Source organism: Cricetulus griseus, chromosome 5 (assembly GCF_003668045.3).
Source record: "Cricetulus griseus strain 17A/GY chromosome 5, alternate assembly CriGri-PICRH-1.0, whole genome shotgun sequence".
NCBI lineage: Eukaryota > Metazoa > Chordata > Mammalia > Rodentia > Cricetidae > Cricetulus > Cricetulus griseus.
In genome coordinates this window covers 123,369,584-123,513,762 of record NC_048598.1, presented here as the reverse complement: position 1 = coordinate 123,513,762, position 144,179 = coordinate 123,369,584, and the positions used below count along the sequence as shown (strand labels likewise).

The following is a 144,179-nucleotide window of genomic DNA, read 5'->3' as shown; positions in this document are numbered from 1 at the left end:
AGGGAAGCAGCTGGAGGAAGATTCCTGGGGGTGTAAATATTTATACAACATGGTGCGTGGGAAGAGGCAAGATGGAGGAGGTGGTAGGAAGTGGAGGCACAGACAGATGGACAGAGCTTGCACTTGGGCTCAAGCAGGGAGGGCCAAGGACTGCTAGATCCTAATCCCTACCAATGATCCAACATTAGAGGCTGATTCCTGGTCTCCAGTTCTCCTGTCCTATTGAGGGGTCTTAGAAAACTCAGCACATATGTCCCAGTCATTCCCACTGTTGAGTCTATACTCTGTATATTTGATATGGATACTGACAGACGCAGATATAGAGGAGGCGTGTCTGCCTTGAAGCAGAGAGCAAACAAGCTGACAGAGTCTAGGGGTAAGGGCCTGGAGACTCTTGTGGCTTATGACTTCACAGCCTTAAAGGAGTTGGGACCCCAAGAGTTGTACTCCAGGGCTGAAGCCTAGAAAAATACAAAGATATGAAACGCAAGCAGAGATGCCTCTCAAGCCTTTTTATGAGCAATATATTCTAGAAGAGTGGTTCTTAGCCTTTCCAATGCTACGACCCTTTAACACAGTTGCTCGTGTTGTGGTGACCCCTGACCACATTATTTTTGTTGCTACTTCATAATTGTAATTTTGCTACTGTTATGAATCATACATGTCTGTGTTTTCTGATTGTTTTAGGTGACCCCTGTGAAAAGGTCATTCGACTTTCCAAGTGGTTGTGACCCACAGGTTGAGAACTACTCTTCTGGAATGCCAGAGGACACTGTGAATGGATAACTATATTAATAATGGAGATTCTGGAAAGAGAACAGGCATGACTGTGATGGCTAGGAGTCCCTAAATGACATTCATCAGAGAAGTGTGTGGCCACTGTCACAGAACCTAGAAAGACAAGGTGGTCCTGAAGTACCTACTGCTGCTCTTGGGTACTCCAGCCCTGATGCAGCTTAGCTCCAGGTGTGCCTAGGTAGAACCCTGATGCAGCCATGCCTTCTGCTGGGCTTGCTGAGGACTTATCTAGGGCCCAACAGCGTTGGTGTTCCAGGTTGGGAAGTGAGCCTGAGCTGGTGGAGACAGCCAGATGGACTCCAGTCAATTTGCCTTGGACAGCTGGGGAGCAGGGCTCAGGCCACTCCCCTGTCACTCCAGACAAGAGGGGTGCGGTTGCAACTTCTAGGATTTCTCTGCTACCACACCCACCAAGAAATGCCACCTGCCTCCATCAGTGCCCAGGCTGACCCTCAGCCTCCCACAGAAGGGTCTGAATTGCTCCCCAGTGGCCAGTAGCCTTGGGCATCACAATGCCCGCTGACCAGCGGTGGGTCTCTGGGGTCCAGTGGGAAGCTGCCTGTCTTCTCAGTTCCTCAGCCCAGAGGCAAGAACAGTATCAGCATACAGTGGGAGGGGGTGTCAGAGGGTACCAGAGTTCTCCCAAGAGACAGACCCCTCTGCTTCAAGTTCTTCCTCACCTCCAGCATGAGCTCTGCAGACAGTATCTTCCCAAAAGGACACCACCCTCAGCTCCTACCTCTTCTCTGAGGCCTGTCAACCCTTACCATCCACCCAGATAATGGAGCCTAGGCCCACACACTGAGCAGGAAATGCCATCTGTCCCCACCCCTGGCCAGGGTCTGGCAGCTAGCATCAGCCTGATTGAGGGCTCCTCTTCCAGGGCATCAGGGCTAAGGGGAACATCTCCAGGCTCCCAAGGCCTCTGGCACCACGGCCCCTGCCTGCTGGCTGCAGTCCTCCCCCATGCCAGCTCTACTCGGACACATGAGCAGCAATAAATGTTGCACAGCCCCAGGAAAGCTGCATGAGGAAGAATGAAATGGGGGAAAGAAAACAAAAGCTAAGAAATGGGAGGGATAAATTCAAGAAACAGGCAAATAAATCATTCAAGAATCCAGATAGACAAGGAAGGCAGAGCAAAGCCTGGAAACAGGCCAAGGCAGAGCAAGGTGGGGAAGGGACCTGGGAGTGATTAAAAAAAATAGTTATAAATATTCTGAAAACAAGAATATAAAAGTAAACAGGGTGGGGGCTGGGAGAGAACAGGGGGAATGGATGAATTCTGATCCTAACCAAATACTCTCAGGGATGTTCTGGGGTCTTGTTGCTTTTAGGAGGGACTTCAGACTCTTCTGAACACTAAGCAAGGACAGTCCTAAGAAAGCCAACTTCCTTTCTTGTCTTTGCTTTTCCTGCGATTCTCCCAAGTCGCTCCTACCACTGATCATTTGTGGAGTGAGGGCCTGTCTTCCTAAAGCAAGGCCAAAAATCAGTGCATTCAACTTGAACTTTGGCTGCTTCGATCATGGCACCCTGGGGAAGGTTCCATGGTGTATCTAAGCAGAGTCCCGTGCTAGACTTGGGAGTATAAGGCTCTTCTTCTCTGTGAGTTAGCACAGGCTAGCCTAACCTACTGAATTAGCCACCAGAAAATCATCTTATGGAGGACTGGTATGCCATCTCATCTCTTTGCAAAGCCAGGGGGTCCCAGCAATTGCAAACAACATAACAGAGGGTTTAAATTGATTTCTAGACATTCTGTAGAGCGAGTTGAGCCCTACCTTTCTCCTTGCAAGGGGTGACAAACAGTAGTGGAAGTTTACCCTCCATGCCTATGTCTGGGGACCCCAGAAGAATTCAGAAGTCACAGATCTGCTCCCTCTGGTGAATGGGGCTCCGTCACTCCCTGTTCCCCCTCTTCTGTTGCTCGGTCACTGCCTTTTCTCCAGTTTCCTTAACAGACACACGCTGGCCACTCTTCTACCTCCTTAGGGCATCATGGGCTCTGAGAAATCAGAAGCAGAACAGACACAGTGAACATGAAGGGCTTCATTTAAGCCCCAGCATCAATGAGCCAGGCTTCCTCTGATTGGTTGGGCAGGGATCCAGTAAAAAGGTGGCTCACAAAGCCATCTAAAACTGCCCCTCCTCGGTTCAGCCTAGGGAAAGGCATAAGGGCTGAACTCTGATCCCCTGGGATAAAGAAGATAGGGCCCAGGCCAACCCTCCTCCTAGAGTTCTGAAGTACTTGACCCTGATTCTGTACATGCCAAATGTCACGTTTTCATCTACCTCAAGCTGGGAGATGTGATAAAAAGTACAGAAGGGATAATGTCTAGGCAGTGGCCTTACAGACTTAACTCAGTGTTTTCCTATCCCTGCCAACCTCCAAACCTATCACAGTCTTAGGATCTCTGACTCAAACTATTACTTAATCACAAAAAAAGACAAACCAGGAAATCAGGGACCAGATGACCTAAATGTGTTAATCGCCCAAGCACTATGCATAAACCTTACTCTCTGTTCTCAAGATGTGAACACAGCAACTACAGATTTCAGCTTTTTTGAGATTGGGCCTCAAAAAGCAACGGACCTGGTCAAAATTCAAGTTGCCAGATAGTTTCTCAAATGACTCAGAACATTGGGAATCATCATATTACAGGTTGTGTTCAAATCCTGGCCCTGCAACTTTCTGGGCAGCCAAGGGACCTACATGTCCTCCCCTAGTCTCCTCCTTGAGAAAAACAGTAACCATGACACTGATCTCCTGGGGCTGCTGTAAGGACAAATGAGCAAAGCACTTGACATGCAGTTGATGAGTGTGACACCCGCAGACCCCAAGCAAGCCAGTCAACTTTTGTTGTGCTTTAAGAAGCAAGTAACTGACAAGGCCAAGGAGGAGGCTGGAAGCCCCACCAGGGAGGACTCCATGGAGCCACTGGAGCAAAACCAAGTATCCCAAGCAAGAGAGACAGTCGGGTCCCCAGAGGAGGTTTGGGCAGCTGGTAGGTGTAGCACTAGATGGGAAAGCCAAGGACAACTGCCCAAAGCCAGGGTGTGGGGGGATATAGGAGCTGCACTCTAGTCTCCTCTCATTAACTCAGCATGGCTGCACCCCATTTTTGTGTGTGTTTATGTTCACATGAAACTCAGCAATACTGACCTAGCATCACCCATTCACAAGGCCTGTTAGAGAACCGGAGCTGGAGTGAGCTTAGAGTAGCATTACTCTCAGAGACGCACTAACCAGGCATTTCTTCATGGATGGAAAACCTGGTCCTTCTGTGAGTGACATGATGAATAATAGGTCCCCATACTTACGTTATTTTTATTATTCATTGTTGCACTTATTTTTAGGGGAGGGGTGTATATATATGCTGCAGCACTCATGGAGGTTTTGTCCTTCCACTATGGGTCCTAAAGATCAAACTCAGATGAGCAGGCTGGGCGGCAAGTGCCTTTGCCCTCTAAGCCATCTCAGTGGCCCATACTGACATTATTTTTACTGCAGATGTTTTTTAAATGTAGACTAAGATCTAATATACAAGATTTCTTTCAACATTAAGAGTGAGGCTAAGCCGGGCATTAGTGGCACATGCCTTTAATCAATCCCAGCACTCGGGAGGCAGAGGCAGGTGGATCTCTGTGAGTTCAAGGCCAGCCTGTTCTCCAGAGCAAGTGCCAGGTTAGGCTCCAAAGCTACACAGAGAAACCCTGTCCTGAAAAACCAAAAACAAACAAACAAACAAAAAAAATGAGGCTAGGAATGTAGCTCAGTGGAACAACAGGTGCTTAGCATGTGTGGGGGCTTCCCCATATTTCAAAACAAAACAAAACCCCCAAAAAATAGCACAGGGAGGAGGTGGCTGAGTGTAAGTGAAAAAGCATGGCAGAGAGCCGGTGATGCTGATGCTGGATAATGGGCCCGTTTGTTTGTTTGTTTGTTTGTTTAATATTTCCCTGTCTCTTGTGCATGTTTAAAATTGTCCCAAATAAGATGTCTTAAGTTCATAAAAGCTGGAATGATTTTTTTTTAACTCAATGATTGTCTTATTGGATCTTGCTACACACTACTTCCTATATACATTGTCTTAGACTAAAGATGAGGCCATAAAGATGTCAAGAACAGAAGGGACAGGACAGCTCTACCCAGGGTCGGAATAGGACACTTTCTCTCACCATCTCTGGGCCATTGCAGGATGGGGAGCACATCTAATTTTTATACTGCTTTGAGTTCCGTGAAATTAGTGACTTTTTTTTAACCCCTGTAGTAAAAGACAAGCTATTAAGCCTTTTCTTTCAGGAAAATGGGGAGAATCACACATACTGCACCTCCAAGGGTGTGAAGGTAAATAGCTTAGTATATTGTGGCACCTGTCACTAGAAAGTAGTGTCAGTGGTGTATCTGGCAAGTTGTTTTCTGTAGATGGCAGCCTTGGCCTCTAAAGCTATTAGCAGAAGACCCCCCATCTTGGGCACTCTAAGTTATAGATGTTCTCCCCCTTTCTTTTTCTCCTACTTGGTTTTTGTCTCAGTATATTTGCTGCCAAAGCCAGCACTTGTTTTCCTTTTCAGACAGGGCCTGTATCTCATTTTGTAGCTCAGGGTGGCCAAAGACTCACAGTGACCTTCCTGCCTCAATGCTGGGATTATAGGTGTGAGCCATGATCCTTGGCTATCAAAGATCTTTTTGTTTTGTTTTTGTTTTTTTGAGATAGGGTTTCTCCGTGTAGCTCTGGCTGTCCTGAACTCACTCTGTAGACCAAGCTGGCCTTGAACTCAGAGATCTGCCTGTCTCTGCCTTCTAAGTGCTGGGATTAAAGACATGCACCACCACTGCCCAGCCAAAGATTTTTCTTAAACACCAAAATTAAATAGAAAGGTACACTACTCCAAACCTCTTTGGGCCTAGCATCCTGCCAGGCATTAGAGAAGTCATGGCTGCTGTCCTCCCCAGAGAAGCCTTTGGTCTAGAACATGTCACCCAGGAGGATGGGAGCTTTCCCTCTGGCTGAATGAGCTGGGGGTGGATGAATAGGACACTGCCTGCTCTGAGCCAGGGCTTTGAATGACACATGCACCCCAGCCCCCACAAAGTAGAGCCATACAGATGAACTCATCCCTAAAGGCTGGATTTGGGGTATACTGAAAGGGCTGCCCTGGCTGGCAAGCAAGGCATGAAGGCCTCCACACAGCAGGGGGCAGTACAACACACCTTCAAGAACAGGAGGGATCACCCAAAGGGCCTAGTGACCTGGCCAGAGACGTGCTTTCACAGTCAGTAGCCATGGCAGCATAAAGAGGCTGCAAGAGGCCTCCACAACCATTTTAAAAGTTTTTGCCACTTGCCTCAGGCCACACGGCAAATGGGATCCTGAAATTCTGCTTGTGACTTCAGGCGAGGAACCTGCAAGTGAAAAGATAAAGGGACCGAAGCAAAGGTACTGCAGATGAAGCAGCTGTGTCTGAACCCCCGCTCTGAGGCCTGATGCCAACCAAATGAAGGGATGAGGGATGCAAAATTTGCTTTATATCCCATCTTGCCTTACAACCACTGTCCCAGAGCCTAGAGAAGGCAAGATGGAAGGGCCACCACAGTTCACCCCTCTCTCTTCTTGTTGCCTCCCCTAGTGTGGGGAGAAAGCTAGAAACTCACAGCACAGCTAGAATAGTCTCAGAAAGCCCCTGGGCTTTGAGACCTATGCAATGCATCCCTGAAATTATCCTAAATTCCTAAACTCCTGGCTCCAGGGAAAGCAATCTCCAAGAGATCTTGAGAGCAAGGGCTGAGGGTGCAGGCTTGGTAGTCAGAAAGCGAGACTTCAAACTCCACCTCTGCTATTAGCTTAACACTGGCCAAGGCGTTTAAGGCTGCTCATTTCTGTAAAGTAAGCCTGATCTTTGCCCTACAGGTAAAGCTGTTGCTTAGAATAATAAAAAATCCTCAACAGGCTCAGCCAGAGCCCCTAACCCAATGGGGACTATGAATGCTGACTGCATGGAGTTCTGGAAGAAATAAACACACTAAAGGCAGCTGAAGGAAGCAGAGTGGTAGGCACAGAGTACTGCTTCCAACTCAGGCCCCAAACCCCAGACACTTGTGCCTATATCCATCAGAATACAGTTCCTAGAAACCACCAGGCTAAAAAGGCTGCATGAAGATCCAATGGCAGTGAACTTGCCTTTTTTTTTTTTTTTTTTTTTTTTTTTTCACATTGGGTTAGAATGGAAAGGGGACTTTGTGGGTTTTCTGTGAGACAATCTAAGCTAGGCTAATTAAGTACATGGCCAGAAGCAAAAAGGCAGGTGCCTGTGGGGGACATTCCCATATGGACATACCTAGGGACAGACAGCCACCGTTTACTGAGGCCATATCAACCCCAGAGGTGTGAGGCTTGCAGACTGGGGATTCCCCAGCGAGGAGGAAAGAGTTAAGCTGCTCTGGGCTGGGAAGGAGGGAGGGCTCAGCAGCTATAAACAGTGAGCCCTGAGAGGGAGGGAGTTGACAGGATGTGGCCAGGGCTTGAGCTGTCTGATTATTAACTTCACTTTTATTTAGAGGGGGATTCATTCTGTTTTATGTCCCATCAAGGAAGTGAAAGCCCAAATCTCAGAGGGGCCTGGTTGCAAATTGTTTTATCACAGCTCATTTATTTTTCCCCTTAAATAAATAAACAAAATCAACTCTGTTTTCCCCTCAGTGAGCATTCAGAAAATCACCTGTGGCCAAGGCTTGGATGGAAGCGGCTCCCAGGAGCCCTTCATGGGAGGACTCCGGCCTCATCTTTTCAAAGGAAGAAAGGGGGCTCTTTCCTATGGCACCAGTCTTCTTCAAGCTGCCACAAGCTATTCTTTCCTGCCTCCTCCTGTCACCTCAGCCTACACCTCAAGTCTCAACCTTCCTAATGCTTCAGGCCCTTTTAATACAGTTTCTCATGTTGTGGTGACCCCAACCATAAAACTATTTTCATTGTGACTTCATAACTGTAATTTTGCTACTGTTATGAACTGTAATGTAAATATCTGTGTTTCCCTGTAGGTGACACAAATGACTGAAGGGGTGGAGACCCACAGATTGAGAATCATTAGCTTAGTCTTCAGCCCAGGCCTTATAGAGCAGCACAAAGGCTTTCTGAAAGATTCATCGTCTTCTCGGCCTGCTTCAGACCTATGGTTCTGGTTCCTACAGCACCCTGACATTTCTATCCAAAATAACTTTCAGTAGTCAAACACACAAAAGGATTCCATCCCAGGGTTTAAGAAAACACCATTACATCTTCTTTTGTTCAAAACATACGAGAACCTTGCCCAAATACTATGCCCAAATCCAGATTAAAACCCACTCAATCACTTGGTAATTCTCTTGCAGGTACCCTTTCCTGCATGACTTACAAGGAAGACCAATTTCATGATGGGCCTGACACTCAAAAGGGGAGGGTGCGGCCACAAAGACTAAGGAGTGGAGGCCCTGATGATGGTATGTAGATGGGTCAGCCAGAGAGAGACAGATTCACTTGAAACAAAGGGGGAAATTAGGGAAGGCTTCCTGGTGGGTCTGATATTTAAGACAGACCTTGAAGAATTGACAGAAGAAAGAATATTCTAGAACATGAAAGCTACAACCGATTGAAAACCCATGTGTAAACTATGCAGCCAGGAGGAGCAGTGTGGGGTCCTCTGCTCCTCAGATGGCATCAGAATGATTGAGAAACTGGTAATGAGCTGGCCGCTTACAGCACTGGGGCAGCCAGTCCTTGACCCTGGGTTGGCGTGACCCGAGGGCATCCACTGGAATACCACCTTGTCTCGGACCCTGATCCTGCCTGATGATCACTCTGACCCACTTCAACCACCTGAGACTTTACGCTCTTTGAATATAGGGCAAAAAGAACGAGGAGGCGACTGGAACAAATCCAATCAATGACCGAAGCGCTCGCCCGGCCTGCTAATGGCTAACTGACAGCATTTCCAAACACCCCGAGGAACGTGCCAGGGCCTCGGGTTTTCTGCCCATTCTTAGACATTCCTCCCCAGGCCCATGGCTCTTCGCTTTCCAAAGCCCGGGCCTGCCGCGGGGCTCGATGGTCGGACTCCTGGCCGCGCCCAGAGCGGCCAGGAGCGGGTTAAGGGCACCAAGATGGCCGGCTTGTTTTGCTCGCCCAGGCATCACGCGGAGGCTTGCCCTTTGCCTCCGGGGCCGCGGTCAAGGTTCCGCCGCCCTCGCTGGCACCCAGCCCGTCCGAGCCTCCTCCCCTGGTCCCGCAACCTCGCGAACCTTCTGGACCTAGGCGCGGCGGGGCGACCTACACGGAGCTTTGGGGCCGCTGCCGGCCCTTCGGCATCCCGGAGCGTCTGCGGCCCCGGGCGGCGGCTGCTGACAACGGTGGCCGCCCAGCCGCTCTCCCCCAGCAGGCCTCCCAGGGCCTTTCCCGCCGCGCAGCGGGCGATGGGCGTGGCAACAGTGCCCTCCAGTGGCCAGTGTGACGAACAGCACGTGAGGGACCCTCCAAACTGGGCTCAAAGAGCTGGGGAAGTGCTTTGTAGATGGTTCTCCAACTTGCGTGTGCAACACACTTTCCTAGGCAGCTCATCCCAAATCTGCTGCTGGCCGCTTGGTGCTGGAACCACCACCAGCTCTGCTCGCTTACCCAGGCTGGGAGTCGATCATCCACTCCAGTATACAATATGCCCAGCAGACAAAGTACAGAGGATAAACTGTGACCCTGACAAAGTTCCCACCCATTCGGTACTCAGCAGAGAGGACATGCTTGTTTAAACACTCTCATAAATCTAAGACTGCGCTTGAAAACTTTAAATTTTATTTTGTGTGTATGGGTGTTTGCCTGTATGTATTTCTGTGTACCGTATGTGTGCAATGCACTCTGAGGCCAGAAGAAGACTTCGAATCCCCTGGAACTGAAATAACAGATGGTTGTAAACTATCATGTGAATGTTGGGAATTGAACCCGGGTCCTCTGGAAGAGTGGCCACTGCTCTTAATTGGGGAGCCATCTCTCCAGCCCCTTGAAAAAGTTTTAATACCAAACTCGGGTCATGAAGCTTGTGCATCACCGTTACCAGTTGAACCATCTCACCGGCCCCAGTTTGAAAAAGTTTCCAAATTCCTATGAAGGGAAACATTAAGGCATTCAAAGATGACATATAAATAGGGAACTACAAACAGTCCCCAACTTACGATGATTTCACCTTTAAGGTGGTACAAAAATAATTTGCATTCAGTAGAAACCACAAATGATTTTTTAAATTCTGGGTTCCCCCCTGGACTAGCAATAAACACAATACTCTTTTGCAGGAAGTTCCTACAGTCACAAGTGAAAAACAACCTGTGGTCTATGGTGTGTTGTGTTGCTAAGTGGCAATGTTCAGTAAGTTAAGGTAGTGAGTGCACTTTTCACACTTCCTGGCATTTTCAGTTTTTCACGGGCTTGTTGGGACATGGCTTCACTACAAATCATCAAGGAGCATCTGTGATTTAAACTGAGGATGAGGAAGCTGTCACCAAAGGGCTTTCTGAGGAAATAATCAAGTGGAGTCTAGGAGGGGGGATTAGGAAGGTCCTGGGGAGAACCTAACCCAGTACCAGGAATGAGAGGACAAAGGCCGAAGAGAGAGAGAACGGGCAAAGTCCAGACATCTGGTACCCAGGGATCTCACTCTTCCAAAGGGATCCTGAATACTGAGATCTTAGCCACACCCAGGATGACATCTTGCCTTTAGGAACCCCGGCCACGTGCTCATGGATCATGAACTTCTCATGGAATCAGATTTGTTTAGGCCCTTCCTTGAAGCCTGGAGGAGAATCACATTTGATGGAATGAGTTGTGTCGGGCAGCAGTAAAAAGACAGCATGTCAACTACCCATCTGTGCATTCTATGCTTTGTCTAGGGCCCATTTCTTCAGGGGACATTGTTAAGCACCTGTTGTATACTTGGCACTCGTCTCTCAATTATGACATGTGAAGAGGGCCACGAAGGATGAGCCCACCCTGTCCTTGCCCTGCTGTTCCAGGCACGATAGAGGGCAGTCTCACTTCCCACCCCTCCTGTTTATTCACCTCCCCAATGAGCCCAGGGTACTCATACCAACTTGGAAAAGAGGATGGGGCAAGTGCCAGCCAGAGCCCCTTTGTTGTTCAGGCTTCGGCACAGAGGCATTTCCTAGCACAGTCCCTTTCTTCATTAGAAGAATGGAGGATTAGGATGTGTGTATTAGATGGTCCAGCTCAGCCCACCAGCACCCTGCTGTGGAGAAAGGAGAGAGGAGAGTTCCTGTCCAGGGCCCCTACCACTCCAGTGTTTGGCAGTCTTTGGGGGGTCAATGGACTCCAGGCCATTTGAGCTAAGGAGAACACATTTAAAAAAAAAAAAAAAAAAAAAAAACAACTTCCCTTTCCAATTCAAACCAGTTCAAGTCAGCTCCTGATTCTGTGTTGTCTCCAGCAAATGTCGTAATCTCTCCGAGCCTCAGTTGCCTCATCTGGGAAATGGGAAAACACAGCATTCTGCCTCGTCGGAAGATTCCGAAGATTAGTAATAACAGCCATCACTTCTCTGGTGCTGACACCGTGCCAGGCACTCGGGGCTTCTCATGAGGTCATGTGTGGAAGCGCTGGCCTCTGGCCAGCCAGGAGTCAAGCCCCATCATGGGAGCCACGGGTGCAATTTCACAATAGAGCTGGTGCTCAGCCCATGTGGTTAACATTTAATAGGTGGAAGAAGTGTAGCAAGCCCTAGGCACATAGTAAGCGCTCAATAATGACCTTCATTATAAGCCAGAGAATGGGGACCTGTGTGCAGGTTCCCGTGACAAAGAATGTGGAGAGAGAGGTAGGCGGCCCAAGGTGATGCTTCTTCACTTTTCTGTCTCCCCAGGAGGGCCAGCTCCCCAGGCTGGGATGTCAGCTCTTACTCACTCTACCCAGGGAGAAGCTTAATTAGCCACCCAGCAGCCAGGAGCACCCCAGATGAAAGGTGCTGAGTATAAGGTGTGACCCCCATATTTATAACCGGGGCTCCCTTAGGTGAGGAAGGCCGGGGGCGGAGAGGCAGGCCAGATCAGGGCCTTGCCTTGTTTATGACAGAGCTTCTCAGGAAAGAGAGCTGGCTGTGAATCTGAGAAGTCTCCAGGGGGTGAGGGTGGGGCTGCAGGGCCTAAGAGTCAAAGGGGGGGGGAGGCTGAAAGGGATCAGAAGGCTGAATGGTGTCTCAGGTGTTGCTCTGTCTCCTGTACCAGGAGCTCCAAGGCCAGGACATGGGCCTGGATGGGGTGGGTCAGAGTGGGTAAAGGGCTCTGATTTGGGGCTGCCAGATCTAAAATCCCAGCTCTACCGTGGCTTTCTGTGTCCTGGAGCCTGGACTCCCTCATCGACTGACAGTGCTTCCTGGGGAGGTGCTGGCACCCACTATGCCCATAAGAAGCATCTGTGCACTCCATAGGCCCTAACTGAGCGTCCATCTTACACCAGGCGCTGGAAATACAGCCCAACAGACAGAAGAGTTTGCTTGTCTGCGTGACAGACCCCAGGCACCAGAGCAAGAGATAAGGAGGCCAATGGCTAACAGTCTCTGCTCTCCATGAGAGGGACGGGACGGCAGTCACGTGTCAGATGCAGAGGTCACAAGCACTTCGATTTCCCCAGATGCCCTGGACAAAAACAATCAGCCACTGAGGCAGGTGAAACTGATGTGCGCAAACTCAGAGACAGCGTTGGGGGGCCAGGTCTGCAGCATAGGAATCTTGATGGGTATCTGGCAAAGCCGATGCTGCAGTCCCCTGCCTCAGGCTAAGGAATGCCCCTGTAATTAAAAACTGTCCAGCTGGAGAGACGGCTCAGAGGTTAAGAGCACGGGCTGCTCTTCCAGAGGTCCTGAGTTCAATTCCCAGCAACTACATGGTGGCTCACAACCATCTGTAATGAGATCTGGTGCCCTCTTCTGGCCTGCAGGGATATATGCAGTCAGCATACTGTATACATAATAAATAAGTCAAAAAAAAAAAAAAAAAAAAAAAAAAAAAAAAAAAAAAAAAAAAAAAACTGTCCTTGTCCCCTTCTCCTGCTGGGATTCCTGCAGTCTGGTCCAGTGAAGTCAAGCGTTGCATAACCACCATGTCCCTGCTTAGGGTCTGGGAATTCATTCATTCATTCATTCATTCATTCATTCATTGCCAGTCACTCTACTGGGCAACAAGGATATAAAGATCGAATATAATAACAAATTCATAGTCCCTGTGCTCTAGAGGTTTCAGGCCTAGAGCAAGGTAGAGCAAGGCTGGGGACATGATTCTGGTAGAACACGTGTACAATGTGTAAGAAAGTGGTTTGACCCTCAGGACTGCAAAACAGAGATACCTAAGTGTTAAAAGTGGCATAGGGACCAGACAGCAATGGCCACATGTCATCAGCACGGCCAGGGGAAGTACCCAGCCTGTGGCAGCTGCAGCTAGAGGGTGTGGATAGGGTGCTCAGATACACCCCCCAACCCCACCCCACCCTCCATCTATCTTAGTCCATCTCCACCAAAGCCGGCTGGCTTCCTGGTAAAGCAAGCCAATAACAAAAGCCGGCTCCTCTGCCTGGATCCCTATCTGGGAGGCAGGCAGCATTGCCCAGCCAAGGAATCAGAGGAGGGAAGACAGTACCCCCCCACTGCATCACCAGGGACCCATGGCATCACTCCAGGAGACTGTATGGGGTGCTGGGCTGAGCTGAATGGCAGGGGGCTTTCTCAGGACAAAACACTGCCCCCAGCATTGTGCCATTCCTCATGACAGAGCACTTCCTAGGTTCTAGGCACGTAGTTCATAAACCACTAAGATTTTTACCAAAGGTTTTCCCAAGGCCACAGGGCTAGTGTGCGGAGGATTTGCACTGCGGTCTGACTCACCCCAGAATTTACACACACAGCTCACCATATCCCCCAAGCAAGCCAGCATTTGTTTTCCTAAAGGAGCCTACAATGGTCCCCTGTGTGCTGCACAGGCTCCTAGCCAGGCTGCCTGCCGAGGAGTGAGGGACAAAAATCATCCAACCCTCTCCCTCCCCTGCCTGGTCTCAGTCAGCCTGTCCAAAGACATGAAGTTCTTCATGCCTTCAGGAAACTCAGAGGAGCTGGAGGGAGCTGTCCCCACCAGGTCTAAGTGGGTAGCCTGGGCCTGGAGAAGGAACGGAACTGGATGAGGAGTCTAGGTCCTGGTGGTCAATGGGCCTCAGGTAGGAGCTAAATGATCCCTTCAAGCCCGTGCACACCTCTGGCAGCTGTCCTGAGGAACTGCCTTGGCAGAGAGCTGAGAGAGCAAGCTGGGTCTTGCCCCGGGTACCTTAACTGACCCGAGGAAGCCCCAGGTGCCCTTCAGAGAACCAGGCAGAGGGAACGGGGTGCGTGGGAAGGTGGCTGATTACCATCTTCCATTTCAGGGGTGGGGTGCGGCCACCTACCTGGGGAATATAGCCTTGTTGTTTGGCAGCGATGAGCCCCTGCCTGTCTCAGGCTCATCAAGGATCAAACAGGGTAAGAGATAGGCCAAATAAAGCCACAATGTGGTCTCCGAGAACCCTCTGACCTGAGCTCCATTCTCTGGGTTCCAACTGAAACACCTCACATGCATCAATTCTGAAGCCAGTGTTGAAATCCACTCTGAGACAAGGAAACCGAGGCCCAGAGAAGTGTGAGAAATATGGCCGTGTGGTCCATCGGGATGTGCATTTGGTGCCTCTGATTCTTTGTCTCTGATGCCCACTTAGAGCTTTTCTGTTGACTGTCATCAGAATCAGCAATGGAGACATTGTGTGAAGGAGGAAGCAGGCACATGAACTTTCCCCCAGTGCCCAAGCCGATGAATGAGTGGACCAGTGAGTTGGAGAAGTGAACCAGTGCATGGAGGAGTACATCAGTGTGTGGCTGAGAGGGTCAATGAGCAGATGAGTGGACCAGACACTGGATGAGAGGGTCAGTGAGAGGATGAGTGGACCAGCCACTGATGAGAGGGTCAGTGAGCAGATGAGTGGACCAGGAAGGGGATGAGAGGGTCAGTGAGAGGATGAGTGGACCAGCCACGGGATGAGAGGGTCAGTGAGTGGATGAGTGGACCAGCCACTGATGAGAGGGTCAGTGAGGGGATGAGTGGACCAGCCACTGATGAGAGGGTCAGTGAGCAGATGAGTGGACCAGGAAGAGGATGAGAGGGTCAGTGAGTGGATGGGTGCATTAGGGAGAGAGCATCCATGAATGGGCGAGAAATAGTCCAATGGATAGGAGTATGGATTGTGATTGAGTAGGTGAACAAGTAGGAGCAGAATGGAGTTGCAGACAAGTGGCAGGTGGCTAAATGGCTCAGCTAGAGAGAAACAAGAAGGGATGTGACTTCAGAGAAACAAGGTAGCCCTTTGGGATGCTGGCCTTCAGAAAACCGGACTGGGGAGGCTCCAGGATCCTGCACAGGATGGCCATTCAGTGACAGGCTGGGTCAATCATTGACAGGTCTTTGAGATCTCAGTTGCTTAAGAGGACTCTGGGATTGACCTGGCAGGGAGGAAAAGAGGAAGGAGAGAGCCGTGGGCCCTGCTGGAGGCAAAGATGGGGACAGGGTGGTCAAGAGGCCCTAATTGCTGACCTTGGGAGGCAGGGAGCCCTGGTCTGGGTCTTTGAGGGAGAGGGCATTTACTGTCCCAGCCCTGTTTACCTAAGAGAGAGGATACAAGGTGACATGGAAATGGCTCACGAAGGGGTCATTGGTGCACCACAGGGTCTTTGCCTTCTAGGTTAAGATCTCACTTGGGGTCTAGACTGGACCGGCCGCAGGCATGTAGCTATTCTGATCAATGTGGGTAAGGTGGAGGCTATTGGTTCAGTGTAGTTCTGGGTATCAGAAACCTGGAGGGAGAGATGATTAGGGGCCTATGAGTCCACCTCAAACACCTTCTATGGGGAACAAAGGGAAAGTCACCTGGCTAACTCAAGGTTGATTGCAGGAGTTTAAAGGCACACATAGAAACCCCTCCACCCACCCCATCCAGACCCAGGAAACTCTCTGGGGAAAAACTGAGGCAAGCAAGGGGAAGGTACTAGCCAGTGGGTCTCTGAAGAACAAGTTCCAAATTCTGTTCAACCATGAGACAAAGAATAACAAGAAAATCCTAGAGGGGAGTAAAAATGCCTTCGGCCAATCCTTCTAGATGCTTTAGCTAGGCTACACATTAAAATAACAGAAGGCAGATTAACAGGGGAGAAATCATGTTCAATCCAATGTTTGCACAGTCACCCAAAATATGAGACTTGAACAAAAGTCCCATGGCTTGAGTTTACATGGCAACCCGAGCTCAAGAAGGGAACCAGGATACCCGACATCTGGGAGACAGCTGACAAACAGCAAGAGTAGTGCTGGCCTTGTTAAAAAGAGAAAGCCTCTCTGGCCATAAAGGTCTGGACAACCCCTTCTGGGATAACTGCAAATGTATTTCCTTTGTGGTCATTAATTTATTTCATGAAAGAGCAGGCTTTCAGAGCCACTCCCATGCCTACAGTCTCTCGGGATAAGTAGCTCAAAATATGCGAGAGAAATATATTTGGAGGGTGGTATATTCTGGTCTTCTACCCTCATGCTGTGAGTGACTGTCATGACCACAACATCCTCGGCCCAGCTGTGGTCTGTCACAGGCCTTCCCAGGACATACCATATAATCCAGTGAGGTAGCAAAGGGTCTGAAGGGAGATAGAAGTGTGGGGTGGACAGGTGATATGCTCCCCTATACCCCGAGGATCTGCTTGAATTGCCTATCCTGGAGAAAACCTTTAGAGGGACAGACACACACTGCCCTCTATCACATTCCTGAGCTGGTCCAAGGAAGCCACCAACGGCAAATACTCTGACCACCCTGCTCTGGGACAAACTGAGCAGGCTCATTAGCTTCTCTTCTGGCGTCTAGCCTCCTTTTTGGAAAATGCCACAGAGGATGGTTTAAGCTTGAGACTGTAGGGCAAGACGCCTTAAGGTGTTTGTAGCAGGGACCCTGGGAGGTGGCGCGCGCCCCCTAGTGGCCACTTTCCACACAGGCTGAACAGAGCTTCTGTACCCACATTCCAGGTAAGATGGTGGCTTACAGAGAAGCTCTGCCTGTGTGTGATGGGATGAGTCAGGAAAAGAAAAAAAATAGACTCTACGTAACGATATAAAGAGTAGGGCATTCGACATTACAGGAGTGTTAGGATCGCCGAGAAACGCAGAAGGCATCTCTAGCCATGCAGCGCCCCAGCAGGGGAAAATGAAGAAGCCTCAGCAGCAAGCATTGGTGGCAAAGAGACTCTCGAGTTCAGAGTTCTCAGAAGCCTCAAGCCTGCTGTGGGTTTTGGTGAGACCGTGACTCCTCCGGCATGATGGGTCAGCAGCGCAGAACTCTTGTTTTGTAATTCCCGGTATCTTGAAGGGCTGTGGCTATAGACACAATCTTGAAAGGGAACCTACTATTTTAAACTGGGCTACACTATTTGCTAGGAGCTGATCACATCACCTGGGAATAACTGTGGAGTCTGATAGTTCCGAGACTGGGATCAGAGATGGGTCAACCTGCAAAGCCACCCGTCTACTGCCATGTTCACTGTCGCTGCAACTGAGGACTCAAGAGTCCGGCAGACCACTCAGTGTCCTCAGCTGCGTCGTCCCGTGGGTTGTTTATATCGGTCTTTGAAATTATGGGCACAGGTCTGTCTGTATCATCCTCAGTGCTGTGTTGGCCTCTCCTTTCCCAGTGCACTCAGGACACAGCCCCTGACGACAACAGCGGCCAACCCCGAGGTGCAAACTGGACATCCATGGGAGAGCGGATGAGCCTGCCCAGCTCACAATCTGCAGAGCCAGTGTGGCCAGCAAAGGTTCCTGGTTAACAATGAAGGGAAAATACTGAAGTGACGACTCTAAAGGATCCCCGGTATTTGTCAGATTCCTAAACATGGGTATCAGTCACAGGAAAGAGAGAAACCCTCTGGCACAGCTGAACCCTGTCCACCTGGAGGATCCCAGTTACAGAGAATCCAGAACAAAACAGCTCTGCTGTTTCTTTTGTGTGGTTTCACTCCTCCAGGTTACACCTTTCTTCGTTTTATTATACCTTCAGCAGTATCTTTATTTTATTTTTTTGTTTTGTTTTTTTCGATCAGAGTTTTGCTCTGTGTATCTTTGACTGTCCTGGAACTCACTCTGTAGACCAGGCTGGCCTCGAAGGCACAAAGACCTACTTGCTTCTGCCCCCTGTGCACGTGTCATGGCAGAGGTCAGAGGGCAACTCATGGGAGTTGTTTCTTTCTTTAAACCCTGTGTGTGCCAGGGATCAAATTCACATTACGAAGTTTTTTGTTTTTTTTTTAAAGCTTTTATTTTTTATTGTCCTTCTTACATTTATCTAGTTTTGTTTACATATCTTTATCACTGAGTAGAGTTTTTTTTTTACTTTATTGTTAAATTGTGTATATTTATTTAATGTGTATGGGTGTTTTGCCTGTATATTACATCTGTGTGCTACATGCATCTGGTACCTACAGAAACCAGAGGAGAGCATCAAAACCTCTGGAACTGGAGTTACAGAGGGTCATAAGCCACTATGTGGGAGCTAAGAATCAAACCCTGGTTCTCTTTGAGAGCAGCCAGGGCTCTTTATCACTGAGTCATCTCTCCAGCCCCCTTAGGAGGTTTTTTAAATCTCTTGCTTTTCCTCTTTCTCTTCTTAACATTCTTCTCCACTCTTCTTTTTCCTTGCTTTTATTAAACTCTCTCCCCACTCCTGTCATTTGTCACATTCATTTGATATCATATATATTATATATAATATATATTATATATATATTATATATATATATCCTTAATAATTTTTAGCTTGATAGCACACTCCATTACTTTTGGCAGTCTTGTAATGGTTTTTAAATGTACTTCTTTATCTTGTTTGGTGTCATTGTTGTTATAGCAGTTTATTTGTCTCCTCTTGGTGGTCATGACCAAGTCTTCATGAGTAGAGTGCTCTCAAAGGACATCCCTGAATAAAACTGGGAGAAATACCCAAACCAACAGATGGACAAATTACAACAGAGAAAGACAGGAGGTTCTGGCACACGCCTCTAATCCCAGCACTTAGGAAGCAGAGGCAGGCAGATCTCTGAGCCTGGTCTACAGAGTGAGTTCCAGGACAGCCAGAGCTACACAGAGAAACCCTGTCTTGAAAAACAGAAGTAAATAAATAAATAAAATCACAACATAGAAATACAATAAAAACAACAAAATCAAGCAACATGACTTCTCTAAAAGGTTGTAACTCCTCAATTACTGGATACAAAGATACTAAAATGGGTAAACTTCTTAGAGAAGAATTACAATACCTGTAAAATGATTAGTGACTTCAAAGAGGACAATATAACCAATCAGACAAATGAAGTAAGGAAATCTATTGTATCCATGTTTACATGGTTACACATATACATCATAAATGCACATACACAATGATAATTAATAAATTAAAGCTATACAACTAAAGTACCTACTCACTTATGAAAGTAAACATTTCAGAATAACACCAGAATAACATCTGGTGTTATTCTGAAATGTTATTCAGGGATGAGAGGCTCATGTGCTCTCACCCCTAGCAACGGAGTTATTCAGTTGTTGGCTGGTTGGGGGAGGGGGGAGTCAGTTCTGACGGGGAATGTACTATGTATGTTCATCTTATTGATTGTTGAATAAAGTACTGTTTGGCCCATGAGGCAGCAAGTTAGACGGGACTAGGAGTCAAAGAGGATTCTGGGAAATGTAATAGAAAAGTGGTGATCCAGGCAGGAAGTGACATAGCAAGGAGACTCATATTTAAGCAAGGACAAACAGGAAGTGGTCCCTTTTCCCCTTGGCTCTTCCTCCAGCAGCGCCATGTGATCCACTAACAAGGGAGGACGCCAATGGAAGGCATCTGATAGATAAGTCTTATAAAATATATACATTTATGATAAATAAGACTGAGCTAACAGATGAGAATCCTAGTCATTGGCCAAGCAGCATTTGTACATAATATAAGTCTCTGTATTATTTTGTCCATCCACGTGGCAGTAGGGCTCGGGCAGCTTTTGTCAGAAAGATTTATCATAACACAGTTCTCCTAAGGATGTGGTCCTAATAGGCTAACCACGCTCCATGGATGGCTCCACACCTCTTAGCATATGGGAAGCCCAAACTGGACTTGGTAGAGTTTTACTTTTTAAGTTGGGAGAGTAGGAAGAGTGAGATGTGGGTCTTGGAGGAGTTAGGGGGAAGGATGGAGGGTAAATATCATCAAAATACATTGTATGCATGTATTAAATTCTCAAAGAATTGATTAAAAAATAACGTTAGACTTCTCGGCAGGAACTCTCAGCCAAGAAAGCATGAAATGGTTTATTTCAAGTCCTAACATAAACAACCACCAACCAAGATCACTGTTATGTTTAAAACTGACAAGAAAGAAGACCATTTCAGGACAAGCACAAACAGAAGTGAGTCATGACCATGACGCCAACATTGCAGAAGGAACCTGAAACACGGAAGGGATAAAGACAGCCTCAATTATGAAGCACGAAAAAAAAAAATCCCATGGGGGGAACAGATGAACCCAGAGCTATGGAAAAACTCATCATGTCCAGCACAGCAAACAGCAAAGCCCTCATATGAATAGAAGAGGAGGAAAATGAATCAAGCCAACAATCCAACACACCAGAACACAGTCGACAAAATTCAAACAATGAGTAAACCCCAGTCTATAATAATCCTAAACAGAAAGGCCTGGTGGTAGTGGTGTTGCACACCTTTATTCCCAGCACTTGGGAGGCAGAGGCAGGTGGATCTCTGTGAGTTCCAGGTCAGCCTGATTTACAGAGTGAGTTCCATGACAGCCAGGGTTGTTACACAGAGATACCCTGTCTCAAAATAACAACAACAAAAATCCTAAATATAAACTACCTTAACCCTCCAGTTAAGAGATGCAGACTAGCTTAGAAGTTTAAAACCAATACACAGCTTTCTGCTATCTCTAAGAAATAAACCTCACTGGCAGATGAAACTGAGTGAAAGGATAGACATCAATTTACCATGTAAAAATGGAAGCCAAAAATGATGGCAGAGCCATTCTGTTACCTGGCAAGGTACCAGCAAACCAACTTAGTCCACGGAGATAAAGAAGGTGACTACCTAGCAATAAGGAGAACAATTAACATTGGGGCTCCAAGTTTCACAACAACAAACACTAGTAGACACAAAAGTGCTGATGGGTATTAAAGCAATAACAGTGGCTGACCTTAACTCTTCATTCCCGCCAATAGATAGTCATCCAGCCTAAAAATCAATAAAGAAAATTCAGAATAAATCTGCGCTATACATCAAATGGGCTTAACAGACATTTACAGAGTATCACATCCAACAGCAGCAGGAAACACATTCCTTTCAGCAGACCATGGAACCTTCTCCAAAATGGAGCACATCTTAGCTGCAAAGCCAGTCTTAATAAGTACAAAAGAATTGAAATGATTTCTTGAATAAAACAAAGTCAGTAGCAAAAGAAGTCAGAGAAACTATACAAATAACCACTTGGAGACTGGACAATCAGCTCTTTCTCCTCCACCACCCCTCTTTTTCTTTCTTTTTTCTTTTTTGTTCTGTTTTTTTATTCTTTTTTTTTTAAAGATTTATTTATTATGTATACAATGCTCTGCATGTACACCTGCATGCCAGAAGAGGGCACTAGATCTCATTACAGATTTCTGTGAGCCACCATGTGGGTGCTGGGAATTGAACTCAGGACCTCTGGAAGCGCAGCCAGTACTCTTAACCACTGAGCCTTGTTTTGTTTTTTGAGTTTCACTGTGTAACCCTGGCTGCCCTGGAACTCGCTCTGTAGACCAGGCTGTCTTCCAACTCACGGAGATCCACCTACTTCCATCTCTAACCCTAACCCTGAGTAGTGGGATTAAAGACATTCGCCCCCACCACCCAGCACCCCCACTCCCTCTTTTGACATAGGCTCTCACTATGTAGCCCTCGATGGCCTAGAAGTTTAGAAATCTGCTGGCTTCTGCCTCCTGAGTGCTGAATAAAGATGTTCACCAAAACACACACAATAGACTCTTGAATGACCACCTAGTCACTTGTTGGTTATTGTGATAAAATACCATGATGAAAGGCAACTTAAGAAAGAATTCATTTTGGCTTCCAGTTCCAGGGGATTGCCATCCATAATGGCAGGAAAAGCATGGCGGCAGCAGCAGGAAAAAGCTGAAAGAGAGGGAGAGATCATATCTCACCATCCACAGGGAGCAGACAGAGTAAATTGAAAACAGGATGAGGCTATAAACTCTCAAAATTCCAGCCCCAGTGACATACTTCCTCCAGCAAGGCTCCTCTCCTAAAAGTTCCACAAACCCTCAAATAGCATTCATTACCTATAGGGGACCCTGTGTTTAAGTACATGAGCCTATGGGGACATTCCTCATTGAAGCCACCAGTCAGGTAGACCCCAATGGTCCTGAAAACAACACAGGATATTGTGATTGCTATCAGATGCTCACCAGGACTAGGTTGTAAGACCATATTGCTGAGGCTGCAATACCTTTTGGTTGCAGGACACGGAGACATTAAGCTGAAAAACTTCCTCTTGGCTAACTTTTATAGTGCCAGAAGGTGCTATGCAGGCCATTGGGGAAGACATCATAATTACCAGCAATGACCTTGGAATGCTACTATACCCAATTGCCAGGCAAGATGTGCACACTGGTACAATAGGGGCATGGCAGCTATAGGGACAGCTTTTGAATTGGATTTGAGTCCTGCTCTACAGGTGGAAATTCTGCGCCTGGTATTGAAAATCTGGCCAAAAGCTCATAGCTTAGAATACCGCAAGGCCCAAGGGAGGAATCTACTATTATTGTCCTGCTAAATGGACATATCAAATTGTCGTGTGTGTGTGTGTGTGTGTGTGTGTGTGTGTGTGTGTGTGTGTGTGTGTGCGCACAATCTTGGCCAGGGAATCTTCTCTTGGCAGTGATTAGCAGTTGGTGTATACTCATTAAATGGTTAAAGGCTAAGACTAAGTGACTGTTGAGTACTCAGCCCTAATGGGACATCTGTATCACACACACACACACACACACACACACACACACACACACACACAAACACATACACGTGTGCAACTTGGGATACATCTTGGAAAAGGCAGAAGAAATAATGTAAGAGCCAGAGCATGGGGAAGAGTGCTGGGAAATCCTGTCTTCTTGAACTCACTGCAGCTGTGGTCACCTGCACAAGGCTTACACAAGGCCAAGCCAACAAGATCAGTCAGCATTCCAACAGGAAATACAAGTTGTAATTCATAGGGGGAGAACCCTATAAGTGGTCATGAAAGAGAGACAGATATGTTGGAGATTCCTAGATGTAGTGGGGTGGATATGATCAAGATGTATTATTTATATGTATGCAAACAAAAATATCTTATTAAAATAAGTAAGGGGGGAGGAAAAAAAGGAGAGAGGCAGAACTTACACTAGAGGATAACACAACTCTAGACTTTTAAACAAAGCTTTCTTCTAATAATAATCACGTCATCAGCCAGGCATTAGGGGTGTACCCCTTTAATCCCCACACTCGGGAAGCAGAGGCAGGGGGATCTCTGAGTTTAAAGCCAGCCTGGTCTACAGAGTGTGTTCCAGAATAGCCAGGTTACACAGAGAAACTCTGTCTTGAAAAACCACCATTCCAACAACAAAATAATAATAACTACATCATAAATGGGAGTCGGTTATTTTGTCCTCATAGCGCTGTTATTTCTGCAGATTAAAGGGAGGCTAGCTCCGGAGCAGACAGTAATGCACAGACTTTGGGTGTCAGTCGTCATCTGAACTGCTCACTGCTTTCTAAGCACCTTGCCTAGGCACCTTGCCACTCTGATTCCACAAGGGACACTCCCTCCAGCCACAGGGGAATCTTCCTCCCCTGTCACCTGTTCCCATTGTTATATATTATTGGAAATGAGGCAGGAAAATGGAACCCCTCTTGTGGCTAATGGGTCAACAATACAACTTTCTTTATTTTGTCAGTAGTGTCTCATTTACACATCATACCAACCTGCATGGAAGGAGGCATCAATCTTTGCAACAACTAGTCCCAAAGTTAGCTGTCACTCACTTCCAACCCTATGCCTACCTAAGCTCAAACTAGGTCAAGCCTAAATTAAGGTTCAGCAAATTTAAAACTATAATTATTATATAAATGTATCTTAGGGGTGGAGAGATGGCTTAGCGGCTAAGAGCACTGGCTACTCTTCCAAAGAATCCAGGTTCAATTCCCAGCATCCACAAAGCAGCTCATTGCTCCCTGTGACTCCAGTTTCAGGGTATCTGACACCTTCACACAGACATACATGCAGGCAAAAACATGAATGCACATGAAATAAAAAATAATTTTTAAAACTGTACCTCATATAAAAAATAAGAGATATCATCAAGCAAATGTATCTTTTTGTGGGTTTTTTGTTTGTTTGTTTGCTTGCTTGCTGTGTAGTCTTAGCTTGCTTGGAACTCACTATGTAGACTAAGCAGGCCTTGAACCCAGAGATTTGCCTGTCTCTGTCTGCAGAGTGGTGGAATTAAAGGCCTGTGTCACCATACAGAGCAAATGTATTTTTTATATATATTTAAAACAGTAACTATCATCCTTTAAGCATAAAAGGGTTGTGTTAGACATCAATAAAAAATAAAACTGGAAAATTCATAGGCCCATGAAAATTTCAAAAATCACTTCTTAGCTGGGTGGTGGTGGTGCATGCCTTTAATCCAGCACTTTCGGGGAGGGGGAGCAGAGGCAGAGATCTCTGAGTTGGAGGCCAGCCTGATCTACAGAGTGATTTCCAGGACAGCCAGGATACACAGAAAAACCCTGTTTCAAAAACAAAACAAAACAAACAAAAAACTTCTTAAATAACCAATGGATTTCAGAAGAGTCAGAAGAAAAGTCAAAAAATACTAGAAATGAAAGAAGAGATAACATAACACAGTAAAAGAACCCTATAAGATATCAAGGGAATTACTGCTATAAATATAGCTATCAACACACACACACACACACACACACACACACACACACAAATCCCTGTCCCTAAAGATGCACTGGAATCAACAGGTAGTAAATAAAAGGCAAATTTATTACATGTAAGAAGGCAGTCATGGGATGTTATTACCTACACCCCAACATGGTCCTGAAGCTTATTGTATCCCCCATTTCCATTGGGGAAGGCAAGAATGGGGACATAGACAATCTTATAAATGACTTTAGGGGAATTCAAAGGCCTGGGACAAAGTCTGTTTGGCTAACAAAATAGAGGGTCGTTTATAAATGGTTGTCTTTCTAATGGGACCAAATAGAAGACAAATGTGTGTGACAACAGTCTGTGGAGGTATTGAGTCGGTCCTTTTGCAATCAGTATAGTTAATGGAAAATCAGAGAAAGGACTTTGGGTAATTGTTTTCTCCCTTGGCCGTCTAGAATCCAATCAAAGAAACAACAGAGAAAAGCCTCTCCCGGGACCCGCTGCACTTGGAGTTCCTTCCTTGTAAAAGAACAAGCACACTGTGGTGCTACATCTTGAGGTGACCATCCCTGAACTCCCTCACAGCATTAAAAACAACAACCTCAACTCAGGACCACAGCTTTGTAACCTGAGGGACTAAAAGAGAATACTAAATGCAACCCAAAGCAGAAGGAAGGAAATAATGGGTACAGAGGAAAATAAAATGGGGAACAGAAAGAAGGAAAGGAGAGGGAGAAGAAAAAGAGGGGGGAAGATTCAGAGAACAGGAGAGACAGAGGAAGGGAGAGGAGAGAGGGAACAAGAGAGTGGGAGAAGGAGAAAGGACGGGAGGGAGGGAGGGAGGGAGGGAGGGAGGGAGGGAGGGAAGGAGGGAGGGAGGGAGGCAAGGAGGGAGGGAGGGAGGCAGGAGCTAGAGACTGATCCATTGCTGAGAGGACTTGCTACTTTTGCAGAGGACCCGGGCTCAGCCTTTACAGCACCCATATGAAGGTTGACCGCCACGCGTAACTCCAGTTCCAGAGAATGCAATGCCCTCTCTGGCCTCTCTGGCCTCTAGGGAAACACTGGCTACATTTAAATACATGCAGACAAAAATGTCCAGAAACATAAAATAAAAATAATGAATCTTTAAAAAAAAAAAAAAAAAAAAAAGAATGCTGAGCTATAGATGCCTGCATGTCACATGCTTCCACTTGCAGAGTTCTGGAGCTGGCAGAATAATTTATAGTGGGGCGATCAGAACAGCACAGCCTCTAGGGGAGAGATTGCTTGTGGGGAAGCAAGGAGAACTTCCGGGGCTGCTGTTGATGTCTTATGCCTTGACTGAAGTCCAAATAACATGGGCAGACACATTTGTTAAAACTCAAGAAGGAATGACTGAAGGATGGCTCAGTAGGAAAGAACACTTGCTAAGAAAGAAGGAGGACCTGATTCTGAATTCCCAACACCCATGTGCAAGCTGGTTGCTGGCATATGCACCTGTAATCCTAATACTGGGGAAGCAGAGACAGGAGGATTGCTGGGGTTTGCTAGTCAGCCAGCCTAGTTGAAAAAAAAAAAAGAAAAGCGGTGAGTTCCAGGTTCAGTAACACCCTGTTTCAAGGAAATAAAGCCAAGAGCAATGGAAGAAGACACCCAATGTCATCCTCTGGCTGCCACAAGGGCACTTGACATTGTGCATACTCAAGCATAAAACACACACACACACACACACACACACACACACACACACACACACACACACAGTGCAATCAATATGTATATTCATCATTTATAAGTTTTACTTTCACCCAAATGATGCACACTCACACCACAAGGACATTTGCTCAACTGTGTTCATAGCAGCATTCTTCATAATAGCCAGAACCTAGAAACAACCTAGATGTCCCTCAATCGAAGAATAGATAAGAAAAATGTGTTACACAATGGAGTACTACTCAGCGGGGGGGTGGGGGGGCATCCTGAAATGGATGGAGCTAGAAAAACCATTCTGAGGTAACCCAGACCCAGAAAGACAAATATAATATGTACTCACTCATGAGTGGATATTAGACAGAAAGGACAACTAGCCTACAGACCACAACCCCAGAGAACCTAGGTAACAAAGAGAGACATACATGGATCTGCCTAGGAAGAGGAAAAAGACAAAATCTCCTGAGTAAATTGGGAGCGTGAAAGACAGGGGGAGGATGGAAGGGGAAAGAGGAGGAGGGAAGGGGAGGGGGGCATGTATAGCTCAATAATAAATAAATAAACAAATAAATAAATAAAGAGTTTTACTTCGAAGGGCAGTTCTTGACACTGATAGGCCGCCTGCACAAGGAGGTCTTCAGGGGAGAGTACTGACGGGCTGGACCCCTCTACAGTGTTTTCTCACTGAATCTTGCTGTGCCATCGCCATTCATGATCTTGGGTTCTGGCTGAGAACTATGCTTCTCAAACTCTCCTGTGCAAGCAGGTCAGCCGGACAGCCTTGCAAGACCCAGACTCTGTGTCTGAGCCTGAGACATTGCATTTGTAATAAGGTTCCCGGGTGTGGCTGCTGCTGGCCTGGGGACCACACTTGGTGTGACAAGGACTTAGAACCTTACCTCCCCACCTAGTCACCCTCATCCCTCTCCAGCTGGGGTTGCCTTCTGTGTCCCATACACTCTTCTCCTTCAACTCTATCCAGGTCTCCCGTAGCCTCTTCCTCCGTTGCCCTACCAGAACTTTAGACCCCCAGGGCTGCTTCTTCAGAACTGTATACCACGACACCTGAGTGACTCCCAGCCTCGTGTGTAACTGGAGCATAACCACAGACTTTCCCTCACACTGGGCTCTAACTTGGCCTCTCCTTAGTGACTCTAAAAGCTGACACTCTCCCCAACTCTGCACATTTTAAACCAGACCCTCCTGTCTGGCTCCCCCCTCTCCCAGATCCTTTCTGCCAGTCTATCTCCCACTCCAGGGGTCCTGGAACCCTATTAAAGGCTCCAATCCCCACCTCAAAGCCTCTCAGCTCTGCTCACTGCTGCTCCCACCCAGCAGGCTCTGAGAAGGCAGCCATGGGGGAAGGGGGCTGTCTCATCAAAGCTGTCTCCAGTCGCAGCAGGTGGATGAGGTAGGGGTTCCCTTGCCAGGTCCACCCCAAGTAATCGTGACTGTAGCAATCTCTATCCTAAACTCAGGATTCGGCAGGTAGAGACTTGACCTCTTCAGCCCTGAGGCATGTCTCAGTCCAAGCCCTAAGCCCTTCTCTGAAGTTCCCAGGCCTTCCCTGGCAGCCCCAAACCCCTTCCTCCCACAAGCTCCATGGTGGTTTCTCTCCACCCTCCTTAAGATGGCTCTTGGGAGGATATTTTATTTTCCCAGACAAGCTCAGCAAGGCAACTTCTCCTCCTAAGAGGTTAACCTAATTGCTTTTCCCAGAAGAAAACCCTCAGAGGTTTCCCTTGTGGTGGAATAGGTGGTTTGAAAATTATATGTTGAGGGCACCATGCTGGTTACTATATTCAGTTCATTTTCGCAGATGGTGGCACTGGAGAGCACAGTGCCACCTGCTGGTCCATATCAGGATTCCAGGAGAGCACGGAGTCCACCGGTGCCATTGAGAGTCAGGAGCACAGCACGCTCGACACGCACAGTTCCCTGTTGGCTGAGAAGCGAGGCCACAGGTCAAGGGTTCAGCCTGCCCTCATTTTTAATGTTTCACTTTCAAAGCCCCGTGACAACTGTGGCAGTCAATGTATTGGCTTTCTCAAACATAAAATGTTTCATTTCCAGGGGTGGAGAGTGAGAGAGACAGGCTTACCAACAATAGGAAAGAATGATGTACAGTATTTGCATACATGTGTCCAGGATCGTGTAACACCGCAGAGGACCTCATCTTGGCCTCCTTGAACTACAGGAGTCTGACACCAATTCAGAAGCATGGCTTTTCTCTGCTCTTCCTGTACAGTCTCCGTCCTTTCCACTCCCCTAATGATTACACAGTTCCTCCTCCCTAAAGCAAGCCGTAAGGTCTAGAAACTTCACTGTCTCACCTCCCCCTGGAAGACACCAGCCCCAGGAAGCAGGAATGCTGCACAGACAGGCCAAAAAGCGTCTGGACAGAAAGGCATTTGCTGGCCTGTTTGTTGTCTGTCACCATCAGATCGTGACCTTTCGCTCAGGCACAATTCCGCATCACTGCCCATCCTTCACTGAACTGAGGCGTAACGATCAATCTCTTCCCCTGTCTCGCTTATTTATGTCTTGTAAAACTTTGATCAAATCAACATGTTATGCCTTTCCCTTGTTAGCCTGTGTCTTGTCACAAAGTATTGGTCATGACCCTTATGATGGGTGAGAAGAGATAGCCACCCCTCCCCCGTCTCTCTGTCTCTCTCTGTGTTTCTGTCTCTGTCTCTGTCTCTGTCTCTCTCTCTCTCCTCTCTGTCTCTCTCTGTCTCTCTGTCTCTGTCTCTGTCTCTCTCTCTGTCTCTCTGTCTCTCTCTCTCTCTCTCTCTCTCTCTCTCTCTCTCACACACACACACACACCACAGAGAGACAGACACACAGATACACAGAGGTGTGTTCAAGAGGAAATACAGCCCAAGCCTGGCCTGAGGGCTCCCCAGCCCTCACTGGGAAGGTGGTGCTATTGGATCAGTTGGTCTAGTCAGGCTGCTTACTCACTCATAACATAACCCTGTTCCCCTCGCAGGCCCTGATGGACAGAGTTCACTCCACAGCCCCACACACTATATAATAGGACTTATAGTTGGATGAGGGACAGCTAAGCTGGTGTGCATAGATGAACCATAAGAACAGAGGGCCCGTGGGTGATGGTGTTGGCCTCTATGGTAGCTCAGTTCTGGCCTGCAGAGGACTCAGAGAGGGATAAAGTGACTACCCTGGCCTGGGAAGGCTTGATTAGTCACACCTGCTCTCACATCCATGAGGGGAGCTGGCACAGCAGCACCAGACACTCAAGAAGTTCTCTGCCAAGTGCAAGGGGCAGCAGCCACTGTAAAGGAACAGAGGAGAGGGTACAGTACAGAAAGCCAGAGTCAGGCTGCCTCAGGCCTGGCACAGTTAGTCCTAGCTGCTAGAGGACCTAAGCAGGAAGGTTACTTGACCTCAGTAAGTAAGACCTTTCTTGTCTCAAAACTAAAATGAAGGCTGGGAATTATCATAGTTGGTAGAGTGCTTGCTTATCATGTATGATACACCATACAAACTAGGCATGTTGGCATGTGCTTAGAATTCCAGCACTCAGGAGGTGGATACTGGAGGATCAGATGTTCGAAGTCATCCTTGGCTACTCAGTGTGTTCAAGACCAGCATGCACTACATGAGATTCTATCTCAAGAAATAAGCAAGACCCCCAGCAAACCCCACATTCTTTTTATCTTATGAAAACAGAGAGAAGATACCACCTGTGAATCTACAAGCTGGCCTCTCATCAGAGCTCCAACTGCTGTGATCAAACAGCACGACTGGAAACTACCTAGGGAGGGAAGGATTTCCGTCATCTCTCAGATCTCAAGTCACACTATCACCAAGAGGAGTCAGGGAAGGAATTCAAGGCAGGAACTTGGAGGCAAGAACCTGGAGGCAGGAACCAAAGCAGAGACCATGGAGGAGTGCTGCTTACTGGCTTGCTTTCCATGGCTGACTCAGCCTTCTATACCATCCAGGGCAACATGTTCAGAGGTGGCACCCAATGGGCCTGCCACATCAATCATTAATCAATACCCCATAGACTTGCCTACAGACCTGTCTTATGGAAGCAATTTTCTCACTTAAGTTTCCCTATTCCCAAATAGGTCAGATTTGTGTCACATTGAAGGGACCACGTAACATAGGGCCTTCACCAGATATCGAGCTAGGCTTGATCTTGGACATCAGCCTCTAGAATTGTGAGCAATACATTTCTGTTGTTTGTCAGCCACCCGGGTGAGGGTGCTTTGTTACAGCAGCAGGAATTACCATCTCACCATCCAACCGCATCCTCAGAAGTTTCCAGGAAGCCCAGGTTCTTGACTGTGGTCCACCTGGCCTGGGAGCTGCTCAGTAACTTGGCCTCAAGGACCTGGTTCCACCTCCCATCCTCCCCAGATCTGCGTGTGGTTTCCTGTTGTCTTTCCAGACCCACAGAGTCCTAACTGGCCAGCCTGTTCCTCTATCCACTCCCAGGCCTTTTGTAAAGAGGCCTGACCAAAATCTTCCCCAAGGTGGCAGTTTGGGGAAAGACACTAATTACAAGCTCTCTGTCAGACTGGAATTGGCTAGCACCATACCCAAACCAGGGCTCCCATTTTCAAAAGAGCAATGACATAGAAGATCTGTCTAGGTGCCAGGCCAGGCCACAACAGACCAAACCAGAGTCACTGTCCCCAAAGAAGCAGAGGAGGCTTCTTTTTTCTTCCACTGGGCCCAGCAGCCTGTCTCCCAAGGACTTGATTATTCTCTACCCAGTATCTTCCTCCCCGAAGACATGGGCTCATCCTTTGGCATGTCCCATGTATTCAGTGTCCACTACCAGGTGAACTATCTGGTGTCATGACTGGGAGACTTTCTCCTAGTATAACTAGCTCAGCATAGCCTATTCAGAGTCTTCGCTGGGTCCCCGTGTCTTTGGAGGCATGGGTATTATTAACAAGGGGAACCTTCCTGTTTCTGTGGGTTTGTTCAGTTCCCACCAGCATGGAATGCTCAGCATGCCAAGTCTGTATTCTGGTGACCACGGGGCCAGCAGCAGCAAGGATGTCAAGCAGAACAGGGCCCTGAGCCATAGGATGCTCATTACTCTTTAGGTGACATCAACTCTAGCTCTCCCAGCAGGCTCTGTGCTGTGACTCAGTTTGATCTACCTGCAGAGAAAAACTGTTCACCAAGGAGTCCGTACCACAGCCTTCTTCAAATAGTGTGGGATGTCAAGGAGACCTGGGGCGAGCAAGTGTTCTTCACAGAGAGCCCTCCCAGACTGGAGGCCCAGTCTCTAGCTAGTAAATTCCCCAAGAGCATGCTGTTCCTTTGCTCACTGGGTCCTGGAGATCCTTTTAAGAAATGTACTTAGAAACACTACCCTAGAGCCAGGTGGTGGTGGCACATGCCTTTAATCGCAGCACTCAGGAGGCAGAGGCAGGTGGATCTCTGTGAGTTCAAGGCCAGCCCTGGTCCACAGAGCAAGTTCCAGGACAGACAAGAATAGCTAAGGCTACACAGAGGAACCCTGTCTCAAAAAACCAAAAAAAAGAAAGGAAAAAAAAAAGAAAAAAAAAGAAACACTACCCCAGAATGTGGCACCTTGGCATCTGAAAAAAATAGCAAAACCTGAGAAGGCTATCTCTGACTCTTTCCCTGCCCTACTGTCAGAGACACCAAGAAGCCCAGCAAGCAGTCCTTGCTAAACCCCACCCCCAGTGTATGGCCAGTCAATCATTCACCCTTTCATCATTCAGTCATGGTCCTGCAACTGTCTATAGAGTCACACAGCTTTCCCTACCTTTCTGGCTCTTCATCTTGTGAGAGCTCCTGGGTCACTTGAAGCTTAACTTGAATTATTAGGCCTTTCTCTTGCACACCTGTCTTTGCTACAGGAGTGTAAAGCCAGGACCCTGGTGATGGTTGACTGCAAGATCAAAGCCATTTTTTAAAAAATGCTGACTCTAGTCACCCATTCTTATTTCAGAGGCTACATGATACATACATTACAGTAGACTGGATGCAAGAAGAAATAAAAAACCCCACTGTTTATATTCTAGTAAGGCAAATAGTAAAAAGATTTTCTAAAAATTAAAGAGCAAAGAGTGCCGCTCAATGGTAGAACACCTGGCTAACCTGTGTAATGCCTTGGGTTCTGCCTCAGCATTGGTAAACACATCTTTGTTTTTTTTGTTTTGTTTTTTTCTTCAATAGTTTTTGTTTGTTTGCTTTGGAAGACACAATTTCAGAACTGGAATTACAGATGGTTGTAAGCTATCATGTGGACGCTAAGAATCAAACCTGGGCCCTCTAGAAGAACAGCCATTGCTCTTAACGACTGGACTGTCTCTCTAGCCTCTTCTAAAGGAGCCTTAAGACCAACATGTTTGGGAGGCAGGGAGTTTATGTTGCAGGGGTGGAAAAGCTCTGAGGAATGCTGTTGTGGGATATTTGTACACTGTATGAAGATGTGTGGCTGTGGTTAGTGTAATAAAGAGTTGAGTGTCCAATAGCTAGACCAGAGGTATAAGCAGGACTTCTGGGGACAGAGAGGATTCTGGGAAGAAGAAAGATGGAGATGCCAGGGGATACAGAGCAAGCATGATGTACAGGAGAGGTAACAGTCATGAGCCACATGGCAGAACATAGATTAATATAAATGGGTTAATTTAAATTGTAAGAGCTGGTTAGGAACACTCCTAAGCTATAGGCCTAGCTTTGATAATTAATAAGAAGTCTCTGTGTCATTATTTGGGAGCTGGTGGGACAAAGAAAGACCCATTACAGGATGCTTCTGAGAGCCACACAAGATGGAAGAACTAACCCTCCGCACCCCATCAAAATGATTCTGTTTGTAAATACTTACACTATGTATATTTAACCACAAAGAAAAAGGAAGTTTACAGAAATGAAAAGATTTAAAACTGATGCAGCAAGGACTGTAGCTCAGTGGTTGTGTGCTTGCTCAGCATGTGTGAGTACCCAAGGTTAGTCCCAGACCTGGGGAGTGGGGGTCTCCTGAAGATACTTTCTAGAGATGCTTAGGGAATGTACTTTGTGGGGACTGAAGCTTGGGACAAAAAACATTTGCTATGGGAGCAAATTCAGAGACAAAGGCCCAGCTGAGATTTGAACCACGCCAAACTCTAAGCCTTTATCTGTTGAGTAGCTCTAGAGAGAAATTCTTATTTGTATGCCCTCCTCTACTATTTTGCATTTATTTCTGTGGGGAAAATAATTTTTTTCATTTTATTTTATATTTTGCAGTGCTGAGAATTGGACCCAGGGACTCATACATGCTAGACAAGTGCTCAATAACCGAGCCATATACATATAAGGAACTTTTGCAAAATAAGAAAATGGCCATTAGCTGGGCCTTGGTGGCACACACCTTTAATCCCAGCACTCGGGAAGCAGAGACAGGTGGATCTCTGTGAGTTCGAGGCATCCAGCACCCTTTTCTAGTGTCTATAGCTGCTGCGTGCACATGTTGCACATACATACATGCAGGTAAAATACATACACACATAAAATAAAAAGAAATAAGTCTTTTTTAAGAAGTATGGTGGGAAAGATGACTTAGTGGGTAAAGGTGCTTGCCTTGCAATCCTGGTGACTTGAGCTTGACCCCGAGGACCCAGGTAAAGAAGAAAGGAGAGAACTGAATCCTCCGACCCCCATACACATGCTATGGCACATGCCTGTGGTGGCTTGAAAGAAAATGGCCCCAAAGGGAGTGGCACTATTAGGAGGTGTGGCTTTGTTGTAGTAGGTATGGTGTTGTTGAAAGAAGTGTTTCACTATAGGGTGGGCTTGGAGGTCTCCTGTGCTCAAGCTACACACAGTATGGCACTCAGTTCACTTCCTTTTGCCTGCAGATCAAGATGTGGGACTCTCAGCTCTTTCTCCAGCACCATGTCTGTCTGCACACCACCTGCCATGAAGATAATGGATTAAACCTTTGAACTGTAAGCCAGCCCCAATTAAGTGTTTTTCTTTATAAGAGTTGCTGACTAAGACGTACACACACATACACACACACACACACACACACACACACACACACACACACACACACACGCAAATAGTTGTCTTGGAAGGCTAAAATCACATGACTGCCCCCCCCAGAAAGAACACTGAACATGTAGGATATATCTACTCACTGATGTGTAAACACAATATTGATATCAAATTATTTACTTCTAGAATACACCAGCAGGTGGCGCCTTGCATGCTGAGCACACTGAAGATGGGAACAACCTCAGAAGCAAGAAGTGTCTCAAACTTATCCCATCCCCCCCCCACTTCTCCCCCAAGTCATAGAAAACTGGAAGTCCTCTTCCCCAAAGCAAGCCATAAGACCCAGAAAGGATCTACCCTCTGCTCTACCTCTCCTGACACTAGGCTATCAGATCCCTATTCCAAAGAAGAGGGCAAGAAGAATCTGAACACAGGCCTTTCTAGCCATCCTCCCATTTATTACTGATATATTCTGGATCTTGAATGTCCACCAAAGGGCTTATACATTGAAGGCTTGATGAATAGACTGCCATGCTATTGGGAGGTGATGGGCCTTTTGGATGTAGGGACTTGGGTAAGGAAGTTAGGTCATTAGGGCTGTGCCCTCAAAGGGGCCATTGGGACCCTGTCCCCTTCTACTCTCATTCTCTGTTACCCAACGCTGAGGTGAACCCTCCTCTCTATGCTTGTACCATGCTGCTGCAGGGGCCTGAAAGCAACAGGGCAAATAATCGTGTACCAAGACCTCTGGAACCCACACAAGGCTTTCCTTGTAGTAGGTTGTGTATCTTGGGTGGAAAGCTGAGTGACAGCCGCCCTTCCTGTCCAACCATTTTCTCCACAATTTCCCTAAGCCTTCAGGTCTTTCCTCCTGAAGATTCCCATGTCTCATAAGCTTCGTCAAGTCACTCTGCTGTGTATGTTCTCTTGTTGACCTGGCTGCTGTTGTGGCATGTACTCTGTGACGCTGTGTATTGTAAGAAAAGGCTTCCCTCCTTTGTGTCCCTGACAGAAGATATTTGGTTGTTGTTTTTTGTTTGTTTGTTTGTTTGTTTGTTTTGTTCTGTTTGAGGCAGGATTTCTCCCTGTAGCCCTGGCTGTCCTAGAACTCGCTCCATAGACCGGGCTGGCCTCAAACCCTTGAATCCACAGGTGAAAGTCCTTAGTCCTTGGTCCTCAAAGGATGGGTCTGTTTCCCTCCAGTCCTTAAAGATCCACACAAAGGCCTCAAGCCCTGAGCCTGGGAAACCATCAGGCCCGTGGCCACTGCTCTGGGACTTCCTACCCTTGTCTTTGTGCCTGGCTCAGCTCAAAGTTCCCCAAATGTGAAATGGCAGGAGCATGAAGTAGCTGGCTTCCCTGCTGCCAACCTTCCCTTCCCACCAAAGTCAATACACAGCTGTTCTGACTTCCAATTCCTCAAGAGAACCTGGGTTTACTTTCATGGGCTCTTCTTTCTATGGAGAAGGTGTCCTAACTGATAGCTCTCTGTGGGCTCCCTGAAAAATAGCCCCCGTGGCCACCAGGACTTAGTTAGCTCCCAGATAGGCCACCAGCCCGCCAGCCCTCCAGTACTTTTTACCTGCTCCCTGCACTTTCCTAGGAACCAGCTGCTCTCTTTCCCAGAATTGATGGCAGCCTAGCAGCTCCATCCACCCACCAGTCCCTCCTACTAGAGTCTATTCATGGCAGATGACATGCTGTGCTCTGACTGTGACCTTGGTTAGACAGCACAACCCCCCCCTCCCGCATTGACAAGGGGCTTAATTCCCATGAGGAGACCCACACAAACATATAATAGAGTGATAGGTGGAAGCAGGCACAGAACCCCAAATAAGAAGAAAAGATAGGGGAACTTTCTTATGGAAGTACTTGGTCCCGGTATTCACACTTGTAAACTGGAGACACCTAAACCAAAGGGATCAAGGAACAGAGGTGATGGGGAAACACCTAGCAAATACGTCTTCGTGTCGACTTCAGTTCAGTTAGAATGTATGTTCCCTTGAAGCTGGATGTGTGGGTTTATGCTTACATCCAGCACTTGGGAGGCCGAAACAGAAGGATTTGTAAGTTGAAGGCCAGCCTAGGCTACAGAGTAAGACCCCTCCCCCTCCGCCCCTGCACCAACCAGCTTTTGGGCCACCAACCAGCTCCCAAATCATCATATGGAGACTTATTAGTGATGTAATGCTCGGCCTTGTCTTAGCTCTTATTTCAATCTGTTTCTCTTTATCTGCATTTTACCTCAAGGCTTTTTATCTTTCCTTTTTTCTGTATATCTTACTTTCCTGCTGTCTTCATATCTGCTGGCTGGTGCGCCCTGGCTTCTGTCCCTGGGCGTCTCCCCTTTTTTGCTTCCTCATTCTCTCTTCTTTTCTCTTTCCTTTCGAGCCTAGATTTCTCCTTATTCTCTCTCTCCCAGTTCTGCCTATCCTTCTCCGGCCTAGCTACTGGCTGTCCAGCTTTTTATTAGACCAATCAGGTGCCTTAGACAGGCAAGGTAAAACAAAAGCAACACATCTTTATATCATTAAACAAATGTAGCATAAACAAAAGTAACACACTTTTGCACAGTAATATTCCACAGCATAAACAAATGTAACACATCTTTGCCTGCTTAAAATAATATTCCACAACACCCATCATTTTTGTTTGTTTGTTGTTTTCTAAGACAGGGTTTCCATGTGTAGCCCTAGCTCTCCTGGAACTCTGTAGACTAGGCTGGTCTCAAACTCAAGAGATCCAATTGCCTCTGCCTCCTCAGTGCTGGGATTAAAGGTGTGAGCCACCACTGCCTGGCTAACATCCTTTCTTTAAAAATAGGTATTATAAGACAGGCATGGTGGTACACAAATGTGTGAAATGTGTAAAAACTTGAAAAAGTCAACAAGATGTTGGCTGGCGGCCGGGGAGATGGTGTTGACACACACCTTTAATTCCAGCACTCGGGAGGCAGAGGCAAGTGGATTTCTGTGAGTTCAAGGCCAGTCTACATAGTGAGTTCCAAGACAGCCAGAGCCACATAGAGAGATCTTATCTTAAAAACACCAGAAATAAAATAGGGATAATACTGTTAAGTGTAAAGATAAATTGAGTATAAAATGCTTACGTCTTAGACCAACATAAAGCACTTACCAAATATTAGTCATTCTTTTCCTGCTAGTGTGCCTAGTTGCTTCTGCTGTCATTTTGTGGCATGTCTATAACTAGTTGTTCACAATCCTGTGACTAACCTATCAAAGAGTTACAGTCGTCAAAGGAGGTAAAATGTCAGCACTTTCCCATACCATGAAACACTGTAATTTTATATTTTGCCACTAGAGGGCACCATCTACCTATCTCTTATTTAATTTGCTTGCTTATTTATTTATTTATTTATTTATTTGTATTTTTAGAGAGGGTTTCACTATGTATCCCTGGTTAACCTGGAATTCAGTAGGTAGCTCAGGCTGGCCATGAACTTAAAAGAGATCCACCTCCCTCTGTCTCTCAAGTCTCAAGTTCTGGAATTAAAGATGTGTGCCACTATGCCCAGTTCTCTTTCTCATTTCTAAAAAAGCATTTCCTTCCCCAGTTATGTGGAAGGTGAAGAGAAGCTGGCTGGAACTTACTGGACATGAGTTTCTTGCTTTGCCTCAATATTTCACTTACGTGCAACTTCCCCCAAGAAATCTTTTGTGAATCAGCTGTAACTTAAGATAAATTATAGCCCATACAATTTTATACACAACTTACTAAACTGCAGTCTATAAATACTTTGCCTAAAAATCCAGTTTTCCCACTGCCTTGAATTATGAAATAACAATTTTGTTCCTAAGTCTAGGGTCTCCCATGAGTGCCTGGTGACAGTTTTCTGGTCCCTGCAGTGCCACAACTGCACACCAAGACACTCCCCCCACTCCTCCCCCTTCCAATTTCCACCCTTCCGGCTGGGGTACACACAGATAAACATGGCAACAGCCGAGGGGAGATGGTAGCTCCTCCTAGACTGTCAGTGTTACCACCTCAATGTGGCTACAGGAATGGCTTCCTGGCCTGTGGGACCAACCATTCTAGCACTTGGAAAGACTGGGTTCCATCTCCTGAGCTAGATAGGAGTTCCCAATGATAGTCATTCTCCAAGTAGGACCCTGAGAGTGGTTAGTGTAATCGTTTGGGCTATCCACATGGCATCCATCACATCACATCTGCGGCAGGCATGAAAAGAGATAGAGGGTTGGGCAAGTAGCCAGCCAGAGTAAGCCATGAGCTTGCCCACCGCAGTAGACAGCTGGACTGGACTGTGAATGGGGACATGGTGAGAAACCAATTGATCTCATATGTAGGAACAGGAGGCATTCATACTCCATCCCTGAAGAACCCTGCTGGTCCTCAGACTGAGTGGTCCTTCTGTGGTCCAGGGAGAAGCCCCTAGGGGCAGAGTTTGCATATGGCAGGTAGAATTTTGCTGGAGCAAACAAGATGGGAAAGGTACAAGCGAGGTGGTGACAATGGCAGCTGGAGGCTGCTTTGCTAACTGTCCACCCAGTTCCAGCTCCCCCTTTCTCTCCAGCAATGACCTCTGACCCAGAGCAGGAGTCCCTTCATTCCCCGTCCTCGTGGGTGTGTGTGGTGCATATTGGGCCAGCATCCATATCTGGAGAGGCCCAGTACGTGGATTAGTGTCAGACAGTTTCAGTTTTTTGCTGTTGTGGAATATTAGTTGAAGATGTGTTACAAATGTTGTGGAACATTTGTTTAATGATGCAAAGATGTGTTGTGTTTTTTTTTTTTTTTTGAGACGGGTTTCTCTGTGCAACAGCCCTAGCTGTCCTGGAACTCACTCTGTAGACCAGGTTGACCTCGAAGTCAGAGATCCACCTGCCTCTGCCTCCTGAGTGCTGGGATTAAAGGTGTGCGCCACCACCGCCCAGCTGTGTTGCATTCTTCTCTGTTGCATTTAACTCTGTGAAGCTGTGTTACGTTGCCTGTCTAAAATACCTGATTGGTTTAATAAAGAACTGAATGGCCAACAGGTAGGCAGGAGAAAAGATGGGCGGGGCTGGCAGGCAGAGAGGACAAATAGGAGAAATCCGGGAAGAGAATATTGAGTGAGAAAAGGAGAGGAGGACTTCAGAGCCCAGCCACCCAGCTACACAGCCAGCCTAGGAGTAAGTAAAGAAAGTATATATATAGGAAGGTAAAAGCCCAGAGGCAAAAGATAGATGAGATAATTTAAGAAAAGCTAGCTAGAAACAAGCCAAGCTAAGGTCAGGCATTCATAAGTAAGAATAAGCTTCTGTGTGCTTATTTGGGAGCTAGGTGGCGGGACCTCAAAGAGCCAGAAGAGTAAGAAAAAACCAATTACAGTTTGCAGTCCTGACACATCGTACTGACTCCACATGGCTGGGGTGGGGCTGCACACTCCACTTTAGGATAAGCACAGGGCCAAGTCTACAAGCAAAGTCTTTGCTCTGTTTGGGGTGCCATATTACATACCCACAGTGGATGCCTCTCTTCCGCAAATGTGTCTCTCTTTGTTAGCCATGGGATGTTGGGGAAGCTGGTGGGAAGGCATTTGAGAACCGAGTCACATCAGAGAGATGCTAGATCCTGCTCTGCCAATTGACTCCCTCCAGGGCATTATGGGAAACCAGCATTACCCCTGGATACATCAGTTATTTGAGCTAGTAAATGATCCTGGCTTTGCCAGCTTTGGCTGCATTTTAAGTCTCCTGCACTAAGAAGGGTCCTAAGTAACAGTTCTAGAGTGTCAGAACTGACACTGGGTTGGGCCATTAATGAGCTACTTTATCATCTCATACTGATTTGACATGAACCCAGACTCTTGCTAGCCCTCTTCTGTCATCTCACCCTCTTTGATTCAAACTTTGCCATTGTGTAGCATGCACTGGACTTTCCAGGAGGCCTGGGCATTAGCTCTGCCATAGCCTACCTGTGGCCTAGAAACACTGCTGGCTTTCACTCATCAACAGAAAGGGCCAGGCTGTGTTCTCAGGCCTACCCACACAGGGACATCCTTTCCCTTCATGTCCGTATTTGGCCAATGAAGGCCTATTGAAGTCGCTAACCCTGAGATTCTCAATCTGTGGGTCGTGATCCCTCTGGAGGTCAAACGACCCTTCCACAGGTCACCTAAGACAATCAGGGAACACTGACATTTATACTATGATTCATAACAGTAGTAAAATTAGTTATAAAGTAGCAACAAAAATAATTTTATGGTTGAGGGTCAGCACAACATGAGGAACTGTAATAAACTGTAATAAACTGTAATAAAGCGTTAGGAAGGTTGAGGACCACTGCTCTAACCCTTCTGTATTCCTACTGCATTCTTTCTGTAGCCCACCTCCTTTACCAAGTGAAAACTTGCCTTCAGTGGAATCTGGCAGGTGTTCTCCTAGACCTCCTAGAATATTCTGAATGGGCAAAGAGAGACCTCCATTCTAATTTCCAAACAATTTTCCAAATTAACCACAAGCAACCCGGTTTTGTGTGTGTGTGTGTGTGTGTCATTGGGTGTGTCCTACTTCTTTCTCCTATCTCTTGTGAAACCGGGTAGGCCTTTGGGGTATGATATTGAAATCCACATAAGCTAGCTTGAGTCAGGGAGGAGCTTGTGCAGACATGTCAGGGTGCAGAAAAGGTGACACCAATAACTTCTAAGTCACAGGCCAGGCCCACTTAAGCTACCTCAACACACTGTGGGCTTGTTAAATTCAGGAACCTGTTGGACAATTTTCCATGTGGTCCTTCCGTGTCTCACTTTGAAGGGCTGGGCTTCACTTTGTCACTGCTTTACCAAGTTCCAGGGCTTAACATTTATTCCTATGAAATATGCAATTTTATCAAATTTCTGCTATCATACTACACAAGAGCTTTTTAAACTCTAATTCTCTCATTTGCTGTTCTGGCTTTGTCGGGACTGTTTGTTTCATGAGTCTAAATCACCAGGGAGTGTGGTGACCACGACAGGACCATCCATCAAAGTTGTGACCAGCTGAGCTTATGTCTCTAGAGGGATGAGCCATTGACTGCTCTAACCCACTGTTCCCTCTGGGATTTGAGATTCAGATTGTCTGAATTTTGGCAAGAGCTGAGACATCTTTCTACTCTTCCTTCTTTCCTTCCTTCCTTCCTTCCTTCCTTCCTTCCTTCCTTCCTTCCTAGGGGCTGGAGAGACAGCTTAGTGGTTAAGAACACTGACTACTCATCCAGAGGACAAGGGGTTCAATTCCCAGTACCCACATGGTAGCTCACAACTGTAACTCCAGGATCCAACACCCTCACACAGACATACACACAGGCAGAACACCAATTAAATAATAAATAATAAAATAACACCTTTCTTCTCAGGTAAAAACTAATGACACTGCAGCCTCTTCAGAGAGTTAAGCTTAGCCTGGGGGTTTCTCTGTGCCTACCTGTTTCCTGAGCTGGGGCTCTGCCAGTGTCATTTGTCATCTGTCTTGAACTCATGATCCTCACAAGTCAGTCTCTGAGTACTTGGGACAACCAGTATGTGCCACCTTACTGGCTTTCTACCTAAGTCCTATATATATATTCCACTTTTGAGTCTTCCCAAGTCTGGGGGGAATGGGTTAGGAATTGGGCTTTTGAAATGATCTCTTGCTATTATTAGCCCAGGCTGGCCTCAAACTGGCAATCTTCCTTCTTCTGCCTCCTGAGTAGTGGAATTACAAGTGTGTGCTACCACATCTATCACAAAACATCTTTTTTTTGGGGGGGGGTGGTTGAGACAGAGTTTCTCTGGAGGCTGTCCTGGAACTAGCTCTTGTAGACCAGGCTGGTCTCAAACTCACAGAGATCCGCCTGCCTCTGCCTCCCGAGTGCTGGGATTAAAGGCGTGCACCACCAACGCCTGGCTGTGCTCCACTTTTTAAAATTACTTTCAGAAGTCAGCTCCCCATGTATTAGTTGGGAAACTTCTCATGCTGGAAAAGTAGAACTCAAGGGGACTTCTAATTAAGACAGCATGATTAGAAAGTTGCCAGAAAGGGCTGTCACTCTCCATCCTGGTGCTGTGGTTTAGACTATAAATGTCCCCCAAAGGCCATGTAGTGACAGTCCTGTTACAGCCTGGGACAGACACTGTAAGGAATGACTGGACCCTTAGGAAGTGGGGCCTTGAAGAAGGAAGTGTCTGTTCCCTGGCTACACGGAGCAGAGACCTCCTTATTGTTCTGCACCATGATGTGCTGCTAAGCTACAGGCCCAGAGGCCACAAGACCGAGAGAGTATGGCCTGAAAATCCTGAAAACATGAGTCAAACATCTCTCTTCTGAAGTGACGACTGTGTATTTCATCCCAATAATAGAAAGCTGGCTAACACACTTCGTATTTACTAGCCAAGTGACTGCATTCTTTGGGAGTTAAGTTTGTGTACAGAGCAAAGCTTAGAGACCACCTAGCAACGGAGGCAGCACTGGGTCAGGCTGGGTGCTCAATCATTAGGGTTTGATAAGTGTGGGGATGGGGAGTCAGAGAGGTGCCATTTTCACAGATTGGCTTCATGAGGCTGTCAACAGTCCAGAGATGCAGGGTCTAAGATGGATAAAGATGTCAAGTTAAAATGTGCCATCCATACAGGCAGGAGAGAGATGCTATGAGTGCTTCCCACGGATAGAGAACTAGCTGCCAGCTGGGTCCCCGTAGGGAATTCCATCCACCAGGCATTTAGAGTAAGCTGGTATAGTGAACAAAAATGGGCAAGGATAACATACAAAAGATGCCCATGGACAAGTGGTGCAGGTCAGATGAAAGGCCTGGGCTGGACCACCTGGTACCAGAGTAGACAGAATCTATTAAGAGATGGGAGTTCACCTTGGATGACCTTGAATGCAATAGCACTGAAGAGGGTTATCACGTGCCAGTTTACAAAGTCCAAAGTCATAAGATTGATAGCAAACTCAAAATGGGAAACAAGTGTACAGGACTTTGAATCTTAAAAAACAAAAAAGAAAGAAAAAAAAAGCAAACAGGTGCAGCAACTGAAGCTTCGGTGGTTCTTCTTTTGTCCCAACCACGACAAACTGGGTTAAAGTGCATGGACAGGTAAAAGGAAATAGCATCAGCTTTGTGGTTTCAGTCTAAAGTATGTAACTAAGTAAAGTATGTAACTAAGTTACGTATGTGACTTTAATTTTGGAAGTGTAAGGGAATCAGTTAGTAAAACAGCATCCAACTGCTCATGGGAATTGATTCACTGCATTTTTAACAATTTTGGTTGTTTTGTGCAGAGCAAGACTTCACTGCTTAACTTGAATACGTCAGAGTCTGGAGTTCAATATCTTGGGGAGGGAGAACCATTAAAAATTTTAAGTATGGTTTAAAATGTTCAAAGAAGTTTAATGAAGTTTGCCAATGGGACTGTTTTGGGGGACGAACTAAATCTGTTAAAACGAACAAATGATTAAAACAGCTCAGGATGTATATGATGACCTCAAAGGCCCTGTTTTAAGGGCTGGAGAAATTAACTCAGTGGGTGGGGTGCTTGCCTGAGGCACACAGGGCCTGGGATACATGCTCAGCATTGAAAGAAAACCTAGGTTTAGAATTTTTATCCCCAACAGACTAAAAAGTAATTTATGGTGTAACTTCTTGGGCACACTTTTGTTCAGATAACTTATGTGACTTTTAACAATAAGCACTGATAAGGGGCTTGTCACCAAGCTTGGTAATCTGAGTTTGATCCCTGAACACACGTGGTGGAAGGAAAGAGCCAGACCTTCTCATACAGGTATGACCCCTAGCCCCCAGTAAACAAATGCTCAAAAAAAAATTTTTAAGCACTGCTCAGGACAGAGATTAACCACACCTTGGAAACTGGAATATCAAAATACATATAGCCTTGGTCCAGAAAACTTTCAGTTGGAAGGGTTTCTTCCCCTGACCATTTAAACTATCTTCATCTAATTTGCATATAAATAGCTAAGAACAAGTATGTCTGCTCTCCAGTCTACTTCTATGGCTTTCTCTACACAAATGATACACTCATACTGAGTATCTACTGAGCTTGCTACCATCCAGTGGCAAACCCAGACTGAGTGTGCCAGAATGCCCCCTTACCCAGTCCCTACAATAGACCTCTCTAGCTCAGCCCAGGAAGTTTGGGCTTGGCTTTAGTCCCCTTAACTGAGGGGACACACCATGTGAAGGACTGTCCTATTTAAAATAAAACAAAACTTACATTTATTTACTTACTTACATGGACCCACATCCTCGTGTCAAGAGAACAAGTTTTGAGAGTTGGTTCTCTCCACCATGTGGGTCCAGGGATCAAACTCAGGTCTTCAGGGTTGGCAGCAGGAGCCTCTACCCATTGAGCCAGCTCAGTGCCCCCACTGGCTTACTTTTAAGTGATTCTTCCAACTCAATGGACTCCTTAAAACGAAAATTAGATCGACCACTGCCAACATGCATACATACTAGTCTTCTTCACTCTGAATTCACACCACATTTATATAACAGCATTACTTAACAGATGAGGGAATGGCAGAGCGCTGGCTCACGGGTTTTAGAACCTACTCCAGGCCCAACTCCCAAACATATCTACATAACTTTACTTGCTAAATTATCTTAGCCATGATCATTTTCACTGCTCTGTACTTTGAGTAGAAGTCTCAGGGAAGAGATAGGTAAGAAGAGAGGGGGTAGGGCTTCTAACAACAGACTCCCCATTTATTCTTAGGCAATAAGCTGGAGTTTATCATCATACATCCTTAGATACAGGTGTGTGTGCGAGCGCCATCATGCACACCTCCACTGAGAGTCTACATTTTCAATGAGCTCCCTGTGATGCTCAACAGCTGCTTTCTGTGGTACATTTTTGGGGTCCTAGGGATTAAATTCAGAGCCTACCATATGCTCACCATATACCCTGTCACCAAGCTACAGCCCCAGTAGGAGAGGGGAATACAACCCTGACACAATTCAAGCTGTCCTCTATAGCAAAAACAAAATGGTTGGGGGGGGGGCATACATTAGTCACAGATGCTACAGAGAACAAAGAACGCTGGAGTTCACCATCAGGGTTCACCCTCATGCATTCATGGCCTTTTAACTTCTAGTACATTGAGGAGGCCATGTTTCCTTTTTCAAAATAAGTAAGACTGAGCATACCAAGCTCAAAATCTAGAGATGGGTGGGTACAGGTATCCTTTACCATTCTTGACACACCCCACCCTCACTTTTGGAAGTCAGCAAAAGGAGCAAACAAAGTGGTATCAAGGGAGTGTTATTTTAATACAGTCTGTGCCAAGCAACATCATCATCTCCAGGTTTGCCCTATCTTTAATAGGCAATGTTCAAAATATATTTTTTTTTAAAGTCTGCATTCATAAAACAGGCCAGCCACACGTTTGAGGAGACTTAAAAATGAGAAGCCAGGAATTATCTTCTTTGAAAAGCAGCCATTTCAAAAGATTTTTCTTTAATATCATAAAATATTCTCATGGACAAGTGAGCTAGCCAACACACATGCACCACTGTGCCTTTGACAAGAGCACCCACCTACTCCCACCCCCCAGGTGGACATGAGATTAGAGAAACCAAATACAGCAGACGGTACAGGTAGAAGGAAAAAAAAATCAGTAAAAAGAATGGAATATAACTTTGTGCTTGGTTATTTTCCTATGTCACAACAAAAAACATTTCGGTGCAAATAGTTGATTTTTCCTCTTTTTCCATTTAAGACTGGTGGAGAAAAAAATACTTTTTTTCTATAATAAAATATGTAGTTTTTTTGGTTTTGTTTTTTAAACTTTTTTTTTTAATGTAACTCTTTTTTTTTTTCTTTTTTGCAGAAAATAATTTTGTAAACTGTCACTTCGCGGGCAGGGAGGCTTGGTGCCGCCGCCTGGGCCGCAGCTAGTCCTGGTGGCTGAGCTGAAAACCAAACCCGGGCAGCCGGACTGGGCGGAGGAGGAGCAGGGTGGGGCGCACGCGCAGAGGGCCAAGGTGGGGGTAGGGGACTGGCAGGGGCAGGTTAGAGGTCACTCTCTCCGTACAGCGCGGTGGAGAAGGACATGTAGTCTAGAGCACCGGGCACAGAGTCGGGGCCTGCGTAGGGGGCCATTCTCGCGATACAGTATTCAGCCTGGTCAGGTGGCAGCTCGCGGCGCAGCTCATCCGCTGTGATGTAATTCTGCAGAAAAAGCATGGTCAGGGTCGCAAAGCTTGGCAGTGGCCAGAAAGCAAAGCGGCACTGCCGCAATTAGTAGGTCGTAAACTTGCCAATAATGTTAGGAACCTGTTTTTTCTCTCCTAGTATGTATATGTATATATTTATATATACATATTAAATTTCATGTTTTCCATTTTAGTTTCCACTTCAACTTCCTTCCAAACTAAAACACATAAATTCCTAGGAGCCCTCCACACCCCCTCTTTAAAGACCTCTGCCGGTGTCTGGCAGAGTAAAATGAACGGCCAGTTTAGGAATCACAGCTACAGGCAGCTTTCTTAACTGGTCTGCAAAAGTGTGGGCCTTGCCACACACCTCAGCCAGCTCCCAGACTGGGCCTCTGAATTTCCTTTCCATCCCTACTAGGTAAATCAACTTGGAAGCTGCTGCTTATAGGAGTTGCAGGGTCTAGGATAGCAGCTCTCAACCTGACGGGCAAGACCCCTTTGGGGTCAAATGACTCTTTCACAGAGGTTGCATATTAGATATGCCGCATATAAGATATTTACATCACCTTACATAATAGTAGCAAAATTACAGTCATGAAATAGCAACGAAAATAATTTTATGGTGGGGGAGGTCACCACCACATGGGGAACTGTATTAAAGGGTCGGAACATTTGGACGGCTGACAACCACTGGGCTAGGGCTTACCAAAGATTTTACAGCTCCAAGTACTACAACTGTGAGTCCCTTGGGACGCAGTGGGAGGAAGAGTGGGGTTGCCCTCTGGTCAATCCACAAGTCAGGTGACCACTTCCCCTTCCTAGACTGTTTTCTTCCTCTCCAAAATTAGTCATTTTGACTAGATAGCTTCTGGGCCCTTTCAAGGTGGTATGGCTCACCTAACTACACACACCAAAGTATTTGCCTCCTCCATTCAACACAAGCGTTCCCCCTCCACCCCCGACTTGCAGGGTTCCTTGCAATGGTTTTTCTTAAGCTAATACCATCACCTAACACCTCAGCTGAGCCCAAGGTGTTACAGAATGGGCAGAGATGCAAAGCAATGAGGCCCAATGGGACCCTGGGAGGAATGACCGAGGTACTCATATCCTAGCTGTGTGTGCATGACAGACCAGAGTCCAAACAGTGCCTGAGCCACAGGAGACCCACCTTATCTCCAGCCAGGATCTTGAAGGATGCCATGACCTGATCTGCTGTATCTGTGTCGGCTGTCTCTCGAGACATGAAGTCGATGAAGGCCTGGAACGTCACTACCCCCAAGCGGTTGGGGTCTACAATGCTCATGATGCGGGCAAATTCTGCCTCTCCCTGGAGAAAACAGCCAACCCACACCTGTCACCTAGTGGCTTACTGGAGTACCTCAGGTAGACCTCAAGCCCTGAGAAGCCTATGGAGGACACAATACCCCTCTGACCTGGCTTGGGCTGCCCCAAGGGTGTGACAGTGACTCAACAGTTTGAGACTTGGGACTTCCCACCCCCTACAGATCCCTGGGTCCCCTTTATAGAAAATAATGGTGGTATTAATTACAGTGACAATAACATCAGTAGGGCTAACACCTATATAGCATGCACTATATGCCAGCTACTATTCTAAATGTTTTATATATTGTAATTCATCTTATCATCACCACAACTAGATAAAATCATAGTATTTCCATCGTATGGAAATCAGATGGAAATTAGCCCACACAGGCTAAGTGATTTGCCCAGGGTCAAATAACCAGTAAGTAGGAAGCTAGGGTTACAACTCTTTGCTGTTTCCTTATCGTTCTGTATTTCCTAAACGCCAATGGTGTGCACAGTACTCATGATCACTTTATTTAACTCTTACAACTACTAAGGGGGCTTCCTTCACTTGATCTGAGACTACTGATAGAAAAGTGGGGCTTACTGAGTACACACACATCTGGCCCAGCCCTTAGCTTTGCTGGGCATCGCATGGGTTCTGTATTTGACTCAGTAGACAGGAATCAACTGTCTATCCAGCCAAGTGTCCTGTCCTGCTCAGAAAGCTGAAGTGGGGACACACCAAGGCTAGAGAGAGGCCTGGGCTAATGACTGAATGATGGCTGGCCTGGTGGAGCTGTTATCAGGCAGAAATCTCTCCCTCCATGTCTCATGTAAGACAAAGTAGAATTATTGTTCCTATAGGCTTTGGGGTTTCCCATCCACAGTTGGTGTCCACCATGGGAATGAAAAGCCCTTTCTCTACCGTATCATAAGATAAGCTGGTGCAGAGACCAAGATGAGGAGGCCAAGCCTCTCAGGCACACCCTGGCCCCATGGGTCATTTGGCTTTCAGGTGCCTTCTTCCCCAAGGATGGGGACAAGGAGCTCCCCTGGGGAGGGCAGGGCTAACCTAAGGGCATCGGGTCCACCATTATTAAGACTTAGCTGTTCCAGTTAGGTGGCTGCCTCCTAGCCAGGGCCACAGAAAGCCTGGCAGGTGGAGGATGGGGTTTACATTACCATGTTGTAACCCATGGAGATAAGGCAGGCGCGGAAATCATCTGTGTCCATCATGCCCGTCTTCTTCTGTAGGGCAGTGGCACCAAGACACAGGAGGGACAGACAGGTGGGAGGAGGAAGGGCCAGCCAGGGGCCAGGAAGACAGCAGAAAGGAAGGGTGGAGTTTATGGTGAAGATTAGAAGAGCCAAAGAATGTAGGAGGAACACGTCGAAGGAGGCCAGAGCAAAGAAATGCATAAGTTCAGTCCACAGGAGAGATGTGATGGGGAGAAGAAGCAGATACCCAGGCAGGTTCCCAGGAAAGATAACCGAGGGCAGAGGTCAGAAGTCAGAGGAATCCGACAGGGGACAGGCAGGGATAGCAGGAGAGGATGAGCCCCATGGCCCACGGGAAGGGGGACAGGGAGATTCAGACGGAGAGAGAAGAAAAAAAGGAGAAATGCGTTATTTCTCGCCCCAGAGGCCACCCTTGAGCGTGCTCCATGCAGGAGGCAAGTACCTGGGGGTCGTTGCCAATATCATAACCCAAGCTGATGAGGCAGGCTTTGAACTCTTCAGGACCCAGCGTGCCGGAGTGATCCTGGGGCCGTGGTGCGCCAGGCAGCGAGCCATGCGGTGTCAGGGAAGAGGAGGCCGTGAGGGGGTAGGGTGGGGGGGTGGGCCATGCCCCAGGGAGGAAGGTGATGTGTGTGGGGAGACACAGGGACAACAGCATGCGGATGGAGAGGGTGGAGGGTAAGGGGTGGGGGAGAGGGGAAATAAAAGTGCACACAGTTAGACACACGGGCAAGGTTCCAGAGGGGGCCCTGTCCCTGGCACACATAGTCCTGCTTGGGAAAGCAGGGCCAGAGGGGAACATGATGAGCCACAAGGGTGAGAAGCTCCCACAAGTGCCCCAGGTTACCTGATGTCTCCCGGAACCCTTCCCTCCCACCTCGCCAGGTACCTGGAGGGCAGTGAAGCAGGCAGGGTGGTGGACAGCACCTGACCTTATGCCCCACCTCCCTTGTGGCTGTCCCCAAGCTCAGGGCACTAGGAATGTGCAGCCCACTGACAACACAGCCTGTCCTGAAGCTGACACGAGAAGCCAGGACAGCAGACTCTAATGTCCCCAAAAGTAGGTCCCAAAGGCAATCTCTTTTTGCTCCTATGACCCAAGGCAGAGGTAAGGGACAGTCCCCACAGCCATAGGCACAGGGCTTTGCTGTGGCTCTGGCAGCCTCATTCCCAAGGGTTGATTCTCCACAGGAGAGAACAGTCAAGGATGAAGATACTCTCTCTCCCACAGCAGCATTCTCTCTAGGTATGCTGTGAAAGCTCACAGGGCAAAGCAGGCTTTCCAAGGCCAGCTTAGAAAGCCTGGCTCTAAGGGGAACACTGAGTCAGGGCAGGCTGTTATCAGTTCCTCCCTCTCTCTTCTTGCCTACCCAAGGACCGGGCTCATGTCCTGGGCAGTGCCCTCCAGGGCTCTGGGTCGGGGGTTGGGGGCCACTCTAACTGAGCAAGGAGTAGGGCTCTCACCCGGTCAAAGTGGTTGAAGGAGGCCCGGAACTCATTCATCTGCTCCTGGCTGATGCCTTTGGCATCCCGAGTCAAGATCTGGTTCTCCACTTCATTGATGGTCCTGGCGATGGTGGTGAGCAGCTGCTCCCAGCCCACACGGATGTGCTAGGAGCAAGGGATGAGCTAGTCAGGCCCAGGCTCCGGGCTGTCCAACTATTCCTCCTCCCACCTCAAAAATGGCCCAGAGTAGGAGCTGGAGAGATGGCTTAGAGGTTAAGAACATTTTTTCTTCCAGAGGGCCCAGGTATGGCAGCCTCCATATGGCAGCTCATAACTATCTATAATTCTAGTTCTAGGGAATAGATCCTCTTCTAGCCTCCTTGGGCACCTGGCACACACATGGTGCACAGACATACACTCAGGCAAAACACCCATATCCACAAAATAACATAAATGTATTATTTTTAAAAGCCAAAACAGCTTGATCATCTATTTGGAGTCAAAGTATTATGAGTAGGAGAGACACATCACACTCTACCAGGACACAGGGCCTGAAAGGGGCAGGAAGAGTGACAAGATCCAGATTTGTCAATGGAACTTTGTTAATGAAGGAAGGTAGATTCCGTGGTGGGAAAAACTAAAGAAAATGGTGTGATTCCCCTCCCAGCAGGTCCTACCCCACAACTATACATACAGGCACATACATCCACAAACAGACCTTTGATCAAAACCAATACAGCTAGCACCACATAATTTGGCTGGTCTTTTACTAGCTAAATACACCATGATGGTCTCAGTGATCACACACTAACACTCCAGCCAGTGTAGGCATACTCTATGGTATTTGAACAATGAGGAAAATGGTTTCATAAGGCCAACCTCAGGACACAACCTACCATGAAGGGATGAATAGCTAACATCATTTAGAAAGCAGGTACCTAAGCCAGTGAGCCCACTAGCATCAAAATCACTGGGGGTGCTTGTTAAAATTGAGATTCATTAAGTGTCACCCTAGAACAAATGAATTCTGGAACTAGGGACCAGATACGTACACTTGTAACAAGTTCTCTGGGGCATCCAGAAAGTGCTGCAGATTGAAAGTGTAGAGTTTTGGGGGTAGAGAGAGTAAGCATAACTCCTCCTACACCCTGATTCCTTGGGTGATGTTACCCCAAGTGGAGGACAGCAAGGGCCCCCAGCTGCTTCTCAGAGAAGCAGGACCCGGCCTATTTACCTCCATGGTGTAGTTGGTGTGCTTATTGTCAAAGATAAGCGCCTCCTGGATAAGCTGGTGGTCACACTCCAGCATGTCAATCTTTGGCTTATAGTTGACAATGCTCTTTTCATACTGCCGCAGGTGGCTGAGCTGGTCCTCCAGGGTGCCGTGCATCTCAATGGAGATCCTTCCAATCTCCTGCCCATCAGAAAGGAGATAATGTCAAACCATCCCACTCTCCCATGGTCACCTCTGCTAACATGCCAGTCCCAGAGAGGTCAGAACTGGCAACATTGAGCATGAAGATATTTAGCATGGATGCTTGTAGGGAGACACCATAATCACGCCTCCTAAGGGCTGGCTTCAGGTGTGCCTGACCACACCCATCAGGGTGTGGTCAAGGTGATGTCAGGGTGACAAGTGAGAGGTGTTAAAGGGATAGACAAGGCACATGATCGCTCTTTCTTTGCTGCTGTGGCACTCTCTGTCTTCCAGTTGGTTGGCATTTACCTATTAAAAGTTACCCTGACCGTATGGGTTACCCATTAGTTATTTACCATATTAGATGTTCCTTGGTAAGGAAGCTGCATACTATAGTTCTATATTAAGCCTTGGCACTGGGTGAAGTATCTTCCACCAATCACATTTACCTCTATCCCTGAGGATAGGGTTGGAATGCAGGGTCAAGGACCAACCTGAGCATTCATTCTTTTGCTTGCCATTTAAATGCCTTCCAGAGCCTTGTTCCCAGCCATCTCCCATATAGCTCATGTTGAGCCAGGACCCCTCCTATTTCTCAGTTCACCTGGTGGGCCTCCCCTACAGCTATTTTTGTTCCTGCTCTTTTGCCTCCTACGATGACTGTCCAAGCCCTACCTAGTCACCCAACCCCATGACCTAGGGCTAATATATACTTCTACCAGCCACTGATTCATAAATGGTTCTTGGTGAAAGAGGGTTTTGTTCATTCAGTTCAGTCCTATTACTATTTCATTGAGTATTTACAAGTACAGGCTTGGGGGTACATGTACGTGTGTGTGTGTGTGTGTGTGTGTGTGTGTGTGTGTGTGTGTACATATGTACACACTCACATGAACTCGACATGGACTCTACACTTCAGATGCTCAGTGACCACTCTATCACACACACACACATTGCACAAAATAAATATTCTATACTTGTTATAAGAGGCTTGGCTCTCTTTCTAAAAAGGATCAGTCCCATTGCTTGGGGAGCAGTAATGGAGACAAGGCAACCCAAAGGGACTGAGCTGACCCAGGCATTCAGTTGCTCTTCCTGTGGAACTGTCATAGGTAGCTCCTTAGTAGTGTCCTACTTTGCTCCAATCAAACAATCAGCATTCCCTGAAATTGAATGATCACGGGCTCAGACCTCAGCCCTCCATGGTCCTTCCTAGTAACCAGGTGACTTGGCTGACTGGAATGGTACTAGGAAAAGGTAAGACATTCCCAGCTTGCTTCCCATGACAAGACTTACCTCCATCTTGGTCTGGATCCAGGGCCCAATGACATTGGCTTGGGCCCCAAACTGCTTGCGTAGCCTCTCATTGTGCTGCTGGCGGGCATGCTCCTCAGTTAGTGCCTGGTCCCTCCGGGGCACCAGCTGCCGTACCTGGGGTGGGCATAATGACGGGACTCTGTGGTAAGCCAGCCACATGTCCCATACTCCCAGGTGAGGAAATGGGGGACCCAATGAGGGAAAGGGTAAAGGCAGAATGCAGTAAGAGCGAAAATCTCAACTTGGACCACAAATTTATTCACTAATAAATGAAAACCAATGAGATACAGACAAAAAACTTGCCCTTAAGAAATGTACAACGGCTTGGCCTATGCCCTTCAGCCCTTCAACTTACATGGTCCCATTTGCCATTGATCTCCTGAGGGGTGATGGTTGTATAGGGGTTGGTGCCTGCCATGTTGACATGATAGGTCTGGACAATCTTGGACACTTCATTGTGGATACCCAGGATGGCTAGACGCTCCTTGTCGGCATCCGGGAGGGTGGCCTTGAACTGTTCATGGGCTGTGGTCAGTCCCTGGATAGACAACAGTGGGATTAGTACTTGGAGGAGTCAGTACTCTCCTCAGACAAGATAAGCAAAGGGAGCCCCATGAGGTCCCAAATAAACAATTGAAGGGCCCTGAAGGTCGAGTCTTATACCTATTGAAGACCTGGAGACACCAAACCAAGTTCTGATGGCAGAGAATCAGAGAGGCAGGGTGGCTAGAGGAAAGCCACGGTAGCAAAGCAACAGCTGTATCCTGGGGGCTGGTACAGTTAGCAGCCACAGTTCTGAGGTGATCTGGGGGTGGGGCAAGCCCTGTTCCCCAGGTAACCTCTTCCAACATCAGCTCCTTCAGCTTCCTGCAAAACCTTTTTTTTTTCCTACCTTTACCTTGGGAGTGCTGTGATTAAAGACATGCATACTCATTTTATGCAATGGTAGGAATTGAACTCAGGGCTTCAATTATGCTAGACAAGCACTCTACCAACTGAGCTACATCCCTAGCCGCTGTAAACTTTTGACCTCATGATCTAAGATGGGAGCCAATGGGAGCTCCAAGATTAATGTTAAAGTCAAGATCTGGGATATGATATATAATAAACTCTACATTTTTGTGTGTACAAAAGGAGAGGTGCAAAGAACACATAAATACATTTGTCTGCCAGGTGGTGGTAGGGCATGCCTTTAATTCCAGCACTTCGGAGGCAGAGGCAGGTAGATTTCTATGAGTTCGAGGCCAGCCGGGTTTACAAAGTGAGTTCCAGGACAGCCAAAGCTACACAGAGAAACTTGTCTTGAAAAGCAAAAAAAAACCAAACAAAAACCCATTTGTCTATGTACATAGATTCTGATCATAGTACTTACCTCTGAAAAAGGGAACAGAGAGCTAGAAAGGGACATGGGAGGTATACCTTGTCATAGCACCCCTTTATCTTTAGAATGTTATAGTATGTACATGTATTACCTTGTCAAAATAATTCAAGTGTTAGGCTGGGAGTGGTAGCACACCCCTTTAATCCCAGCACTCGGAGGCAGAGGCAGGTGGATCTCTATGAGTTTGAGGTCAGCCTGGTCTACAGAGCAAGTTTTAGACTAGCCAAGAGTACACAGTGAGACCCTGTCTTTAAACGGGGATAGGAGGCTGGAGAGATGACTGAACAATTAAGAGCACTTGCTGCTCTTACAGAGGACTGCCGTTCAGTTCCCAGCATAGGGCTGCCAACAACCATCTGTAACTCCAAGTTCCAGGGGAATCTGGGCCCTGTATCCAAGTGGTGCACATACATAAATACATGCAGACAAAACACCCACATGCTGTTTACAACATAAAAATAAAAGAATCCTAAAAAAAAACAGAACAAGTGTTATATGCTAACACTTTTAATCTGTGGAATCCTTGGGATATTGGTCCTCAGCTTATCCTAAAGAGGATCAGTCTCTCTGAGATGCCCACCTGGATCTCCTCAATGGTGTGTACAATGAAGGTGTCTTGAAGGTCCTCCATGGCTCCCTCCATCCAGTTGTTGAAGGGTGCAGCCCGCTTGGCATACTCCAAGTACAGCTGGTCGATAGTCTCCAGCAGCTTCTCTGTTCTCTGGGAGTACCAAGTGGGACAGAATGTTTAGCAGTGTGATACTCAAAGGTCGACCCCCCCAGGCATGTTGGTCTAGAAGCACTGGACTAGATGAGGCAGAAAGAACCAGTTCTTGAGTGGCTTTGGGTCTTGGCTGTCAACTGACAGATTGACCTATTGGGATCATTTGCCCTGGTCCCAAGAGGGTGTGGTTTACAGACTAGGACAACTCTCAAAAGGCTGGAGCTGGGCTAACAAGTTCACGGGCCCAGGAGGAGGATCTCCATCAAGGCCAAGTTCACACATTCCCAGTCAAAGTGAGTCTTCCCATTAGGTCAGTGATGGGGATGGTCCAGGGAATCATGGAAACTTAAAAAGCAGAGAACCAAGGAGGAAAAAGAGGCACATGGCACCAGAGGGTCCTCACCTCCAATGCTTCCCTCCGCTTCTGAGTGAGGGCCCCAAGGTTGTCCCACTGGTCACAGATCTTTTGGCAACGAGCGTTGACACTGGGTGAGTCGTAATAGTCCAACTCACTGCAGAGTGGGAAGAAACAGGGGTCAAGCCATGAGTGACACAGGTTGAGAGGGGCAGGTAGGGAACCTGTCATGCCTGTTCCGGGGATGTCAGGAGAACCTGTGGTGCTGGGGGAACCGGGAGTGCTCTCCTCTGCACACTTCCAGCACCCCTCCCCCATTCCCTCCTCTTTGGCTTTCAGGAAACTGGAAGGTGGAGACTGAAGGGGGCTGCTCCTCTCCAACAGCCCCTGCCACAAACAAAGTTGGTGGTGACTCTAACGACCAATGACAGGAAGCTACTGAGGCCCAAGAAAAAGCTCAGAGTCAAGGACTAAGGCTTGGGATTGGGCATGGTGGCTTGTGCCTGTAATCTCAGCATTCTTCTGGGAGGCTGAGACGGGAGGATTCCACAAGTTTGAGGCTAACCTGAGCTACAAATTGAGTTCCAGTAGGTGAAGGCACTTGCTGTGCAAGCAAGCCTGATGACCAGAGTTCAATTCCTGGAGTTCACAGTAAAAGCAGAGGAAGAAAGAACCAACTCCTTCTAGTTGACCCCTGGTCACCACATATGCACCATGCATATGGTCATGTGTGCACACATGCACGTGCACATACAAACTCTCTCTCTCTCTCTCTCTCTCTCTCTCTCTCTCTCTCTCTCTCTCTCTCTCTCTCTCTCTCTCTCTCTCTCACACACACACACACACACACACACAATTTAAAAACAAAACAGTACAAAAATGTTGTAACAAACCCCATTACTTTCATGCTAATCTTCTAAAATAATAATAATGTAAAGTCAAATGAAACAGGGCTTGTGTATCCCCTGGTCCTATCCTGGTAATAGGTGATGACCAAACGCTTGAGTAAGAATGGAACGATTCAGGCTCTCTCCCACCAGCAAGAGTCCTTGCCTTCAATATTGCTTCCTCGACCACATGGGCACAACTCTTTCCTCCCCTCACACGCCGTCTGTCTATCCCCTTACTTCCCATCCTCATCTACAAGAGCTGAGAAAGCAGATCTCAGCCTCACACTGGGGCACCAAGAGGAAAGAGATTGAAGCGAGCCTACTTGAGCTCCTGTGCGATGGCTGCAATCTGCTCCACGCGGTCCTGGTGGGCAGCCAGGTCACTCTCAAAAGCCTCGTGTTTCTTGAGCAGGGCCTTGATCTCCGACAAGGTGGCTGTCTCATAATCCTTCTGCCGCAGCATGGCCTCTTTGCCTGAGGTTGAGGGGAGATGGAGACAGGGCACAGCTGAACAAGAGCCAGGCAAGTGTGTTTGATCTGGATGGCTAATCCTCGAGCCCCAGAAGCTCTGCTTATTGGGGGTATTTCCTGTGGAGATGCTCACTGTACACTACTCTACAGTGTAAAGGAATGGATGTGCAGCAAGAATATCCAGATTTGGGGAGAGGCTGGGAAGACCACTGCCCTATAGGGAGCATTTCCAGGCATTGAAAATAGTTGTATATGAAGGTTATGCAGGGATATGCAGAAATGCATGAGGTCAGGCATCTACTTTCTAACAGTAGGAAACACAGCAATATATGCTCTGTGGAATAACGGGGGGAGGCGGGGAGTACCTCATAGGTACCCGGCTGTAGACTCTCTAGTTACTATGGCTAAGTCCTGAAAGCACGGCAGGGGTCCCCTTCCCAGATGCTCTCCTTGAGCAGACTCTGCTGCTCACACCCACCTTCTCGGCCCATCAGCAATGTCCTCACTAAAAAACTTCCAAGTTGCCTGAGGAAGGACTCTCTCAGGACAGGGGCAAACTGAGCCTTGTTTATATGCACATTCTCTGTGCCTATGCCATCCTGTGATGGTCCAGAAGGCTAGGCTGTGAGGCTAGGAGGTACACCCAAAAAAGCATTTCTTTCTCTCCTCTGGCATTGGGTTGGTTTTTGTTTGTTTGTTTTCCCTTGAAAATCATAACACAGTACATTTAGATTTAATTTACAAATAAACGCATTTATCTATTCCTACATAAATATGTTTCCTGCTTTAAAAAAATCTACCAGCACGTGCTCTCAGAATTTCCACTTTGGCTTCATGGTGTTCCTGGGTACAGTGGTCCTTCAAGATCTGTAGGGAACCCACTTCAGGACCCTGTAAGAACACCTAAATCCCAAGATGCTCAAATCCTGTATAGAAGATGGCTGTGTGTGTGTGTGTGTGTGTGTGTGTGTGTGTGTGTGTGTGTGTGTGTGTTTTCTCCATATATTCTCCCATAGACTTTAAACCACTCAGGTTGCTTACACTATAAATGCTATATAGCTAGCTGTTCATCCATAGTCTTGAGGGGAATTACGACAAGAAAACAGTCTGTATGCGCTTAGCACAGACATAATTCCTTTTTGTTCTTAATATTTTGCTTCAAAGTTGATTGAATCCAGAGACACAGAACCCATGGATAAGGGTCATTTCTTGGCCAGACTTCTCCAACAGAGCTTCTCATTGCTCTGTGGGACCCAAGACTCCGCCCCGCCCCCGCCCCCCAGCTTGCACAGTGGCAGATTTCCCACAGATAACCCTCTGCACACAATGTCCTCCATGTTTAGGGTTAATTCCTTAGGCTCAAGAAATGGAATTCCAGTTGGGTGTGGTGGCACACGCCTTTAATCCCAGCACTAAGGAGGCAGAGGGCAGGTGGATCTCTGAGTTCCAGGCCAGCCTGGTCTGTACTGTGAGTTCTAGGTCAAAACAAAAATAAAATAAAAAAAATACAAGTGGGTGGTCTGAGCCAACTCCACCAATCCCCTTCACTCTGTACTTGGACTCGCACTTACATGGAATCCTAAACCCACCCACTTAGCTGAGTGTTTTCCTAACAAGCCAGGCCACTCCCAGATGGCTATAGAATGTGGTCCTCCCTATTCACTTCCAATCCAAGGTCAGAGGGCCATGAACCAGGGCTGAATAAGGAGATTTTAGGCACCAATGGCCGCCGGCTCTGCCTCAGGGGCTACAGCCAATGTGGCCAACAGAGTGCCAGAAAATGGGCAGGAGCCATTCCTCACTCTAACCCAAAGCATCTTCTGAGGAACAGGCCATCCCACATGAGACTGCTTCTCTTCAGTTAGCCTTGTACTCAATAAGCAGACAGCAGCTACCAGCCTAGAAAACTACACAGAAGGACATTAACATCACATTTCAGAAATCTGGAAACAGACACATTGACACTGCCTCTCAGGGACAGTGCCAGGACTGAGAGCCACACTGAAGGACTTGGAAAGAACAATGATGGCAATGTAGAACAAGGAAAAAGTAGCACTAGCACAACACCGCCTGTGCCCTTGCCATGTAATTCTCACAAACCTAGGATTGGTACTGAAGGGACCAGCTCCCCATTTCGGCAGCCATGACAGTAATACGTGCTTGCCATGACCTTGCCTTGGTCACTAGAGGTTAGGTGCCTGCCTCGTGGCAAGGAACCAATCAGAAGTTAGCTGGTGGCGCTATGCTTTACTGCTCTGGGTGTGCTTTACACCATGAGTGCACAGCAATGAGGCGCAGAGCATAGCAACCACCCTGGGAGGGCCTATGGGCCATAACAACCAGTTGGCCAATCAACACAGGGCAAGCCCTCCAAGCCTGGAGGCACACCAATCCTGAGCCTGTGCGTACCCCTAGACATTCCCCTTACGCTGCCCTACAAGATCTCTCTGTAGCCGGTTCGAGCTGTCTTTGCTAGCCATCCGCCATGGCGGGTGGGTGAAAGACCTGAGCTAACATGGGGTTAGCTTGTTAAACAACAATAAAGCCTCGTGCAGTTTGCAGCAAGTTTTCAAATCCGCCTGGTGATTGGGGTGACTGGGGTTCTGGGCTGGGACCCCGGAGGCCTGAGTTTTCCGGAGGTCTAACAGTATTACTGCTCCTAGTTGCAGACATGGAAACTGAAGCAACCCAGAAGTTAACAAACTTGTCTGATGCCAGAGAACTATTAAACAAGATGACACAAACAAAAGCAAAAGAGAGGGTTTGGGGCTGGTGGCTGGGTGGAATTTGGAAAGCAGAGCGTGGGGAGGCAGGAGCTGGCTCACCATCTGTCCAGGCCTCATGGATGGAGGCCTTTTGCCGGAACTTCTCTGCCAGGTGGTCCAGCCTCTCTAGCCTCCGGATCTCATTCAGCAGCCACTCCTCATAGCCCTTCTCTGCTTGCTCCAGGCAACCCCAGGCATTGTTGATATCCTGCAGAGATGGGAGACACGGGCTCAGAGAGCCTGGAGGGGTTGCAGCCTTCCAAGCAGATATGCTTCTGATCTTATACCCCATACACACCACAGTCAAACATCCCCTCTCACTCTTCCAGCCCCTATTCTTATCACCCTGCCTCTTGGATGGGGAGTGGAGTCGGAGTCCACATCCAGCTGTGGAGCCCTCCTGTTCACTGACTAGCTTCTAAACGAATCCTGGCCAGTCACAGAGGTCCAAGAACAAGTCATGGGACCAAATCAATTACGAATGAAGCAAGCTGACAGTACAGCCTCCCAGGTGCACACAGTCCTGTTAGGCCAAGATTCCCAGATTTTAGCCTTTGGGCTCTGGATAGTAGCTTGGATGAGGGAATCAGCCATGATCATGAGAAGAAAGAAATACATATGCCCTTTGTACAAGGCACCCTACAGTTAGCGCAAGGCACCCTACAGTCAGTGCCAGGCACCCTACAGTTAGCACAAGGCACCCAGCTGAAACAGCTAGAAAAGAACCAGTGAGAGGGCCATCCTGGCCATGCACTGGGCATCTGCCCCACACCAGGGCACTTCCTTTAGTTCTTAAGAGTATTCGTTAGCTAATAGTGACTCTAACAACCCAAGAGCATCCGATTAAGCCCTGAACTTTGAAGAACTGGTGCTCCAAACTGCTTGCATAACACCACAGGCCTATTTTCTCCCTTCAAGATCACCTTGTCCCTGCTTCTTCCCACTTGGCCTGTCCTTTCTGGTCCAGCCCAATTCGCCTGGTTTTTTGTTTTGTTTTGTTTTTTTTTTTTGTTGTTGTTGTTGTTTGTTTTTGTTTTTTTGTTGTTACTCTTTGTTTGAAAGTATAAAAGGTTCGGCTTTGATGAATTTGTCCTGAATTCCCCTAGCCCATAAAGGGGCATGAATTTGGACAAAGGGGTACATAATGGAAGAGCACCCATGACACAGAAAATTGATTGTAATATTAGGGCTTTGTCTTTATTTTCTAGATAGGGCCTAGCTATTCTTGCTGTGATCCTCCTGCCTCAGTCTCCCAAGAGTTGGGATTATAGACTTCATTCACACCCAACTTGTTATAGATATTCCTGTTTGAAAGATTCTTTTTTTTTTTTTTTTTTTTTTTTTTAAGACAGGGTTTCTCTGTGTAGCTTTGGAGCCTATCCTGGCACTCACTCTGGAGACCACGCTGGCCTCGAACTCACAGAGATCCACCTGCCTCTGCCTCCCGAGTGCTGGGATTAAAGGTGTGCACCAACAATGCCCGTTGAAAGAATCTTATTTTATAAAACACACTTTAAGAGTCACTTAAAATGATATTTATACAGAAAAATTAAAAACTGGACTTGGCAGCATAGGCCTGTAATCCTAGCTATTTAGAATGTCAAGGCAGAATCTCAAGTTCAAGGTCTTCATGGTTGAGTCCTATGTGAGTTGACAGCCAGGATGAGTTATCTCACAGAAAAAAAATAAAAAAGGGGCTAGGGATACGGTCCTGAATCAGAGCAGTACCTGCCTAACATCCTGGAGAACCTGGATTCAATGCTCAGGGTCACAAAAAACAAATAAAAGAATAAAAGGAACTTTTCTAATTAAAACAAAATTGATAATAGGTAGTAAGATTATAAGTAACTTCTACTTTTTAATATTTTACTTGTTTGTATATTAAAGTAGACTACAAAAATTAATTTGTTATTTAAGATAGCAAAAATGGGTCTGTTTTGCTTTGTTTTTGCTGTTGTCATTTTATGTTGAAAGTACTTCAGGATATATTAAAGTAAAAATTAACACTATTGCTTGGTTCAGTATGACCAGACATTCTGTTTAAAACATTATTTTTTAAGGGGTGGGGGAAGTTTGGAATGCTCAGGTGAGCAAGCCTGACCCGGAACAGAGGAGAAGGTGGCTATCCCTCTGTGCCTGGGCTCAAGCCTAGGTGAAGAAAACCCACCTGCCAAGCAGCTGGGGGATGGAGGTGGCCAGGCAGGCCCCAGACTTGCCCCTGGCACTCACCGAGACCATCCTGCCCTCGGAAGGCATGAAGGCGGGTCGGTTGCTGAGCCGTAGCTTGGTCTGCAGTGTGTTGAAGTTGATCTCCAGCTGGCACTTCTCCTGCACCTTAGGCGGCTTGTGCAGGCGCCGGTAGTCTCTGAAGTCCTCCAGCTTTTGCTGCATGGCCTGCATGGTGTTCTCAGGCGCCCGGTTCTCCAGCCACGGGATGGTGCGGCGGATCCACTCCAACAGCTAAAGGGAAAGGACAGAGGCAAAGGCGTGGAGTAAGGATGCTGGAAGGTGTGTGTAACGGCCAGCTTGCCCTTTTTCCACAGACTCTTCCCTCAAGGAAGAGGGCAGGCAAAAAAAGTCTCTCCTGATAGCATACTTCCTCTTCCCAACTACTCATTGGGGCCTCACCATGCCACGTAGCAAGGTTTCCAGGTGCTCCCTCCAAGACGACCAGGATATGGTCAACTCGGAGCCCACACCCCTCATCTTCTCTACCCCAGCAGGGACGAACCAAAGAACCACACGGACTGCTCTAAAAGCAAGGAGACCTGAGCTCAAGTCTAGCCGGGCCTCAGTTTCTTAATCTACACACCAAACAGGGGTGTAATAAAACAGAGCTCTCTGGCCTCAAAAGGAAGAGGCTAGAACCTGGGACAGCTTGGATATCTATCCTGGAGCCATGCTGAGGATTTTGAAGAAGATGTAAGACTGCAAAGAGACGGATGACGGGAAGCATACGGACACCTGCACATTGCCAGGCATGACCCACGGAGTGACTCACAGACATAATCATAGAAACACTACATGGTCAAGTGCTATTATCACCCCCACATTATGGAGGAGGCACCCCAGGCTCGGCTCTGCCAGGTCACGCAGCTAGCTGTGGTGATTGGCTGGAATGGTGAAGCAGGGATTAAAGTCTGGGCATCTGGCTCTCACTAAATTGGAAGGCAGAGCCACCAAAAGGCCAGGGGAACAGTTCAAAAGGCTGAATTTCTTTTAGGGAAGAAACAGCAGCGCCTTAATTCAAATGACAGCAGGGCAGCTGGTTAACTTCTTGTCATCCAGTCCCCTGATGGCCTGACTGTTAAGCCAGCCTGAGCCAGTACTGAGTCCTCCCAGGCCCATGTCTTCACAGAACCTGATACTGTCCTGCGCTATCTAGTTCAGGCAAAACTTACAGAGCGGCAGTACACCAGGCTGCAAATGCCTCAGAGATCCCAAGGCTCAACTCCCACTCAGTAAGGGAAAGAAAAACCAAGAGCCAGAGAGGTGGAGGCATTTTCCCAGGCTCATGGTTACCCAGACACCACCTCCTCTATCTTTACTTCTGCTCTCCCAGAGGCCCGGAACCAAGCTGCCCCGTGTTAACTGTGCACCAGCCTGGGACTGTGTCTACAGAATGACTCTGCAGGTACAGATCCTGGGAGTTTCCTTCTCTCAGGGTGTAATGCAGGGCCTTGCTGGGTACCCACATCACTGGCCAGCTTCTCATAGTCTTCCATAAGCTGCTCATTCTCTTGGTTGACGGCCAAAACTTTGCAGATGCGATTGGCTGCTGTTTCCGCCTGGCAACAAAATAGAAAAGTCATGACCAGTCTGCCCCAGCAACGGGGGCCCCTGGACACACCTGTGTCAACAAAGCCCCTTCTACCCTGTTACTCCATGTGGTTGGAAAGGAGCCCCTGAGGCTCTGAGTCACACTCCCCAGCCTTCTGCATCCTCCTCTTTGCCAGCTCTGGACAAGGGTTGAATCTCATCATGCATGCTGGGAAGAAATAAACCAAGTAACTGAGGTGTTCAAAAATCTCAAGCCAGGTGGAGAAAGGAAGGAATTCATGCCCATCCTGGAATTCCAGGGGCCACAAGACTTGGGACCTCAAACTGGACTTGACAGGATTTTGAAGAGATTTCAAGTCTGAAAGTGGGAGAAGGCACTGGTTAACAGGGAGGCCTCTTAGCTTTCCTCAAGAATCTCTGAAGGCTCCTAGTTCAAAGTCCTTTAGAGAAGAGCTAAAGACATAGCAGTGCATGGAAGACAAGACATAAAGACCCACCTAGCACGGGTAGGAAGTCAGGAAACCCAGCACAGGTGCTGATGGCTTAGCTAAGATCACACTGTGCACCAAGCACTGGGCCAGGATAGACCCGATAGTCCTCGGCAGCAAGCAGAATAAAGAGGGATGGAATGGTACCCAGCCACAAGGCCTATCACCCCAGACACCCAGCCGCTGGGGTTGGTAAGGGTACTGTGTATCCGACATCAGCAGGGACCCTGTGTTCCCAAACACACTTCACTTTGGCAATTTTGTTGTTAGGATCTCACTATGTAGCCTGGCTGTCCTGAAACTCACACTTGTTGACCAGGCTGGTCTTGAACTCATAGAGATCTGGCCACCTCTGCCTCCCAAGTGCTGGGTATAAAGGTGTTCACCACCATACCCTGGCCCACTGGAGTGGTTGTGAAGTTGGAGCTCTTTGGGACCACAGGGTAGGTAGAAAGGAGACAGTTTAAGGTAGAGATGGAGACAGGGGACCTACAGATGAAAAAGGACACCTGGTTTAAGAAAGAGGAAGGCAAAACCTAAATCTGGTTGATGAACAAAAGGAGTTTTCTGTTACCACAAAATGAGACTGAGTGTAAAGAACTCTTGAGAAGGAAGGAATGACTATGATATATGTGTTTTTTTCCAAGAAGAGTTTTCCCAAGAGGAAATGCCAACCAAATCACATGCCTTGTGGGTGAGTGTGCTGAGACGCATAGGGGATGGGACAGAACAAAACTGTCCTAAAGGTCTCTCAAGTGAATAGTCAAGAGACTGTATCCTACAGTGTGAGTACTGAACAGCTAGAACTCCAGGAAGAGAGCATGGGAATGACCAGAGTGGGACTTAAGAAGCCCCTGCATAGGGACTCTGGGTCCCAGCTCTCAGTCATCCTCTCTGTACTGGAGATGACATTGCCTCTTCTCATACAGCTGCTCTGTTTGATTATCATCTTCTTGAGAACTATGGAGTAACCGTGGTCAATTCCTTGAGGCGCTGAAGAAATGAGTGGCTTCCCCGGAACCTATCCCTAAGAGGCAGGGCCCAGAAGGAATGCAAACTAATGAGCACCAAGTCGATATGTTCCATGAAGCTGGCTGGGGTGATGATCACCTGCCCAGTGCTACCAAAACCACTTCCACCAAAGTCAAGGCAGAGTACCACAGACAACCCGGAGGTGATGCAGCTGCAGACATTGCCACTAATGAGTCAGGGACAGTTCCTCATTGTAGATAAACAACAGCTGCAAGCTGGCCAGGAACTTAACAAATCTCCTGCCTCAGACCCCAGAGTACTGGGTTTATAAGTGTGCACCACCATGTTAGCTTGCTGCTATCATTTTTGATGTAAATGAATCCCAACTTCAGCTTGCTGTCCTCCAGAAGCATCCTGAAATCCTGGGCTCAACAGATATATATATATATATATATTTGTTTGTCCAGTTGGTAGTCTGGGTGGGATATGATTTCGTACAACTGCCACAGCCTGCAGATGGTTCCACAGCCAAAGAAGAGTCCTTTGGATGAAATCTGGGGAAGACTTCTACATGGGACTCCTAAGGGCTTTTTGCAAGGATCTATCTAACACCTGACCTTTTCAGGCTAGCCTCAGGAGAGAGCTGGGGGGCTCCACCAGCATGCCCAAAGGGCCTGCCTTTGAAGAAAACAGACCCACAGAATACAAGAGTGCTTTCTTTAAAAAGGAACCTCCTGTGAACACTTGTGGGTCACCCTGAGGGGCAAAAGCCCTCTGACCTTTGAGAAGCAGGTTCTTGGAAAACAGAACTTGCCCCACTTCTTCCCACAGGCTGTAACCCTGAATAAGCCTGCCAGGGGCACAGGGGACACATGCTCTCAAGTGCCCCCTCCCACCATGAAGATGAGCCAGTCACTACCAACCTCAGCCAGAGGTGAGAAAAGCCAGCTTGGCTGGCCTTGCAGACCCCACCCATGGAGTGAGGGGAATCACACCACAGATGGTTAGAGAAGTCCCGAGTTAGCCAACCTAAGCACCTGGCTTCTGGCCTTCCCCTCCCCAGAGCTACAAGAAGCCCATGGCAGAGTGGGAATAGAGAGGAAAAGCAATAAATAGCAGCACAGTGCATAAGCAATGCTCCCAAGGCTGCTGGAGTTCAGAAGCACCGAGGAGGGACCTGGAGCAGACAGCGGGGAAAAAAAAGACAGAGATGGAAGCCACCCAGAAGAAAAGCCAGGTTGGGTTCCAGCTTTGTTTTCTACGATGGGAGGGGCTGTTCTAAAACCCATGCAAGAAGCAGGCTGTTCACGTCTTTCTGAATGACAGACTGCAAGAGATAAAGCAAGTGAACATAGGCACCAATGGGCCGAGAATACACTCCAGAGAAAGGGGCCAAACATGCATTCTCACCTTCTTTGTGACCACTTTCAACTGCACTGTTAGTACAAACTTAACATACAACAATTTTTTGTTTTTTACACATGGTTTCCCTATGTAGCGCTAGTGTCCTGGAGTTTGCTATGTAGACCAGGTTGTCTTTAAACTCAAGAGCTCCACCTACCTCTCTGCCTCCTAATGCTGGGATTAAAGGCATGCATCACCACACCAGACCATATGTTTTTATACATTTATTTAAAATGAGCTGTTATTCTTAGAGATTTAGCTATCTCCTGCCAACTTCCAACCTGATAATCAGAGCACCAAGTCATCGGAGACAGGTCTACCTACAGAGAGACTGTCATCAATTGAGGTGTTATCAAATGCCCACACTAGGCAGAGTGACATACCAGGGCTCCACCACCCACAACCCACTGTTTATATGATTGCTACAAAGATCTCATTGTTGATGGTTTTAGTAAAAATTCCCTGATCTAGCTAGAATTGCCCTTGCATCCTCCCAGTGACTTCCCCCAAGCCAGGCTTGCTAAGCCCAGCAGATCATGGCTTCTAGCCCCAGAATGAAGCTTCCCCAAGATGAGCAGGCTGGAATGGGTTTGGGCATATATATCTGTCCTTCCACCTGTGCCTCGATTTACCCAGAACTCCCCATTCCATAGTGACCTGGCAATGCTGACTTCCTCTCCTCTCACACCTCAAAGCTTCTGCCTCATCCATGATGTCCTTGTCACCACTGTTAATAGTAACTCCTTAGTGACAGCCTCGTCACCCTTCCCTAGTGTTATCTGAGCCTCTCCTGGGGATACCCTAAACCCACCCTAGATATCCAAGCTCCAAGCTACTGCTCAAAGAAGGCAGCCTGCAACTCCACAGTTGTCTCCTCTGGACAGAGATGCAGCAGAGCAAGCCCTGCTGTCTGCTGCCTGCTTGTCATCACGCCTTTCCAGACAGGTACACAGCTTCTGTGGATGGGAATCCATTTTCTCCCTTAGAAGGTTTACACTATTGGACCGATGATTGATGGACAGGTGGATGGATGCAGACAGCTCCACCTGTTCCTAAACATCCAGAAACACCAGCATCAGATTCAGTTTGCCCCTTCGGGGGGCCAACTCCTAGAAATAGCTTCCAAGAGACCTCCAAAGTGCCAGCTGCATAAACAAAAGCCTCGACGCTCTCCATCTATTCTAAACCCGGGTAGGGGAAGGAAAGCAAGGAATCAGAATCCAAACCAGCCTGCCAAACAGAAATTGGTCCTCACTCAATGAGGACAGTCCCTCAACAGCTGTGTCCATCATATGCTTGCATGTAAATGTACACAGGCACTCGCACATGTCTATTAACGGGGACCTTTCCACTTCTATTATTCGTGGCTGTCCAGAGAAAGGTGTGGAGAGGAGGGTGGGCCATGGATATAGCTCAGCTCTGGAAGATGTTTATCTTGGGTACCAGCCACAGAGGCAGTTAAGACAAGAGTGTGAGATGCACAGAGACTCATCTCCCCCCTCCCCCCACATCCCAAACCAGAGGTACACATCCTTCTGGGACTGATCACTCTAGGCAGATGCTGTGTAAGTGGCTGGGAACAGCTCTGGATCAATCAGGACACCTAATCCCCCACCACGCTGTCTATGCTCCTATCCTGAGATATGGACAAAAGCATGAAATGGTTGCAACGGGGATGAGAATGAGAAAAAGGGAAGAGAGCACAGGGGAGGGAGGATTTTAGAGGGAGAGCCACACAAATCCCATACTCTCCCCACCACATACAGGGTACATACACCACATCACATCTCTTCCATGTATGTGTGCATGCACATGCTTGAGTGTACACACACACACACACCCACACACACACACACACACACCAAGCATTATCATCAGCCAGGCCACAAAGTAGGAATCAAAGACAGGCAAGGTCAGTGTCAGCAGGCATGAAGCCCAGGGCAGCACAACTAAAGGCCAAGGGCATGAAAAAGAGGAACAGGGCAGTTGGACAGAGGGGAGAGGCCACCTCAATCAGCCTGGCCAGTGTACTCTATGTGGCTAGTAGGCGGAGAACAAATGTCCAACCAAGGTAAGCAGAGAGGCTGCCATACCCTGGCTAAGAGGTAGGGGACAGGATTCAGGAGAGGTTGGCAGGAAAGCATCTGAGGTGGGGGCTGGGGGGCAGATGATGAGGAGTCAGGAGGCCAGCAGGAGGGGCTGGGAAGTTAGAGGCTGACCACCACTGAGAAACGCAGGTCTGGGGCACCCATTTAGTAGGTACCAGGGTTGCTGCCAGCCCATCTGGTTGTCTTTGGGCAATTTTTTAGAAGGTGCCTTTTTCTGGAGTTATTTCTATTAAAAAAAAAAACTCATACTGATTTGGTTAGAAGACATTTTTACTGCCGGACATGAAGCTCAGCAGTAAAATGCTTACCTGGCAAGCCCTGGGTTCAACCCCCAGCACCACCACAAAAAAACAAAAAAGAGAGGCAGAGAAGACAGAAAAGAAAAAGATAGCATTGCTGCTATCTGCAGGGTAATTTTAGTAACTAATGATCAAATCTCCACAGTCTATGGCACACAGTGGCATTACAGCTATCCATGAAAGGCCTGGCTGGCAATGGCATGCAGGACTCTGGCCTGGACATCAGGGAGAAGGCAGACTTCTCCCAGCCCTGGTTCCTGCCTGGATTTGAGAAGATGGCTTGCTCAGGCAGGAAGAAGGGAAGGTCAGAGGCGAAAGGGATTCTGGGTATTTAAGGGAATGGCTTGGGATCCAGGCTCTGACTGCTTGGCTGCCTTCCCCTCTGTGGGGTCCACTATGCCCAGTGTTCACAGAGACAAAGGAAGGCCACCTAGAGGCTGGGCTCCTCTGGCATTTGCAAGTGTGCTTGCCAGGGTTCCGAGAGTGTCCTGTCCCCCGTGGAGATGGGTGCTGTAACTAAACCTCTCTCATTCAGGGAGTGCTGCTGGTGTCCAGCGAGAAGGACAAGATGGGCCAAAGGGTGGCAGGGAGAGTGGGCGAGGCCAAGGGCGAGCTCACCTTCTGCGCACTGAGAAGGCGTGGCAGTGACATGAAACATTAGGTCACATGGCCTTCCCTCCGGCCTTAGCGTGCCTACACATCTGCACAGAGAAGGAGAAGAGGTTGAGAGGAGAAAGACAGAGCAAACCCAAACAGCAGCAGTGGACAGAGAGCACGAGACAGAAGGGATGGGCAGGAGGAGAGGAGAGAGCCAAAGGGACAAGAGCAGAGAGGGAAATGAGCAAGGGAGGGAGGGTGGGGGCAGAGCTTCTACCATGCATTTCCAATAGGTCACTCAGAGGCCATGAGGAACACATGGCGGGCCTAAGGCCCAAAGCCATGAAGGTTTCTGTGGTCACAGCCATGTGCTGCTTCTGGGAGGGACATCTGTTGCCCCAGCGAAGCCTGGCAGTGAGCGACAACTCACCAGCCTTCCAGTCCCCGAGGTATGAACTGGGCCCTGGTGTATTATAGAACATTCAACCTGGCTTTACCCTCTGCCTCCCAGAGCAATCTGGGCCAGGATACCAGAAGGGGCTCGCTGCCACTGATGTCCTCGCCTCTCCTCCCACAGGTCATGCTTGTGTCTAAGAACACAGTGTGCAGTGTCCACTGGGGGGTCCCAGGCAGGACAGTGCTCAAAGGCTGAAGACAGACTTGTTAAATCCTGCCTGAGAGTACAAGGTGGAGGTGTTGTGACACCTTTGCAAAATGGGCAAATGAAGACAGGAAGTGTACCACAGCTCCATGGAGACCACGGCACTGTCAAGCCTGTAGCTCCCACAGAGAAGGGACTGTAGCTAACTGTCGCTTGCAGCCAGGATCCACTATCTCCCATGCCCAGCCCTTCTGCCTGGGCCAAACAGCTGCTTCCAGAGGATTTGTGCTTTCTAAATGATCTTGGTCCCAAGACATGGTGAGAGACAGCAGAGCCAGCTGAGAAACAAGACAAACAAGACCCGTTCTGAATATAGTTAACTATCCATGAGACCTGAGCCAGGCCTTCCGGACTCCTGCACTGGGACATGGAGGGACAGAAGGAGGGAAGGGCAGGAGGGTGTGGCTGGGATCTGGCATGAGGTGTGTTGGGCATAGGAGGAGTAGGGCTCCCAGGTACCTTCTGGGCTCCAGAGAAGGCATGGTAGAAACTAGACACGTAAGTCATAATGGCTTTCTCATCCGGCCGGGCAGTTCCGACGATGTCTATAGGGAGAGAAAGAGCTGCTGTTAAAGCTACCTACTGAACACACAGCGCACCTCACAAGGAGAGGCAGAAGCCTGGAGACTGTGAGGTAGCCTTACCAAAAGGCCCATCCTGAACTAGTCAGCCTCCAGAGTCAACTTCCACTAAGGGGAACATAGGACACAGGAAAGGGTAAGGTGATAGATACCCCAGGAGGCAAGCAAAGTAGCTGTCCTCCAACCACAAGGCCAATTAGAAGAGTTGAAGGAACGAGGGAAGGGCTGAAGATGGAAATGACACACAGAACTCACTAACCCAACACATGCACGAATGCCGACAACCCACTGACTAAAGCCAACCCACTCTCAATGGCAATTTTAAACTAGGGGACTCTGGCTATGAGCATTAGAGGAGCTATCGGGAACTGCTGTCATGCTTGCTAGGTGTGTGTGTGTGTGTGTGTGTGTCTGTGTGTGTTTGGGAGAGTCTTGCTTATGTAGCCCAAGTTGGCCTCAAATTCATGCTCCTCCTGTCTCAGCCTCCCCAGTGCTGAGGTTACAGGCATGTGTTACACAGCTTGTCTGTGGAAAGTATTTTGATTACATACAAGAATACCCATCTTTTTTTTTTTCCCATCCTCTGGTTTCTTAAGATAGGTTTCTCTTTGTAGCCCTAGCTGTCCTGGAACTCACTCTGTAGACCAGGCTGGCCTCGATCTCAGATATCCACTTGCCTTTGCCTCCCGAGTGCTGGGATTGAAGGTGTGTGCCACCACCACCTGGCTAATACCCTTATTTTTAAGGCACATACTTGGAAGTAGGTAGCAGTGACTAGGATTTGATTTAATTCAGTCCAACAAAGACAGCAAAAGGACAAAGAAGAAAAATAAGGTGTGATGGACTATCAATAATCCTTTTGGAATGGTGGGTACTAAACTATCTCTTACTTGTGGGCATGTTTGCAACCTTCCTGATAACACTATCAAATATAAAATGCTGCTGGTGGGTTTGCCAGGAGCACAGGGCTGGGGACAATCTTAGACACTCTCCCCACCCAACTCCAGCACACACCCTAGACTCTCTTCATCTCCTCAGCACGGAGCTGAGACGCTGTAAAATGGCACAGGGCATCTGCGTTGAGGAGAGGCCAAGGGATGGTATCCATGGTCCCCGCTTCTTTCAAGGACAAGGACAGAGGAGGAAGGCCTACCCTCCCTTCTCCACGAAGCTGGCTCTTCGCATGCTACCAGATCAGTGTCTCTTCCTCCCCACACAGAACCCCTGGCAGGCAAGTGATCCCAAGCGCTTCATGCTGAGGCGCCAGTAAACAGCCCCGCCACCCCCTTCCCATCTCAGCTGCTGGGGGGTGGTGGGAAGAGACCTCACCTTCGGCATCCAGCATCTTAGGGATATCCAAGAACTTCTCTGCCACGTCAAAGGCCGTATTCAGGTTTGTGAGTGGATCATCCTAAAGGAGAAAAGGACCATGTGATCACACAGAGAGTCACACGTCATAGCCTATCTTCAACTAGGAGGCCACAGGGTGGGAGGGTGACTACTTTCCACCAGCTCTTCCCAGGTTCTGGGTAAGAAAGGCTGGCCTCAAGACCAGGGGCCACTAGCTGGAGGTTTAAAACACTCTTTTTCCACCTCAAGCTTCAGTATATCAGGGAAATGGGATGAGAAACTTTGGCCTCATGCTAGAGTTGGGGTAGGAAAGAAGCACTAAGAAATGACGATGGCAGCAGGGAACCATCAGTCCCGGCAAGACCCATGGATAGCAAATGCAGACATAGTTTCCCTCATCCAAACTCAATAACTGGGCTGAGTGCTCTTAATGCTGAAAATTCAGTTACTAATAGAAGCCGAACCCCTCTGCTTTCCCATGTATTGGGTTCTTCAAAGTAGTCACGACTTTTTGATAATTCCATCTCCGTTATCCTCTCCAGAGAGCTAAATGGGGGGAGCGGTGTGCAAGGCTTGGGGGCTCTGGGACTCCTGCACCCTGGAGTGCACGTCAGACACAGAGTTAATGTGAAATGCTGTGGCTGAGTGCCTCCTCAGACCAGCAGTCAGCATGTCAGCCTCATAAAATGGTGCAGCTGCCATGGAGGAAGGCATGGAGGGTCCTCAAAAAATTAAACTCCTGCACCCAAGGCTTGGGGATCCCTGTGAAAGAGGGATTGTAAGAAAGATTATAAGAAAAGATTGTAAGAGCCAGAGAGTCTGATGTGACATTGTCTCCTACAAATGCCAAAAGCTCCCAAGAAGTCACACCAACATGGCTGCCTACACATGACCTGAACAAAGATGACATCAATAGACCAGCTAAGGTAGATGTCAGGGACGCTGGAACAAAACAACATGTGTCTCAGGACACGTGATGTTTTCGATCATCAATAAGTACTGTCACCTTCTGAAACCAGACAGATATAATGTAAAGGAGAAAGGTCACTCAGCATAGCATCACCTAAACACTGTGGCCTCAGATCTGGTAGTTTTCTTGGTGGGTTATGTACATGCACAGAGATCTGTGATATGCACACTGGGTAATGAACAGAAAAGGCATTTTTCTGCTTGCTTCCAGATGGGGCTCAGTCTGGCTGGCCCAGAAGGCCAACACCTTTCAGGCTGGGCATTGGGCTCTTAGCAGGGGTCTTGCCCAGTTTGTGTCCAAGCAAGAGAGAACAGAGGAGCACATGTACCTTCCGAAGCTTCCCGTAGTCAATCAACTCAGGCCGGTGTCGGTGGATCAAGGCACAGAAACCAAGGCCATCCTTCCAACTGTCCAGAGAGAGAGGGGAAGAGAGAGCAGGTCAAGCAGATCACTTCTGACATTCATTATGCAGCCCTTTGGAGCAGGATTTAGAAGATAGGAGAGAAAGGGAGATTTCTGCCTGCACATTCCCAGGTATCAGGGTCAGGCTTTTTTGAGTGACTGTAAGTCGAGATGAACCTACAACATCCATCTTTCCCTTGGCCCAGGGCCTTGGCCCATTGGTCTGGAGCCCTGGGCTAGGTTTCCCTGGCATGATCTTTGAAGGGGTCTTACCAGTATCATAAACACGAACAAAGGTGTTCCAGGCAGCACTCAGGCCCAAGATGTTACAGGGAGGGATGGCAGATTCAAAGAAACAGCACCCTAGCACTCTTCCCCAGAAGCTCCCCACCCCTGACTCTTCCAACCAAAGGGTGCAGGGAGGTCCTGGGGGAGGCTGGCCAGCCTCTGTGGGTGCCCCTGGCTCCAGTACTCACCTGATGTGGAAGTTCTGGATGTTGACATTTTTATATGGGGCTGTCTTCCTCTGACACCACAGGAGCAAACCTTCTTTAGCTGATGTCTCTGTGAAGAGGGGAAGTAGGGGAAGGGGTCAGTGGGCTGACCAAGTGGGAGGGAAAAAACTCCACATAAGAGGCCCTATGGGGCCTCAAGATCCCAACTCTGCTGCTATAGGGAAGAAAGAAGTCCAGGCCATCGTCTATTGGTTTGGCAAAGTTGAAAAAGTTAAGAAACAGAAATGCAGGGCTGGAGAGAGCACTGGCTGCTCTTCCAGAGGTCCTGAGTTCAATTCCCAGCAACCACATGGTAGCTCACAACCATCTATGATGCGATCTGGTGCCCTCTTATGCCCTGCAGGTATACATGCTAACTAAATAAAATTAAAAAAAGAAAGAAAGAAAGAAAGAAAGAAAGAAAGAAAGAAAGAAAGAAAGAGAAAAGCAAGACACTCAACTACAGGCTAATAGACCAGACTGCAGCAGCTTGCCAGGGTAACTTCCCAACTCCCTTTTATTCAAGAAGTAATAGAGATGCACAGTAAGTCAGCAGCTGGTTGCTGCTTCAAGGACAGCTGGAAGCCTATGAAATTTACATGATCAGAAGCCCCTGGACAGGGGAACACAGAGGAACAGGAAGGAAGGATCCCTGTCCAGGTTCATCTGAACTCAGGCTTCTTCCTATTTACTGAACAGATTTGGCTTCAGTGCCTGGTCACTCTCTGTGGTTTAAGTAAGCCAGGTATCTGAGGGGATGAGGAACTTCCAGCTGCAAGGCTGCAGACTGCACTGCCTGTATGTGTCCAGATCTGGAAACTGCAGGTGGTGGCATTCAGTGAAGAACCTGCGTGACCTCACACATTTTTAACTAATAAAATGGACTTTAAAATAATGCTAAAGCATCTCCACAACGATTATGACTTTTCAAGCACAGTCAACTATCACAAGGAACCAGGTGTAGTGGCACACTCCTTTAATCCCAGCACTCTGGAGGCTGATGCAGGTCTTTCTCTGGGGGTTCAAAGCCAGCCCAGTATACATAGCAGGTTCCAGGCCAGCTGGAGGTGCGCAGTGAAATCCTGTCTCGAAAATAAATAAGTAAATAGATAATCTATAAGTAACTTGGCCTGGGGCTGGAGAGATGGCTCAGCAGTTGAGAGCACTTAGTGCTCTTGCGGAGGCTCCTGGTTTGGTTCCTAGGGCCCATGTTAGAATAGCTCACAATAACCTATAACACCAGTCCCAGGAGCCAATGTCTCTGGCATCTGAGGGCACTAGCACTCACCTGTATGCAACCACATATGGACACACATGCAAATACACAATTAAAAATAAAATAAATCACCAGGCGGTGGTGGCGCACGCCTTTAATCCCAGCACACGGGAAGGCAGAAGTAGGCAGATCTGTGAGTTTGAGATCAGCCTGGCCTACAAAAGCTAGTTCCAGGACAGGTTCCAAAGCCACAGAGAAACCCTGCTTCAACCCCCCCCCCCAATAAAAGAAATAAATCTTCATGGGACTGGAGAGATGGCTCAGTGGTTAAAAGTACTTGTTGCTCTCCCAGAGGACTCAAGTTCAGTTCCCAACACTCACACTGGGAAGCTCACAACTGTAATTCCAGTTTCTGGAGATCCAACGCCCTTTTCTGGACTCTGGGACACGAGGCACACACACGGTACACAGATACACACAGGTAAAAACACCCATACACATAAAAGAAAAATTTAAACATGCATATTTAAAAGCATTTTATCTCGATCTCATCGTTTAAGAAGGTGGTTTTTGTATGCATATGTCAGGGACACAGCAAACCACAAACAGGGAATGATAAGAGCGCCACATCAGAAACAAAGCTCAAAAATGGTTGGAGTAAACAATCAAGTACAAAGCGATTACCGTCACACACCAGGGCAACCTGTGCAGATCTGGAAACGGCCACCAGGGGGTGCTGCGAGAGCAGTGGTGGACCTGGGCCCCCGCCTCTCTTTCCTATGATCAATCCTTTCCCACTAAGGGTTCAGCAAGGAATGCTTTGGGGTCAACATATTTTGGGGGAGTTATTTGAAATCATGGTCACTGCCCCAGGTAAGCCTAGAGAGGAAGACTAGGTGGGGCAGTCAAGGGGAGAGGTGAAAGTTCAAGAAGGAACTGAACACAGCAAAAACCCACCTTCCACGGAGATGTCCTGGATGGCAAAGCGAAGGATGATGGTCCAGATCATGCCCAGGGTCATCTTCACATTCCCGTCCACAATCTCTATAGAAACAGTGTCAGGACATGTTAGGTGGGTCACAGCAGGATAGACACGAATCCTCAGCATTGCTAAGACACCTCCTGTTTGTGCTGGAGAATAAACCCACACACCTTGAACAGAGTTCACCATGTCTAGGCCACGCCCAGCTCCACATAACAAGTTTGTGAGTTAGTGGAGTAGGCCAGGACAGATCCAGAAGAGAAGCTGTTCTGGGCACGAAGGGTGGGTTCACCAGAAAAGGATGCTCTACCCAAACCAGAGTCACCCAGTCTGACAGACAGAATGGGACAGATTTCTAAGCTCTCACAGAGGTCCTAAGTGGGGGACGAATGGATGACCTGGGGGGTCTGTGGCCAATCACAGCTCTTAAAATAGCCACTCACACAGAGAGCCAGGGTGAACAAGAGAAAGTCACACACATCCATTTTAAGAGCTGCCAGGTTAACCAGCCCTCTGACTGGTCAACCTCAAAATGCCCTGAGTATTAAAATAGATTTTGTTTTTAAAACCCATTCAAGACGACAGCTCAGATAATCTGCTATATTTAGTCCTCACATTTTTCAGACCTTATATGCTATAATTCTATTATAGTTCCCTTCCCTTTTTCTCTCTCTTTCTTGATTACACACACACACACACACACACACACACACACACACACACACACACACCCCAAGTCTAGAAACAGAGAAATAAAAATATAAATCAGGGGCTGGAGAGATGGCTCAGGAGTTAGAGCTGTGGCTGCTGCTCTAGAGGAACTGGGCTTGATTCCCAGCACCCACAAGCGGCAGTTCACAACCACCTGTAATTCTAGTTCCAGCGGATCCAACACCTTTTTCTGGCCTCCACAGCACACGACGCACAGATATACATGTAGGCGAGCGCATACAAAATAAAAGCAAGCAAAAGTCCATTCTTCTTTATCAGGCTCTGGTGATGATTGGTTGGTTGGTTATTAATTAATTACTGGGGAGGACAGAGAAAAGCAACTTCCCTTGAGGACTCGTATCCCCGAGGAATAGATAAAATACACGTGTAAACAAGTAAATAGACGTAAACCAGCCTAAGTATGGAGCTCTCTTGGTCTTCTGTGGGCTGAAAGGTGAGGTTCAACTCCAGCTCCTCAATCCTCACCAGTGTGCAGACAGTGAACTGGCCCACAGCAAGGTGCCCTCAGGGAAGAGCAAGGTACCCAAGGCAATTACTCCCCTCTGCAATACTACTGCACTGGGTCTGCATTGGTGTGCCGGGCAAAGGAACACCAGTGTTCACTTGGGACATGAGACACAATGTAATTCTTCTTGCTGAGAGTCAAAGATAGCACCTGATCAGCACGTTCATCCAGAAGTTTGCAGAAAATGCTGCGGGGGAGGCATTAAAATCAGGATGAGAAAGCTGGGATGGGTGAGAGTCATGTACTCAGGCTGACCGGGTGGATCCTCCTGCATCCACCTCCCAAATGCTGGCTGGGGTTACAGGTGTGTGTGGTTACAAGCCCCACCTCATAATGGATTATCTTTTTAAAGATGTATTTTCATCTATAATCTCCAGTATCCTAACAACCCTAACGCTGAAAAAGTTCAAATTGATAGGCACAGACTCCCAGCTCTCACAGGTAAACCGGCGAGAGACATGGACAAATACAAAACAGGAAATTAGGTATCATTTTCCCAGATGTTAAATTAATAAACTTTAAAAACAAATTTAAACACACACATTATTATTACACTGCAACCAGAAGCATAAACTGGCTTTAAAAAGGGAAGAAAAAAAAAAAAAAACCTGTCTGAAGAAGCTGGCTATGGGGAGCAAGCATCTCAAAGCTGTTCAATTCTGGCAATGAAATCCTATCTCTGTCCCCAGCCAGACCTGCAGTGCAGAGTAAGGTTTCTGTCTAAATACCCTGTAGTTCAGTTATTTATCATGGAAGCTATGTTCAAAGGACAAAGAGTGACTTAAGTCCCCAGAGCCCCACCGCCCTTCTGCTCAAAGCCATGGCTTTCCACCCCACCCAGAGTCCAGGGGCCCACAAGGCCCTCTCAGGCTGGTTGAGCCTCCTGGGCCCTTCCTTGCACCCTTTCTGGCATCCTCATTGTTCCCTCTCCCGGGATATCCACTGGGCTTGTCCCTCCCCTCCCCGCAGGCCATCTCACTGTAGCCTTCCTTGACCACCCACTGATGCTTCACTACTCTCTACATGATATCATAGGTACTTCTGGTTGTCTTCTGGATGGACAAGGATCAGACTTTACAGTCTTGCATCACTGCTCAGAGCCCAGTACAGGCCTAGCACTGAGTAAGGCCTCCATGAGTGAGTGAGTGAGTGAGTGAGTGAGTGAGTGAGTGAATGAATGAGGGAGGGAGAGAGGGAAGGAGGAAGGAAAAGAAGGAGGAAGGGAGGGAGGGAAGGAGAAAGGGAAGGAGGGAGGGAGAGAGGGAGAGGTTGATAATAGTGTAAGAGGCGGGCAGAGGCACACAGGCCTGTCATTAGCCCTGGAGAAACTATCAGTGCTTAGCCACTCCCAAGGCAGGCCCAGGTAACAGCTCAACCTTGCTCAAGCAGATATTAACAGACCCATCCACACTGCATTCCTGAGGCTTTAATGACTCAGGGGAAAGAAATCCTTACAATGAAATTTTATGGGCAGCATTCTGACTCTGAGGGGAAATTTTTTTTTTAGTTTATAAAAGCGGTGACACTCAAGTTCAGCTTTCCTGGAACGGGGGTGTTCCTCCCCTCTGCCTGACTCCATGACGCACCCTCCCTCCCCCCGGGACCTTTCAAGCACGAGTGGGACAATTGTTTTTGGGGTCCTCTCCCCCTTCCTCAGAACTCGGTGAATTCTAAGTCACATCGAAGAGGCAAAACTAACACCAGAGAAAAGGAGGGGCAATGGAGTGTTAAGATCAGGAGAGACTGTGGGGTGTGCTCGGGTCAGGAGGGACAGGGACAGTGGGGTGCGCTCAGCTAAGGAGCCCCTCACTGCCTCAGCCCCATTAATTATTCTCAGTCCTGGACCCCAGGGGACACAGTGGAGCCCGTCAGGACAGATGAGGGTTAGACCTCAGCCATGGAGCCTGAACAGGTGCCCTCTGTTTCAAAGCAACCTGCAATCTACCTCTGGCAATTTTTCTGAACCTGGCACCCCTCACCCTAAAAGACAGCCTGTCAAACCTGTGTCACCAGCCTATCCTGAGGAGGTAACCCTGGGATGCTTCCTGTTGAGTCAGGGTCAGGCTAGCTCAAGACATACTCAAGCATCTGCCACCTCTCTCCCTTCCTTTTTGCTTAGCCTTTGCCAAATTTTCCTTTCTTAAATTCTGCTTTTGCTGACTTCTCTTTTTCTAGACCTGCCATAATGGCCCTGCATTCCCACTCAGCAACAGCTGATCGGATCTATGTGAGCCCAGCCTTCTTTGAAGGAAAAGCTCTTTCCAATTCACTACAGTCCTCACCCAAGCCCATTTCCCACAATCTCTCCTCCCTTACCTTAGTGGGGACCTGAACTGGTGCCAGACCATTGAGTGGCACTTTTCTTGGCTTCCCCTGCCTGAGAAAACTCTGCCAGGCTTCAGCCTTCCCTAGTAGAACAAGATGTTCTTTTCTTTTTATTAAGAGGCAGAAAAATGCTTTTCCAGCCACAAAGTGAGTACCTGCCACACACATGTGCTTTGAACATACACCCAGCATCAGCAGCTAGAAGCTGTGGCCACAGGTCTAAGAGAACATAGCCTCTGCTCTTGAGACGGTCAAAGCTGCAGGGTTGCCAGGATCCAGAGGTGTGGCCACCACCTTGAGCACCAACCGCATAGGTAAGACAAGGGTCAGCTGATGCTCTCAATACAGGACCTGCCAAGGAATAGTTTTGGCTTCGCTGGCCACATGATTTTTGCAACTACTACTGAACTTCACTGCTGACACCCAAAGAGGCACCAGATGATGATGGGCAGACAGATGGTTTTGTGTTCAGTGTTTACCAAAACCTTTGTCAACCAGACACCCTGCAGTTTGTTTCCCCTGTTAAAGCTGATGGATGCGCAGAAAACCCTTGTGTGTCTAGAGGAAAAAACGACTTTTCTCGTTACCCACAGAGGATTGGATCTCACAGATTTAGAGGGAGCAATATCCCAGAACTGGGTCTGTGCTTTGAACAATCTTTGTACACTGTAAATATGTATTACTCTCATTGGCTAATAAAGAAACTGACTGGCCAATAGATGAACAGGATAAGGTTAGGTGGGAGAGCCAAAATGAGAATGATGGAAGGAAGAAGGGCGGAGTCAGTGGAGTCACAGCCAGACACAGAGGAAGCAGGGTGTGTATGGAATGAGGTGACAAGCCATGAGCCACGGGGTAGAGCTCATAAGAAATATGGGTTAATTTAAGTTGTAAGAGCTAGTTAGTAATAAGCTTGAGCTATCAGCTGAGCATTTATAATTAATGTTGAGTGTTGGTTATTTGGGAATTGGCAGATGGGAAAGAAAAGTCCACCTATAGACTTGGGTTCTAGATTGGTCACTCACAGAAGATGGGACCAGAGCAAGCGGCATGGTCACCTGTTAGCATGTTTTTCTACAGTGGGGGTGAGCATTAGAGATACTCTGCCCTGTGGGGTCACAGGTTAAAGCATTCTTCAGCCTGGCTTTCCTCAGGACAAATGAGTCCTCACACACACACACAGCCATTGCTGTGTCTTGATGGTGTCTTTCAATCCCTGGCATCCCACTGCAGGTCCCCAAAGAACACATGCTATGTTCATAGGTTATGGCATCAGAGGGCCTGGTTAGAATATTCTAGCTGTTCCTTCAAGCCAGCACAACATACACCAGAAGCCCTGCTATATTCTAAATGTGAAGAGTATGACACCAATGGCTTCAATGGCTTTTTGTTCAAAAAAAGAAATAAAAAAAAGTCTTGAAGTGATGGCAAAAGAACCAGGAAGATGATGACGCTACGAAGAATGCTTCTTGGAGAACTGCAGTGTCTCCCCAGGGCCCTGTCAGCCACAAATCAGTCTGCACTGCCCCACCCACACAGCACCCCTGCAGGGAGGGTAGCTGAGTTATCAGCACTGCGGGTACAACTGCACACCATAAGGACTACAGTGAAATAATGGGAAAGGGGCAAGTCCTGGTGTGGCCCTAGGACAGCACTGTCATTACAGGAGTCAGAGCAGAAAGGACCAAGCAAACACTGATCACGGGGTATCACGCCTCACCTTCGGCCCCGATGGACACCAGCTTGACTCCTTTGCTGGCTATGAAATCCAGGGCCTTGTTGACGTTGGAGATCTTGTGCACTCGCATCTTGCCTCTCTCTGGCTTGGCCAAGCGTTCACCTGATCAAGAGGGAGGAAAATGAAGGTGAGGTGCAACTGTCCAGGAACCAGGGCCACCCTCGCACCCCTCATCCAAAGCACTTCTTAAATGGGCACAAGCATAATTTGCCTCTCAGATGTTCGGAGGTATCACCTGGGAATCAAAAAGAAGTTGATTCTCATTCTCCTACTTCTCAGAGACAAACCTGCATGCATTAGCTCGAAATTTGTATCTTTGTTTTAAAAATACTTTTTAAAAATTTGTGTGTGTGTGTGTGTGACCTATGTGCAGGTACCTGAGGAGACCAGAAGAGGGCACTGGATCCCCTGGAGCTAGAGTTATAGACAACTGTGAGCCACCAGCTGTGGCTATTTGCTAACAAACCCAGGTCCTCTGGAAGAGCAGAAAGCTTCAGTCTCTCTAGCCTCAACATTTATTTATTATGTTCCCTAGATGCCAGAATCTGAGGTGCTGGGCATATGAGAGTTTGTTTCCTTTTATGTAATGTAGTCCAGTAGGAAAGGACAGGTCTTAAATTAAAAAGCAAATAAACATATACAATGAGCAAATACCATATCCTTCTTGCTATAACGTGCTTACACCTCCTAAGCAACATTTTAAATAAATGCATGGAAGCAAGATGGAAGAATCAGAGGATATGGACTAGAGCCTGAGAATGCTATAAACGAAGCTTAATGAGTGTGTCTGGTGGGAATTCAGAAGACCAGAGTACCAACAGAAACAAAGCCAGTCAAGACTGAACTCAGGAGGCTTCAGACGGGTGCAAGGCACACAATGGACTAGAGGTATTCATGTAACATTCTGGCTGTGGTGATATCTTGCTTGTACAAATAAAGAGTGTCTGAAGATCAGAAGGTGGAGCTTGCTACTAGCTATCCATAGATGTCTGGAGGTCTGTACAGAGAGACAGGAAGTGAGATGGCTGAGCGGAGAAAGGAATACCGGTTGGAGGAAACAGGAACTTGGTCTCTTTTCTGCTGGGAGGATAGTGAGGCAAAGGTGGCTTTGGCTTGCTCCTTCTCCTCTCCCATCTCTCAGCGTTTTCCTCTATATCTGACTCCAGGATTTTATTATTAGGACCTATTAGAACTTGTATTAAATGTAGTTGATGTCCTGGAGCTCTGTGGGAAGCTGAGTTTAAAAGGGAGGGACAAATTCATGGGGTAAAGAAATCTCAAGACAGCATCACATTGAAGCTGGGGCATAGTTACGGACAGGTGCTCTTAGCAACGTTTACAAAAAGAATTAAGGACAAGGAGCCGAATGGAAAGATCTGAAAAATCTGAAGCCTCACCCCCAAAAGAGCAAACTAAAAGTTGTGGACAGATAGGGTGTGGTTGCTAATGATCAGCGACATTAAAATGTAGCCAAGACAGCACTGATATGATCCAGGAGTTTCTTTCTTAATGGCCTTCCCAGCTAGTCCTCTCTCCTCTGTGTCAGAACTAACCACTTGTGACTAACAGAAATTTTTTGGATTCTGTTGTCTTAGGAGACTACTTGCTTCTGTCCATACAAAGGCGTAGAATGTCATCAGATAGCATCTTGGGCCTACAGAAAAAGCCTCCCCCATCTTATTTAACTCTCTCATCAATGTATTTTAAACTTGCCTTGATTTATGATTTTCTTTGTTCTGTAAAACTATGAAAAACATCAGGAAACTGCTTCAACACTGTAACATGGAATTTGGGGTAACCTAAATTTGTGTTTCTGGGCCATGGTCCCTCCAAACAGCTCCATAATAAAGTATCTCTTATTCTCTTTAAGAAACAAAACAACAACAACAACAACAAGCACTTTACACTGTGTCAAGGGAAAAATGCCTTGACAATAAGGATGCCTTTGACACCTCAGGAACTGGCCAAACCCCATCTACCACAGGCTCCATAATATAAAACTATAAAATTTTTTGAAAGACTTTCCCTTCAGGGGAGGGCAGTGAGGAAGGAGGAAGAATTAGAACAGAGTGCTATACAATGAAACCTATTACTTTGCATGGCAACTTAAAATTAATAATAATACAAAAGTCACAGGGGGAAAAAGTTTTCCTTTCAGAAGAGAGAGCCTGTCTAAGGAAGCATTCCTAGATTCTCAGGCACCCAGAGGACACTGCAATGTGGGGAGAATGGATAGACCAGGAGCAGACACACACACACACACACACACACACACACACACACACACGAACGAACGAACGAATGAACGACATGGACACGACAGCCAAAGAAGCCTTGGCTTCATCCATATGATGCTGGTTTTGCAGGCATGCAGAAAAGGCCTGAGAGGCTAGGAAGTGTATGGCACGGTTGAATTACCTACAAAGAGCTCTGTGGGGGTGAAGCCTAAGCTGCAATGGAAACCCCTTGAGGATGTGAGAATGTGGAATGTCTGCTAATGAAAGCCTTGGGCAGTGGATGCAAGAACATAAGAGAAAAGCCTCGTGGGAGGGAGGGAGGGAGAGAGGGCGGGAGGGCGGGCGGGCAGGCTACCCAAGCCCACAGAAGCTCACATCACACCACCATGCCTCCCCAACACTGGACGTGGCTATAATCTTCACTCTTCTGAGATTCTGTCTTATTTTGGCACTACCCTCCCTTTCTATGACCTGAGTCCTCCCATTTGCGTCAATGTACGTTAGTGGCATGCGATTTGAGTGATTTCTTTATTTATTGCAGGGGTTCAGAACTAAGAGACTGTCTAGAATTTCAGTAGGGACTTCTGAACAACACTGGAATTTTATTAACATCATGAGGACTTGTGGAGTTAGACTGAATGTAGACTTTTGGGGTCCAGGGGTGGAATGTCAGGGTTTAACGTGATGTGATGAGTTGACTTGAATGGATTAAGAGATGCCAAGATTAGTCAAGTACAGGCCTGGGTGTTCTCAGATCGTTAGGGGTGTGACCTAGTCCGCTGATTAATGCCCCGACAGGGTCATAATACGACAGCATTATTAAAAGGTGGTGAAAAGCACTATGTGGGGCTTTTGGAGGAAGTACATCATTGGGAAACCGCTCTGGCCTCTTGCTCCATGATGCCCACTGATCGGCTCTCCCACATGCTCCCTGCCACGGTGGGCTGACACTTGTGGAACCATGAGCCAAAAATAAGTAGCCTCCATCCCCCAAAAGGCTAAAATGGCTAGGTGTCCCGCTGTATATATTTCGCCCTGCCCAAAAAAAAAAAAAAAAAAAAGCTGTTTTTAAAGAAGCCAGCCTGTCAGAAGTCACGCAAAAGCACAAGGAACAGGACACGTCGTCTGGGGAGATGTGAGAGCCTCCCAGAGTGGCAGATGGCCTGAGGTCTGCTACCTTTTTGGGAATAGTTAGTTGGAAGCAAAGCAGGTGCCAGCTCCCAAATGATCCTCAGGGCTCTGCAAAGGAATGTGGACTCAGGGGAGGCACAAAAGCCCTTCTGAGCAGGGAACAGCGTGACCATATTTGGGCTGTCAGAGTGCTGGGCGGCAGAGAGGAGGGGAAGGGGTGGAGACTAAACCTAAGGCTTTCGTGGTTTCCTCTAGGTGGGAGTCACCAGAGGCCCACAACACAAAAGGTTAAAAGGGGAATCGTGAAAGAAAGGAACACAAAGAAGGCGAATGTCAAGTTGGAAAGCAGGGCAGAGGCAGAGCAGTCTGTGGTCCCAGGTTAGGTTTAGCATGACAAGATGAAGTCTGAAGCAAGAACAGAGGGCCAGCTACTGCTTTGAGCACCCAAGTGGCCATGCACAATGCTATGGTTTGTTCCCTAGTGGTTCAGGTTCTGGAAGCTTGGCTCCAGCATGGTGATATTCTAAGCGGTAAGACTTCTAAAAGGCAGGGCCGAATAAGGTCATCAGGAAATAGGATACATGACATGACATCTTGAGTGATGCTTTTTGTATTTATTTTTTGTTAATTATATCTGTATGTTGCCTGCATGTATGTAAATACACCATGTGCTCACCTGGTGGCCACGGAGACCAACTATGAACATGGACAGAATGCAACCAAATGTTAGGACAGAACCCAGGGGGACCTGTCTTGGGCCAGGGCCAGCATACCTGAGATCACCTCCAGGAGCAGCATGAGCTTCAGGCCATCTCGGAAGTCCTCCTCGATGTTCTCGATCTGTGTCCCTGCCTTCCGCAGGTGAGAGTTGCACCAGGCCGTGAACGTCTAATATGAAGGGAAGAAAAGGGGGTGGTTAGTCTCCTCGAGAGCCATAAGGTCTCTGAGGCCCTCACCACAGGCCTCAATGGCTCCCAGGCCCCCACCCCACATCTTCTTTCCAGTTGTTCTGGTAAAGTCCTCTCCTCAGCAGGCTTGTGACACCTTACTTTACAAGCCTCATGAAGGGACCATGAAGGAGGGCCACCTACTCAGCAGAATCCATAGAAACTCTTAACATGGTTGTTCCATAGTCACATCAACCAATCAGGGGGCTCCTCACATAAATGCAAGCGAGGCATCCTTTGGGGCCTATGGGTGGGGGGCGGGGTAATGGGAATGAAGCAGCACCTTCCTCTTCCTAGCCCTCCTCAAAATCGTCATTGCTACCCACACCTAAAAGTGTTACATTCTCATCCTTAGCAATCACCCTGTAAGAGAAATTCACTTTGGCAGTTATAGTTTTAAGAGTAAAGCCAAAACCCACTGGCACCTCTGACTAAGTTACGTTATAAAATCCTTTCCCATTTGATAGACAACCGGGGAGAAAAGATAACTTTTTGTTTGGGACAGAGTTCGGAGGCGTGGTGTCAGGATAAGGAGGAAGGGAAGTCCCCCAGCATGTGTACGTGGGTATCTGGGTGAGGGCGGATGGAGCACCTTCAGCTATAAAACCATGGAGAAGAATTCAGATGGGGGATGGGAAGACGTTGATGCAAAGACCATCAACTTTGTAGCTACTTCTCTGAGATGGCGTTGGGGACGACTGGGTCACCAACCATGGGCAGGTCACCAACCAACAGACATGGAATGGGCTGACTCCAGAGACAATGGGGAACAGATTCGTGCCTTTCAGTTTCTCACAACCATTCATAACTTAGTCAAATCTCACCCATGACACCACTGACTACACAAGGCTCAAGAGTGTGGTCCTGTTCACCTCACTGCAGGGTCACACTGCTCTTCCCACCCACCCTGAAAGCCCCACGGATGAGTAGCTTGGAAGGTCCTCATGTCCTACCCTCCTTGCTTTGGGAATCTCCAAAGTGGGCAGGCAACAAGTGGGCAGAGAAAACACCAAGCTCATTGTTATTAGGGGAAACAAAACTTGCCTGTCTGGATTGATGAAACAAAGTTGAAGAGCCTGTGACAGCAAGAAGGGAGAGGGAGAAGGAGAGATGGGAGAGGTCAGAAGGGCAGTGCTGGAAGAGCTCTGGGATTCAGTTCTCAGACCTCACTAGCAACTTACCAAGTCAGGACCCTCTCTCCCCTGCAAACACCCACCACCATGACATGGAAACGGGGTATGTGCCATACCAAATCTTTGGGGGAAACTACATCAGATCAGGGTGAGCGAAGGAAAAAATAAACCATTCCTCAGTCTGTTCTGTCCTTTGTACCTTCCTTGGCTAACACATCTGCCTTTTAGGACTGGGTATGGATGTCACCATCTCCAGGAAATATGTCTAGGTTGGGCACAGAGTCTGCAACACCATGTTCTACCATTGCTTGGACCCGGCAACATGACAGCCACCAGTCAGCCCAATATCCCAGACTGGCAGCACCTGAAGGTCACCTGTGTATCTATCCTAGGGTGCCAATGGTCAGAATCAGAGCTACAGCACTGGGGGAAAAACAAACAAACAAAAACAGCAAAAGTCCAGGCCCTGGAGAAGCTGGGCACTCAAGAGAGCCTGATGCAAAGCTCAGGGATCTGAAAGAGCCGACAGAGTCTATGTGTGACACTAAGTAGTCAGGACGGTGAGTGGGTGAATTGCCACCCTCCCTGATGCTTAGAGACCCTCTGGCCTCAGAGGACAGCTCAGGAGAAAGGGCTGACAGACAGTAGTATGCACTGGATACCCTGGCAAGGGGTGGTGTACTCCTTAGCTTTTATTTTCAATTTTTTATGGCTTCTTTTGTTGGCATAAAAAATACTGCAAAGTACGTTTAAACCTTCAGAGTAAGCACAATTACTCTGGTTCTACACAATCTCTCCCATCTGTCACCTGTCCATACTTTGGCCCAGAGCCACCACACTGCACATTCACTGTGGCCAGGGAGTGTCTTACACCATGATAAAGTATCATCTCCTATCTCCTATCTCCCAACCTTGTTCTTAAGCCTCTCCCAGGCCGACCCTCCAACTTTCAGTCCCTTCAACCCTCCTAAGGCCTGGAGGGAAACTGACTAGTGCCGGCAACTGGAAGCTGAAGTTCCTGGTGCCAGTTGCCCAGCAGAGGGTTGAGAGTTCTCCCTGTTTATTAACCTGGTCTTCAAGGCAGGCAGGGAGGAGCCGAGGGAGGAAGAGGCTGTTGTAAGAGGACAGAGCTTGTGAAAGGCTAAGTGGTGGAGAAAGCAGCTGGCCCCATTTCCTGGGGAAGCTGCAGGAGCCAAAACAACACCTGTGTTTGTTCAGGCCTCCAGGACAAAGCCCTGAGGCTAAGCCTACCAGAAAAGTCAATAAAAGTCCTAGTCCCTAGGGCCCCACAGCTTAGTGCCCTGGGCCCCTCCAAAGTACTAAAGTACCCCAACAAGCAGTAGCCTCAAAGCTCAGGCGTGGGGAACGTGGAGTAATTCGATGTTAAGAACACGCTCTTCTATGGACTGTTCTGAATCCACTGTTCTCTGGCCTTCCAAAACTCCAGTTCCTCTTTAGCAGTAAAATGGGGATCACAAGACACTTTTAAGTCCACAGGATTTAAAAAAAAAAAAAAAAATGTACAAAATGCCTGCCATTGTACCCACCCAAAGGCCCTCAAACAACAACAAAAACCCAAACATGCTGGTGGCTGGGCCTGGAGGGGCCCGTTCCACTGCAGCCACTCTGTCCACAACACCCCCCTGCCTCCAGCCACCAAACTCTCCAAGGTCCCAGCTCTTCAGGTGCTGCTCTGAGGGGCCTTTGGGACTAGTGCTACAGTGTGCCAGAAGAATTGACCCAGCAGAAGGTGCAGTGAGGTGACTTTGACAGCAGCCCTGTGCATCCCAGCAGAGAAGCCACAGACCACCGTGAATCATGCCACCGTGTTCTCTCCTCAGGCTGCAAGGTCCCCACGGAGTGACCATCTCCTTAGCACTGCCCCCAGGATTCAGCAAGGAGGAAAAGCTAGCAGCCAATAGGACACCCACCCATTTCAGACACCCCTGGCCCCAAACAACTTCCAGCAGGATGGGCAGTGCTACACTCAGAAGCCTAACTTCATTCTAATAAAGAGGCAAGGGACCACATGCCTGCCTGCATCCCAGTGCGCTCTGCTGTATCTAACTTCCCCCTCATCCCCAAGTCTTCCCTCCCCTCCTGGAGCCTATACATCCCACAGTCTAATAAGAAGACAGTTGACGGGCCTCCCTTCACCGTATCCATCTACTGTGTTCCAGAAATGTACTCAGGTCAGGGTCTCAGGGGTGACAGGACCAGCACAGCCCTGCTGTCCCTTTCCTTACCTGTCCCTCTTCCCCCATGCACACGCACACGCACGCACACATACACACACACACACACACACACACACACACACACACACACAGGCGCGCGCACGCACACGCGCACATATGTTCATGTGTATACAGTTGCCAGTCTCTGCAGGGAAAAATGGGAGGAACCTGGGTTCCCTCACCCCTCCCATGCCTTGGTACCTAATGGTCGGTTGAAGAGGTAAAGAATGTATCCACGTATCAGGCTATCTCAGGGTCACAAAGGGTGAGAGTATACAGGCTGGCCAGTGAGAGACAGGCACCCTGTCCCCAGCTCCTAGAGCCTGGGTCTTGCTTCCCTGGGGTCTACCATGTTCTCATTTTGTCATTAACAACTACCATGGCAACATGTCTCCTTTAATATACCGTGAGAATGCCCCTAGTTGAGAATGCATCCTTCCTGGCTCAAAGATGCCTACAACCACAACTTTGAGTGTGGTTATACCACACTAGAGGCTATATATACCCTTCTCCATATACCTCAGTTTCCAGAACTGTACAATGGGGACAAAAGTATCTACCAGACATGCCTGAGGCAAGGCTTAAATAACAAGGTAGCAGTATTTGTTTGTATTAATAATGGCCCCATACTATTAATGTGTCTGAAATACAGTGGGCCTGATGTGGCCACTGCTATTATCACTACTGCCTCCGAATAGCCTCACCCAGTAGAGGTTGAGGTATAGAAGGCTATACCCATGCCATGAGCCAGGGGCTGAGTTTTAGTATCAGTGTCAGACACAGTCTGGACCTTAGTGGAAGGAGGGAAGCCAGCACAGGAAGGCCACAGCTTATATGGCATCACTCCCCAGAGCAGGGATCTGCAGGACCGCACAGACAAGGTGGTCACAGAGATGCCCACACAGACCCCACATCCATCCCTGGGGGTGAGTGACCTGTCACAGCTCCAACTCAGATACTCAACAGCTGCACGAGGCTAACGATGGACATGCTGTGAACTGTTAACAGAAGATCTGATGAGAGTCCCCTTAACACCAAGGGAGGTCGGCATGCTGCCGCACGGCTTTAACCCCAGCAATCCAAGGCAGAGGCAGGTGATCTCCATGAGTTCAAGACCAGCCTGGTCAACATAGTAAGTTCCAGAACAGTTAGGGCTACATAGTGAGACCTATCTTAAGATGAAAACAGCAACACAAACAAAACATGAAGGGGACCTGGGCTGGAGTGGGGGTTGTTACCAGTAGCCTCTCAGCACCGCTGTCACCATGGCCAGAGAAAGCTAAGGTCATTAAAGTGCATGCTCCATTGATGACATAGGTAGCACCCAGCATCCTCACTGTAAAACTGAGGGCGTGTGGATCAGGCCACCAAACTGGCTACTCTAACTTCCTCACAACTTCTGCTCCCCAGAATGACATGGATTTCTGGCTTGGGTATGGGTGGGATGCTGGAAGGGCTGCAGAACCAAGGCTGAAATTTTAAGTGTAAATTTGGTCAAACGAGTGAGCCTAATATCATGGAATCCACTGAAAACCAGTCACTGGAAAGTGAAAACACAAGCCAGATGGGTTCAGGAGACCCCACCGTGTGGGCAGCATTGATGTGAGAAAGGCGGCCTCTCTTGAGCAGCATGGCAGTGAGCCACCACCGGTGAGAGAGGTAGTACCTGTGGGCTGACAGGTGATTGTCAAGAGACAGGAGACCACCCAGATGGGAAGTAGACCAGAAATACATGGGCAGGAGGAACAGGACTCAGGAACAGGGTCTCTGACCAGCAGGAGAGAAGACATGTTTGAGAAGTCATCTTAACTTCTACAGAGCAGCTTGCCTGGGTGCAGCCCCAGGCAGAACAGGCAACAGATGAGAGATGTGGACTCTGCAGCTGGATAAGGAGACAGCTGTACTCAAATGACCCGTGCAGGTGACTTCACTTCTCCAACGCTCCATGGCCATATCTGGAAGATCATTGAGATACAGATCCTAGGCAGCTGCTTTCACAAAGATAAAGGACAGAGAGCTTCAGGAAAAGTCAGAGCTCAGTGCACTGAGGGGACCTGACCTGCCCAGAAGGGCACCGTGTGAATGCTGTTGAAGGGGTTCACATGGCTCCCAGGCTCACCTGAGTAAGTCCCTTTATGATTGTGATTCTACAAAAGCCCAGGCGGCCCCTGAAAGTGTTAAGACCAATGTAAAGGATTCAGCCACACCTGGCATATAAGCAGGGTCTCTTGACCTTGATACTTTAGGAATCTGGGGTCAGAATATTCTCCGTTGGAAAAGTAGTGTGGTCTTAGACATCATCAGATGATCAAGGACCATACCCACTAGATGTCAATCACAGTCTATCCCAAGCCAGGCAGTGGTGGCACACACCTTTAATCCCAGCACTCAGGAGGCAGAGAAAGAGGCAGGCAGATCTCTGTGAGTTTGAGGCCAGCCTGGTCTACAGAGTGAGTTCCAGGACAGCTAGGGCTACACAGAGAAACCCTGTCTCAAAACAACAACAACAAGTTTATTTCAAACTGAGACACCCCAAAATCATGCCCCATGGAGAATCTGGTCTAACTGAGGCAGACACCTATGGCACAGATGACAGCAGTTGTGCTTTTGAAGCCTGCATGCACTTCCTGTGGTCTGGGCCCTCTTCTGAGTGTTTTGTCTCATTTAACTCATGTGATCGGCACAGTAACACGTCAACAAGAAGAAAGGACTTGTATGTGGAACCCCTCAATCTTTAAATGCTGCTAAAACTGAAAATATAATACATGCTACAGAGGACCCTGACTGCCTCAAAAGAAAAAAAAAAAAATCAACAGCCAAGTCTAAATTAAGTCTCACTAGGTACCTCTCTGCCCCTCCCATGGTGAAAAGCATGGAGCCTTCCTAAGTCTGCTAACAAAATAAATCATATACACACAACATGCCATACATTCAATAAGCACATAGCCAACAGCTGTTCCTATCACAGATCCCACTCCTAAAGACTACCGGATGACATTAACAATCTTTTGGCTCTGGTCACAAGAACTGAAGGCATTTCTGTCAAAAGTAGAGGGGCCATCCTGTGAAGAGGAGAGAAAACTCCACACGTGGAACTGATCAACAGCCTGATCAACGTGTTTCAGACAGGACATTAGAGGACTACACACATTCTGCCAATCCTTGTGAATTAAAACAAAGGTAAAGTCATCATGCTGGTTAGAACGTAAACTAGAAACAAGTTTGGATCATCTGGGAAGAGAAAACCTCAGTTGAGGTTCTCTGCCTCCATCAGATTAACCTGTAGGCAAATCTATGCGAGCATGTTCTCAACTATTGGCTGATTGGGTGGAAGGGCAGCTCACTGTGGGCAGTGCCACCCGCTATCAGGTGTTCCTAGGAAGTATAAAAAGGGTAGTTGACTGTGAGCAGCTATTGTCCACGGTTCCTGCTTGAGTGCCTGCCCTGATTTCCTTCACTGTTGGAGTATGATCAGGACGTGTAAGCAAAAATAAATCCATCCCTCCCCATTACTCATGGTCATGCTGTTTATCACAGCAATAGAAAGCAAACTAGGACAGCCATCCATTATAGTTGCAAAATGAATACCTGCTAATTCCTGTTGGTAGAGTGTATGCAAGACAATGCCCCAATACAACTGTGTGCAGGCTGGTTTGTTACAACGCTGAAGGGAAGCAGCTTGCCATAGTGAGCCAGAACAGGCCTGAACTATACCCCAATTCAGAGACTCTATCCTGGGTATAAAATGCCAAATAAAGAAAAGGCTGTAGGGGGCTGGAGAGATGGCTCAGTAGTTAAGAGCACTTGCTGTTCTTGCAGAGGACCAAGATCCAATTTCCAGCACCCACATCTGTAACTCTCATTAAGGGGATCCAACGCCCCCTTCTGGTCTCCATGGGCACCAGGCAAGCACGCAGTGCAGGCAAAACACCCAGACACATAAAATAAGAATGTTTTTTAAAAGAGGCTTTAAGCATGAAAACGTGTTCCCTAGCCTTAATGAAGTGAGGAAAATCAGAAACACCCCATATTGCATTAATAAGGCTTGTAGTTAAGTAAATCACCATGTGTTCACGTAGAATAAAGATGACTGGCAGGATGGGTTTTGAAACTACATTACTATAAGAAAAAATGCTTTTATATATAATTAACAAAAAGTCTGAAACATGATTGTGCGTACTACCGTTTATAAACACAGGTTTAAAACTGTGTACAATCACACAAACACAACAAAATGGCTAAGACCAAATATGTCCAAATGCAAACACACATGTGCTCCAAGAAATGAAGTTCCCAGGATCCTTAGCTGCTCTCCTGGCCCAGCTGCCTCTAAACACAATTAGTCTGTTACACTCACTGCCTTCTCCCTGGCTAACCTCTTCTTTTGGATATTTATTCACTCCAAGCAAACTCCAGGCTGTCCTCGGTCAAGTGACTGTCCAGAGAGGCCTCTGGTGACACCAGTACAGAGTAAACAATGCCCTGCAGCCAACTGAGACTGGCTAGGCAGGGACAGCACAGCAGCCTACACGGGTCTAGGCTTCACCTGCTGGCCATACCTCACTTGGATACATCTTCCTCTTGCAATCAGGGTTACCAGCCCTGGTTCACTTCAGGGAAGTTGCTGTTCAAAGGACAGGAGTCGGTCAGGAAGCCTGGGCCTGCCCTGGTTCAGCTAGGCATGTGACCTCAGATAGGTTAACCCATCAGCTATGAAATCCCATCATCTGATGCTTTAGCAACACAGCCAAATAGAACACTTGGTGAAAACCTTTTGTTCTCCTCGGTTTCTTCCCAATAAATTCCACAGGGAAGGGTGGTTTAACCTCAAGGGACTCAAAACAAGATAACTGTTCACTGGATAGGCTAAGACTTGGTAGCAGATGACACTGGAGGTACACGCCTGCAATCCCAGCACTCATCAGTCTGAGGTTAGCTTGGGCTATAATGAAAATGAAAAACAAAAGCAACCAAAGAAAAGCTTGACAGCAGAATCTCCCTGGATGATGCAGGAGAACCTGGGAACAGTGGCTGGCTCCGGGAAGAGGAAGAGGACAGGGACAGGGGAGGGAGGGACATTTGCTTTTCACAGAATATCCTTTTGTTTTCTTTTGAATTTTACACCACATGCTGTCATTATGTATTTAAAAAGCCATGCAAATGTAAAGAAAGTCTATCTGAAGTGTGTAAATTTCAACGTTATCGGCAAGCCTCAGGGATAGGACAGAACAGACTTCCTCTTGCTCTGGGATCAGCTGGTGGAAGAGTGTTAATGCCGCTACTGTATTATCAACCGTTTCTATAATAGAGAGGGGAAACCATCCCTTACATTTAAGAGAATGAAGGCTGGGTGTGGTGATTCATGCTTATAACCCCAGTGCTTGAGAGCTGAGGCAGGGGGATCATCTGGAGGTCATCCTCTGCCACACAGGAAGTTGGAGACCAGCCTTATAATCTTATGCATACATACACAGTGTAAGAATCAATCCATATACAGGGTAAGAATATGACAGCATGGTGGTGGTGGTGGTGGTCGTGGTGCACACCTTTAATCCCAGTACTCAGGAGGCAAAGGCTGGCAGACTTCTGAGAGTTCAAGGCCAGTGTGGTCTGCTGTGGAATATTACTTTAACTGTGTAAAGGTGTGTTACATTTGTTTATGCTTCATTTGTTTAATGTAAAGATGTGCTTCTTTGCCTGCCTAAGGCACCTGATTGATCTAATAAAAAGCTAGCCAGTCAATAGCTAGGCAGCAGAGGAATAGGTGGGGCTGCTGGGCAGAGAGAATAAATAGGTGAAGGAATTGGGGAAGGGGGAAGAAAGGAGAGATTGAGGAAGAAAGAGGGGGAGATGCCCGGGGCAATCCAGCCAGGCAGCCACCAAACAGACACAGAGTAGGACATACAAAATGAAAGAATGGCAAAATGTAGATGAAGAGAAACAATATAAGTTACAAGAGCTAGTGGGACAAGCATAAACTAAGGCCGAGTATTTAGAACTCCTGCTACAGGACTGCAGAGAGTTCTAGGACAGCCAAGGCAACACAGGGAAACCCTGTCTCAAAAAAACCCAAAAAACAAAACAAAACAAAAAAACTAAAAAACAAAACAAAAACCAAACAATATGAGAGAGACAGAGGACTCTGAGGAAATCCCCTGGTAAAATCCTACAAGAAAAGGCGTAAGGAGATAGGGACAGAGGACAATGTGGCAACACATTTTCCCCATAGCTAAGTCTATAATGGTGAAATGTAGAGAGAGTCAAAGTATATACCTTGGCCACATGGTCCCAGACCCCGAAAGGAGTGGGTAAGCTTCTTGAGGGCAGCATGGGGCTTTCTATACAAGCTGGCAAGTCTAGGCAAAAATAAAATAAAATAAATCACTGGATCCCATAGTCTTCCAACTGCAAGCACCATGCTGGTTGAGATACCATGGGTACTGGTCAGAGCCAGACCCCAGCTGTGTTATGAAAGCATCAGGCCAGAGTCCCTGGTGTGCTTCGATTTAAGTCCCCTATTCCACCTGCCAGCTGACAAAGGGAGGGTCACTCCCCAGGGCCACCCTAGAGTCCCTTAGAGTCCACACAGATGTGGCCAGATTGGCCAGGGCATGAGCTGTAGGCAGTCTGGCTAAGAAAAGAGCTCCCCAGTAGAGATCTCAAATGCCCGATGTGCTGGTAATGTAAACAGGAGTGTCTGGTTAGCTTATCCGTGGCGGTCTGCCAGCCTTTCAAAGCAAGCGTCAGCTGCTTCACCCGCAGATAAAAGGCAGAGCTCCACCGAACATCTCCACCCAGGTCTGTTTACTCTCCACCGACCTGGGAGCTGCAGTGAAGGAGACCTCAGCCACTGGTTGCTGTCTAAGTCTCCCCTCGGTTCCCCTTCTCCCGCCCTCCCCTCCCCAGTACCAATGCAGGGGTCAATGAAACTCAGAGTGCAGAGGACCAAACAGGCTAATCTTTGGGGGCCGACAGGCTGGCTTTAGGCCTGACCTGACTCTCTCACTTAGTCCTGACTCCTTGGGCAAGGCTCTCAACCTGAAGATTCTCGAAGGTAAAGTGGGGCTAACCAGACTTAGTGCTCTGTGCACAACAGACAAATGCCTAAAAATGCCAACCCAGCTGGTTCAAGTGACCTTCCTTAATCCACCCGGGCCTAAGGGCCTCGCCTGACAAAGGGGATAGACAATGTCACTACTTCCAGGCTGTTAGGATCAGGACAATGCATGGTAACCAGCCAGCAAAGGTCCTGGTCATAGAAGCAGCCCAATAAATGCCCGTTGTCACTTCCTCTCCCTGTTCTGTTTAATCAGAGTTAATCATTCACAGAGCACCAAGTATTGGGAAAAAAAAAAAAAAAAAAAAAGAGGCCCTGTTATTTTTCTCCCACTCACAGGGAGACCCAAATCAGCCTGTAGAAGGGAAGCCAGTTTCCTGGTTTGTGTCCACCATTTCAGAAGACGCGGTGCCAGAGACCGGGAGGATCACCCACATCAAAGTGGCTGTTGAACCTTAGGCACAATTCCTGCTTGCAAAGGGCCCACAATGAGGACCTGGCATGGTCTTCCCTGCCCTGTACAGATTGAACCTGTGCACCCTGGGAGAATTCAGGACACTGGGACACAGAATCCTAGTGAGGAAACTGTCTGTCCTCTTAGCCCCTAACTACTGAGAGTCAATGGCACCTACCAATCTGCCACCATCATAGGCCCCCACACTGTCCTGCTCCTAGAGACTGAAGAGTCCACAGCAAATGCCCCAGCTCTGTCCATCACCAGAGTTGCTTGGTCTCTCTGAGTCTTGGTTCCAATACTAGTAAAGGACAAAAATGTCCTTGGGACTGTTGTGAGCTAGTGCACAGGGTTGGAAGCTAGTGCCAAGGGTCCTGTGCTCATCCCATGGTGTGTGTGTGTGTGTGTGTGTGTGTGTGTGTGTGTGTGTGTGTGTGTGTGTGTTCGTTCCACCCCTTCACACAAACACAAAAAAATTAGTAAAGCCAGGCAAAAGGCTCAGGCTAGAATCCCAGCACTTGGGAGTCAGAAGTAAGAGGATTATGAGGTGGAAGCCAACCTTTGGGCAACAGAGCAAGACCCTATCTCTGAAATATATGGATGGGCGTGGTGGCACACACCTTTAATAATCCCAGCACTGAGGAAGCAGAGGCAGGAAGATTTCTTTGAATTGGAGGCCAGCCTGGTCTACTTAGTGTGTTCCAGGCTAGCCAGAGATACACAGTGAGATCCTGTCTCCAAAATTAATTAACTAACTAAACAGTGGTTGTATAGGGCTGGGGGCAGAAGAGTGATAGCCAAGGGGTATGAAATTTATCTTCATATGTTCTCAAATTGGTTGCATTTACCTATAAAATACAGTGAAAAGCATTAAACTATAAGATTATACACACATAATACACCCCATAATTATACGGCCATTTAATTTTTTTTAAGCCAACAAGTTAAATATTCTAGAATCCCACTACATTTTTTATGCTAACATTGGTCTTTGTTGTCTCTGTCCACTTGGCCTTTGGAAGAAATCTATCTCAAAAGCAGGCAGTGGATCCCTCACTGAAAGAGAAAGGGCCTGGGGTGGGGTCCCTCTACTGCTACCCCAAGGCCTTTAAGCAAGCCAGGATGCAGACTCGGAAGGCTGGAGGAGCAGGCTTTCTCTGAGCAGAGTGGCACCCCATTCCAGGAAGCCAGATGGGGCATGGGGGTGGGGGGAGCTGTTGTCCCCCAACTCACATCCAGAGTGAGTGACTCTGGCCCTTGCCGGTCTGACAGCACACAGATCAGCCAGCTAGGACCCACAGTACTGGCCTGCACATTCCTTCCCCATAGAAGGAAAAGCCACCTACAAGTGAGCTCATTTGGTTTTTTTTCTGGCACAGATCCTAAGGCCTACAGGTCACCCGGTTCCACAGAGAACTCCCACAGATGACAAGCCCACTAATCTTCAGTATGGGGCTCTGTGGCCTGGCAGGGTCTAGCCCCTAACGTTTCTCTTCCATGGTGTTGAAATATGGCATTGACGCACTAATGTTGCACCTGTGCGTGAGAGGATCCCTCTACCATTTCTGGGCTGGTGGAAAAATACTTGATTTATGGTGGGGGCTCAGAAAACAGAATGGGGTTAGCATCCATTTCTTCCTGGGTCATTTTTGTGGAACGCACTGTGTGGACCAGGAATGAAGAGCTGGACTAGATTCCAAGCCCCTCTATGGAATCTGCTCTCCGGGGTCAAGCCACAAATCACAATTTGTTTGGTTTTGTTTTGAGACAGAATCTCACGTAACCCAGGCTTGGCCTAAAACTCACTATGGAACAGAGACTGACCTTGAACTCCCGATTTTCCTACAAACAGGGAACAGATCCGTTTACATGATGCATTTTACCAACTTACCACATCCTCTGCACATATTCCAAATTCCAAGGACAAAGTAAACCATCCATTTGTCCCCTCTCTGTCACTCTGGGCCTTCTGCTCTGACCTATACCGCAGTCTACACCCAGGCTCTTCTAGACCCTTTGGCCCAGTGCCCAGGAACTCCAACTTCCAGGCAATGGCTGGAGACAGCTGGGATCCTGTCCTGCCAACAGGTTTCAAGGATTTGAGAGGGATTCCTGGAGGTCTCGGACTCCACACAGATGTATCTGTCTGTAACAGACACGAAGCACCCTGAAGAGCAGCCTGGGCCCAAAGGCTGGATTTACAAAGACTATCCTGTTGTGGAATATCTTTTTGTACACTGTGAAGATATGTCATTCTGACTGGTTTAGGCTGAATGGCCAATAGCTAGGCAGGATTTTCAGGCAACATAGGACTATGGGAAGAAGGAGGGAGTCACCAGCCTGATGGAGAGGTATCAGCATGGGCAGTACAGAGAAAAGGTAATAAAGTCACAAGACAGAAAGCAGATTGATTATAATGGGTTAATTTAAGTTGTAAGAGCTAATTAGTAACAAGGCTAAGCTATCAGCCCAGCTTTCATAATTAAAACGCCGTCTCTGTGTCGTGAGTTGGGAGCTGGCAGGTGGGGACAGAAAAATCATCCAGCACTAACCCAAAGGTGGACAGGGAGAAGGAGGGATGGGAAAACAGAAGGATGGAGGAAGCAGCTCAGTGGACGGGGCCTCCAGCTGAACTCACAGCAGAGCCACTGGGCACTTGTTAGATTCGGATGGGCGTGTCCCACCATCAGCGCTCCTGCTTCCAATGCTCTGGGAAGGCGGAGACATTCTATTTCTGCAGACACTTCTGCTCTGAGGACCACACTGTCTGAGACCTCAGACGGGGTGGTTAAGACATAAGTTCATGCACTCTTGACCTGCCGATTTACTGACTTTGGGGTCTAAATTAATCCCTGACCTTTCTGAGCCCCCCTTTTCCAGGATACTTTCTTGCTGAGTGATAGAAAGACTTCAAGGAGCTTGTCCATGCAAAACTCCCAGCACACCACAGGCAGTCAAAGAAATCTGAAGTATGAGAAAGGAAAGGGTAAGGAAAGGAAAGTGCTAAGACATAAGACCTTGGGTGTTTGGCGCTATGTTTTACGGCTCTGGGTGTGCTTTACTGACAAGTGCACAGCAATGACGCGCAGAGCATAGCAACCACCCTGGGAGGGCCTATGGGCCATAACAACCAATTGGCCAATCAACACAGGGCAAGCCCTCCAAGCCTGGAGACACACCAATCCTGAGCCTGTGAGTACCCCTAGACACTCCCCTTACGCTGCCCTACAAGATCTCTATGCAGCCCCTTCGAGCTGTGTTTGCTAGCCATCCACCATGGCGGGTGGGTGAAAGACCAGAACTAACATGGGATTAGCTCGTGAAACAACAATAAAGCCTCATGCAGGAAAAAAAAAAAAAAAAAAAAGAAATGAGACTGTGGGAACCTTCGTGGGGCCCGTGGAATTACTTTGTATACTAAATGGCTGTCCAAATCCAAGAGAGATCTGAAGGATTCTGGATGACAAGTGGACTCTATAACACTTCTAGAAAGTGGTCCTGAACCTCATGAGGGAACTCAACGTGAACTCACCCTATAACCCAGCCACGCCATCCAGGACATTGTCCTATGGCTGAATACTGGGTTGCACTGTTGACAGGGAAAAGGTGGAGAGGGTCTGTTGTAAGGAGTGTTGTCGAGGAAATGTGACATGGTCACCTTGCATAAACCCACAACGGCAGTGGTCCATGAACAAAGAAACGAATTACCTCAATTCCCTTAACCTGAGGTCCAATCGCCCATCTTTTCCTGAACCATACACAGCACATATGAGCTCCTTAAAAGGTAGTCCAGAGCTGGGCCATAGTGGCACATGCCTTTAATGCCAGCACTCGGGAGGCAGAGGCAGGTGGATCTCTGTGAGTTCGAGGCCAGCCTGGTCTACAGATCAGGTTCCAGGGCAGCCAGGGCTACACAGAGAAACCCTGTCTCAACACCTCCCCCCTTGCCAAGTCCAGAGGGCTGGGGCTACTGCTGAGTGTTAGAGCACTGGCTAGTATGTACAAGGCCCTGGATTCAGTTCCCAGAACTACATACATGCATGTGTTTGAACACACAGAAAGCAGCATTAGCAACTCAAATGCCCTTCAATAAAAAGCAGGGGACCTTCACCCATGGTTAGCTGAAGGGGCCTGTTACCATCACTGTGCCCCCAGCCTGCCCAGGAGCCCAGCCCAACAGACCTGCTGTCCTGACAGCTGGCCAACCCCTCAGCATGACCAGCTGGACTTCAGAGACGGGGCAGACAGACCTGCAGCAGGCAGCTGAGGCACAGGTATACTTCTGTGGAAGTGTGGAATGGTCTGGCAGACCATTTCTGACTGTGCTGGGATGTTCAGAGGCCTCATCTGTGTGCTTCAGTGTGGCCATTGCCCTCATCTGAGATCAAAGAGACTTCGCCACCCATTCCCCTAGGAGGGCCCCTGGGCCTCAGAGACAGTCCCAAGCTGGCTATCAGTCCAGCCTCCTACAAACCTTGAGGGGAAAACACAGTGTCACAGCCTCACTTAAAGGACGGACTGAATGCAAAGAGAACAGCTTGGAGCCCCAAGAGGAGAGGAAGCAATCCATCAAGCTCTGGAGCTGTTCAATGACTCTGGCAGCCATCAGAGTCATTAGAACCATCCAGTGAGTGGCTCTCTCAGTATGTCTATCCAACTCACTAAGTCAGCACCGAGGCATGCGTCATCTCAGCCAATCTGCCCCACAGTCCCCCATCAAAGAAGGAAACAGGTGAGAGGAAGCGGCAACCTCAAGAGTAGCGGCCGATGGCAGGACTGAGATTTGCACTGTGGCTCACAGGACAGTTGAGGCTCTTTTAGGGAAGCCATCCAGTCAAAAAGACTCGGTTTGACTACCCAGCTCTGCCTGCTGCGCTGCAGGCAATCAAGATCAGGATAGAGCCACGTGGAGACTTTTTCAGTGGTCCCCAGACAGTATGGGACTTAGGAGGGCAGTTAAAGGGCAGCTCGGGACACAGACCGGAGAATCACCTCCAACGCTTAGATTAAGCCAGCAGAGGGGCGCTGGCCCTGTGGCTCCCTGGGGATGCAGAATGGGTTGGGTCAGACAGCAGTCTCTTCTAAGGCTCGGTTTTGGGAAGGTAGAAAAGGGGTTTGAATTCTTGTCTCTTGGCTTCTGAACACAAAGCCCATTGAAAAAGACAATGAATAATTAAAGAGGCAGCCAAGCTGACGGTGTGGATGCCAGGGTGTGAGCAAGCAGCTTGTTTGGGCTTGGGCTGGCCCCCTTACAGAAGCCTCTCTCACAGCAGGCCAGTGCAGATCCTCCCTGACCTGCCCAATCACTCCCCACCTCCCTCCGGGAGTTGGAGCTGACTCGCCCATTCATTCATTCTCACTGAGTACTGATACCATAAGTAAATAAAACCAGTTCCTAGGTCATGGAACTTGGGGCTTGATGTGGGGGAAGAGATAAATGATAATCAAAGTGCATATAGGAAATGTCACAGAAGCATGAGGTTATGGTTTCTTTTTCTTTTTTAAAAGATTTTATTTATTATGTATACAACATTCTGCTTCCATGTATATCTTCACACCAGAAGAGGGCACCAGATCTCATAAGGGATGGCTGTGAGCCACCATGTGGTTGCTGGGAATTGAACTCAGGACCTCTGGAAGAGCAGTCAGTGCTATTAACCTCCGAGCCATCTCTCTAGCCCGAGGTTATGGTTTCTAACCTGACTCCTGCTCCAAAGAGAGCTACTTAAGAGGAAGATTTGCAAATGTGAGGCCCCGATAATAAAAGCTATTCCTATTACATCACCAGCGAGAGTTGAGCTTCATGCACATGCTGGGGTAAGGGGAGCTGCCATCCAAGCAGAAGAAACAAAACAACCAAGGCTTCAAGTAGGACATAAGCCTATGAAAAGAAGAGAAAAGGAAAGAAAGGAAAGGAAAGGAAAGGAAAGGAAAGGAAAGGAAAGGAAAGGAAAGGAAAGGAAAGGAAAGGAAAGGAAAGGAAAGAGCCCCTGTGGCTAGCACCAGAGGTGAGCATGGTTCCAGACTCCCAGAATCGGGGTGCCCACAGAATGCTAAGATTATTTCCACTGAGAACAATGGGAGCCACTGAAGGTATCTGATCTGGTCGCAGCTGAAATAAATGGAGGGTGACAAGGTGGGCGTGAGATATGGGTGTGGGTTAACACACAATGACGCCTGGCACTTGGAAAAAGCCTTCTCGGACTTGCAAGCAGGTGGGGGGGGTGGACAAAGGAGCAACCTGAGACAAGAGTAGCTAGGACCCAGGTGGTGAAGGCAGAGAACTAGATGGAGCCCAGAGACACTCTAGGAGAGAGGGAAGGGAGAGTTCAGAGACCATCCCGTCCCTACCCCGCAAGGTACAGACCTGAGCCGAGTCCGAAAGGGAGTTACGAGGAAGATAGCTAAGCGGAAGGCAGCGGAATCGCTGTTCCCCAACCATTCTTCTACAACTGCCTCAGCAGTGGTTCCTGCTGCTCACCAACACTCAGAATCCACCAGTAGAGCAGGGGTGTAGAGAACCTAAAAGGCATCTCAAAGCACAGGGACAACAAGCCAGCATGGCTAGCTACCACAGCTATCCACACTCCCATCTGACTGGGAAGCCAGCTTTGCCCAGGCTTCTTCTACAAGGCTCTCCAGACCAATCAAGATTGTCAAGGGACACTATCAATCCCTGTGACATCCTCAACAGCCTAGGCAAGCATTGCAGCCCTGCTCACCTAGCCTAGGCCATCTAAAGCATGCCTTTCCAATCCTGTTGATGCCCTGGGAAGAAGCCCAAGGTCCACCAGGCTTACCTGGGTCCTACTTTTCAGAAGGAGCATCTGGGGTTCCATCTCACTATCTGTCCCTCCATTGGTCTTTATAGGTTCCTAAGTCGCCTCCTTCCCATCCATGCTTTAAAGGAACATTTGTAGGAAAACAGACACACAGCATCAGAAGACCTGAATTCTAATTCCGGGCCCACCACTGGAGACAAGTTTCCCATCTACAATGCCCCCCACTTCCTGAGGAGTCATACCCGCTTCCTATCAATGTACTGCATCTGGTGGAGATCAATTATACAGGGAGAGTGAGCTAAAGGAAAAAAAAATCACATTTCTCAAATTGGCCCCATCACATCTCACCCTGACAAACGCCACTCTAGTTCAGGAGACCTAGGGCGGGGCCCACAAATTGGTATTGTAACAGGTACTCCAGACGAATCCTGTAACCGGGCAAGCTTGGGCAACTATGGGCTAAAGAAATGCACAAGAAGTTGAGGCTCCTGGCCTCTGCAAAGAAGGATTTGCTGATAAAAGCACAGTTTTGTTCATCCCACTGCATTCACACCTCACAAGCTCACCAGGTACAAAACACCAGCCCGGGCGGCCTACATCCACCATCGTGTTTAGTGCTAACAGTGTCCCCACAGGGCACACAACCCTCTCCAACCCTCTCCCCACTGATGAAGACATTGGGGACCAGGAAGAAAATCCAGTGGGTAAAGTGCTTGCTGCACAAAGTTTCCCAGAGTCCCTATAAAAGCCTGGTGTGGTGACACATGACAGCAACTGCAGTATTAAAGAAGCAGAGGCCAGAGACACCTTCAAGCTCCCTGGACAGCCAGTCTAGCTGAATGAGTGAGCTCCAGGTTTAGTTTGAGGAGCTAAAACACTGGACATCAAGACATCAAGCTCACATGTACAGGTGCAACCACATGAACACTCTCTCTCTCTCTCTCTCTCTCTCTCTCTCTCTCTCTCTCTCTCTCTCACACACACACACACACACACACAAGAGCAGGGGGAGAAACTGAGGCCCGAAGATACGGCTACCGAGATGTCTACTCTCCCAAACACCCTGCAACTACTGCAGATCCACTCTCCTGCAGAAATAAAGTAGCAAAGGTGGCTCCCAGCAGAACTGGGGTCACCTACCCACTCCCCAGGGCCTGGACAAGGTCCCACACAGGAGTGGACAAAGTCATCCCTGCAGGAGGAAGGGACACCCGGCTGCATGGAGATGGAGAAGAGGCTCTGGAGCTTGCCATCTAGAAAGAACGTACGGCCCACCTATGAAACGGTCACACAGGAACCAGAGCAGCTGGGATTCTCAGCTAAAACGCCTGGAGCTGGAAGAAGGACGTGCAAGATCAGAGAGCACAGTGTGTCTGAATGAAGCTCAAAGCACCCTGGACCGCTTCTCCCCCTCACACATAATCCCAGTCTAGAGCACACAGCCAGCACCATGCCAGAGTTTAGTAACTCCTCTCTGCCTAGGGAGGAAGCAATTTCCTTTGGCAGAAGAGTGCCCCACCACCTGGTGCCCCTTCTCAGGTAGTCTCTCCAAGGAGCCTGGCCTAGAACAGATCAAGGAGAAGCAAAGGAAAAGCACAGGGGGCTGAAGTCCCGCCTTCTCAAAGAGTCCCCCACAGGCTGCCCCCAGCTAGTGGAGGGGACACATCAATGACAGCTGGTCCATATTTACTCAGCACTTTATAGCAAGGGCCACATTTACTCTTCACAGCAAGTTTATTAAGAGGCAGGTTGCTTTGATCCCCATTTTAGAGATGGAGACACTGACATTCAGCAGGGTTAAGTAGCAAAGACACAGCCCAGGGGCGAAGAGATTGCTCAGCCAGAAAGGTGCTTGCTGCCAGACATGCCAACATGAGTTCCATCCCTGGGACCTGCATAATGGAAGCAAACAACTCCTACGAGTTGTCCTCTGCCCTCCTCATGAGCACCATGCTCACACCCACACACATGCTAAATGTAGTATTTAAAAAAAAAAAAAAAAGAGCTGGCCCCAAGCCCAAAACCAGAGTTCCTTAACACCACATCCCTAATTTCTTCTGCCTTCTTGCCACCTCTGGGTGTCCTTAGTACAGAGGCTGCTGCCTTCCTATAATTGGACTTAGCCATTTTTCAATTTTCTGAACTTTGCTCGTCCCTCAGGCTGGTGATTCTCAGTACAATCTTCCTGTGACACTGGGCAGTGGCAGTGAGTGCCGCTCCCACCCGGGGAGCAGTGCATTCACAAGAGGGGACAACTGGGCTGGATAGATGGCTCAGTAGTTAAGAGCTCATAATTCCTGTATAGGATCCAAGTTCAGTGTCTAGCGTCCATGTTGGACAACTCAAACTACCTTCAACTCTACCTCCAAGATATCCAAGACCCTCCTCTGGCTTCCTTGGCCACCTACACTCACATGCATATACCCACACACAAACACATACTTAAAATAAATCTTGAGCCACAGATATGGCTCAGCATTTAAGAGTGTACATTGTTCTTGCAGAGGACATGAGTTTGATTCCAAGCGCACATACCAGACAGCTCACAACTGCCTGGAACTCCAGCTTGAGAAGATCCACACTCTTTGGGCACATGCACAGCATACATATGAACACATGGATAACATTAAATTAGTAAACTTTAAAAAGGGTGGGGAGAGACAACCAGTGTTCTCCAGTGTACCATATGCTAAGCTAGAATGCTGGTAAGTTAGCTGTGTTACTGACATTTTGACGGGATATTTCCAACTTCCCAAGGTTTTACTGGGAGCATGGCCTCATCACAAGTCAAGAATGATCTGTACAGGGTCCTGGACCCTCCACTACCAGGCCCTGGGAAAGAATAAAAAATGGCCCCACCCTCAGAGAGCTCCAGTTACCCGGCAGGCCCACTACCAATGAGGCACATGCTTTGTAAGTAGCACAGAGCACCCAGAGGGGACCACAGGCAGATCTCTGCAGGGAGTAGGGTCAGGAATGAACACAGGCAGCTTGGAGTGGAGCCTACACTAGCAGCAGGCAGAGGACCGGTTTGCCTTACCCCACTAAAAGGGCTTGTATTTGGCTGAAAATACAGGGGCCAACCACCTGCTGGCTACAGCAGCCTGAGAAAGAGTGGAATCAGGACAGAGGATCCTGCTGTTAAAGAAACAGATGGTGCTCAGCTCCAGGGGAAGCTAGGAAGTTTTACATTAGTGTCTCTGTAACTCACCGGCCAAAAATGTGTCATATACTAACCCTTGAGAGAGGAGAAGCTGGGGCAAAGTGAGTGGAAGGAGGTGAAGACAGCAGCAAACTGTGGGGTCCCCGCTAGTCCCTGGGGTGCCTAGGAGGGTGCAATAATCCTCTTCCCCAAGTCTGAAGCTAGAGGAGATGAGGAAGAAGGCAGAGGGTGGGGACTGAAACTTCAAATTAGCCCTATATATGGCTCCAGACTTCCCCAGAGCTGTGTGGACGCCAGCACTAGATATGGTGTGTCCTTGGGGACCCAGCTGGCTAGCCTATCGGCCTTTACAGACAGCTACTACTGTGGCAAGCCCAGGAGCAGGGAGTAGAGTATGTCTAAGGCCTTCTGCTGAGTTGCCAACCTCACTTGGGGAGCTCAAAGTGCCTCACATGTGAACGTGCGCGCGTGCGCGCGCACATACATACATACACACACACACACACTTACTTAACTACTCACCAAATTTCATAGCAATTTTTTCTTTTGGGGGGGGGTGGGGGGGGGTTCAAGACAGGGTTTCCTTGTGTAGCCCTGGCTGTCCTGGAAATCACTCCAGATTTGAGAGAAGTTGGCCTCGAACTCACAGAGATCCACCTGCCTCTGCCTCCCCAGTGCTGGGATTAAAGGTGTGCGCCACCACCGCCTGGCTTCATAGCAACATTATTCGCAATAGCCAAGACGTATCAATAACCCAAATGTCTGCTGACACATGAACAGATAAACAAAATGTGCTAATACAATAATGGGATATCATTCAGTACTAAAAAGGACATTCTGACACTGTCTAGTACTTGGACAAATCTGAAGTGAAACAAACCAACCCCAAATGGAAAAACACAAGACAGGGCCACTTCTGTGAGGTACCAAGAATAAAGGGGGGTCGATTTCCCAGAAAATCTGTATGGCTACCAGAGACTGGGGCAAAGGGGAATGCTATGCCTGCTTTAATGGCTGCAGAGTTTCAGTTTTACAGAGTGAAGAAAAGTTCTGGAAATGATGGTAAAATCATGGCTGCACAACAATGTAAGTGTTCAATGTCACTCAACTGCAAACTTAGTATGGCTAACATGGTAAATATATATATTTACATATATTACAGTAAATATATATATATATATATATATATAGTAAATATATATACATACACATATGCAGTACTACAATAAAGGCTTTATACGCATAGAGTTAAACACCAAATTTTATATGTGTTGTAAAAAATAGTGCTGTGGTTGAAAAAATAGCTCAGTTGTCAAAAGCACTGACTGCTCTTACAGAAGACTGGGGTTAGGTTCCCAGCACCTACACGGTGGCTCACAACTGTCTGTAACCCCAGTCCCATGGCTCTCACCCCTCTTCTGACCTTCTCAGGTACTGTATGCACATGACGCGCAGACATACTTACAGGAAGAAAAACAAAAGAAAACAAAACAAAAAACACCCATACACAGAAAATAAAAATAAAACCATCTTGCTAGACATGGTGGTTCACGCCTTTAATCCAAGCATCCATGTTGGACATGGAGGCAGAAGCAAGTCTGATCTACATATCAAATTCCAGGACAGCCAGGGTTATATTGAGACCCTGTCTCAAAAAAACATACAAACAAGCAAACAAAAATAGACATGGCACCGAAGGGTTTTATACCAAAATCATTTTCAAATGAGTACAGTGGGAACGGGCAGTAGTGGCACACGCCTTTGATCCCAGCACTCGGGAGGCAGAGGCAGGCAGATCTCTGAGTTCGAGGCCAGCCTGGTCTACAGAGTGAGTGAAACCCTGTCTCAAAACAAACAAATAAACGAGTGTACTGGAGAACTGGGCGTTAGAATGCCACCTTACTCCTCTCCTTCCTGAGTGGATTAAGCCTGCCAAGACAATGAAAGCAGACTAGATGTAGAGAAGGGCCGGACACTGCCTCAGGCCCTTCCCTGCCCTCTGCCCTTGCAGACAAGCAGGAGGGAAGTGCCTCTCCCACAGCCAGGGGAGAAGCAAACTGGGGGCCCCTCCCCAGGTCCTGACTCCAGGGTGACTCAAGCTTCAGTTTCTCTAGAAGGAAGTGAGCCACTCAAGTCTGCCTTTTTAAAAAACCCTTCTAGGAAGACAAGGGAATGATTCAACCCAATCCTAGTGGCCCACATTCCACCCCGCTCCACCTGGACCAGTGGTATACACATCCCACACACCATCATCCTCCATGACAATAGCTCACCCAGTTCCCAACAGCCTGCCCTCAGCTCCCAACTTAAGTACACTGGGAGAGGTACCAGAGAGGTCTGAGCCCAGCCCACTTCACTCTGGTTTTGGCGTTCTGGTGGCCTCAGTAACTTAAAGGGGCGGGACAGAGGAAGCTCGGAGCTCCAAGGCTTCTGGAGAGCTGGGCTGAGAAAGGACAAGAGAAGACAGGATGTGGCTTAGAACCGGGCAAGCTTGAAGAATACAGACTCAGGCTTGGCACCCTTCCAGAAGCACTGGTTCCAACTGGAACACCTGCGTCACCCCTTCCCCAGAGCCAAGCAATCCCATCACTCAGTGTTTTCTGAGCTCCCATGGGCCACTGGTGGGGACAGTGGTGAGCAAACCAGCCTCTGAGTCGTTCACAGCCTGGTGAACTTCTCTATGGACCTTTAAGACCTGTCACCCCATCTCTTTTCCCAGGGCCTGTGCTTGGGGGCAGACAGGGTTGGGGGCATGGGTGGGTAATTTGAACCACAAAGCCAAGGGGAGCCATATGGAGCCATAGGGGCACAAAGGAAATAGAAAGTCTGGTGACGTCTGTCTGGTTTGAATCCTGAGTCTGTCACTAGCTTGCTGTGTAACTTTGGAAGAGCTTGATCAGTTGTCCCGGCTTCTGTTTTTCTACTGGCAGAAAGAGGGGGACAGACTTCAGGGGCCCTCTAACAGTCCACCTAGGGATCACAGGAAGAAAGCTTACTGGAGCCACCCCTCAGTCAGCAGCTTCCTGTGGCCCTGCTTGGACCTGGTAGGGGCTGACCCACCCGGGGCCTGCAGACTGCAGACAAATAAGCTGACAGGCAGCCAACTCTAGAGAGTGCTGAGGCACGAGGGACACAGCTTCAGCCTGGCAGAGTCCAGCTGCCGGAGGCTGTCTGAGGGCAAACATCCTGCTTTAATGGCAGGGATGAAACAGTGTGGCCATCTTTTCAGAGTTAGAACCAGCTGGCTGTTTAGGGGACAAGACGGTGGCTACGTGCATTGTCTCTGTGCCGCAAGGCCTGGTGCTGGGAAACAGTAACCCTCTCCCCCCAGCTCTGCCGGATTTTAACCATAAACACAGCCTTTTTTTCTAAAGGAAGGGCTTAACACAAACCAGATGCTTGGTGACTTTTCCCCAGCCCCCTCCCTGGCCCTAAAATTAAACGCTCAGTATGGCCTCTGCCAAAATTCACTAGAAGGTCCAGCCTTAAAGAGCCAGAGCCTCCGGTTCTTACCCTTGCACGCACTCAATAACATTCCCACCTAACCAAAATGTCAAAGTGCCCCCAATACTGAGTGTGGTGGCCCTGACAACCTAACACCCATGCAGATAGGCACAAACCTGGAAAGGGAGAAGGCTGGAGAAGTACTGATCCCATCCCAGGTTGCCACCAGCACAAAGAGCCAGACTGTGCAACCCTGGACATGGGAAAGCTGTCCTAGCAGGAGGTTTGCAGAGCTAAGCCAGAGGGAGCCAGCCTGCACAACAGCTCTGTCCAAAGGGCTCTGTAGACAACAGAATTAGTCTCTTGGACTTAGCTCCCAGGGTCTCAAAAGCAGGGTGAATGACGGATATCTCACTTAACCCTGAGCTCACAGAGCTGGGACAGTCAGAACAGATCTATTTCATGCTAATTAGGATCTGTTGCCCTTGTGAGATTTTCTAGATGATGGGCTCACTGCACAGGGTCATCTAGTCTCTCCCATGAAAATATTCATCTCCCACCTTTGGCCTTGGGAACCATATCTTATACCCGCTGTGACAGTCTAAACAACTCCACGGAGCTCAAAATAACATGCAGAATAAATGGCCACCAGATCCAGAGCCAAAGGCAACAGCAGAAAATTAGCGGAAGAGGCAGTGATGCCTCAGGTAGGAATTCCCTGACTTGCTATAAAATTTAAATACTTTTAAAATCCTAAACCTCAAACACAACCATTTTCTTTTCTATTTATTTATTAGAGACAGGGTTTCTCTGTGTAACAGCCCTAGTTGTCTTGGACCTAGCTCTGTAGACCAGGCTAATCCTGAACTCACAGAGATCGACCTGCCTCTGCCTCCCAAGTGCTGGGATTAAAGGCCACCACCGCCTGGCCCATTTTCAATTTTGAATATTGTCTTTCCTATTTACTCTCGAGACCAACCCTAATGTACATATTATTCCACAGTCCCTACTTTCCACCATCCTTTGAACATTTGTTCCTGTATAATAGTCCTACTTCTTTCTCATCTTCAAAGATTGCAAAAACACTCTGCCACCACTACAGATTGAGATGGCTAGTCACAAACTAGCCCTTTCCCCTAGTTTCACTCTTATCCATACATAGCATATAGGGAATATTTCTAAGTGCTCCCTTCTTTCAGTTGGTCATACTGCTCAAACCCAGTCTTGGGGGGAGAATGACAGGGCTAACACGGAAGAATGTTGCATCCCGTACCACCTAAAAAAGGAGTATGCCCAGTTAATGTTATTACCTTGTGCCGTGATAGTTTCGCTTTTAAATATTTTTGTTACATGTATTTATTTATTGATGGAGGAAATGCATGCCCTGGTGCGTAGCTGGAGGTCAGAGGACAACTTTCCAGTGTGGGTTTTCCCATTTTATCAAGTGGGATTGAACTCAGGCTGTCAGGCTTGGTGGCAAACGCCTTTACCCAGTGAGCTATCCTGACAACCCAGCTTCTCCCTTTTAAAACTGATTCTCAGTTAGGCTGCCTTGACTGAAGATTTCGCCTCCTCTAGACCACTAAATGAAGTGTTCTATGGTCTCATAATCTAAGCCTCAAATCCCAGCCATTTCCCAATGTCCCAGTTCACAATGGTGCGATGGGCAACCTGCCAGGCTGCCTGGTACCCCCAGCCCTCGGCCATGCTTTTCAATCTCTAAATTTCCCAATTCCCTTTCTGTGCTGTGACCCTCATCTCACAGAAGTTCCCTGGTCACAGAGGCAGGGGGTTTCTTCTCATAACTCCCCAGCACACACCCTTAGTTCCTCACAGTGCAGCATCAGGGGGTACCCTGGAAGACTGTATCCTAGAAGCCTCCAGGGCTTTCCTCACCAGGGTTTGTCTACAAAGGCAGTTTGAGTCTGTGCCAGCAAACACAGCTGCCGGCTGACCCCCAGGTGAAATGAAATGGCCCAGTCTCATGACAATGAGGAAGCTAGAAGTTCAGTGTTAACCCAAACTCCTGCTGTCACACCACCATACGGAAGCCAGGACCAATGCACAGACATCTCAGACAGAATTCAGCTTAATAAGGGCTAGAGGAGCCCAAGCCACTATAAGGTGATGCAGGGAACCAAGCAAGGTGGGAAGCAGAATCAAAAAGCCCTCACTCCACAGGAAGCCAAACAACAGGCCTGGGCAGGTCAGCGAAGGACGTTGTGGGATATTTGTATACTGTGTGAAGATGTGTTTGCTGTGATTGATGTAATAAAAAAGCTGGATGGCCATCAGCTAGGCAGGAGACACAGGCGGGATTTCCAGGGACACACAGGACTCTGGGAAGTGGCATGGGAAATAGGGAGAGATGAGGTAACGAGCCATGCAACAGAATGCAGATTAAAATAGATGGGTTGCTAAGTTATAAGAGCTGGTGGGACAAGTCTAAGCTAAGGCCAGGCTTTCATAATTAATAAAAAGTCTGTCATTATTTGGGAGCTGGTGGTACAAAGATTGCTACAGAAGGACATAGTTCAGTGGCAGGGGAGAATAACTTAGGCTTGGAGGAATCCATTAGGGCAAACTCCACTGGAGTCACTGCAATAATGTTTTAAAGAACCCTTACAGCGGGCTGGAGACATGGCTCAGAGGTTAAGAACACTGACTGCTCTTCCAGAGGTCCTGAGTTCAATTCCCAGCAACCACATGGTGGCTCACAACCATCTATAATGAGATCTGGTGCCCTCTTCCAGCCTGCAGGGATACATGCAGGCAGAACACTGTATACATAATTAAAACAATCTTAAAAAACAAAAACCTAGGATTGGAATGCAAAAAATAAGTTAATAAAACAAAAAACAAAAAAACAAACAAAAAAAAAAAGAACCCTTACAGCTGGGCGTTGGTGGCACGTGCCTTTAATCCCAGCACTCAGGAGGCAGAGACAAGTGGATCTCTGTAAGTTCGAGACCAGCCTGGTCTACAAGAGCTAGTTCCAGGACAGCCTCCAAAGCCACAGAAAATCCCTGTTTCGAAAACAACAACAAAACAACAAGAACCCTTACAGATTATCTACCAGCCGGACATTCCTCTCCTTTCTTTCATTCTTAGTAAAGGGGGATGGGGCTTGGGGTCCAGAGGGAATACTTCAGTTCCCATTTGGGGGCAGCTAGAATTCAGGATCTCAGTCACAAGGAGAGAAGGCTCATGGAAAAGCCCCGGAGGCAAAGGAAGTTAATGGTGGAGTTGGGTGTGTTGAGCCTAACTGCTACCACTGTCACACTAGTGATATTCCTCTGCCAAATTCTGGAGATTCATCTGAAAAAAATTACACAGAATAACTGTTAGAAGCACACACCTGGGCTCTGACTGGGGCATGCGGGTCTTGGGCCTGGGTGGTGCCCAGGGAGACCACAGACCATCCTTTAAAAGGAATAGGGTCCTGAAATGAAACTCTCCTCGTGGGTGACAGAGGATGGCTACAGCATGAGCACCAGTACACCCACAGAGAACTGTGGTCACTGAGAATGGGTGACTGTGTAGTTAAGGACAAGACAGGAGGCCTTTCATTACACTACAGAGGAACTTCTTCACTGGCCACCACAAAAGCCACTGCCTCCTCAAGAGGCCAGCTCTACCTCATGATCACCTGGTCTTCAGCGGACTCTCCAGTGCTGTGTGCGGCCCCTCCCCTGTCTGAGTGCAGAGAAGAAAGGAAGGCACAGCGCCTAAAAGGAAGTCACAGCGCCTACCAAACGAGATACAGCAAATCAATTCCCACTGGCCTACACGGCCACAACCTGTAGGCAGGACAAGGCTCCAATGCGGATTATTTAACCCAGACACTACCAACAGACACTGGAAGTCAGTTCCAGAATGTGTGCCATGTGGCTTGTATAGGACACAGGACATCAAGCATCCTCTACATCCATCCCTGAGAAAACCAACAACCCCACATGTGGTACAGGGGTATGGACAATGGTTAAGATACCATCATTCATGTTATTTCTCTCTTCCTCCTTCAAGGGACACCAGTAGACCTTGTGACAGTCCTGGCTCAGAGCCCATCCTACTCTACACAGCAGCCAGTGTTGCAGATGATAGGGACCTTCTGGGTGTCAGTGCCTATGCACTGAACAGGCCTCAGCCACCCAAGTGAGTAAACTGTGAGTGAGTAAAACACCAAGTCCCAGGACATGTACCCACTTACGTACTTGATACCATCTAACTGGATTTCAACATTTACTTTTATTATTTTTAAAAATTTCATGTACATGCTTGTGTCTGTGTGTATATGACCATCTGAGTGTAGGTATCCACAGAGGCCAAAGGAGAGCATGAGATTCTACTGGAGTGACAAGCAATGGTGAGCCAGCCAATGTGGGTGCTGGGAACCAGACCCAGGTCCTGTGCTCTTAACCACTAAGCCATCTCTCCTGCCCAGTGGTCTGTCATTTCTTGGAGCAAATCAAGACAAGGCCTCATTCCCTATTTGAAGACAAACAATTCGTTCAGTAGCCATTTCCTTCTTGTTCCAGCTTCTGGGGAATTCAGAAGATAATGGCTTGGGTAACAGGAGACAGATCAGAAGTAATGCTCTGGGTTAGGAGATCAAGAGCTCAGCCGGCCATCCGGCCAGCACAGAAGAGATCCCAGCCCAGGAACTTCCCCTTGAAGACAGGGGAGTAGAGGGTCGTGTGCACCTGAGTCATGGTGTGTTAGCTCAGAGAAGTGAGGAGAGGAAGTAAGAAAGCAGGCTCAGGTTCCCTCCTACTTCCCTGCGGGCTCAGACAAGCCTCTCACACAGGCAAGAACCTGGGGGATGTGGTCAGTGGCCTGATTCCACACTTGAACACTTCTCCCAACAAAGCTCGTCAGTCCCTACCCACCACCAAGGTCTAAAAGTATGGAGGTCTCACCCTGCTGCGCCTGCTACTAAAGAAGTTACCAAGGGCTAATCTAACAGGTGGTGGTGACTGAATCTCTCAACACTGAGTTTCCTAAACCACATTCCATGTAGCACCAAACAATTGCTGTGGCCTTCAGAACCTTCTAGTGAAAGCCCAAAGTCTGTGGATGACACAGTTTGGACAACCCTGTTACCCACCAGAAATGGGGTTGTCCCAAGTTCAAAAGGCAACAAGTTTACTGCACTAGTTAGTGTGCCACCTACCCCCAGGCTCTTGGGACCTTAGAGCTATGATAATTGATTTTCTTGTTTCCAGACTGTGATGTCAACTTGACATACCTGGGAAGAGGGGAACTTCAACTGAGGAACTGTTTCCATCAGACTGTTTTGTGGGAATGATTGTGGGGGATTTCTTGATTACTTATGGGTGTGGGAGGGCCCAGCCCACTGAAGGTGATACCATCCCCTGGGAAGGTGGACCTGCCTGTTAAAAGAAATGTAGCCTGGATGTGAGCTTGAAAGCCAGCCAGTAAACAATATTCCTCCACGTTCTCTACTTCATTTCCTGCCTCCAGGTTCCTACCAGCACTCAGGAGGCTGAGACAGGAGGACTGAAATGCAAGACCAGTATTAACTACATAATGAGACTCACACAGACAGGCAGGCAGGCAGGACACACACACACACACACACACACACACACACACACACACACACACACACACACACACACACACACACACACGATCATTGCCTTCCACCAATTTACATAGTTCTGAGAATGCCAAGAAAGGAATAGTCATTATCTACATTAACCAAAAACTGTTAAGAAAAAATATGCCCATCTTGGGGGACATTATTAGACAGTGTTTGCCAGTTGAGACCTGAGACAGCAGGCAAAAGTGACATGTCCAGGCTCAACTGACCATGCGGTTTCTTTCCTGAAACTCCTCTACCCTGGTGTGTGAAGAGGCCCAAGCCAGCAGCACCTGTGAGCAAAAGCAGACGCAAACGGCCTGCAGAGGACGGCTCGGGTGCCCCCTCCCAGTACGCTGTGGGAGGTGAGGTGGCCACATTCTCATAACACAACAGAAGTTCTGGTGCCCAGCATGCAAACCAAACTGTTCTTCTCTTAGCAAATGTCTTAGAAAACCTGCGGGCTCCGAGTGGGGCCCCCACACAGCCTGTCCCCACCTGAGACTCCAGGACCTGTGTTCTCCAAGGTCAGGCCTCAAGAAAGAGCAAGGCTGGATGTCATGATCTCCACTTCCCACAGCAAAGCCCTCAGACAAGTGCAACTTAACACCATGCCTCGGCTTCTACCGTGAGTTCATTTGAAAACCAAGAACACAGAAGAGGTTTCTGTGTGTTCCATGAACTACTGACCGCATGTCCAGTGCACCTCTCCTAGCAGCTCGGGCCCTCTGTGGCTAGTGCTAGTAAACAAATGAGCCAACAGACTTCCTCATAGCTGGAAATAAACAGTTTATTCCAGTCTCCCCTCCTGTCTTGGAGGCTAGAAGGCTCAGAACGAAAGCCAGTGCTGACTTTTAGTATTAGGCTAAGCAAAATGAGCCATGCAGAAGGACAATGCCTGCTTGATCACATATGAGGAGTCTTAAGGGGAACTCAGGAAAAAAGCGTGGAGACTGGGGCAAGCCTGAGAGTTCTAAGCCAGGCTAGGCTACAAAGACCATGCCTTAAAGAAAAAGACAAGTGAGACAGAGGGAGAGGCAGGAGAAAACCAACTCCACAAAGTTGTCCTCTGACCTCCACACGTGCTCTGTGGCACACACAACCCACAGCCCATATTATTTATGTACATTTAGTTTCTCCTCTCGACTTTCTTTCTTGAGATAGAACTGACAAGTAAAAATTATGTTTGTGAGCTGGGTGGGTGGTGGTGACGCACACCTTTAATCCTAGCACTAGGAAGGCAGAAGCAGGCACGTCTCTGCAGCCAGTTTGGTCTGCAGAGTGAGTTCCAGGACAGCCAGGGGTACACAGAGCAACCCTGTCTTGAAAGATAAATATGAATTACATTTGTGTGTTTTTGCTTAACTTACTTATGCTTGTGTGGGGGTGCATATTAGTGACCACATACATCCATGTGCAAAGACCAGAGGTCATTAGGTGTTCTGCTCTGTCACTCTGACTCATTCTCCTTAAGACAGTCTCTCACTAAGCCTGCAGTTAGTGAGCAGCCACCTAGCTCCCACTATGGGCTTATAGTGCTGGTGTTACAAGTATGCATATGACCATGCCCAGCTTTTTATGTGGGTTCTGGGGATTTGAACTCAGGTCCTCATAATTGCACAGCAAGCACTGTTACCCACTGAGCCATTTCTCCAACCTTCTTCCCCATTGGGACTTAAAAACAATTTTTTAAAATTTATTTATTTTACATGGATGAGTGTTTTGCCTATACATACGTATGCGTACCATGTATGTACCTGGTGCCCAAGGACGTCAAAAGATGCTATCAGATCCTCTGGAACTTGAGTTCCAGATGGTTGTGAGCCACCATGTAAGTGTTGGGAATTGAACTCATGTCCTCTTAACCACAGAGCCATCAGTGCAAGAAATCCCACTGTGGGATTTTGGTTAAACAGCATTCTACTTACCTTGTCTGCTTATTGATGTACATGTGTGGATACACACACATCATGACATGCGTGTGGAGATTAGAGGACAACTTGTGGAATAAGCTCTGTCCTTCCATCGTCTGAGCCCCAGCGTTGAACTCAGGTCACCCGGCTGTAGCAGACAGTCTGAACCCACCGAGCCATCTCTACCTAACCACAGCACCCTTTTTAAAAGTTTGGAGACAGAGCTCATTCTGTAGCCCAGATTGGTCTGCAACTCACCTCCTGCCTCAACTTCTTAGTGTTCTGAAACTACAAGTAAACTAACCTCGTAGTTTCTTAAATCAATGTATGCAGCGTAGGGGGAACACATGCATAGAAGTGCAGGTGCCCAGAGGCCAGCACTGTCAGTCTCCCTGGAGCTGGGGCTACAGGTGGTTGGAAGCTGCCTGTGGCAGGTACTGGAAATAAAACTTGGACCTTCTCAAAAAGCTGTAGTACATGCTGAGCCATCTCTCCTTTTAGCACTGATTTCTCAATGGCCTCACCTTGCCCTGCCATTGCTCTGGGTCTTCTGGCTCTTAGGCCTGGCTATGCAGACGCTTGCTCATATGCCTGCCTCAAATGGGGAGAGAGGCAGGAAACACATAAGTAAATATACGTCTATAAAAACAACCTCTGGCCTTGGATCTCACTTTCTCTAGGGAAGAAACATAGACGCTGCAAAGATCTGTGAGAGAAATATGTTTTTGGTAAAATGCCAAATAGGAAAATATAAAAGCCAAGCTAAATTTCATATACACTATGATTACTGCTATCCAAATAATATGGGGAGGATTGAATCACCAAAAGCTTTCTGAACACATAAGCGGTTTTGTTTAGGTGAAAGGGCTAGACGGTCCTTTTCCTGCTGAAGTCATTTATCTTCTCAAATGGGGGGAAGAGGGTGAGCGGATGAAGCCACTGAATCAAGAGCCAGGAAAGTACAGCTTTCCCATGTCATCTCACAGTCTGACATGCAAGGGGAGGGACAGCCCCCTCACCCCCAGTGGCAATGGTACAAGTGTCTGGTTCCCTCAAATCAGGATCTTTCAGATTCTAATAGTCCATCCCCAACCAGTGATTGACAGGTTCCCATCACTTCCTCACCACTGGGCACATGTCAGATGGGATATCTATCAATGAGCCATGATCCCGGACTCTGGGTACAACAAACCTTAACTTCCTTCCATCATACCAGTGTTACTTACCCCCATAGGGATAGGTAGACACACTCTCCTCATTCATCCCCCCAAAACTACCCACTATCTGCCAAAAGCTCCTCACATAGGGCTGGAGAGTTGGCTCAGTGGTTAAGAGTACTTGTTGTTCTTGCAAAGGACCCTGGTTTGATTCTTGGTACCCACATGGAGCCTCACCACCTCTTCATGCACCAGATCCTCATACAACCTCCACTTCTTAAAAAGTTGAGCCCTGTACCACTGCCCCCACTTTCTGCTGTTGTCCAATCCCTGACTGGTGCCCAGTCCACGTCAGCTAAAGCACTAGCAGAGTGTGTCCCCTCTGCAGAGGTCCAAGGTTTGGCTGAGGCAACTAGAGACTTCCTAGACTCAGAATTTTTTTGTTTTGTTTTGTTTTTTTGTTTTTTCGAGATAGGGTTTCTCTGTCTAGCTTTGGAGCCTATCCTGGCACTCGCTCTGGAGACCAGGCTGGCCTCGAACTCACAGAGATTCGCCTGCCTCTGCCTCCCGAGTGCTGGGATTAAAGGCGTGCACCACCAACGCCCGGCTGACTCAGAATTTTAGTATTGCCAGAATGTATGGTTGGCAACCACTTTCACTGGCTGGTGACAAAAGCTCACATCCTGGGCAGGGTACTGGGGTAGCCTGAATAGCGGGCAGAGGAAGGAGTCTGCAGGTCAAGTTCTGTCTGGCCTTAAAGACAACAGGGCAGGCAGGGCTGACTCATCACCTCACAGGTAGGATGAGCTCACTCCCTTCTAGGGCATCCTTGCAAATGGAAACACACAGCAGAGAGTTCCCATGGCAACAGGCCAGAGCCTCCTCCACAGCCTTTCTAGTGCCTAAGCCCATGGTCACCCTCTCCAGCCTAAATTCTTAGAACAAAAAGTAAAGAGCCTTGAGAGCACAGAGCCCTCTCCCTGCCCATGCCCCACCCCAGCTAAGGTACAGTCCATCTAAGCACATTCAAGATCACATCACTCCCACTCTAATCATTCTGTTCCTCGGGCTGGAGCACTGTTAGAAACCAGATTCAGAGCTTGCCTGCATCCCTGCAGCTCCCACAGAGACCTATTTCTGCTTAGGCTCACCCCTACGCAGCCCCTCTCATTTAACCAACAGCCTGTGGCCTTCTCTAACCAGCTCACCAGCTCGGCTTCCACCAAATATCCCTGTAATGTGGTCTCCACCCTGCCCTGTACGTGAGCCTCTGGACATGAGATTAGATCCATCTACGGCCCTCTCAACATGTAAGGGTACAAGTTGAACAGCCATGGACTTCAAAGATCTCAGAACAAGCCTGGTGACCGCTACTTCCCTGTAGATGGCCCCATCCCTCTGCTGACTTCAGGCAGGACACAGGACTACCCAATTCTCCCCACCACACCCGCCCCCTACACACACACACACACACACACACACACACACACACACACACGGAGCCTGCTACCCCAGCCCACTCCTTCACACTCCATCCTGGGACTTAGGCTCTCTTTTTCCTGCCCTTGGTCACACTCTGCCAGGTGCAACTCCACACATCCTCTACTAGGACACCTTTGCTGGACCCACTTCCGTATTCCTTCTCCTTCCTTCTTGGGATGGAGGAGGATTGATGGATAGTCTACAGCCCAAGCTATTCCAAAACTCTGTGTAATCAAGGCTGGACTCAAACATGCCATGATCCTCCTGCCTCAGCCTCTCAGTATTCAGATTAATAGGTGTGCAGCACCATGCCCAGCTTCTGATATTTTTCTTTTTTCTTTTCCATCCCACAGGGACTTACTATGTAGCTGAGGCTGGTCTCAAACTTCTTGCCTCAGCCTTTTTAGTATTGGGATTATAAGTGTGTCCAATTTACTCTGAAGTTGGATACATTTGTTTCACTTTGTTCCCAAACCCAGAGCCTCAAGCGCGTTCAGCAAATGCTCTCCCACTGAGATACACTACCTGGAGTCCTCTAGGTTGGGTTTTGACTCCAAGTATCACTGTTTCCTTACCTGTTGGATTTTAGCTCAGGTGGAGCAGGTCCTACCTCTGGGCTCCCTTCGCTGCCTGTGACTCCTTAGAATAGGTCAGCACGTGACTCTTACATCTGTCATCTCAGCGGCAGAGATCACACACCTGGAACAAAGGCTTAGCAGAGTTGGGTGTCTCATAACCACAGAGTTGAACTACAGGGTCCCTGTGTGCCCATGGTCCTGGAAGATTCCAACAGAGTAGAAATCCCTGTTGCTGAATAATAATACTGTAAGCAGTATGGGTTGCAGAAGTACTTATTTGTTCTTTTTTTTTTTTTTGGTTTTGGTTTTGGTTTTTTCGAGGCAGGGTTTCTCTGTGTAGCCCTGGCTGACCTGGAACTCACTCTATAGACCAGGCCTGCCTCAAACTCACAGAGATTCACCTGCCTCCGCCTCCCAAATGCTGGGATTAAAGGTGTGCACCACCAGCACCTACTTTAAATTGTTCAACAATGACAGGATCACCTAAAGACTCAGGTCTCCAAAATATGTCCCCGTCATGAATTGACATCTGTTAAATATGGGTGTCAAGCAATGTGAAATCTCTTTACCTTATCATGTTTGGAATGTCATTTTAAAAATGAGAATAAATAAGGAAGGATGTCTGCTACCAATCCTGAAGAGCAGGGTGCAATCCCCAGGACCCACAGTGGAAGGCCAGAAACAACTCCTCCACGTTGTCACAATGCACCATGTCACAAACAAAAGTGGGTTGAGCAGAGGAACTAGGTACAGCTGGCTGGAGTGCTTTCATTCCTCACATACATATGTGAGAATCACATGTATCTATTAACCAGCCCCTTCACACACTGTCGTGACACACAGACAATGATGTATGCTGTTAGTTCAAACCCTAACTGTCTGTAGGAAGCAAGGGCAAACGCTCACTCATTTGCACTATGTATGCTAGCCTCTCCTCTCCCTTACCCTTCCACTCAGCCACTGGCAGCAACTCTCTGGAGCTCCCTGATCTCCATGCACTACAACAACAATCAGGACAGTGAAATATTTCAGGCATGGTCTGATGGCAATTCACATTCCTCCTTCTGTGCCTACATGTAAACTTCCTGTTAAGTTTCAAAGAAAATCCATGCACGAAACACACAGGCATCGTGGGTAAAGACAGGGGTAGGAGTCAGCCTCCTCGAAGATGAGCCCTTCTTTAAATTCTAATTTACTTGCTATCTTCACTCAATGCAGGAATGAACTAGCTGGTGGCCTTTGTGACAGAGGGCCATGCTGCCATCCCAAAAGTAATGAAAAAGGAAAGAGAGGCTTTTGGTAAAGCAGGAGCAGATGGGAGAGGGTCTTATGAACCCCCATCTACTACACCTAAACTTGAATTCATCCCCCACCCCAAACAGTGACTACAAGAAGCCAGGGGAGGAACTCTGAGAAGCCTTACATCCCTGGTGTGTATGTACCAGGGCAGAATTCCTTCCAACTGAGAGGCCATTTTTCTTCAAGGGTCAGGGTTCCAAACCCTCTGTTTTACCCTTACAGCTTTCTGAGAGTTCACCAGATACCAGGCGCCGTGCCAACTTTGAGGACATATACAAAGATGACACAGAGGCCTCTTCAAAAGAGCCATGGTCTTAGCCAGAGGGGTGGCTCACACCCGTAATCCCTGCTGCCAAGACAGAATACTGTAAATTTAAAGTCTGGTGTACACAGTAAACTATAGGCCAGCCTGGGATATAGGATGGGAACCGCTCTCAAAAAGAAGGAAGAATCATGGCCCTTAAGATTCAAATCCTAGCTCTGGCATTAAATATACCTCTCTGGACCTCAGTTTCCCCAGCTGTAAAACGAAGGAAGCAAGACCTTGAAAGGTTCTTATGTGGAAAGTGCTTGCTGGGGTGCTTTTCTCTAAAAAGAACAGAGCGCAGTCCCAGGCTCACACTATGAGAAGGGTTTGCACCCACACCCAACGTTACTATTAAAATGACCATTCCTGCCATAGATCACATGGCAATGAGGATATCTCTGAGCCCTGCCTGCCTACACAGTCAGGGGATTTTTGTTGTCGTGTAAACATGACTGTGCACACACACAAAGCTATACTGACGTTAGATGCTGTAGCCTATCGTTCTAAAGGAAAGCCTATAGAACACACCACTGTACTGACCATGGGAGGCAAATATAACACAATGGCAATAGAGAGGTGCAGTAGGAACCCTAAGCAAGGGCTGACAATGTCGTTCAGTTGGCAGTGTACTTGCCTAGCATGCATAAAGCCTTAGGTTTGATCCCCCGGCACAGCTTAAACTAGGTGTGATGCCCCATCCCAGCACTTGATGGAGGCTGGAGAATCAGAAGTCCAAAGTCATCCTCATTGTGCACTTGAGGCCAGCGTGGGCTCCAGAAGAGGAAGAGAAAGAGGGGGGGAAGCTGGGAAGAGAGGGAGGCGGAGGCGGCAGGGGCAACAAGATTATCACTGGCAGCAAGCATTTTTCAACTTTATCATAATCTTATGGGAGAGCCAGGTCCCCAGTCACCATGATACATGCAACCCACCAGGTTCCCAAGGCCCCTGTCAACAGCTCCAGACCATAGTGCACACCTAAAACTTGTCTTGAAGGAATCCCAGAGGCGAGGACTTTGGAGGGACAGTCTCACACTGGCTTCTGGTTATCTTTGTATCATGTGTTCACCTGTCAGGGTTTTCTGCAATGAATGCCCAGCCCCAAGCCAGCCCATCATAACAAAGGGAGAAATTCCCAGAAGCCTGGTGGGTGACTGCTTTTCATTCAGACTCTCCCGGGGCCCAGGATACTGTGGGACAGGCTGGAGAATGTGTTGGGGTTTCTGGGGATTTGGGTTTTGATTTCTGAGCCACCTACCACTTTCTGTTCACTTTGGTGTTGGGGACTTTAGTCTTCAGATCTAGTGTGGCTGGCGTCTGCTCCAACAAACTCGGTGAGTTCTCAAAGATTTTGGCGACTGTCCAAAGAGCCAAGAGTTCCCTACTTTGTTATGGGGATAAATCAAGACACTGTATGGGAAGCAGTCAGCATGTGTTCTACAACAGAGGGACATGACCGCAGCAGCTCCAGAGAGTGAGGCCTGGAACACCTACAGACCAGTCTCTACCCAACCAACACACTCAGGGCAGCCTACAACGGCAGGGCCAGCACCAGGTTCCTAGGAGCTAGAAGGGCTGCTCTGACAGAAGATGTCACTTCCAAGACCATCCTGGGTACTGGACTGTGGCTAGGACAACAGAACAGACAATAGGTAGGTAGACAGCTAGGTGGGGAGGGCGGGGAGGAGAGGGGAAGGAGGAAAAGTGTGGTGGTATGAAAAGCCTCCACATGGCCCCAGGCTACCCACACTTCAACTCCTTGATACATGTGGGACTTCCGCTTCCAGGACCAGACAGGGCCACTTCCTTGCTCCTTAAGAATGTGCTGGTCGGGGCTGGAGAGATGGCTCAGAGGTTAAGAGCACTGACTGTTCTTCCAAGAGGTCCTGAGTTCAATTCCCAGCAACCACATGGTGGCTCACAACCACCTTGAATGAGATCTGGTGCCCTCTGCTGGAATGCAGGCAGAAGACATAATAAATAAATAAAATCTTTATTAAAAAAATTCTTTAAAAAAAAAAAAAAAAGGATGTGCTGGTCAAGAGAGAAGCTCCTGGGTCCTGGGAAAGTAGAGACGCAGCTCCATCTCTGAGGGGCTTCCCTGTCCCAGACAGGGCTGACAGCAGGTGAAGGCAGCCAGGGCAGCAGGTAGCTCAGGTACTTGGAGCAAGGTTATCCTTGGAGCCATGCTCAGCCTCCCACAAAGAGTTGTCTAAGTTTGGGCAAATGACTTAATCCAAGCCTGGGATGTTTTTGTACAAAGGTATGAAATATCAGAACGATTTCTCTAGAAGGTGGTACAATGATTCATTGGTTTCAGTACAGGGCTAAGCCTGTGGAAATGAGTGCGAGCTGTAGTCACCAGGACTGCCAACATCGCCACCACCTCCAAACTGCTGTGTCCCTGCTGGCGTGCAAACTCAGGCCAGGCCAGGATGATTGGAGTAGAGAAGCTTGCCTGCCTATCACTACCTCTAACTTGCAGAATCCACTTGAAACTGGCCACCCCCATACTCTACCTCTAACTTGCAGAATCCACTTGAAACTGGCCACCCCCATACTGGCCAGAAGCCCAGTAGCTTTATCTGCCTCAAGAGCACAGTGTGTCAGAGCTGGGTGTGTCCACCCTCAGGTTCTTGAGCCCACTTGCAGCAATGGGAGACGATGGTTCCCATGTACTCTGAATCCTTAACAAAGCCAACCTTACAAGGAATGGAAGGAAGCGTGGCAGTGTCCCTGGCCAAATCAGACTGCCACTATGGACTTCAGTTTCTTCATCCACATAGCCCTTAAGGAACCCTCGACTTTGCATTCTATGTTTTGCTTTCTTCAAAGTGCTGCAGGGAAAGAAGGGCGAGAGCAGGCTCTGAAAGTGAACAAGCAACAAGACCACCTACGACACCGGTTCTTAGACTCCACACAGAAAGTCTTGCTCTGGCGTCAGGCCAGGTTCTCAGACCCACCGAACCCACAGCGCAGGCAGCCTCCCTCACACAGGCAATGGCAGCCAAGGCAACACACAGGCCGATTATGATAGCCTGACTTGCAAAGGGCAGAGATAGTCCCCATTCTTCCTTGACCCACCCATCCTAGACCATGGCTGCCTGGAGCACCTAGCCTAAGGGACAAAGCTAAGGCACCATTGCTAATCCCAAACAAGGGCTCACTCTCATGTCCTAGGGCAAATGGCTCCCCACTCAAGGCCACACCCTAGCCAGGCATTTCCACAGTCAGACAAAGAAGGCAACCTACATAATGATGGAGCACTTCTGGGTCTGCCTAGAAGGGAAAGACATTCACCTGGCCCTGCTCACCCTTCAGGTGGGGAAAAACTCCCGAAATATGAGTACAAAAGGTTTCACAGGTAAGACTGAAAAAACTGTTAGCTTCAGAGACAGGCTGGGAAGCCCAGAGGTCGATTTCAAGGTCACCTGAAGAAGTACTTGAATCTGCTGAGCATGTGGTGAGCCAATCAAGACCCTGAGAACCAACCACCAGCATCGAGCACCGACCACCATTCTGTGATGCAGGCTCCTGGGTTATGAGCAATGCTGACTGGTCCAGCACAAGGGACCACTCTCCAAAGTCCCAACAGGAAGAAGGTGGCAAGAGAACCAGGGCCTTACCAGATACCACATCCTGGCCAGTTAAGGTCCACCCCTCAGGGAGAACACACATTACACCAGCCATGGAAGGAGAAGAAAAACTGAGATCGTACACTGACTTTCTGTGGGGCCCCCAAGTTCACACAAGAGGCCCAGAAACTCCCTAAGATTTTCTGAAGCAGGGATCCCAGCCAAATGCAATCATCCCAACCTCCAGGGAGAAAGGGCAGGGTACTGGGGGAGGAGCCGGCATAGCCGTCCCTCAGGAGAGGAATCTGGAGTGTGCAGATGGTCAAGAGGAAAACCACAGCTGGACCATCTCCAAGGGAGCTGAGGAGTCATTGTCAGCACTCTACCACCCTGTGACTGAACACAACGGGAGCAGTGACAGGAGGCATGGCAGGATCTAAGCTCATCCAAGGCTCTGACCCAGTCCAATGATTAAGATGGCTCCCAGGTACATCTGAATCTGGGGAGCAAACCAGACCTCTGTCCTGAACCCAGAAAGCAACCTCATGGCTGGGGTGGCACTGTAGACCATGACACCCAAGAGTTTCCTACTGGACTATGGCAGCCCAGACACCTGGGCAGAGGCAGCCATTGAGTTAGGGAACCATTACTATACACAAGTTTTTGTGTGCCTTGTCCTCAGGGAGCTGGGCACAACCTGTCAGGAAGATGTCTGAGGACTCACACTTGCTAGAGGATTCAGGAAACACCACAAGCATATACCTTTTACTGTCCTAGGCACCTCAGGTCATCGATCCTCCAAATGTCATCAGAGCCAAGAGTTTCACAGTGACTCTCCGAGACAGTATAGTAAGGCTGCCAATAGCCTGCCAACACATCTGTCTCTTCCAGATTTCTCCTCAGCTCATCATGGAGGCCAGGTGCCAACTGGGCAAGGCAACAGCTAAGTGGCTGACAGGAGAGAAGAAGAGGGAGCAAAGAAACCAGGCAGGGACAGGGGTGGCATGCCTGTCATCCTGCTAGCTGTCCTCAGGGCCTCGGAATGGGACTGACCCAGAGGGGCCATCTTCAAAAACACTCATATTCAGCTAAGCTCCGCCCCATCAGGAGAGTCTGCCTTACAGAATACAATTAGCTTCCAAATACTGCAAGTTGCCACAGTGAGACACAGTCTATGAGTTCATTAAGAAAGAGAGGGGGAGGCCAGGCATTGGTGGCGCACGCCTTTAATCCCAGCATTTGGGAAGCAGAGGCAGGCAGATATCTGTGAGTTCGAGACCAGCCTGGTCTACAAGAGCTAGTTCCAGGACAGGCTCCAAAGCCACAGAGAAACCTTGTCTCAAAAACAAAACAAAACAAAAACAATAAGAAGAAGGAGGAAGAGGAGGAGGAGGAGGAGGAGGAGGAGGAGGAGGAAGGGGAAACGATGTGACTCAGTTGGTAGCATACCGATGCACAAGCCCTGTTTTCAATTCCCATCTCTGCAGAAAACCAGGCTTGGCAAAAGCACCTATAATTCCAGTGCTTGGAGGTGGAAGAAAAGAATGAACAGTTGAAGGTCATTCTTGGCTACATAACAAACCTGAGATACAGGAGACCCTCCCTCCCTCAAGCAAAAAAACAAATAAATAAATAAAAAATAAAGCTGCTATTCTGAAAAAACAATAACAAGGCGGTGAGAGTCCTCAAGTCCCTGCCCTCAAAGCCCCGGGATGGCAGGCAGGACCTGGGAGCAGGAAACCACAAGGCACAGATGCCAAAAAACAGGTCTAGGAAGAAAAGACAGCATTAAGACTGACTTCTGTCCTCCCTCAGAGAGGCCACCACAGAGGCAGGAAGCTAGGTTAACCTGTCACATGCAAGGATCCATGAGACCTGGGCAAAGCCTGCCAGAAATGGGATGCAGCACTCCAGCACAGGTGTGTGCAAACAGAGCAACATTCATCCATCCTCCAGCACAGGTGTGTGCAAACAGAGCAACATCCATCAGACTAGGGGCTATGAGCTTGTCTCGTTTTAAAACAGGCACAGACACACACCAGCTGCCTGGGCGGGGTTAATATGATCATACACTTACTAACAACAGCATGGAACTCAGGATACAGGTTCATGCCACCAGGGGAGCCAATGAGATTGCAGAGAATGCTGGGGTCTCAACTCCAATGTGCCATTTCCTTAAAATAGAACTCTAAAGTCAGCGTGCTCTCTGTGAACTGGCTTCAAAAACAGAAACTCTAGAAATACCTGCTGTACTCACCTGAGCCTTTCGGGTCTTCCCAGAAACCCCAGAGGCCCTTCACTTCCTGCCAGCCATCATACCGCAGATGCTGTGATGCCTAAATGAAAGCCTATCTGTGAAACACTGAGAATGTGCCCAGGCCAACCCACAGTACCATGGGTCTGTCTTGTGCGTTAGTGGGACTAGGACACATCCCCAGTCAGTCACTGGCCCAGTATGGTAGCTCTTCAACCAGGGGCTTCTATACAGTGAGGCCCGGGAAAAGTTTTCCCAGTCAACCCCCCCCCCCCGGGGTGCCAGGGTGACCTTACTGCTCCTGTCAAGCAGCCTTAATTTTAAGATGGTAGTAGACAGGTCCAGATGTGAACACCAAAGTAGCATTTCTTAATTTTAAAAATAAATGCATAAGCCAGGCATTGGTGGCCCATGCCTTTAATCCCAACACTCGGGAGGCAGAGGCAGGTGGATCTCTGTGACTTCAAGGCCAGCCTGAAGAGTGAGTGCCAGGACAGGCTCTAAAGCAATACAGAGAAAGCCTGTCTCAAAAAACCAAAATAGCCAGGCAGTGGTGGCGCACACCTTTAATCCCAGCACTTGGGAGGCAGAGGCAGGTGGATCTCTGTGAGTTCGAGACTAGCCTGGTCTACAAGAGCTAGTTCCAGGACAGCCTCCAAAGCCACAGAGAAACCCTGTCTAGGAAAAAACAAAAATAAATAAATAAATAAATAAATAAAGCCAGGAGTGGTGGTGCACACCTTTAATCCCAGCACTCAGGAAGCAGAGGCAGGCTGCCTCAAACTCTACGGAGCGCCAGGACAGCCAGGGTTACACAGAGAAAACCTGTCTCAAAAATCCAAAAACAATAATTAATTAATTAATTAATTAATTAGATACACACAAACATATATAAAGTTGCATACACATTTAACTAAGGCTATAAGTTTACTGTTGCTTAACTTTTAAAAAATGTATTCCCGTTACACCTTAACTTATTATGTGCACCTGTGCAAATATGTAGCGGTCAAAGGACAGATTCGAGGAACTGAACTCAGGCTGTTAGGACTGGGAGCAAGTCCGTCCGTGCCCCATGTTGCTTAACTTAAATTTTAAAAAAGAGGAGCGTGGTGGTATCACTCTGGTCTAGTATGCATAAGGTCCCAGATTCCATTCCCAGAAATACAGAACGAACAAGGGAGGTGGGGGGGACACAGAATGTAGGGGGTGTTGAGCGAGCTCAGGGCCTCGTGTGCACAAACACACCTCTAGTCCTGGCCATAGTAACCCAAAGAGCAGGAAACAGGGATCCAGGCCCAGTTCCCGCCTCCAGGAAAACACATTCATGTGCCTCCCCCTCATCCCAGCTCCCAGAGCTGAGTCTGGAAAAGCACTTCGGGTTCCTGGAAAGAAAGGCCCTTCAGAAATATCGGGAACTCTGCTGGAAGGTGCCATTATTTATTATCTGGAGGATGTCTGTGGTGTCTGAAGGGAACCACTCCACCTTCAAAGCCAAGGCTATGGCCAAAAACAACAGAGGGGCTGCTGGCAGCCAGAGACACAAGGAGCCTGTGCTTGGACCAAGAGGGATTAACAGGTCTACTTTCTCTCCATCCCCAAACCACAAGCTGTACAGCCCCTCTGTGGGGCATGAGGCAGGACCTGGTCATCACAGCCCCTCCACATGCAAGACAGGAGGGTGCTTGTCCAACAGGAAAAGACAAAATACAGCAAGAGATATGCCTGAAGGAGGCCACTCACCTCCACGCTGTGTCCCCTGTGGCATTTCACCTACAGAGGGTTGGGGAAAGATGGAATCCAGCACCAATCCAACTTTCTCCCATCATATCCAACTCTGCAGATGGCTTTAAAAGAAATTTTTAAGAGGGCAACTTTCCCTGGAGGAGCCCACAGACACATTTGATTGTGCCTGTCTCTTTCTGAGATTCCACTTTGAGAACCCACAACCATGCCCTCAGGTACATCTTACTTTCTTCTGAACACCTTTCTTTCTCTTAATCCTCATGTTTAAACCTATACTAAAATATCTTCAGAAGCTGGGCATGGTAGTTCATACCTATAATGAGCCTATAATTGCAGCACAGGGGGGCTGAGGCAGGAGAACTGTTTCACAGTTGAGGCCAGAATGAGCTACACAATGAGTTCCAGGTCAGCCCAGGCTACAGAACAAAATTCTGTCTCAAACAACTAAAATAAACAAATCTTCAGGGCCCTGAAAGCCCTGGCCTGGCAACACAATCCGATGGCCTGCAACCCTACTCCAGACAGCCCCACAGGCTCCAACCACCAAGTAGGAGTTTGTAAGGTAAAGAGGCACCCTCGATAACTGACTCACTTTCCATCCAGGACAGACAGTTGGGGCCTCTAGTTTAGACCCTACGATGTTCAATGCTAGGGCTCAAGAAGTGACACTGCCCCTCCAACAGGTGCTATTTTTCTCAGCCTAAATCAAAATAAACCTAATGAGCACTGCTGCCTGGAGCAAAGCCTTCCTGGTCCCCCCCCCCCAGGTGAACACAAACAAAGGGCAGGTGAGAGCAGGAAGCAGCAGGGAGAGGGCTGCTGAACCCCAAAGCAAGGGAAGCTACTTCTCAAAAGCCAAATTCAGGGCTAGGAGAAGTTTTGGGGTGCACAAGGTGGCCACTGGCTCCCCCACTACCTTTCCGACTAAGAAAAGTAACTTCAGGAGTGTCTGTGTCAGCCAGGCTTGTCAGTTCAACACACACACACACACACACACACACACACACACACACACACACACACACACCGCCAAGGCTTTGGTCAAAATTCACCCTAAACAATCAATTTGTGTACAAGATCTAGGTAAAGTCACCTGACTTTTCCAAGCCTCACTCTCTCTACCCTAAAATGGAGATTCGTCCTCCTAAGTTCGCTCATCACCATTAACGGCAAGAAATCACATCATGATTAATACAAAAGTATAAATGTGAAAAACCATGAATCATAAAATAAGCACTTGATTACACTAACCACCCTGAGTTATATTATTCACTCACATTCAAGTCTCAGTTAAAGCATAAGCCCTTTCCCAGCTGAGGGTGTGTCTGTACTTAGAGTTAAAATCAGAATTCTGAAGTTAATCTGCCTAAATCTGTCCATAACCAGGAAACCAGCCAGTCAGCTCCTGGGAAGGTTACTGCTCTGGCTCTCAGCTTCCCCATCTAGCAGAGAACACTAACAGTGCCTTCGGAGAAGACTTGTGCACACTGAGGTCATCGAAATCATTTAACCTTTAATCAACATGAACCATTGGCCTTTTTATTCACTTGGAGAACCAAAATACTGTTAATAAATACTAGTTGGTTGAGTGATGACAGTTCTCCTGGCCAGTCCGCCTTTGAGTCTTCTTTTCCCTCCATAGGAGGTGGACAGTGTTTATTGACCCTCTCAGTACCTTGGTCTTCTGAAATGCTTCAAACCAAAATGAATACCTGGGTCTTCATGTCCAGCCCTTTCTCTGAGAACCTGGGAGCAGGTTACTCTGTATCTCTACGTTCAGGTCATTCTAGGAAGAATGACATCCCACATCTCGGCTCCTGCTTCGGGGAGTGCTATCAGAGGCCACTGACACAATATGTCTGACTTACCGTCTGGCAAACAAGGATTCCTCCATGACCTCCACACCCTGGACCTTTTGGGACACAAGCCTAGAGAGGACTCTGATCCCTCAGTGGAGACCAAATCACAGCCCCACAAGAGGCCCATGGTAGCCAAGGACCAAGCAGGCAGTTTCCAGGGGAACGGCATCCCTGGAAACACATCTACGCCCAGTTCCCATCCTCACTGCCTTTTATTCTCCTCCCACCTCTGTAGTGGGCTAAGTCACCTACCCACTATTGCTAGGCAACTTCCCAGGGAGGTGAAGCTACCTCTTCAGCCCATGCCTGCCTCCAACAGGGTTTATGTTTGAACAGCCCCAGGACTCTCACAAGACAGGGATTTGGGAAAATAAGGAAAGCTACCTTTCTTCCCCAGCCCTGTTCCTGGTTCTCCTGTGCTTATATGTCATATATACTCAAGACAGTTTCCAAGAATGGGCCAATCACACTCTACAGAAGTACTTCTCTTGCTGATGATTCTTCAGCTCTCCTACCATGGTCATGGCTCCAAATCCCAGCTCAGGAGCAGACATCGAGCAAGAAGAAATGGGGGTGAGAGGGGGCGCACAAGTAAGGACAAGTCATGAGGATGGCAGAGATGCCACCTGAACTCCTGTGACAGTATTCACATTGGGAGGCAGGATGACAGGCAACTGTCAGCTTCTTCTTGATATATTAGTCTTTTCTTGGGTTTTTCAAAACTGAAACCTAATTCTCATAACATCAATGTCACCATTTGCATTGCATTGCACAATTTTGAATCTATTCACAAGGCCATGCATCCATCACCACTGTCTAATTTCAGAACATGTCCAACCCTGGGGTTTTATTTGTACACACCTTTGCCTAATGTTCCTATGTACGCAGACTATTTTATAAGTGGCACGGCAAAGCAAACACCTGAGGGGGACAGAACCACCAGCTTCAGATGCTAAAACCACTGTGGCTCTGACCTTGAGATACTGAAAAGGTCGAACGGTTCTCCACCTGTGAAATGTGACAGCAGTAGGGCCCAACTCACAGGGACACATAAGTACACAGGCCCTCAGGATAGCTACTGTAGGCTGGACTCCTAGTGCTCCACCCATCAAAGTCCTGTGAAATTCCCCCATCAATACAAGGCCATGAGAGAAGGCCTGAGGAACTCTCTGTCCCATCACCTTCATGTTCAGGGAAGTAAGGGATGAGAACAGATGGCAAATCCTGGTGGTGCACTGAGGCAGGAAAGTAGGCCCCCAGGAGGCTCCAAGTCCTGGTCTCCTGGGTCTTCTCTATCCCTGTCCCCTCAAGGCTCAGGGCCAGGTTTGAACGAACAGAAACCTGAACTGAAGAATAAATTGGATTGCTCTGGCCCATATGAACAGCACCAGTAAAGGGGGCTACAAGACTTCCTCTGTCTGTGGCCTTCTTGGCCATGACCTCTCTGAGGAGATATAGAGTAAAACTGTTCAAACCACCCCTAGTGGAAAGGCTGTAGGACCTGCCAAGATTTGATTTGACAGGGTCTTAGTGTATAGCCTTGGATAGCCTAGAACTCACCATATAGACCAGGCTGACAGATACAGTCTATCTCCTAAGTGCTGCGATTAAAGGCATCTACCCCCACACCTGGCCCTGCCAGTATTCTTGCTTAGTAAACAGGCCCAGCTCACAGGACTGCTCCTGCAGGGGCCACTGGCCATCTCAAGAGGAGAAAAGACAGGGCCAGTAGAGCAGGTGATCCTTGGCCACGTGTCAGACTGTGCCTCATTGAGGCTATCTGGCTGGGATGTCCCAAAGTGCACCTGAAGAAGTGTGGGCCTTAAGAGCTGGACCAGTGACCTCCTCAGACGGCCTGACCTAGCCATCATTCTCAGAAAGTGAAGGCCCAGGGGCTGGGTTATAGCCAAGTTGGAAGGATGCTTGCCCACCACACATAAAACTCTTTTGAGACCAATTCCCAGCACCACAGTATGTCTGTCCTGTTACACATCCCAGCACTTAGAACATAGAGGCAGGGGGTCATTGTCAGCTACACAGAAAATGCAAGGTCAGCCTAGATGAGGCCCTGCCCCTCCCCCTCCTGCCCATGCATGGCATCTTCTCCACCCCAGGCTGTGTGCAGGCTCTGGCCCTAAGACAGCCACAAGGTGTGTCAGCTATCACTGGCACAGCCAAGTAGTATGGCTGTGAGTCTTTCTGGTCTCCTCTCCACCTACACTGTGTCTGGCACGACCCACAAGGCAGCACACCCAGGGGTTTCACTTAACACTCTGTAATAGCTTCCGGTAGTCATCACAAGAGTCCAACTGCATCAAGGACTGGATTCTTTCCAGGAGCCACACATGACATCCATGACATCATATCTCAGGCTGGGGCTATCCCACCCCAACTCTAGACCCACAGGAAGTACCACATCTTGTGTGACAAGCCCTCAAGCCCAATTTTCGGTCTGTGACCAGGTATCCAGGCCTTTTTAGAGAGGGTGGAGCCCCTCCGGATGCCAGCCTTGAGGAAGAGATTCCTCCGGAGGACACTGACCACGTAGCCTTCAGAAGCCTACCGGCCTCTTCTTTCTACAAGCCCACCTCTAGTGTCCCACTGTTGGACAATCCGGTTTTCGGGCCACAAGCCAGGCCTTCTCACACCTGACTGGTCCAGGACCAGTTGGCACCTGAAGCCCGATGGCCCAACCTTCCCTCCCCCACTTCTCTTTCAGGTTTTGTCCATTGCTTAACCAATGGGGCACCTGTTCCCAGCCTACCCATGTGGAGCAGGGTTTGGAGAGGAAAGGGCTACATCAAGTGAGCTTGGAGGAGGTGCTAGAAGGTGTGAGGCAGGGCAAATTCCTGGGCCACGTGGCCCTTAAAGGACATTCACTCTCTGTGTGTCATTCTTCTTGCACTGTAACACAATGACACAAGTTGTAAGTATTTATTTTTTTCCTGGTGCTTTATTTTGGTTGAGGTTTTGTTTTTTTTGTTTTTTTTTTTTTCTAAGTCAATCAAAGATGGCACAACTAGTCAAGGAGGAATCCAACATTTTGACCCTCTGCCCACCCCACCCTTGCATCCCCAGCACACCCAGCGCACATTTATCTGCAGAAGCTACAGCCAAGATGCAGGCCTAGGATTGGGTCTTTATCTAGAAACAGAACATCCGTGTCCTCAAGCAGCAGCCTCAACCAAGTCCTATTCCTCCTGTGCTCAGCACCAGAAAGAAACTCAGCATGCTGACAACAGGACAGCCTGGGACCTGGCCCCGCACACCTGTCATGGGTACAGCAGTCAAGAGGACAAGGATGGCTCTGAGTTTGGAAGAGCCAATTCTCTGCTCTTTCTAAGTTCACTTCTACCAGGTACCACCCTGACTTCCCCAGGTAAAACCCATCCAGTCAAGCCCCTTGGGAAATCCTCGGTAAGCTCCCATGAGATGGCCCAGCCACCTAGAAAACAGTGTGAATGAGGTGGCCTGCCTTCCTGAGATCCTGCATTGGGATCCGGGTCTTATCCACAGCCATTTCATTCACCTGCCAGGGCCACTCTGTTTCAACAGCTACTCACTCAACAAGTATTGATTAGGTGTCTCATCGTGAAAAGCCCCAGGGCTGACACCTGTGGGAATACAGTCACCCAGAACCTCCAAGACTTCAGAGAGAGAGAGAGGAGGAGAATATAATTGAACAGCAGGACCGCCTCCTCACACCAAAAGTTAAAACTACATCAGCTAGTTTTTACAAATACAGAGCCCCCCCACCCCAAGCTGAAAGGGCATGGCCCAAGGTCACAGTGAAAGAGGCTAGATCCAGGACCTGACCCCAAGTACATATGCTCTTTAGCCTGCTTGACACCTATGCAGTATGCTCACGGGTGTGGCAAGAGCTCTGTGAGAGAACACAGAGAGGCCTTTGGTCATCGTGAAGAGAACGGTCTTGGGAAATAAAAAGACGACTTCAGACCTCAGCCTGGAAGTCAGGAAGGCGATCCGAGCTATACCTCCTCATAGCCACATTTTGCATTTGGAGGTATGAGGACCAGCCAAGAAAACCCTGCCCCAAAGCAATCTTTGGAGAAGGGATAAGCACAGTCACCCCACCCCCTTTGGCTCCTTGAGTCATGCCTCCTGCCTGCTCAAGCTTCTACCTGCATCCACCTCCACCAAGGAAGCAGCTCCTACCATTTCATAGGAATCATTTCATAGGAATTGGTAGGAGCTGGAAGGAGGGGGAGGCTCAGTAGGGCAGAAACGCATCAGGTTCTATCTTCAGTGTCCCACTTCCAACACCTAGAACTCAGCCTGGCTCAGTCAGTGCTCACAAAGCATTTGTGGAACTGTATCTAGAAAAAGCTCAGAGCTGTGATTCAGTCACTAAGGGGCTTTCTACACAAGCATTAGTTACCTAAATTCAATCTTTAGCACCCACATAAAAAGTTGGGTACAGTAGCACATGCCTGTAACGGCAGGAGCTCCAGGTTCAGTGAGAGGAACCCTGTTTTCAAAAACAAAGTGGAGAGTTGGCCAGGTGTGGAGACTAGGACATGTGGTATCTCTGTGAGTGGAAAGCCAGCCTGTTCTACATTGCAGAGTTCCAGGTCAGCCAGGGCAGGACATAGAGAGACCCTATCTCAATAAATAAAGTGAAGAGTGACTTAGGAAGACGACAGACACCAACCTCTAGCCACCACATAGGCATACCCACACAAACACCACACATAGAGAGCTAAGAAGTAAATGACTTGACCACGGTCTCACCAACAGCCATGCTGCACCAAGGCTAAAAGCAGGCTGTCTTCTGCCTTTTGTACCATGACCTTTGACCCCCAACTGCTCGTGACACTTCATTTCTCCCCTGCCTCCTTCAGCCCTGCTCGCTTGTGAGCAACGGTCCCATTTAACATCCTCCCCATTTCCGGTCAGTAGGAAGAATAGTAAAATCTACTAGGTGCTGCTTTGCCTTAAGAAACATCCCTCTGTATATCCCTGTCACTCCACTGAGAACTAGGCAGGACTAAAATTCTGCAGTCCAGGAAACTGAAGCTCACAAAAGGCAACACGGAGAATGAATGGCTAGGGCCACAACCTCGGACCAGGTTTTCCAAGTGAAGAGCAGAGAGCCCTCTGCCAGGTTCCCACTACCAACCCAAGCAGATGTGGATTCCCAGACACCAAAACCCTCTGACTGGGGAAGCCAGCTCTTCCATCCTTTCTTCCCATCCCTCCTCCAGCTGCCTCCCAATCCACCACACACCAGCCCCCACCCAGCCCAGGCTACTTCTCTCTTACCCTGGTTTACTCATCCTCTCATGTGTCTAGCTCAGAGCTGCTGGGATCTACGAGATATAACAGGTACCATTTGGCACACATTAGCCAACATCAACCTACCTATATTACATTATGATCAGAGATGACCAAATTCCCCTTGTTCCCACAAGGTCAGCGTTCTGGGACTCTATCATTTTCTCTCCTACCTCACTGAATATGCTCATTCAGCCATTTATTCTTTAATACTCAGTGAACATATAGGCCCAAGCGTCTGGATGCCAGAAACTGAGTCCCACAGCCCTTACTGGGCCTGGCTCTTCAACAGCTCCATGGTGCTGTTGAACTCCTGGAAGGGACTTCTGTTCTCCATGGAAGATCCCAAGATTTCCACCATTCTGATCCCACCCCTCCTGTCCATGTTGAGAAAGTTTTTGGATTTTTTTGTTTTGTTTTGCTTTTTGTTTCTTTTTTTTTTTGAAAGAGAAACGAGCAGGGGAGGGGGATCCCTTGTCCTCCCTGGGAGTCTCCAAATTGCTCACCCAGTTTTCTCCTCCACCAACAGTCCCAGGAAATAAACTAAAGTGATCGAAGCAGGGAAAGACCCTCAGCTCCGGGAGAGGGGGAGGGGGCTGACAGGAAGAGGGCGGTGTCTTTAAACTACCAATACATTACAAAGAATCAGTTCAAAGCCAAAGGACTCTCTTAAGAGTCCATGTTGCTGTAAGAGACAGGGGCAGGGCCCCAGGTCGCCTGTTTAAGGAAGCCCATTGTGGTGTGGTTTAAATTACCCCTGCTTGTCTGAAGTGAGTAAAAGGGCACCGTTTCAGGGCTTAGGATTCCTGAGTGAGCTAATACAGGATGCCTTTAGCCGAAGGAGAAAAAAAAAAAGAAAAAGAAAAAACTTCAGTCGGCTCTCTAAACTCCCCCCCTTTTAAGTTTAAAAAAGGGAATGAATGTTACCATTTTTGGACATGAGCATTCTCCCTCAAGCCCAGCCCTAACCGCACTATCCAGAGGGACGCGCCATCCTGCCCCCCCATACCCAGATCACGAAGGCGGGGGGGGGGAGTATGAAATGGGGAGGGATTGGACAGGAATGGGGGGGTTCGGGGTACGTGGCTGCCTAGGGAAAAGGCTCGCTTTGCAGGCAGGAAGCCGCGGCAGGGTTAATGCACACACACACACACACACACACACACACACACACACACACACACACACACACACACACACGCGAGTGGTTTCTGACCTCTTCCTGCCACTAGCCAGAACCCATCACCAATTCCCCAGCCCAGACGGGGCAGCAAACCTGGACCTCGCTGATGGCTTTTAGGATACAGCGAGTGGCTAAGCAGGGATCCTCAAAGGACGATCCCAAATATCTCCTGGGACGGTCCCTGACCCCTGAGCCCTTCAACTACAGCCAAGCTACCCAAACTCGCGTTTCACCAGGAAAAGAGCGAGCCGGTGGAGCAGAACACAGATGCAAGGCTTGCAGATACCAGCTCACTGAGTTAAGCAATAAAACGGTTCACCGTCCTGACCCCGCCCCCACAGGGCCCCGGGAGCCCGCGAACAGCCCCCGATTTTCTCGGCCCCAGCCGCACTCCAGCACGTCCACTTCCAGGTAGATACCGAAGCGGCCGCCAAACCCTCCGGCACCCGCTCCGATGCCTGCCGACCCGGCTAGGGACGCAGAGTGCCGGGCACCTTGCCCCTACTGTACAGAGCCCCAGGGGCGGCCCAGGAAGAGCGCTGCCACCGCACGCCATATGGAGGCGCCAGGAAGAAGGGAAGGAAGGGGAAAATCGATCCCGAGTAAGCAGCCATGGAGCCCAAGTCTCAGCCCCAGCCTCTTGAGCACCGCCCCCACGCCCTGCCCACGCCGGCATGGTTTCGGCAGCAGCGGGGTGGCCTGGACCACCCGCCCCGAGGCGACCTGCCCGCCGGCGGGGCCACCTCCCCGCGCAGGGGCTCGCGGTTCGCGGGCTACAGGGCAGGGTTGCTCCCCTCTTCCGCCCGGTGCCTGTAACCCAATACCCCAGCTCGCAGTGGCCGCGCTGTCCCCGCCTCCGCTCTTGCGCGCCGGGAACTGGTTTCCAGTCGGGAGCCCAGGAGTGCGGCGGGCAGAGCGGATTTGGGACTCGGGGATGCGGCGGGTGGGGGTAGCTGCTAACCTTCCTCTGCTGCTTCTCCCAGGCCGGATCCAGGAGCAGGTCCCGGTCCCAGTCCTCTTCGGGCTGCATGTAGTCGTTGGTCTGCTGGGAATCATAATGGTCCATGATGGTGCGCGCGTGCTAGGGGCTGGATTTTTTTTTTTTCCTCCACCTTCTCTCCAGGCGACGGCAGCTGCTGCCCGGGTGTGGGAAGGGAGTCAGCAGGGTTGGGCTAGGCTGGGCTGGCGGGGCCGGGCGCGATCGCTCCCCTGCGCCCGCTTCCGCCGCGGCTCTGCTAGCGGAGGCTGCTGCTGATGGTGGCGGCGGCTGGAGCTCGCGGACTGCCTTCCTGGGGCGCGCGCTCCGACCTAATCTCCACGCACACTGTGCTCAGTGAACACTCGCGCTGCCGGAGCCGAGGCGGGCGGGGGCGGGGAGAAGGGGCAGAGCCCTCCCGAGGTTCTCCATTGGCCAGGCCGAGTTGCCCAAACTTCCCCCCAGCGCCTCTCATTGGGAATTCCTGGCATCCGTCAGGCGGGTCCCTGTGCATATAGGTGGACTGGGCGGCCCCCTCTGGGCACGCACGCCACCGCCCACTCTCTGGGTTCCCACTCCCCCGCAGCTCATGTGACACCACCTTAAGCTGAACGGGAGTGGAGCCTGGGGACGCCTCCCGGAGCTCGGGGACCAAATAGCACTGCGTTCAGCAGCCGCGCGAGTCGTCGAGGATTGGCCCAGTTCCCTGCCGGCGGGAAGGCCTGGAACTTGGGCGCACCGGTGTTCCTGTGGTCCCAAGCGAGCTCCAAACCCCGGTCCTGCAAGGGAAAACCCGAGGAATATTTCGTTTTCTCTTTCTGGGGGAACCTGGGCCGGGACAAGTCCGTACCCTGGAAAGAGGAGGGGAGGGCCTACAGTAAAAAGGAATTTCCTGATTCCACCACCGCGCCCGCCCGCCCGCCCGCCCCTTAGGACCAAACTGATCCCTGTCTGGAGCTAGGTTTGTGACCAGCACACGGTTCTCAGGCCACTGAGCGTCCCCACCTCGTCAAGGAACCTTTGGGTACTTCTCTAGGGCTCGGGGCACTGGCCCGCTGCGGGCTTCATGAGTGGCAGCCGCGCTGCCTAGCTTCCCAGGCTCTCTGTAGGTATGCCCAGGTGGACTGACACAACTGAAGCTATCTTCTTCTCCAGCTTTCCTACACTTTCCTGAAAACTAGGAAGGGCCCTGGAATGACCTACCTATACCACGAATCCTTCCAAATACATACACCTGACGTATGTGAAAACTGAGATTCAAGAGCTGAGCTGGGCGAGAGACTTAGCATATCATGGACTCTACAGGTCAATTCTGTATCTACCCTTGTGCCTGACAAAACCTTACTGTCCTTGGAGGAGGAAGAAATAGTGCAAGAAACAACTAAACTACTTGGTGCCTGCTGCTGCTCTCTGGGCTCAGCAAAGGGGGTGGAAATTTCTTGGTCCAGTAGCGTTGCATCCTGGGAAGAGGCTGCCGGCTTCCTGGTGGTCTCCTGAGGGATGGATGCTGAGTATGAAAAGCAGTAGCCAGTAAGCCTGCTGTTTGGTTGTGCGCTCTGATGTGGACAAGAGATACGCCCTTCTTGCATCTAGGGCTTTATTTATACAGTCGTCCCTTAATATTCAGGGGAACTGATTCCAGGACCACTGCAGATACCAAAAATCTGCAAATGCTTAAATCACATGTATATAATGGCACAAGATGGATATGTAACCTACATACACTCACTGTACATTTTAAATCATTCCGGGATAGAAATGACATGTGACTACTCATACTGTTGAGGAAATCCTGACAGGAAAAAGAAGTCTACACAGTCAGCTCCCCCACACACACCCTTGGGAGACTTTTAATCTGTGGTTCAATCCAAGATTCTAACTTGTAAAAATGGAGGCCAAGTTGTATTTGTAGGACGACTGGTTGTTAATCTTGAAGCCAGAATAGTCTATCATGTTACACAGTGATGTTTACTGACAGGAAGAGTTCTGAATAGAATACTTAAAAGCCCACAACGGTCAGAGTGGGAGTGGGGTAAAAAGCCTGCCTGTGGTAGGCAGAGGACACTGTGATGCCAGTAGAAGCAGATATCAGCAGTGTTAGTCCTCGAGTCATTAGTCAGCCACACGTTCATGCCAGTGTTAACCATCAGCACTGTGCCTGTCCTCTCTAAGGAAACAACAGGAGATTTATGAACTATTTCATAAGCCTTTCTAAACTATGATTCTAAACCTAACATAGAAGGCAATGATGATGCCATATCTGTTCATTCACTCAATAAATTTTTTTTTCTGAATACCTTCTGTGTGTCGGGGAACATGCTAGACATCATGTATATAATAAAGATGAAAAAAATCCACAATCCCTTCCCCACACAGCCTGTCAGAGACAAACTTGGAAGCAAAGATGTGACTGAATGAGACAGAAGCAGGGGTCTGTCTGGTGCCGTTCTGCAGAACCCTGGGGAGCCCTGAGCTGCATGGGGAAGAAGGGTCCAGGTAGAAATTGCCTAAGCTCTAGGGAATAAGACTCAGATGAGTGTGGGATATTATTCCAGGGAGAGGGACGGGGTAGTCAGCACAAAGGGCACAGGAGACTCCATGGCATACGGCTGGATGTCTACCATCTCAAGGTGGCTAGACTGGAGCTATTAGGGGAATGAGGCTGGAGAGGAGCCCCCAGTGTACCCTGTGAAGTGAAGTCAGAGGGAAACAAACAGCTGGCTGCACGCTGCAAGACCAGGTGCAGAAATCTAGAGTGTAACAGGAAAGATGAGGATAGATGCAATACTTGGGGACAAAAGGGAGTTTGGCTATCAAGAGGAGAGAGTGTTTCGGGACAATGGAACAGACCATGAGGTTTACCTGGAATAAATATTTCAGTTCCACCTAACAGAAAATAGACCAAAGCCCAGAGAGAGGTGGAAATTCCTCCAACTCAAATGTGATACCTAGAGGCATTCCTGTAATCTAGTGACTTTCAACTCTAGTTTTTTTTTTTTGATGTTGTTTTTTGGGTTTTTTGTGGGGGGTTGTTTGTTGTTTTTCAAGACAGGGTTTCTCTATGTAGTTCCAGGCTGTCCTGGAACTCATTTTGTAGATAAGGCTTGGCTTGAACTCACAGAGATCCACCTGCCTCTGCCTCTGCCTCCCAAGTGTATCACCACAGCCTGGCTATAACCCATTCTTAAGCTGGTGTCTTTGGACTTCCATGTTCCTGCCCCTAGAACTTCCTGCCACCCCTCAATCTTTCTCTCCCTTACATCTTCAGCCCTCTCCTCCAAATTGGATCCATCTTTCAGACTACAAGTAACTCAAGTTTCTATTTTAAAGAAATCTTCCTTTGACTACCGCCCCTCCCTCGCTCCATTGCCACTGCTTCTTTCTTCTGTTTATGATCTTAATTTATTCACCACTGAGTGCCTCTTAAACTCACAGTTATGACCACGCCACTGAAAGGGCAGACAAGGGAATTTTCAGCTGTGAGAGCCACAGACCATTATTTTAGGCCTTGTGCCCAGGCTTCTCAGGTATCTGATGTGACCCATTTTCCTCACCTTGAAAACCTATCCCCCCTGTACTTCCATGGTATGGGGAAGCTCCAAGCTCTCTGCCCACACCCCACCCCCCACCCCCACCCCACCCCCCGGTCTGGATGTTTGTAACATCCACCTTTAAATCATAGCATAACTCATTATAAAGTACATTAGTCAAGTATATCCATCCAAACATCTACATCCTTGGCTGCTAAGTGAAGATACAAGGCATTCCCATAACCCAGTCCAGTTCACATTCCCAAGCCATTCTTACCATCTTTTTTTTAAAGGCTGGCCTTGAACTCAAAGGGATCAGCCTGCTTCTGTCTCCAAGAGCTGAGAATAAAGGCATTCACCACCATTCCTGACTTAGGTGTGTTATCTTCTCGTTTTGAGATAGTGTCTGGTGTAGCCCAGGCTGGTCTCCAATTTCCTATGTAGCTGAGGATAACCCTGAACTTCGTTTTACTATGCCTGATATATGCACTACTGGGAACTGAACCTAAGACCTTATAAATGCTAGGCTATATTCTATCAGCTGAGTTGTATCCCCAGTCGTGTGTGTGTGTGTGTGTGTGTGTGTTTGTGTGTGTGTGTGTGTTTGTGTGATATGTATTTTTCCACTATAGGAGTGTATCCCGAGTAACTGCTCCTTCATCATGTCCACAGGCGTTTTCACTGCTTACTGGTTAGAACTACCATGACAAAAAGCCACCATGAACATTTTGGGGTATGTTTGTGATGAACACATGCATTCATTTCTCTTGCAGGTATACCTCAGAGTGTAACTGCTAGGTCATGGGGTTGGCATATGCTTCACTTTAGTAAATATTGTCAAAACAAATTTTCAAATTGGCTGTAACAACTTACTCTCTAGCAGCAGGAGATGAGGATTTCGGTTGCTTTTCCTACCACCTGGTATTGTTTTTTTTAAAAAAAGCCATTATAATGGGTGAACAGTGGGTTATTTTGGGGGTGAGTCTTTTCGTGTGCTATTGATCATCTGAATGAATTATAACACCTGTTCTTGCCACCATGGGTTCTGTTTGCCACCCGAGTGCATATTTCACTAATTCCCCAAATTTCGTTCATTTACCCATTCATTCATTCATTCATTCATTCATCTGCTCACCAGGTATTTATCTATGCCTGGCACTATGCTAGAGGCAAAGA

General features: G+C 48.3%; 1 protein-coding gene and 1 long non-coding RNA gene across 5 annotated transcripts in view; one reads left to right on the top strand and one right to left on the bottom strand.

The window, feature by feature from the left end:
• LOC118238891 overlaps positions 1 to 1,820 on the top strand; it is a 12,917-nt gene extending 11,097 nt beyond the window's left edge. Inside the window, exon 3 of the long non-coding RNA XR_004770288.1 lies at positions 688 to 1,820. This is a non-coding gene — a long non-coding RNA (uncharacterized LOC118238891). The remainder of the gene's footprint in view (positions 1 to 687) is intronic.
• Positions 1,821 to 45,839: 44,019 nt separating this feature from the next.
• Actn1 (actinin alpha 1) lies at positions 45,840 to 139,858 on the bottom strand. Of its 4 annotated transcripts, XM_027418397.2 has the most exons (22): positions 139,459 to 139,858; positions 85,807 to 85,921; positions 81,648 to 81,767; positions 76,341 to 76,427; positions 74,150 to 74,237; positions 73,600 to 73,678; positions 72,281 to 72,362; positions 70,830 to 70,915; positions 63,757 to 63,849; positions 62,291 to 62,521; positions 60,122 to 60,269; positions 57,149 to 57,299; positions 55,984 to 56,092; positions 55,437 to 55,577; positions 53,831 to 54,013; positions 53,455 to 53,589; positions 51,976 to 52,155; positions 50,760 to 50,906; positions 49,738 to 49,818; positions 49,239 to 49,304; positions 47,917 to 48,075; positions 45,840 to 46,761 (listed from the first exon to the last, which is right to left on the bottom strand). In XM_027418397.2, exons 1-22 carry the CDS (start codon positions 139,561 to 139,563, stop codon positions 46,603 to 46,605), a joined length of 2,745 nt encoding a protein of 914 aa, XP_027274198.1. In that variant the 5' UTR covers positions 139,564 to 139,858; the 3' UTR covers positions 45,840 to 46,602. The 4 variants fall into 4 exon arrangements, with proteins under 4 accessions (XP_027274198.1, XP_027274195.1, XP_027274194.1 ...); XM_027418394.2 differs by lacking the exon at positions 49,738 to 49,818 and having other exon boundaries at positions 45,891 to 46,761; positions 139,459 to 139,857; XM_027418393.2 differs by lacking the exon at positions 49,239 to 49,304 and having other exon boundaries at positions 45,891 to 46,761; positions 139,459 to 139,856.
• Positions 139,859 to 144,179: the final 4,321 nt, after the last annotated feature.

Bases quoted from the DNA above. Each gene is read 5' to 3' on its own strand.
- Actn1 (XM_027418397.2), bottom strand. From the start codon at position 139,563: ATGGACCATTATGATTCCCAGCAGACCAACGACTACATGCAGCCCGAA. The intron at 70,916-72,280 runs GTGAGGTCTCTT...CTCTCCCTATAG, and splicing joins TAAGATGCTGGATGCCGAAG to ACATCGTCGGAACTGCCCGG. The intron at 49,305-49,737 runs GTACTTGCCTCC...ACTGCCCTACAG, and splicing joins ATATTGGCAACGACCCCCAG to AAGAAGACGGGCATGATGGA.